Consider the following 112446-nt stretch of genomic DNA (forward strand, 5'->3'; position numbering starts at 1 on the left):
GGAAGACAGGAGTTCCTGACGTGCTCTGGTCCATGGGGTCACGAAGAGTCGGACACAACTAAACAACTATACAGCAACAACAACATAGAATTGAAGAGTTGGAAGGGACTGCAAGGGTCATCAAGTCCAACTGCCTGCAATCCAGGAACCTCAACCACCTCTCAAAGCACTGGTTATAAAATCCAGGGTGAGTGAGATTGCCAAGGTGGGCTGGAGAATCGCTGGAAAGGGATCCTAAAATAAGGGATTTCAAAACTATCAGCAGAACCATATGTAATATCTCTGTTTCTCCACAAGAGGGCAAATATAACAGGTAGGCGATTTCCTGTTGCCCTTGATCAATCACATGCAGAATCTCTGCAGTGAGTCCTTAAGGCAGTGGTTTTCTTCCCCCCACACCCTCACCAGTCCACACTTTTGGAATAAAATTTTGCTTGTGCCACATCATAGTTTTTATTGACAAAGAATGCACAATGCAGCTACGTAAGAATGTGAATCTTTCCCAAAATATAAACGAGCCTCTTACATATGTACAGTGGACGCTCGGGTTGCGAACGTGATCCGTGCGGGAGGCATGTTCACAACCCGCAATGTTTGCAACCTGCAGCACTGCATCTGTGCATGTGCAGGTTGCGATTTGGCGCATCTGTGCATGCGCAAAGCGTTATTTTGCGTTTCTGTGCATGTGTGACCGCCGAAACCCGGAAGTAACCCGTTCTGGTACTTCCAGGTTTCGGTGGGTCCATAACCCCAAAAAACGCAACCTGAAGCATCTGTAACCTGAGGTATGACTGTACCTGTATGCAAACTCAATGAAAAGTGTGAGCTTGCTTTTGCTGGGTAATCTCTCAAGGGTCTCCTCCAGCACCATAATTCAAAAGCATCAATTCTTCAGCGATCAGCCTTCTTTACATTTCACCATACAGTTCAATAAAAAAAGCTGATCTAAATAAACAAAAGGAAAAAAAGAGAAAAGGAACACAGAGAATACAGAGCCCTCTCTCAGAGGTAGAACTTAATCCTTGTCTCACGCAGAAAGAGGTTGACCCCACCGGTTAAAGGTGGGCATGGGGGCAACATGGAAGTTCTGCCTATGGCATGTTCTCTTTATGGTCCTATCCGTACACAACACCTCATTCCTTAGCTGTCATAAAGTGTGGCTAGGATGGCTTTGGGTCCTCCGGACTGGGGGGAGAGGGAGGTTTGGAGGTATGGTCTGCAACACATCTCAGATGCAATAATGGTGCTTTCGAACTGGGTTTTTACTGAGCCGTCCAGCCATCATTTTGCACTGTTAGTTGTTTTGCAATGCTTCCAGCCCAAAAAGTTTGCAGGCATAGACAGTATTGAAAGTGGAGCTGCGTAAGATGGAGGCCAAGAGTATCAGCATTGCTGTGTTTTGCATATGCATGGAGCCCCAGCTGAAAAACATTGCTTTGGTTCTGAACCGTTATAGCTGTTCCTACATTCTTGCACTTTACTCTTCAACCAAGGCCAGATCTCCAAAATGCCATCTGTGGCAAACATCTGTCAGGAGGAATAACTTAGGCCTCAGTGCATCTTGTTGCAACGCACGAGGATCGGAGGCTACAGAGTCCTTCCACATTACGATGACAAATTTTCCAAAGAAACAGCCCCCATCTTGGGCTTTTAAAGGTCAACATTCCAAAGCAGTTCCCTTCACAAACCACAAATCTATTTTAGCCGATATCCTCCTGGAAAGGAACCTCCTGCTTACGATCGCTGCATGGATTTTCCTATCCCCTCATAGTCTATCTTAAGACCCCTGCTGGTTTTGAGAAGTGATTACTGCAGTATTGGACCAAGGCAACATTGTTTGCTTGCTTGTTGATGTGACGGGTGTCGGTCGGCTTGAAAAAGTTCCCCACCACCACATGTGGCGTTTGAGCCCAAGGACTTCATCCATGTTCCTTCTATAATAAATGGATGTGCAGATAGGAGGCTCTGCTTCGTTTTGTGGAGGCAAAATCACCACCTTCCAATGGTCTTCAGCCATGGAGCTTTGTGGGGCACGAAACCATCTTTCAGCTTTGTCAGGATGAGTAAATCTGGTCAAGATTTTGGCAGGCCAACAGAGAGTCAATCGCTTTATGCTGGTGGAGAGATAACAATCTTTGCAGACTTCTGGAAAGTCAAATATCACATCCACGTCATTTGAAGCACATCACTTTCTCCCAAAGATTCCTGCTAACTGTACAGTGGTACCTCGGGTTACATACGCTTCAGGTTACATACGCCTCAGGTTACAGACTCCGCTAGGCCAGAAATAGTGCTTCAGGTTAAAAACTTTGCTTCAGGATGATAACAGAAATCATGCAGCGGCAGCAGGAGGCCCCATTAGCTAAAGCAGTGCTTCAGGTTAAGAACAGTTTTAGGTTAAGAACGGACCTCTGGAACAAATTAAGTACTTAACCTGAGGTACCACTGCAGTTTGTTAAAGGTGCTGGGAATTGTAGCTCTATAAGGGGCAAGCTACCGAGTGGTGCTGTGGTCTAAACCACTGAGCCTCTTGGGCTTGCCAATCAGAAGGTCGGCGGTTCGAATCCCCGCGATGGGGTGAACTCCCGTTGCTCGGTCCCTGCTCCTGCCAACCTAGCAGTTCAAAAGCACATCAAAGTGCAAGTAGATCAATAGGTACTGCTCCGGCGGGAAGGTAAACGGCATTTCCGTGCGCTGCTCTGGTTCGCCAGAAGCGGCTTAGTCATGCTGGCCACATGACCCGGAAGCTGTACGCCGGCTCCCTCAGCCAATAAAGTGAGATGAGTGCCGCAACCCCAGAGTCGGCCATGACTGGACCTAATGGTCAGGGGTCCCTTTACCTTTACCTTTAAGGCAGCTGCCTATGTCCCTTCCTATTCACAGAAGCCATGTACATTTTAATTAATTAATTTATTTTATTGAACTCTAGCCACAGGGCTTAACTAAGCACCCCAGGTATTGGGGGTGGGGATTGTTATCAAGTGTTCAGTGAGTGTTTTATAAGGATTTCAGAGTGGCAGGCTCATAGCTGAAGGGCAAAGAGCAGCTGATAGTTTTAAACTTTAATGTTCTGAAAGGGACAGGGTAGTCTATTAACCTGGGGTGCCAATTTGAATAAAATATTGGGGGGTAAGCCCCGCCCTGCATAATTGATCAGATGATGTGGTGCTCACATACCATCTGAATGGCAATGTCCATCAATGGGGGGGGAGTAGCAACCTCAAATATTTTATTGGGGGGCCGAAGACCCCTCAGTCCCTAGAAATTGGCTTCTATGCTCCATGGCCACAATCTCATGCCTTGAAGCCTGATGACTCCCAGCTAAGGACAGAGAAGAAATTAAATCTTGTTTGCATTTTAATGAGAAACTACGTAATTCACTCTGCTCGCACCAATACGCGAACCAAAACACACCTATCCTTCAAAAATTCGAATTTCTCTGAATTTTGCAATGCAGTCCCAAACAATGTGTACAAAAATGCAGATTACAAGGGAAAGTGTGTGTGAAAATGCATATGTGACTGTATTGAATTTATTCCTCTATAAATAATATTTATATAACACTATTTATTCAAGGTCTCAGAGCGCTTTGCAACAGGTCCACAAAACTATAGGGGATATTGCTTGCAAAAAAATGTGTGCGTTAAGCAAAATTGCATACAGAGATGTGTTTCTTGGGAGAAATTTGCAGTAAAATACTGGTTAATTTTAATGAAGATACTTTTTTTTAAAAAAAAGCAAAGTGCTGCAGCAGGGGGAAGAAATGCATTTATGATTTGAAAACTGAGGGGACCAAAACTGACAGATTTATCCATCAGTACTCTTAGGAAACTGTGCTGAATTGTATTTGCATTTTTTGTCTTCTCTGACTTTTTTTTCCTTTTTTTTTTTTGAGCTTCCTAGGAACTTTGGTGACCTGCAAAACAGACCTCCTGACACAGATCACCCAGCATGTTTGTCCAATGTTCTGCTGATCAACCGGTGGGAAAATTCCCCTTATTTTTTGCCTTTTTTTTAACTTATTAACAATTTTTTCAATAGACAGCCAGGCACAGGAGGGGGGGAGCCCTTTTGGAACTATTAGCTGCGCATGGGTGCTAATCCCATTCCACTCCACGCGTTCCCTATTATGCAAGGACTCCCATGGAAGAAGGAACGTTTAATTCCTCAATCTGGACCTCTTCCAGGGCTTAATGGAAAAATATATTGTTGACATGCGAGCCTGTTATAAAAGGCATCGTTCCGTTCACATCCAAATTGTGTTCAGCTGAATTTCCCTCACACTTGGGGGATGTGGAAGTTTACTCTCTCCCCTCCCTCTCCTCATGCACCTTCTGTCTTTCTGCACTTTCTCTGGCCAAGGAAAAGCCAAGGGTGTAAGGAGAGAGAGAGAGAGAGAGAGAGAGAGAGAGAGAGAGAGAGAGAGAGAGAGAGAGATTGTATATTCAAAGGTTCTTTCAGGAACATCCAGCCCACAATAAAACAGTCCCTCAGCAGCTTCTCGCAGGACAGTCACAGAGTGTTGCGAAAGCTGATAATTGCTGATTCATGACAGATTTAGGAAAAACATCAGCTGAAGTAATCAGGTCAGGGCAATGGTGTTGACCACAGAGCTGGAAAGAGAAACAGCTCCTTCCCTGTGTCCCCAACCCCCAATTCCTTTCACTCACATTTCGCTCGCCACGATTATGTCCAAGCCCTGTCCTGCGAACACATTGTATGAGAAAGATGCTCGCTTGCTCAGAAGGATGCCAGGAGTCTTGTACTGATCAGTATACAAAACATACCCTGCTTTAAAAATAATACAGTGGTACCTCGGGTTAATCTGGGATGCGTGTGGCGCTGTGGGTTAAACCACAGAGCCTAGGACTTTGCCGATCAGAAGGTCGGCGGTTCGAATCCCCATGACGGGGTGAGCTCCCGTTGCTCGGTCCCTAATCCTGCCAACCTAGCAGTTCGAAAGCATGTCAAAGTGCAAGTAGATAAATAGGTACCGCTCTGGTGGGAAGGTAAACGGCGTATCTGTGCACTGCTCTGGTTCGCCAGAAGCGGCTTAGTCATGGTGGCCACATGACCCGGAAGCTGTACACCGGCTCCCAGTAAAGCAAGATGAGTGCCGCAACCCCAGAGTCGGTCATAACTGGACCTAATGGTCAGGGGTCCCTTTACCTTTACCTCGGGTTAAGAACTTAATTCATTCCGGAGGTCCGTTCTTAACCTGAAACTGTTCTTAACCTGAGGTACCACTTTAGCTAATGGGGCCTCCGGCTGCTGTCGCACCTCCGGAGCACAATTTCTGTTCTCATCCTGAAGCAAAGTTCTTAACCGAAGTTACAATTTCTGGGTTAGTGGAGCCTGTAACCTGAAGCGTCTGTAACCTGAAGCGTCTGTAACTCGAGGTACCACTGTAATCACAAAGCTCTTTTTATTTGAGATTGAAACTTTGAATGTAACAAGGTTGCCCCTCCCCGAAAAAAAGTTCCTTGTGTGCTCTCCTGTGACCCCCAGGCATTGCCACCAGGTGACCAGGTGGAGAAACTTCATGGAAACCAATCATCTGTGGCTCAGAGAGGGAATAAAGAAGCAATATAGGGATATAAGGACAGGCTAGCAACCATTTGTTTTTATTAATGGCTGGTTTTATTAATTTAGAGCTGGTTTTATAGAATTGTAGAGTTGGAAGGGACCCCAAGGGTCATCCAGTCCAACCCCCCGCAACGCAGAGATGGTTAGGGCCTAACCATAAAACTAGCCTTGCAAATGGGCCGATAGAAGTTCACCTGGCGCCTTCATTATACACCTTTAGGCTCTGGGCCAAAATGTTCCTTTTTAACCAGGACTTTGGTTGATCTTATTGACATCCAACACTCTTTTAGAATGTAGCTTTTTTGGGGTGGGGTTATTGGGTTACTGCTTTTGGTTTTATTTTATATGTTGTGGTCTTGTTGTGAAACTCCCTGAGTCCTCCAGGTATGGGGCGGTGTATAAGTTGAAATAATAATAATAAATAATAATAATAATAATAATAATACAGTCATACCTCAGGTTACAGACGCTTCAGGTTGCGTTTTTTTGGGGTTACGGACCCGCTGAAACCCGGAAGTACCGGAACGGGTTACTTCCGGGTTTTGGGGGTCGCACATGCGCAGAAGCGCTAAATCACGCTTTGCACATGTGCAGAAGCACCAAATCGCAACTCACGCATGCGCAAACACGCCGCTGCGGGTTGCGAGTGCTGCGGGTTGTGAACGTGCCTCCCACACGGATCACGTTTGCAACCCGAGCATCCACTGTAATAATAATAATAATAATAATAATAATGTCACCCAATATGTTTTGTGGCTGCGGGGTGGGTTTGAACCCTGGTCTTCCAGGTCTTGAGTCCAACGCTCTAACCCAGGGGTTGTCCACCTGGCCCCTACCGCCCACTAGTGGGCGTTTCAGTATTCTAGGTGGGCGGTAGGCAGTTCTACAGCGCAAGCTGAATCCTCCTTCCATCGAGCACTGGTGGGCGGCAAGGAAATTTTACCATCAAGAAATACGCATTAGTGGGCAATAGGTATAAAAAGGTTGACTACCCCTGCTCTAACCACTACACCACACTGGCAAAGATATAACACCCACACAAAATATGCAGCCCAAAGAAATTGTGCACATTTGCTTGGTTTGCATTGTCCCGAATGGTCACAAAATCAACTTTTTAGCAGCACAGAATAGACAAGACAGATAGCAAAGGGTGCACACAATCCTGTTTCTTCTTCTGAAGGGGGGGCTGGTTGTAAGGTTTTTCTTAGTAGCAATCTGTTTTCCTCTGCGCCCTTTCTTGCATCATTCTCCCAAACCGTTGGCAGTTTGGGGAACCTTCCAGGTTAATAGACTACCCTGTCCCTTTCGGAACATTAAAGTTTAAAACTTTCAGCAGCTCTTTGCCCTTCAGCTATGAGCCTGCCACTCTGAAATCCTTATAAAACACTCACTGAACACTTGATAACAATCCCCACCCCCAACGCCTGGGGTGCTTAGTTAAGCCCTGTGGCTAGAGTTCAATAAAATTAATTAATTAATTAAAATGTACATGGCTTCTGTGAATAGGATGGGACATAGGCAGCTGCCTGGAGTTGAGCCAGACTCTTGGACTACCTAGCTGAGTATTGTCAACACTGACTGGCAGCCGCTGTCCATCTCTCCCAGCCCTACCTGGCGATGCCAGGGATTGAACCCGTGACCTTCTGCACATAAAACAGATGCTCTGCCACTGAGTGCTTCCTAAGCACTCACTCTAGAGGAGGCGGCCCGCTGTGTCTGCATGATGCATTAACCTGGCCTACTTCCAATGAGCCTTCACTGGTAGAGGACAGTCGCTGGGTGCCATTTCTGTTCTACAAGTTGAAGACCAACATCTGATTCACAACAGAAGAAGAAGAAGAGTTTGGATTTGATATCCCGCTTTATCACTACTGTGGTACCTCGGGTTAAGTACTTAATTCGTTCCGGAGGTCCGTTCTTAACCTGAAACTATTCTTAACCTGAAGCACCACTTTAGCTAATGGGGCCTCCTGCTGCTGCCGCACCGCCAGAGCACGATTTCTGTTCTCATCCCGAAGCAAAGTTCTTAACCTGAAGCACTATTTCTGGGTTAGCAGAGTCTGTAACCTGACGCGTCTGTAACCTGAAGCATACGTAGAACTTAATTCGTTTCGGAGGTCTGTTCTTAACCTGAAACTGTTCTTAACCTGAAGCACCACTTTAGCTAATGGGGTCTCCTGCTGCTGCCGAGCCCTCGGAGCACAATTTCTGTTCTCATCCTGAAGCAAAGTTCTTAACCTGAAGCACTATTTCTGGGTTAGCGAAGTTTGTAACCTGAAGCGTATGTAACCCGAGGTACCACTGTACCCTAAGGAGTCTCAAAGCAGCTAACAATCTCCTTTCCCTTCCTCCCCCACAACAAACACTCTGTGAGGTGAGTGGGGCTGAGAGACTTCAGAGAAGGGTGACTGGCCCAAGGTCACCCAGCAGCTGCATGTGGAGGAGCGGGGAAGCGAACCCGGTTTACCAGATTACGAGTCCACCGCTCTTAACCACTACACCATGCTGGCTGTATGCAGGTAGGCATCTTTTTTAAAAAAAGGGGGGGCATCTCTAATCACATGGTGGTTTTGGATCAGGTTAGCTTAGCCATATTGATTTGTATGCTGTTGGTGGATTTTTGTCATTGTCTTGTTGGGCTGTGTATGTGATAAAGGGGAGCCATACCGGGATGAAGGCGTCTTCTTCTATTTGTCCCAGTGTCACTTTCAGTTTATTGGTTAATTTTTTCTAGTAAGGCTGTTTCCCATACTATTTGGTACCATTGGTCCATACTTACTCCTGACAGGTCTCTCCAGGGTCTGGTTACTGACACATGAAAACAAAGACCACCACCTAGCAAAACTGAGGGGAAGAGTTAGAGGAGTAATGAACCAGGAAATATTTGGAGAATGGAGAATATTTAAGGATTAGATAAGATCATATTGTACCAATCACACCATATTAGCACAACTTGAGTGATACTTGTAAACACAACAAATACCGTTTGTGGAGTAGACGGGAACAATATTAAAGAATATAAAACTGTGCGGGGGGAAATGACAGTAGAAACAGTACAATGAGAATGATTGGAAAACTCGTTTTGTCAGAAATCTTTTTTATTTAAGTGTTTAAGTATTAATTAGGAAGATTAAGTGTTTTTTTTATGTACGTAAATCTGCTTTCTCTTCTTTCTTCTTTCTGTATTTTCTTTTCTTTTTTCTTAATTGTTTTTTCTTTGATTTTCTTTCTGTAGTATGATTGTAAATTCTTTGTAAATTCTTGGTATAAGTGTGTAATTTAAATTAATAAAGATTATTTAGAACAAAGACCACCACAGCCAACCACAAATGAACAACCACACCCAAGGCCAACCCCAACCTCTCTCACCACCAAAGAAACACAAGTGAACAGCAGAGAACCTGCACAAGCAACGCCGACACCAAACCCAACATATAGTAAATAAAATAGAAACATCGCCACCCGATAGAAACCCCACTCATCTTTTTTTTTCCCCTCCACATCTTTCCCCCTTTTCTTCCTAATGTCTCGACAAATGAAACCGATTTGTTAAAAAAAATGTTACATGGGGGAGGGGGGGATAAAAGAGAGAGACATTGCACATACTTTTGTAAATCAAGAAAATCTTTAATAAAAATACATTTAAAAAAAAAATCACATGGTGGTTTTAATTGCACCAATTCAATTGGCAAGCTTTAGGGTTACACAGAAGTCTTGGTGGGTTCTCCTTCCTTGGAGGTTTTTAAGCAGAGCCCGGATGCCCATCTGTCACAGATGCTTTAGTTGAGGTTCCTGCATTGCTTGGTCTAGATGGCCTTTGGGGGTGTCATTCAACTCTACAATTCTCCGATTCTAGTATTCTTCTTGGGATGGGGAACTGACGCCTTCATCCTTCTAAAGCAGCAGTTCTCAACCTGGGGGTCCCCAGATGTTGTTGGACTACAACTCCCATCATCCCTAGCTAGCAAGGCCAGAGCTCAGGGATGATGGGAGTTGTAGTCCAACAACATCTGGAGACCCTCAGGTTGAGAACCGCTGTTCTAAAGCCTGCTCTCCTGCCAAGGCAGCTTGTTCAGTGTCACCTGAACCCTAAAGGTGTTGACCTTTAAAGCCCTAAACAGCCTCGGCCCAGTAGACCTGAAGGTGTGTCTCCACCCCCATCATTCTGCCCGGACGCTGAGGTCCAGCGCCGAGGGCCTTCTGGCGGTTCCCTCATTGTGAGAAGCAAAGCTACAGGGAACCAGGCAGAGGGCCTTCTCGGTAGTGGTGCCTGCCCTGTGGAACAGCCTCCCATCAGATGTCAAAGAGATATACAACTACCTGACATTCAGAAGACATCTTAAGGCAGCCCTGTTCAGGGAAGTTTTTAATGTGTGACATCTTAGTGTATTTTTGGTCTTTGTGGAAGCCGCCCAGAGTGGCTGGGGAAACCCAGCCAGTTGGGCGGGGTACAAATAAATTATTATTATTATTATTATTATTATTATTATTATTATTATTATTGACCTCATGTCGTGCATTAGCACTGCTTTTGTTTCAACACCCTTCAGGATGATTAATTCCAGCCCAGATATGATAAACGACTCCTTTGCGACTGCACATAACTTCGTTAACTCCTGTGCAGCGCCATCGTAAAGACCCACACATTAAATTCCTTCCCGGGAACATCAGAATTTCCTTTCGGGTCATTAATAATTGCAGATGAAACTCAGGCTGCCAGTGTTCTGAGCCAGGCCACGCATCCTCAGCCAGTCTCAGATGTACGTGTCGCATTTCTGACATTTGCTTGCGGGAGGTGAATTGACAGAGGGAGGCAATTCCTCCCCACCGCCTTGCAGATATTCCCTCCGAGCAAAGATTGATAAGCGTGGCTGTGGCCCCACATTCTGAGAGGCTAGAAGAATCACTTCTACCGCGGGAGACTCCTGCCAGAAGATCACTCAGTGCTTTAAGGCCTTGCCAAGGATTGCAGATAACAGATGCATTTGGGAGAAGCGGCAGCTGGGGGGCCAAAGATGAAAAGTTATTTGCACACACTAGGCAGGTTTGGAATCAGGGGGTGGGAAGGGCCTCAGTCTTGTATACCTGAAGGAGCGTCTCCACCCCCATCGTTCAGCCCAGACACTGAGATCCAGCGCCAAGGGCCTTCTGGCGGTCCCCTCATTGCGAGAAGTAAGGTTACAGAGAAGCAGGCAGAGGGCATTCTCGGTAGTGGCGCCTGCTCTGTGGAATGCCCTCCCTTCAGATGTCAAAGAGATAAACAACTACCTGACATTCAGAAGACATCTTAAGGCAGCCCTGTTCAGGGAAGTTTTTAATGTGTGACATTTTAGTGTATTTTTGGTCTTTGTGGAAGCCGCCCAGAGTGGCTGGGGAAACCCAGCCAGATGGGCGGGGTACAAATAAATTATTATTATTAATATTATTATTATTATTATTATTATTATTATTATTATTATTATTATAGTTCAGGGGTAGAGCATGCGCTTTGCATGCAGAAAGTCCCGGGTTCAGTCCCTGGCATCTTCAGGTAGGACTGAATGCTCCCCTCTCTGAAACCCTGTCGGGTGTCCATCAGTATGCAGATGATACCCAGCTCTACCTCTCAAATCAGAACCAGTGAAGGCAGTGAAGGTCCTGTGTTAGTGTCTGGAGGTGGTTGGAGGATGGGTGGCAGCTAACAGATTGAGGTTGAATCCTGACAAGACAGAAGTACAATGGTACCTCAGGTTACATACACTTCAGGTTACAGACGCTTCAGGTTACAGACTCCGCTAACCCAGAAATAATGCCTCGAGTTAAGAACTTTGCTTCAGGATGAGAACAGAAATCGTGTTCCGGCGGCACGGCGGCAGCAGGAGGCCCCATTAGCTAAAGTGGTGCTTCAGGTTAAGAACTGTTTCGGGTTAAGAACGGACCACCGGAACGAATTAAGTACTTAACCCGAGGTACCACTGTACTGTTCTGGGGGGACAGGAGGCGAGCGGGTGTGGAGGACTCCCTGGTCCTGAATGGGGTAACTGTGCCCCTGAAGTACCAGGTGTGCAGCCTGGGAGTCATTTTGGACTCACAGCTGTCCATGGAGGCGCAGGTCAATTCTGTGTCCAGGGCAGCTGTCTACCAGCTCCATCTGGTATGCAGGCTGAGACACTATCTGCCCGCAGACTGTCTTGCCAGAGTGGTGCATGCTCTGGTTATCTCCTGCTTGGACTACTGCAACACACTCTATGTGGAGATACCTTTGAAGGTGACCCAGAAACTATAACTAATCCAGAATGTGGCAGCTAGACTGGTGAGTGGGAGCCGCCACCGAGACCACATAACACCGGTCTTGAAAGACAGACCTACATTGGCTCCCAGTACGTTTCCGAGCACAATTCAAAGTTTTGATGCTGACCTTTAAAGCCCTAAACGGGTATATCTGAAGGAGCATCTCCACCCCTATCATTCTACCCAGACACTGAGGTCTAGCGCCGAGGGCCTTCTGGCGGTTCCTTCCCTGCGAGAAGCCAAGTTACAGGGAACCAGGCAGAGGGCCTTCTTGGTAGTGGCACCTGCCCTGTGGAACACCCTCCCATCAGATGTCAAAGAGATAAACAACTACCTGACATTCAGAAGACATCTGAAGGCAGCCCTGTTTAGGGAAGCTTTTAATGTTTGATGCATTACTGTATTTTAATATTTTGTTGAAAGCCTCCCAGAGTGGCTGGGGAATAATTTTTATTATTAGTAGTAGTAGTATATAGACAATATTAAGCTAGATGGACTAACCATCTGACTTGGAATAAGGCAGCTTTCTATGTTTCTGCGATTGTCAGTGCATTGATTCCTGCAGAAATGAACACATGCAGGAGGTCTGGAACTGCATTTGCCACTCTGAGAATTGCAGCTCTCCTCAGGGAATAGGAGTCTGCGAACAACTCTCTGCGCCCATGACAGACTACATTACCCAGGATTCTTTGTGGCAAGACATGGCAGTTTACCAAAGGTGTCATGGACTTTGAAGACACTCCAACTCAGGACAAAAGGGAGAAACGGGCTAAGAGGAAGGCACACTTGGCAAACCCTCACTGTGATCAACTCCCACCCGGAAGCTTATGTCCCCACTGTGGAAGGACGTGTGGATCCAGAATTGGCCTCCCCAGTCACTTACAGACTCAAACCATGTTTGTGGAAGATAATCTTATGCAGCTATGAGTGATAGAAGAAGAAGAAGAAGAAGAAGAAGAAGAAGAAGAAGAAGAAGAAGAAGAAGAAGAAGAAGAAGGTGGTATGATAGCTGAATAGGGCATGGTGCTGACAATGTCAAGGTTGCAGGTTCGATATCTGGACAGCTGCATATTCCTGCGTTTCAGGGGGTTGGACTAGATGCTCCTTAGGATCCCTTCCAATTCTATGAGAGATCTATGAGATCCTACTTTAAACACAGGGTGCAGATGTATTGGAAGACACAAGATTTGCCCACACTGGAAGAGTGGCAGACGCAATTGATGGACTACATGGAACTGGCTGAAATGACTGGCAGAATCCGAGATTTGGGAGAAGAAACAACAGAGGAGGATTGGAAAAAGTTTAAGGACTATTTACAAAAACAGTATAAATTGTATGAATGCTAAGAAACTGCACGATTTAGAAAAACATGGTTCCAGTAATTTGATTGTGAGATATTGAAAACTAAGTGATATGCAAGAAAGAATCGAAACTTAAAGTAATATTATGTTTATTTCAAGTTATAAGTAATTGACAAAAATTGCTTTAAGCTTAGAAAGACAACATTTGAGAAGTACAAAATAAGAAATCAAATATGGTAACAATTTGCTGATACTTTTATTATAGAGAATGCAGGGTAAGGGAGATGTGAGGAAGTCCAGTTAATTATATAAAAAATGTTATGAATAGTTGTGTTTTTTTCTTTTTTCTTTTCTTTTCTTTTTCTATATTGTTTGTGGGTGTAATTGTATCTGTTTTCTTTCTTGGTTTGTTATTTTCTTGGGGAAGGGAATTTGTGTGTTTATTGTGTGCTTTTTATTTTATGTTTGAAAATTGAATAAAATATTTATAAAAAAATAAAATAAACACAGGGTGCAGATGGGCCCAAGTGTGTCTCTGATCCAGATAGATATCACCAAAATGAACAACTGAATCGTCGTATATCAGGCTTTTGTTTGTTTGTTTGTTTTTACTTTAGCAGTGCTCCCTATACATATTTACTCAGAAGTAAATCCCACTTCCTTCCAAGCCAGTGCGCATCCTAAGAAAATCTATACCCTTCTTCTGAAACTGCTGTGGTCACAATTCAGCCACAGTTTCAAGCCCTGTGGACTCAGGGCTGAAAACTCCCATTTGAAGGCCATCCAACTTTTTAAAAGTGCTGTGTGTTTGCTGGATCATGCCCTCCACATTCTGCTCTGCTCACCTGATCAATTGCTACAGCATTTTATTCCTTACCAGATTGATTGATAGATATAGATAGATAGATAGATAGATAGATAGATGATAGATAGATAGATAGATAGATAGATTGATTGCCATTTGTACCCAAACCCAAACCTTTTGCAAGTTTTACAAGTGTCCATTGAATGCTCCCTACTGATCTTCTACTGACTTGACCCTTGCGGTCAAGAACCTGATGTTGAAAGACAGGGTGGAGATGTCATATGGTGCAAATCCTGATTTGTTTTCTTTATTTTGCAATTTGTACTTCTTCTTTCTTGGAAAGGGGTAGGCGCTAGGCTACTGAAATGGTTCAGTTCCAGACCATTTTCTAGGAGGTTAGGTCTATTTCAGCAGGTAAGTTTGTGGCGCTTTCAAGACTCGGCACATGGCGTGTGACACAATTGTTAAAGCTTATTTTATTTATTTCATAAAGTTTACACACAGCTTTTGCGCATGCAGTTTAAAGACAGGATGTGTTTAGATTGTGGCGTAAGCTTCAAAGATGATGCCAGGAGTGCCAACTTGGCCCTGCGACTGCGGGTGCCCGGAGCTGTGGGTGCCATGGCCCTGGCACTGAAATTTGTGGGTGCCTGGCTCCTTCACGGGGAATTCTGTGGGTGCTTGGCACTGGCAGAGGAAGAGGAACGCGCCCTGAAAAGGAATCCCTTTACTGAGCAGCGCCTTCCATTGAAAGAAGTAAGCGCAAAACAAAATATGAAACATGAAAATAATAAATTCTGGGTTTGCACCGCGCGACCTCTCCTCCGCCCCGTGTTTCGACATCAGGCTCTTCTCAGCAAGGGTCGAGTCAGCGGAAGATCGGTAGGGGGCGTCCAATGGATGCAAACAGTAGCCGGGAAGTTTGTCAAAGATCTTTGCTAAGGGAGGCGGTGCGGGGAACACGCTCCATCTGCGAACGGAGCGCAGCGAAGGCGCAGGCTTAACCTGCCGTTGGGGAGAGAGCTTCCATCAGCTCTCTCCAACTCCTCTCTCTGCAAACTTAGGCGTCTTGCAGCCTGGCTCGCTTCGGGAAGGGAGTCGACCCTCTTCCCTTCTCACCTAAGCTGCGGTCTTCAAGAGGGGCATCGCGTTCTTGCGGCTGTGCAGGTAAGGCGCGCCCGGATTCGGATTCAGATTCGGATCCCGATGGCACGCAGCGGCGGCGGGAGAGAGAGAGAGAGAGAGAGAGAGAGAGAGGTGATTCCTCGCTTGGTTAGGTGGGCAGATTCTTGCAAAGGAAAGTTTCTGGCGCACCGAGATTTGCGGGTGCAAATGGATCAATGCAAGGATTTTCCGTGCGCCGAAGTGGATGCAGTTTGCAAATCTTGCAAGCGGAATGTAGGGGATTTTCCCCCCCTTGGGCTGGTTTGTGGGTCGTGTCTCCCACTCAGTCCGATTAGACTCACTGGAAAACTTGAGCGACTTCAGGGGATTGTTTTCAGCGCCTAGGACTTGGTGGGGTACCACCCTCAGCTGGGAAGGTTTTCTAGTCCAGGGGGGATAAGAATGTTAGGGTTGGTGTGGGGAGACAAGCAATCGTTGCTTGCTTTTACATATATTAAATTTATATCCTGCCCTTCCTCCCTAAGGAGCCCAGGAGGTAACATGAGATTATAGAAAGAGGGAGAAGCAATTGGGAAGGAGGGAGGTAGTGTTCTGAACCCCTTGTCTGGCTGTGCAAACCTAAGGAATATCAACTCAGAAGGAAGCTCCACTGCCTGTTCAATTAAAGACTTCCTCTCCTATGTTGGCTGCCCTGTTGGAGCGGAAGCCTTTAACTGAACAGGCAGTGGGAACTCTGTGGTCCTTAAACACCATTTTTGGGAGTTAACTCTCCTTGAATTCCACAGGGCTTCAGTTTCTGAAACGCAAATATGTTTAGGGTCCAGTCTGCTTGGGGTAGGAGACAGAGGCGGTTTTAGGGTAGCGCGCCCGGTTTGGCCACACTGCAGGGGGCGCCACAACAATGCTGTAGAACGAAGAGCGAGAGAGGCTTTGAATTTGAGAGCCCCAAGTCCACCACTTCAATCAATCAGAATAGTGAGAGGTAACCAGGCAGTGCCATACCAAAATTAATAATATCCAAAAGGGAAGGGCAACCTGGAACTTTATTCTCCGGGGCGAGGGGAGGTTTCTGGACTTAACGAAGGATACCTTTCTTCAGTGGCGTAGCGTGGGGGGTGCAGGGGGGGCCGGCCGCACCGGGCACAACATCTGGGGGGGGGCGCTCGCACTTGCAGCTCTCTGCCCCTAGGGCAGAGGGGGGGCGCAAATTACTTGCCTTGCCCCGGGTGCTGACAACCCACGCTACGCCACTGCCTTTCTTAAAATAAGGGGCCTGGCTGGTTGCTGAGAGCCAGAGTGGTGCAGGGGTCAGGGTGTTGGGCTGGATATTGGGGAGACGCCTGTTCAAAGCCCCACTCAGGCAGGAAACTCGCAGCGTAACCTTGGACCAGTCACGCCCTCCCAGCCCATCCTGCCTCTCAAGCCTGTTGTGAGGATAAAATGGGGGGAAGGGAAGAACGGCGTATGCCACCTTCAGCTCCTTGGAGGGAAAGTGGCATGTGGATGTGGTAATAAAATAAAGAAAATCAGTAAAGCCAGGGAGTTGGTTAGAGCATGGTGCTGTTATACGCTGAGGTTGCAGGTTCGATCCCTGTATAGGATGACTGCATATTCCTGCATTGCAGGGGATTGATTCTAAGATTCAATGCATTTCTTTCTGCTCCCATACATTCCACACAGAGAGACACCAGTTCTTGATGAAGTAGGTAAAATAATTTTGCAGCCACATTACCCTGAGGCAGACCATTCCAGCTGGCAGCAGTTGAGGGTAGCAGGACGTTCCCACAGCCTTCGTACCTGCTTTAAATTTTTAGAGATGGGGGAGGAAAGCGGGGGAGGAAATATGGGGGGCCTAGATAGGTAGGGTGTTGTGTTATGTGAGAGAAAGGGGGGAAGGTGTAAGAGAAAGGGTGTGTGGAGAACGGATCCTGTATCAATGGGGTTCGTCCTCGCATGTGTTTGAATGGAGGCACGGGATGTTTGAGTGAGAATGAATGGATGGTGTATGAAGGGGGTGAACGGGTGGGGGTGAGAAAGAGAGTGGGGTGTGTCCTGCAAAAATAGCTGCTAGTTGCTACATCAGAGATGGCGAACCTGTAGCCCTCCAGATCTCGTTGGACTACAACTCCCATGATCCCTCACCACAGGCTTTGCTGGCTGGGGCTGATGGGAGCTGGGGTCCAGCAACATCTGGAGGGCCACAGATTCCACACACACCCCACCGCAACCCTGTCTGAGATGGGCCAACAAAACGGATGCCACTTTGCCTGACATTCTCACAAACTTTTGGACCAATCTGATATTCATCCTCAAGCATAGGACGTTAAGCACTGGCATTATTCCGCATGCTGAATTTAGGCCGCTGTAAGCCTGGGGGTGGCGCTGTGGGTTAAACCACAGAGCCTAGGACTTGCCAATCAGAAGGTCGGCGATTCGTATCCCCGTGACGGGGTGAGCTCCCGTTGCTCGGTCCCTGCTCCTGCCATCTTAGCAGTTTGAAAGCACGTCCAAGTGCAAGTAGATAAATAGGTACCCCTCCAGCGGGAAGGTAAACATCATTTCCGTGCACTGCTCTGGTTCGCCAGAAGTGGCTTAGTCATGCTGGCCACATAACCCGGAAGCTGTACACCGGCTCCCTCGGCCAATAAAGTGAGATGAGTGCTGCAACCCCAGAGTCGACCACGACTGGACCTAATGGTCAGGGGTCCCTTTACCTTTTTAAGCCTGCCGATCCTAGCTGATTGCACTTTGCATCCAGGTCACCGATTGACCTAGAAATTAACCACTTGCCATTTTGCTTGTGGCAAGTAAGAAATTTTTCCAGGTGATCAAGCAGGAATATTTCTGTAAAATGGAAGAGAAAATGTCCCTCTCTGCATTCCTTTTTAAGGCTGCTGATATGCTGCAAATGGTGTATGTGTGTAGCGAACAGGCAGGTAAAATGTTTCTAACTTTGGTGGATTTATTGGCAAGACTGCCCTAAATATATTCCACTACTAAAGGGGGGGGGATAAATGCTGGTTGCTTCCTGCAAGACCATAAGCCCTGAACCTGTGGAGCCTTTTCTGTAGATGGCACTGAAGGGGCCTGAATGAGATATATTGTGCTGGAACCAGAAGATGTATTGCCTAAGAGAAGACACTTGATAACGAGTCTGAATACTCTAGTTGTAGAATACTCTAGAGCTGGAATGGGGCTGAAATAAGAAACATGTCCACTGGATTTTGTACACCTTGATCTGATCCAGTAAAAGAATTCTCAACCTCTTGTGTTTTGTGGAAACAGGAAGCGTAGCAGAAGGCACCTCTGGCAACCTTCACAGAATTATACTTACAATATATATAGCAGAATTTGAAGGGGTGCATCCAAAGCATCCAAAGAATCGTTCTGGCAGTTCAAGGGTGTTCTGACCCACCGTTCTGGGGTTCCCCCAACCTTCTGGAGCAGATTTGGAGAGGGCCTGGACCACACACAGGAGGAGGAGGAGGAGGAGGGCTGGAAAAAGGTCTGTTGCACAAGTGCAAATCCTTGTGCAGACAGGACGAGTGCACTGGATACTGCCCAAAGCTTTTCACATACCTCATTGTGATAGTCCTTACAACACCCCTTTAATGTAGGCCAGTATTATTGTTGTTGTTTCTTCCTTTGAACACTTAAAGAACCAGTGTGGTTAAGAGCGGTAGACTCGTAATCTGGTGAACTGGGTTCGCTTCCCTGCTCCTCCACATGCAGCTGCTGGGTGATCTTGGGCCAGTCACACTTCTCTGAAGTCTCTCAGCCTCACCCACCTCACAGAGTGTTTGTTATGGGGGAGGAAGGGAAAAGGAGAACGTTAGCTGCTTTGAGACTCTTTAGGGTAGTGATAAAGCAGGATATCAAATCCAAACTCCTCTTCTTCTTCTTAAAGTATAGAGAAAATAAAATATTGGGGAGCAGCTCCCCTACATATTCTCACAAGAAAGGGGAAAGCGTTCTTTCCCAAGATAATTGCTCCCTTTGCTTCTGTCCAAGGTCGAAGATGGAAGAAAGCAAAAATTACCACATGCTAGTGTGGCAGTTCAGGGTTTTAGACAGTTTCAGGACAATGTGGGTGTGAACCAGCTGCAGATGCTGTAGTACAGAGATGTATTATGCATTATGTTTTCAATGTGTGATCATAGAATCATAGAATTGTAGAGTTGGAAGGGACCGCGAGGGTCATATTTTCCACCCCCTGTGACACAGGAATATTTTGTCCAATGTGGGGCTCAGACCCAGAATCCTGAGATTAAGAGTCTCATGCTCTACTGACTGAGCTATCCCAGCCTACAAGTTGTGTCTATTGCAGGTGAGATTTGAACAGGGGACTTCTTGTTCCTCGCAGGTCACTCTTCTCCACAATACAAAACCAGTGCTTTATTTCTTATTTCTTTTTTTAAAATAAAATTTTATTCACTTCCTTCTGTCATTACATACATCTCATATCAATAACATACATATTACAACTCTTCACCCCTTGCCTCCTGGGCTTCCCTCAGCTTCCATTTCTGATTTGTTACCCGGAAGCTGTACGCCAGCTCCCTCGGCCAATAACGCGAGATGAGCGCCGCAACCCCAGAGTCGGTCACGACTGGACATAATGGTCAGGGGTCCCTTGACCTTACTACATACTGCTGCTTCTTAAAATCCACTATATCATTTCTACATTATTTTAAATGTTCTCTGTTAATAAAGATGTGAGTGTTTATTTAAATCCTGCCATCAAGTCGATGTTCTTTCTTTGTTTCTGCAAATATATTATAAAAGGTCCCCACTCTTTTTTCAAAGTCACTGTTGTCCTTTTCTCATAGTCCATCCATCAGTTTTGCCAGTTCTGTGTAATTCATCAATTTCTCTTGCCGTTCTTCTTTTGTTGGAATTTCTCCAGTCTTCCAGTTTTGTGCTATCAGACCAGAGCTTTATTTCTAAGCACAAAACTCTCCCACCTTCTTATGCTTTCTATTTGAGTTACTTTTCATTTATTAAACTTACAAGTTGATTGTCACATCTTCAAGCAACTTACATACAGTTGATAGACTGATAGATACACACACACATACATAATACCGTATGCTTTTCACATGTGCACCATCATCATTTACTGCAAACAGCACCAGGAGTTGATATGACACATGTGTTGGGCATTGATGCTCAAAGGTTTTGTGTCAAGACACCCACCATTGCAGGCTCAACACTTTTTAAATGGGACGTCCTCTGCACATGAGGTCAAGAGATAAGAGTGGAATTCATGTTTGTGTGGATGACCTTGTTCAGTGGACACAGCTGAAGCGAGTCATGAGGTTCGGTTGAATTCAAAGTGGGTTCAATGATTCATATCATTACATTGGTAAAGAGGGGCAGGTGCTGTCCTGTGTATTTCAGGAAGTTGGAGAGTTCAGGTGATGCCTAGGTTCTGGAGGCTGGATTTCTTGTGTCGCTTTTTAGAGCACTTTCACACATTACGCAGAGGCTGACCTGGGTTTGCCACCTTGTGTACACTCAAAATACCTCAGGGGTGTTATCATATGGCATCCTTAGGCAACTGCTGAGGCTGCAAAGCCCGTTTGAAAGCGACTGGGAGTCACCATGTTCATCTCCCACAATGCCCCAGAAAGATGCAACATCAGGGGTGAAATATACTCGGAGTCAAGAGTGGATTTCATGCTCTTTATTCAGCTCATAGTGGTGAGGAGGAATGGAAGTTTGTCCAGAATGTCTGCTTTATATACATTATTTACACCATGGGCCCCACGTGATTGGCTAATTCTGGGATTCACCTGTAGGCCAATCAGGTTGTGGATTCAATTCCACCTGGAGTTGGATTGGGTGGCTCCTGCGGACCAATCAGACAGCTGCATTCTGGATCCTATTGTTCTAGGACCAATCAGACTGCTGCATTCTGAATCCTGTTGTTCTAGGACCAAACAGACTGCTGCCTTTTGGATCCTATTCAACTCAGGACATAACATGGGGCATTATGGGAAATTAACATGGCGGCTCCCACCCACTCAGCACAGCACTGCTGCCACTGCCTCAAGTCCCAAAGTCGGTGGTCCCCTCCCCAAAATGAGACATCTTTCCCAGCTTCCCCTTAAACCTGGAGCCAGCTTAGTTGCTATAAATATAATATCTGGCCCATAATGAGGGTCTGTTCCTGATCCTTGCAGGTGGTTACATAGCAAAAGGCCAATTCTGCCATCAGCCTCTTTCTTGCCAAGACCAGGCAGCCTCTCATTCCTTTTCTGATGGGAAAATCCTATGTGGTCGCTGATGGCTGTTTAGAGAAGATTATAGGGTAGCTTCCTACACTTCCTATATATTGCATCTGTGGTTGGCCACTCTGGAAAGAGGACGCAAGAGACCTCTCTTCCTCTCTCTCCCTCTGTTCCCACCACCATTGGGCTCAGGAGCAACTTAGGTTGGGAAATGTGGACCAGCACATTGCTGGAGGGGAGGGAGTGCAAATTCAATAGTGACATATAAGAACATGGAGGTCTGCCTTGTATTGAGTGAGAACACAGTTCCCTCTAGATCAGAATAGCCTACTGGCAATTGTGGCGATCTCATAGGGTCCCCGGACGTTTCACTGCCTTTTGATCCCTGTGCCACCACTTTATTTCTTGCTGCCACCACCCAGGCCCTACCTGGTACAATACTGAGTCCAGTCAGGGTTAAAACCACAGAGCCTAGGACTTGCTGATCAGAAGGTCGGCAGTTCGAATCCCCGTGACGGGGTGAGCTCCTGTTGCTCGGTCCCTGCTCCTGCCAACCTAGCAGTTCAAAAGCACACCAGTGCAAGTAGATAAATAGGTACCGATCTGGCAGTAAGGTAAATGGTGTTTTCATGCGCTGCTCTGGTTAGCCAGAAGCGGCTTGGTCATGCTGGCCACATGACTCGGAAGCTGTACGCTGGCTCCCTCGGCCAATAAAACGAGATGAGCGCTGCAACCCCAGAGTCGGTCATGACTCAACCTAATGGTCAGGGGTCCCTTTACCTTTACCTTTAACAAGTGTGTGGTTTCATAAACGGTATCGGTCAATTACAGTCATGGGGTGCCTATCCAGACCTATAACTTCAGCACCTGCTCTCACTCACTAAACCACCTCTCAGATATTTACTCGTCTTCCTAGCCCCTAACTGTTCCTGACTCAGCTCATTTCGCTACACTGACTCAACCTACCCACAGACTCTATCCCAATTCACTCCTACTCCAACCAACCTCCCAACGAACGAACTCCTTTGCCCCTCCCAGAGCTGGCTTTATAGTCCCTCTGACTCCACCCCCCTGGGTTCTGATTGGGTAGCCTGTTTAACTATTTCACCTCCAGCACTCTCATATGTTAACGTCACAGCAATATTGGCAGTGGCTCCCCAAGGTTTCAGAGAGAGGGGACATTTCCGTCCCACCTGGAGAAATGCAGACCCTCCAAGTGTCCCTATTTCCCAGGGGCATCCGTGATTTAGAGAAGCCGTCTGGAATGTCCCACTTCCCCTTAGGATGTCCCTATTTTCATTGGAGAAATGATGGAGGGTATGGAGTTATCCGACCCACCCGAACCGCCTGAAGGCAATCCTGTGTACGGAGGTTTTGAGAATACCACATGGTAACGTTGGATCTGGCCTTAAGAGTGCATTGAACAGGAAGAGAATTTGCTTACAGTCTTACAGATACAAAGGTTCTTTAAGGTTTTTCTTTCAGGTGGACTCAGATGGCGATGCTAAAGACTGAGATTCTTATGTGGTGGCCAGATTACTGGATGTTCTCATTTTACGTTTCCTTGCTGCCGTTTTATTTCTGTAAAATGCCCCTCCCCGCAAACAAAAATTCAAAAATGGAACCAACCTCTGAAATAACATGATACGATAATCTTTATTGTCATTGTCCCATACAGAACAACGAAATTGGAAAGAAAAAAAAAATCTACATAAGACATTCAAAACCAACAAGCCTGCTATCCCAGCTATCCCAACCTGGTTAGCCCCCTAAAAACTCTGATACCCCATTTTTAAAATACAATATACTCCCATAGGGGACACGGGTAGCGCTGTGGGTTAAACCACAGAGCCTAGGACTTGCCGATCAGAAGGTTGGTGATTCGACTCCCCGCAACAGGGTGAGCTGCCGTTGCTCGGTCCCTGCTCCTGCCAACCTAGGAATTCAAAAGCACGTCAAAGTGCAAGTAGATAAATAGGTACCGCTCTGGCGGGAAGGTAAACAACATTTCCATGCGCTGCTCTGGGGTTCGCCAGAAGCGGCTTAGTCATGCTGGCCACATGACCCGGAAGCTGTACGCCGGCTCCCTCGGCCAATAAAGCAAGATGAGCACCGCAACCCCAGAGTCGGCCACGACTGGACCTAATGGTCAGGGGTCCCTTTACCTTTTATACTCCCATAGAGTGTGAATAGTCTCCCATATAGACTAATGTGAAACCAACAGCAAGTCAATTTAAGGCCAGCAATAACAATCAGTATTAAGCACCAGCGCGGATTAAAACGAAGCCATCTAATCAGCCTGAATTGGCTTTTAAGAATCAAAAAGTTGTTTCGCAAAGCATAGAGAGCAGTTGAAGCCTTGCATAGCTGTTCCATAAAGTGGGGCTGTCTAGTTGTATATAGGCCCTTGTTCCACACATACCCCCCAGCAGTGGGGCAGGAGCTGATTTCTCCATCGTGCTGTCATTTGCAATGGCCAGTTGACACAGGTCCAGGTGGAAGTGCAGTTATCCAGGGAGAGGCGAAACCCACACACTTAGCCCGGCCAATGTGGTTGCTTTCTTTACAAGACATGAGCTTGTATCATAGGGAAGCAGTTTCCATGCTTCTGTGTTGAGTTAGGTGGGACAAGGCGGTTCCTTCTGTAGGATGTGTTCACCCTGAGGCATCCCATAGAATCATAGAATTTTAGCGCTGGAAGGGACCACGAGGGTCATCTAGTCCAACCCCTGCAATGCAAGAATCTTTTGCCCAATGTGGGCCTGGAACCTTGAAATTAAGAGTCTCGTGCTCTATGGACAGTACTATCCATCACAAGGGGATTGTTGTTGTTTAGTCGTTTAGTCGTGTCCGACTCTTCGTGATCCCATGGACCAGAGCATGCCCTGCACTCCTGTCTTCCACTGCCTTCCGCAGTTTGGTCAAACTCATGCTGGTAGCTTCGAGAACACTGCCCAACCATCTTGTCCTCTGTCTTCCCCTTCTCCTTGTGCCCTCCCATCTTTCCCAACATCAGGGTCTTTTCCAGGGAGTCTTCTCTTCTCATGAGGTGGCCAAAGTATTGGAGCCTCAGCTTCAGGATCTGTCCTTCCAGTAAGCACTCAGGGCTGATTTCCTTCAGAATGGATAGGTTTGATCTTCTTGCAGTCCACGGGACTCTTAAGAGTCTCCTCCAACACCATAATTCAAAAGAATCAATTCTTCGGCGATCAGCCTTCTTTATGGTCCAGCTCTCACTTCCATACATCACTACAGGGAAAACCGTAGCTTTAACCATACGGACCTTTGTTGGCAAGGTGATGTCTCTGCTTTTTAAGATGCTGTCTAGGTTTGTCGTTGCTTTTCTCCCAAGAAGCAGGCGTCTTTTAATTCCATGACTGCTGTCACCATCTGCAGTGATCATGGAGCCCAGGAAACTAAAATCTCTCACTGCCTCCATTTCTTCCCCTTCTATTTGCCAGGAAGTGATGGGCCCAGTGGCCATGCTCTTCGTGGGGATCACAAGGGGATATCCCCCCCCAAAAAAAAACCCTTATTTGCGTGTGCTTCTTGAAACACCCCTCAGCTCACACTACCCTAATTATCTTCCCCTATTCCTTTTCTTGAGAGAGGAACACAGTTTGATGATAATATGGGGCCTTCATTCAAAGCCTTCTTGTGCATTGAAAGAATTCAAGTCCGTGTTCCCTGCTGGTTGACCTTTGATGCTATATTAGCATAAATGCATTGTGCTGTACTATGCAAGGATGGGGGGGGGGAATCCTCAGCCAATCAGGAACCCCTCCCTCCTTGGGATCTGTATGCTTGCAACATCCCTTTCAATTCAATATCTGGAAGCCATGGGATCCCCACTCTTCTCCCTGACACCCTAGTTTTCTATGTGCAGGGAAATTGATTTGGTACAATCGATGAATCAACTCAGCAGAGCTGGCAAATGCAGTCAGTAGTGCAAATCGCTGGGGCTGAGAGGTGATTGCTGCCTCTTGCTGTGGGCTAAGGGTGTTAAGAGTAAGATAAAGGGTTGCAAAGAAGCTATCCCAGAGATTGGCTGGCCATTGCTGTCTGCTGAACTGGGCCTGCTTTTAAACACTAACACAGTACGGACCTATGCATGCTTATTTGGAAGTAAGTCCTTGACTGTGGTCAGTGGAGATGTAAAATGTACATGAGCTTGCAGCCTCGCTGGGACAAAAACATGGGAACCTTTTGAACTGACCTGAGCAATTTGGACAATGAAGTTTAAACAGAAAAGAATCTGTCTCTGGAGAACAGCGGCTTTTACATTAGGCACAATTCACAGTTATTATAATACCGTCTGTGTTGTTGCCTTCCCCTCCTCAGTTCCAGAAAGGTACAAGCTTGGAGCATCACTAAACTACAAGCAACACTCTCCTGTTTGTCTCAGGGCTCAGTTCTGCCCTCTCTCATCAGGTAATTTCCCCATCTTCTCTCCTGGGGTACAGTTACAGATCTTTGTCGCTCTGTGAAGCATTTCTGGGGTTTTTTTTTAGTTTTAAATTCCAAAAATACAAAGTTAAGGTAAATCATTCCCATCACAGGTACATTTGTTTGGCCACTGAAGAGGACTTTAGGCTGAAACGCGTCTGACCAGTTGCTCTAAGAGGCTCTCACCTTTAACTCACACTTGGCCTATAAACAGAACACAGGAGTGCATTCTTAATATTTCTCTGTAGTGTGCATCTCATCTTACAGAATATTTAAAAAAATTATGTTTAAGTGGGCATAACCTATAATCAAGTGTTTTACCTTACCTTTTTGAAATTTTATTCTGCTGAAGAGAGCAGTTCTTCCATATTTGTGTGTGGTTTTATGCCTGGTTTAAAAGAACACATATAAGAAAACGAAGTTGAATTATAAATCGTTCAAAGTTCTGTTCCGAAAATTTTTATTCACATTTAGGTCACCCAGCAATTATGGGGCCTACTTTTAGGTGTCGTTCAGTGAACTAATTCACTGTTAATCTGAACTAGTCCAAGCATTGCTCTGAAGTGGTACATCCCAGAGACAGGTTTGATCCTGCACTGAAACCCAGGCATCTGCTAGGCCTCCTTTCTCAGTTTCTTGCTATCAGGAGTGCCTGCCTGTCATCTACTTGTGTTGTTGTTTTTAAACTGGGTTTCCTTTCTTTTAAGATCCATGATGGCGCTGTTCGCTGTCCTCGCTGCACTGATGCTCGCTACAGTTCACGGACAGGAAGGAGACGAAACCATCACATACACGGTAAAGTTGAGGGGAGGGGATGTTGTCTACTACAGGACTTTCAAAGCAATCCTACAGAAGTTAATAGTACCAGAATCTGTCTGGGGGCCAAACTACACATGAGGTTAAAAGTTAAATGCAATTATGGAAAGGATTTGCTGCGACAATTATTAATCAACATACAAGAGATGGGAGGAGGAGGAGGTCATGGAAAGAAGGTAATGGAATTTGGAGAATTTGATAAGGATGGTTTTGTTTTTTCTTATGTTTTTGTTTTTTTTCTCTTGTTTGTAATTTTGTTTTTTGTGTGTATTTTTTTAAAAAAATTCTTTCGTTTCAATAAAGATCATTTTTTTAAAAAAAAATAAAAGTTAAATGCATCCTCATATTGTAGGGATGGGGAACCTGTGGCCTTGCAGTTGTTAATGGACCACAACTCCCATTATCCCTGGCTATTGGCCATGCTGGGTGGTGCTGATGGGAATCGGAGTGCAATATTTATTTATTTATATCTATTTGTTATTTATTTATTTATTTATCTGTTGAATTTATATACCGCCCTATACTCGGAGGTCTCAGGGCGGTTCACAGTAGAATCTGGAGAGTGCCTTCTTAGGTGTTCCTGGTTTAGATGTTCTTCAGCTGTCAAAGCACACCTGCTTTCCTGTTATTCATAGTACCATTCCCAGCTTCTCTTCCTTCAAATCCTTCCTCAGAACCCACCTCACTCACACCGCAGCAGATGTCAACTGGTCTGTATAACCTAGTAAGGCCTATTTTTTTTATTGGCAATGGTTCCACAGGGTCCTCCCCATCAACAGTTACCCAATCCCAGTGCGTTTTTGTGGGGGAAAGGTGTTGAAGTTAGTTAGTTAACTAGCTAGCTAGTTAGTTAGTTAGTTAGTTAGTTAGTTAGTTAGTTATTTGCAGCCACAGTGCCACCTCCACCCCAGGCAGTGGCTAAATTTAAGATAAAAAAATTCCTTCCAGTAGCACCTTAAAGACCAACTAAGTTAGTTCTTGGTATGAGCTTTCGTGTGCATGCACACTTCTTCAGATACACTGAAACAGAAGTTGCCAGAAGTGTGCATGCACACGAAAGCTCATACCAAGAACTAACTTAGTTGGTCTTTAAGGTGCTCCTGGAAGGAATTTTTTTATTTTGACTATGGCAGACCAACACGGCTACCTATCTGTAACTAAATTTAAGATGTGATTAATAAATTCAAGCAGGCAGTGATCTAGATTAGAAATGGCCACAACTTTATTGACTGCAGATATAGGTGGATTTTTGGCTCAGGTATGTATACCCGTTCCAAGACAAAAAAAGAATAGCAATTATTTAATTTTTAAAAGGTAAGGGAACTCAGTTCCCCTGAGTTCCTGCTGAAAAAGACCTCTGCCCAATCCTCTTTTAAATCTGAGGTGACCCTGCGATCTTCCATAATCATGCATGAAGCATTTGCTGAACACCTTAGCCTCTTCCCCCAGCCTACTGCACGAATATTCAGTCTCATATCGTTTGTTGCTTTTGCCTCTTTCCTCCTGAGATATCTTGAGACCGGGATGGGGAAGCTGTGGGTCTCTGGATACTGCCAGACTCCAACTCCCATCAGCCCCAGCTGGCATTGCCCGTGGCCGGGTGTGATGGGAAATGAAGTCTTGACAACCTCAGGAGGGCCACCGGTCCCTCATCCCCATATTGAGAACGACCTCCTTCTCCATGGAACTGCCCGTGCGTCGACATCGGTTGTCAATAGTACCGGGTTAAGACCGACATGTTCTGACTCAGTGCAAGTCAGCTTCCTGTGTTCCTGATTTTGCTGATCGTCCACAGCGGAGCAATCACACTGAAGTTAATGGGATTTCTTGAGGATAAGTCATCTGCGAAGTGCTCCCCGTTGGGTTGTTAACTGGGCGTGATTTTTCGTTGTGCATTAAACGGGCATTGGGGAGATTCAGTAAGTTTTGCTGTTTTTTCCTCTGGGGCTCAGAGGCCTTTTTATAGCTACAGTAACTCCAGTTGCCTCAGCCCGAGGATGCTGTCATTCCTTTGGAGAGCTGGGGTTGTAATGCAATTAGCTGCCCTCTTGCCCCCTTGTTACACTCGAGGCCCGTTCCCTTCCAGCTCACTGCTAGATTTGGCAGACTTCTAGCATCACCTGTGAATAAATGGAAGGGGGGGAGAGTTAGTTTCTGCCTCCGATTTAAGCTCCTTGAGTAACAAAGCTACTCAAAACAACCCACCGCAGCCCAGCGTGTTGAGCAACAAGGGCGTCAACATGCTGAGACAGATTCTTAGCTGGAGCAAACGCCGTGAGTGCCTACCAAGTTACGGCAGGGGTGGATTTGGCTCGCCATGACAAGCTGATTTATTAACTCGAGGGTTTCTCTCGCTCGCTCGCTCCCTGCCATCAGTACTACTATGAAAACACTGTGCTTAGTATGGCAGACGTGATAGGGTTGCCGGATTTTGAAGAGCAAAAAAGAGGGCACATTTGCCGGCTTCTACTTTTATCTATGGGTCACTGTGACAATTCTACCCATGAAAAAGAGGACGAGTCCTGGAAAAAGAGGACATATGGCAACCCTGAGGTAGATTAGATAGACGATAGAGAGAGATAGATAGATAGATAGATGATAGATAGATAGATAGATAGATAGATAGATAGATAGATAGATGATAGATAGATAGATAGATGATAGAGATAGCTAGATAGCTAGATGATAGATAGAGATAGATAGATAGATAGATAGATAGATAGATAGATAGATAGATGATAGATAGATGATAGATAGATAGATAGATAGATAGATAGATAGATAGATGATAGATAGATGATAGATAGATAGTTAGAGATGATAGATGAATAGATAGATAGATAGATAGATAGATGATAGATAGATGATAGATAGATAGATAGATAGATAGATAGCTAGATAGATAGATAGATAGATAGATAGATAGATAGATGATAGATAGCTAGAGATAGATAGATAGATAGATAGATAGATAGATAGATAGATAGATGATAGATAGATAGATAGATAGATGATAGATAGATAGATAGATAGATAGATGATAGATGATATAGATAGATAGGATGGATGGATGGATGGATAGATGATAGATAGATAGATAGATAGATAGATAGATAGATAGATAGATAGATAGATATAGATAGATAGATAGATAGATAGATAGATAGATAGATAGATGATAGATGATAGATAGATAGATAGATAGATAGATAGATAGATAGATAGATAGATGATAGATAGATAGATGATAGATAGACGATAGATGATAGATAGATAGACAGACAGACAGACAGCATTGATACCCCAAAAGGTCTTCCTTCTCCCTTAACAACAGCATTGTATTCCAGTACTGGGTCTGTCTCAGCTTCTTAGCCTTCATCCTGCTCTCAGCTGAGCTCACATACAACTCCTCTGGCTATTTCACTTAGCTGCAGCGCAGGTCATTTTTTTAAAGGATGCTCTTTATGATGCTAAACTCTCTGTTTCCTAGTCAAAGGGACTGATTTATGTGCTTAAGTGACAAGCTTTGGCCATTATCTTACAATTGCCTAGTTAGCAAAGGACTGTTCTATCAGCTTTTAACTCTACCGGGGACAGGACCCCAAGGATTAGGAAGGGAGGCATTGTGCAGACTGACACACACACCCCAACCTGCAACAGTATCTGTATGCATCTCTCTCTCTTTCATCAGTTAAACCTGATGATGAAGATTGTCAGTTATTTAGCTAAAATGCTACATTTTGAGAAACCAGAAGGGTACTGCTTGATTTTTCGCTTTCGATGTCAAGATGTCTTAAGCCAGCCATTGTTTTCTGCAACTTACCTGTTGATTGACAATATGGCTTCAGAGACTGCAAATCTTCCATTTGAATGTTCCAACGAGGTCCATGATCTCTCCTTGGACATTTCTGTCCCTTTGCACATTCAGTAATAGTAAGTTGGGTCAAACGTTGGTTAGACTTGTGCTCCCCAATGTGCTGATTTTGTACTTGCAGTTAGAAGCTTCCTACTCAAGCTAGCGGGATGCAGATGGCACTGTGGGTTAAACCACAGAGCCTAGGACTTGCCGATCAGAAGGTAGGCGGTTCGAATCCCCGTGAGGGGAGAGCACGTCAAAGTGCAAGTAGATAAATAGGTACCACTCCGGCGGGAAGGTAAATGACATTTCCGTGCGCTGCACGACTGGACCTAATGGTCAGGGGTCCCTTTACCTTTTTACTCAAGCTAGAGAATGATTTTAATTGGGCGGTGCAGGTATGGCCTCAGCAGTCCCTCCAGTGAGGTGACATGTGGGGAAATGCAGTGCTTTATTTTCCTGTGGAAAATGCTTTTGTTTCATAAGTTCACTGCAACAATGAATGGATGGGGATTGCAAGCTTGGCAGTGGGAACTTTTCAAGCTTCGTTCACTGAACACAAATTAAAGAACATACTAAATTAGATCACCCTCTAGGGCATCAGAACATTTTTCCAATTTGCAAACTGATTTCCCTCCCACCCACCCTAGTGTTATCCTAACTCAGGAGGCCCTCAGTGACGATGGATCAGCAATTGTAAAAAGTAATGTGAGCCCTGGGGAGAGAGGCAAGTCTCTTTCCTGAGAGCTCCATAAAACTGGGGCCTGATCTTAACAGCAGAAAATATATTAATCCATATTTTCATTTTGATTGTGCTAATTGGTTTTCTTTGTTTTACATGCAGCAATGCACAGACGGTTACGAATGGGATCCCATCATGCAGCGATGCAAAGGTACAGTAAACTGTAGCAAGCGGCACATTGATGTATTTATATCTGCCAAAAGGAATCCTGAGCTTGAACTATTGAGAATTCTGTCTGCATAGTGGGATTATCTCCTTAGTCTTTTCCAGTGCAGAGACTATGGAGAAAGCATGGGAAGGAGCACAAACATTGTGGCCGTATTCTGGTTTTTTGGAATCGCATCCACTCTATCAGTTTCTCTCCAGCACAGATTTGCATTCTTCATCATTGATATTTCCTTCCGGGGCAGTGAGAATGATCCATTTACTGCAGCGATAGCCAACACGGTACTCTTCAGATCTTGTTGGGTTATAGTCACATTCATGCCATTCGTTGAAAACACCCGTTATCTTTAAAGAGTGCATCATGGAACATTCCCACTCAACAGCATGGACAGCAGTCATTTAGGAGGGTGATGCAGAGCTCAATAATGGTTGAGCGTTGCACATGCAATTGGCTTAGCTGTCTACCTCTCGCACATCCAGTTCCCCTCTCCCTATGAGGTGGACTGAGGATCCAAGGATGTTGCCCAGGAAAGTATAAAGATAAGGAAAGTTTCTTACCGTCCTTTTTTCTTTCAGTCTTTACAGAGAGAGGCTATAGAACCCAGCCTCTTGGATAATGGCACTGTCGCAAGTGAATCTCCACCCCACACCCCGTCTCTTCCACTTCCTCATCCATCACTTCTGCGGGTTCTGCTACATGCTCTCTGTCTTTGAGCTCTTTGCTCTCCTACCTTTAAGGCTCGCCGGGTTCTGGGAGATGGAGAGTCTGGGATGCTTTCTTGTGTCAGCCAGGTGTTGCTCTGGCTCTCCCATGATTTCCCAGCTTTCCCCCCTCATCTGCCTCTCAGCTGCGACCTGCCTCAACCCCCTGTTGTAAATCTATACTATCTTTCTCTTCCTCCTCCCTGGAAGGGTCAGGATGGGGAGGCAGTCTTTACCCTTCCTCCTCTGCCCAGTCCCTGACACAGGGGAGTGGCCAGCGGTCCTGCACAAACTCTGCCAGCCCCTGTCGCTGCTGCCAGAGAAGCAAAGCAAAGCAGCGGCAGCAGATTATGGCAATATCTCGTGAGATTTTGCGGAACTCTCGCGAGATATCGCTGCTGCCGCCACTTCCCACATCTCCCGTGGCTGGGGGTGGGTGTCCGGCCCAATCGCCTTCTAAATCCAGCCTGCAGACGGTCCGGGAATCAGCATGTTTTTACATGAGTAGAATGTGTGTTTTTGTTTGAAAGGCATCTCTGGGTTATTTGTGGGACATAGGAATTTGTTCAATTTTAATTTTTTTTTGCAAAATATAGTCCAGCCCCCCACAAGGTATGAGGGACAGTGGACTAGCCCCCTGCTGAAAATGTTTGCTGACTCCTGCCGTAGTCACTGTAAAGGGGCAGCTGATCGAAAATATTACTGGCAATTGGCTTTGATATCGCACTTTATCACTACCCTAAGGAGTCTCAAAGTGACTAACAATCTCCTTTCTCTTCCTCCCTCACAACAAACACTTTGTGAGTGAGGCTGAGAGACTTCAGAGAAGTGTGACTGGCCCAAGCAGCTGCATGTGGAGGAGCGGGGAAGCGAACCCGGTTCACCAGAGTCCACCGCTCTTAACCACTACACCACACTGGCTCAGTTGTGAAGTGATGTCAACTAGAGACTAAGTGAAAACTGATACAGCAGTTGGGGGTACATCTTGAACATGTAATGAGAGCAGGAAACCGGTTTTGGAAATATTAGATTGAATTAATTTGGTTTTACTTGTAATAATTTGGAAAATCAATGAAAAAAAATAATTGGCAGAAGCTGTAGTCATGCAACCCCGGTTAGCAGTGAGTGGAGGAGCCCCTTTCTGTTTCACCCAGGACCATATAATACCGTTCCTGAGAGATCTGCATTGGCTCCCAGTACGTTTCCGAGCACAATTCAAAGTGTTGGTGCTGACCTTTAAAGCCCTAAACGGCCTCTGTCCTGTATACCTGAAGGAACGTCTCCACCCCCATCGTTCAGCCCGGACACTGAGATCCAGCACCGAGGGCCTTCTGGTGGTTCCCTCATTGCGAGAAGTGAAGTTACAGGGAACTAGACAGAGGGCCTTCTCGGTAGTGGCGCCCACCCTGTGGAACGCCCTCCCTTCAGATGTGAAGGAAATAGGCAGCTATCTTCTCTTTAAAAGACACCTGAAGGCAGCCCTGTTTAGGGAAGTTTTTAATATTTAATGCTGTATTGTTTTTAACACTTGATTGGAAGCTGCCCAGAGTGGCTGGGGAAGCTCAGCCAGATGGGCAGGGTATAAATAATAAATTATTATTATTATTATTATTATTATTATTATTATTATTATTATTATTATTATTATTATTATTTTGAAATAGGACAGGCTGTCGCTGCCTCTTCCACTGTCTCTGCCTCTTCCCCTACCTTTTCTTTCCATGTGTAAGTGCTGATAACATTCTCACACCTGCCGCCTGCCCGAGACACTCGCCTGCATCCGAGGCAGGAGGATGCTGCCGTTTTGGTGCTCACCTTCGCCTTGTTTTCGACCGCAGATATCGACGAATGTGAAATCGTGCATGACGCATGCAAAGGTGGGATGAAATGCGTGAACCACTTCGGAGGATACCTCTGCCTGCCCAGAACGGCTCAGATTATCGTCAACAATGGTCAAGAGCAACCTGCGCCTGAACCCGTGCCTGTGCCTAATGGCCGAAACGGCAATGCCATAGCTCGAAGGACTGTCCCGGGGATACAGTGCGCGGCCGGGTTTGAAGCCAGCGATCACAACGTGTGCCAAGGTAAGGAAGTCATCTTATGCCAGACTTTACATCCCTGTATCAGGGAGGGGGTGGGATTCATTTGGCCCCCTTTCCGCACCAGATTGGCCCAGTTCAACCATCCTGAACTCAGTTGTTGATTGGAATAAAACTGGTCGAATTGCACCCATTTTGCAATGCCATTTCGGTGCGCATAACATGCACATACCCAAAAATACCACAGTTGATATGCATGTTCAAATATGTGTTTTAGGAGAAAGTGCATTGAATTAATTTATTATTATTATTATTTTGAGGGGAGTGGTGGGGAATACGTACACAAATGCATGTAATAATGTGTGCGGTTTAAATATGGAGTTGTCATGCATTCTTTCAAAAAAAAATCAGCAAGAAACATGGACTTATGCCAGCAAAATTGAAGCAAGGGGGGGACTTGCGCTTATCTGTTTGCCCCTGCTGTGTAGTAGAGAATAACAGGAAGGGCAAGTAATGTAGCCTTAGTGGCTTATATCAGAGAAAGTAATTCAGAAGAAAGGCATGAGGTTGTAGTGAGAACTGGGTCAGCTTATTTCTGCTCTCCGTCGGTTTTGGCACCTTCCCATTCTGAAGTCAGTTTGTCGTATTCCTGCCTTAATCTGCAAATTCCTCCTTTTTCCAGTGTGCATGGAAATTTGTATCTAAATACACATTTTAAACAAAATTCTTCTTGCAAAAGATGCATTGCTGAATTTATTTTATCTGAAAGTACATCTTCCTCATAGCACATACCGGTATTTAGGGTAAGTTTAGATTGTCGCTCAGTGGTAGAGCATTTTGCCTGTTAAGCAGAAGGTCGCAGGTTCAACTCCCAACATCTCCAGATCTAGCTTGGTATCAGGCAGCTTCCTACGTTCCTATACAGGATAAAATTATGCATTTTTAAATGAATTTTGAATCAACCCTGGAAATGGATCAGTTTGCCACTACATGTTCGCAAAACACTGGCCTAATATGCTCACAGCCCCTAGTCCCAGTTACCAGCCTAGCAGCTGCATTTTAACCAAGCTGCACTTCCAAACTTCCTTCAGAGGCAGCCCCACATATATTAGTAGTCTAAGCTGGAGGTTAGGGGCGCAGGTGGAGCTGTGGTCTAAACCACAGAGCCTAGGGCTTCTGATCAGAAGGTCAGCGGTTCGAATCCCTGCAACAGGGTGAGCTCCCGTTCCTTGGTCCCTGTTCCTGCCCACCTAGCAGTTCGACAGCAGGTCAAAGTGCAAGTAGATAAATAGCTACCGCTCCAGCGGGAAGGTAAACGGTGTTTCCGTGCGCTGCTCTGGTTCGCCAGAAGCGGCTTAGTCATGCTGGCCACATGACCCAGAATCTGTACGCTGGCTCCCTCGGCCAATAAAGCGAGATGAGTGCCACAACCCCAGAGTCAGTCACGACTGGACCTAATGGTCAAGGGTCCCTTTACCTTTACCTTTTAAGCTGGACTTTATCAGAGTAGACTATCTCTATGTAGGGATGCAGCTGGCTAATCAGCTGAAGCTGGTTCGCTATCCCAGGGAGTCACTGCTGGCTGGCTAGAACCTTGAGTAGGAGAATTCCTGTTAATGTGGTGAGGATCTACTGCAGAAGAGGGTAACCAAGATGATCAAGGGCCTAGAAGCCAAGTCTTAGGAGAAACAATTGAGGGACCTGAGTATGTATATCCTGGATAACAGGAGAATGACAGGAGATATGATAAAGGTAAAGGGTAAAGGGACCCCTGACCATTAGGTCCACTCTGGGGTTGCGGCGCTCATCTGGCTTTATTGGCCAAGGGAGCCGGCGTATAGCTTCCAGGTCATGTGGCCAGCATGACTAAGCCGCTTCTGGAGAACCAGAGCAGCACACGGAAACGCCGTTTACCTTCCCGCCAGAGTGGTACCTATTTATCTACTTGCACTTTGACGTACTTGCAAACTGCTAGGTTGGCAGGAGCAGGGACCGAGCAACGGGAGCTCACCCCATTGCGGGGATTTGAACCGCCGACCTTCTGATCGGCAAGTCCTAGGCTCTGTGGTTTAACCCACAATCTTCAAATATCTAAAGGACTGTCACACAGAGGGTGGAGCAAGCTTGTTTTCTCCAGCTCGGGAGGATAGGATCCGAACCAATGGCTTCAGTTACAAGAAAGGAGTTTACGACTAAACATCAGGAAGAACTTTCTGGTGGTGAGGGCTGTTCAACAGTGGAAGAGTCTCCTTCGGGAGGTTGTGGACTCTCCTTCCTTGGAGGTTTTTAAGCAGAGGTTAGACAGCCATCCATCATGGATGCTTTAGTTGAGATTCCTGCATTGCAGGGGGTTGGACTAGATGATCCTTAAGGTCCCTTCCAACTTTACAATTCTTTGATTCTATGATTTTGTTGCAAGGCACACTACATAATCTAGGAAGTAGCGTATATATTGGACATTCACAGGTTGCGCGGGACTGTCCTATAACACATTGTTGCTTATTTATCAACTGTGATGTAAAGAGCATTGTATTTGAGCCTCTCACATCCTTTGGCCAGGGCAGAAGAAGCTTGAGGTCCGTGGAAATCAGTGGTGGTTTGGTCAATGGCTTTTCTAGGGTAAGGATTCCTTCCAACATGTTTATATTCTGATTCATAAAATAAACTCCCACGAGAGCATTCCATTAATGGTAACTTAATTTGAGAGTGACGTGTTTGTTGGTAAATGAGGTTGGCGCTGCCTCTATGAATACCGAGAAAGGAACTGCAGCTATTTCATACAGCTTGTCTCGATTATGACCATTTAAACCACTATTTAATATAATTAGATAGAAAGGACTCTCTCTCTCTCTCTCTCTCTCTCTCTCTCTCTCTCTCTCTTGAAGCCAGAGAATTAAAAAGAAAAGAAAAAGCAATAGCCCAAATCTTGGAAGATTGCTTTGCTGACGTGCACTTGGATCCCCCACTGGTTAGCCTTAGAACAAGTGTTTATGAATCAAAAGCAAAATTTGGCTCCAGGTCTTTTCTTTCACAAAAATGATATCCGCTGGGGGAACAGATGTTAAAGTAAACTATTTATACAAACAAACACAATGAGAAACAGCCTCCAGAGTTTACAGGATTGTTGCAAGCCCCATTCCTGATTGTGCAAAAAAAAAAAAATATTAAAAAGGGAATTACCATTGCTAACATCCTGGGAATTTTATCCTGGGGAGTGGTGGGTGTACACTCATGCAAATGTTGTTCATTAGCTAGCTTGTTTGAAATGCTGGCAAGCTTCAGACTGGATCTCTGACCAAAGGATCAGAGCTGGAGGAGGGGGGAATAGCTCACTAGCAAAGTGCAATTGCTAATCTGTAGGGGGGGGGACATACAGGGAAATCAGTGGCAAAGCCGTGCGGAAGATCCCTAGTTCAGGCCTTGGCAACTTCAATTAAAAGGATCATCTTAGCAGACACTGAGAAAAATAGATTTCCCTGCCTAAGATGCTTTAAATGGAGAGCCAATCTGATGTGCAATGGCAGCATAAGCCTGTCCAGTACAAAGAAACTCTACTGAAGCTTTTGAGGACTCCTGTGCCTTTAATTAAAAGTTTCCTTTTTGCAGGCCCTACCCGTTTTATTGCCTCCTCTTGAGATTGACTAGAGAATCTCTTAATTTTCCCCATGCCACTTCCTGTTCCTGTTCACAGATCCTCTAGTCAGGCTTAAGGGGAAGCAACAAAACAGGACCTGCAAATAGGTAACCTTTAATTAAAAGTGCAGGAGCCCTTGAAAGCTTCAGTTGCGCTTTCTTCACAATAGACAGTTGCACATCAGATGGACTCCTCATTTTAAAAGTGGACAAATAGCGTGGCAACTTCAGACTAAACTGTTAGGTATGGAAGTAACCCCATGACTTCACAGCAGCTCAGCCAATGGTTTGACAGGCTAGCTGATGACAGCCTGCAGAAACGTTGCAGTCCATCACGTAGAGAGAAGTTTTGCATGGCTCAAGTCTGAAAAGGGTTCAGTTGTCCCAGATTCGCTTTCTTTATAGATGGCTTGTAACAGATGGATATTGTGCTGGTCCCGAGGGTTAACCGTGCGGTGAGGTCCGAGTCCAGTCCAAGGACGAGGGTGCAGTATGGAGGCAGTCAGTCAAAGCTGAAGCTGGGTCCGAGGCAGGGAGTTAGGTGAGGTCAGGAGCTCAGGCAGGAACAGGCTACCAACAATGTTGCTCCCACAACCTGGGACTGGGGCTGGCTGGCTTTTATCTGCCCAGAGGCATAGGGCGGCCCCGGTCCACAGGTGACTCACCTCTCCTGGCCTGGAGGCGAGCATTCCTCCTGCGGGAACTTAGTTCCCTCTGCCTCTCTGCCCTGAGCCTCTGTAGCTCAGGAGAGACTGGAGGGTTACCGGACCCAGAGGCAACCTTACCTTCCCCTGACGGGGCTGAGAGTGGAGCACCTGCAGGCAATGGGTCCTCCATCACCTCAGGAGCCAGAGCAGACTCAGCTGGTGCCTGCTCCTGAGGATCCAGCACAGGTGAGGACCCTTCAGGTTCAATCCCCAGCCCCGGCTCAGCTGGTTCTGGAGGTGGGGACTCCTGTGCAGGCTGGGATTCCTCAGGTTCAGCGTCCGAGTCCGAATCCCAGGCCATCACAGATATTCTCATAATTTTAAGTGGATGAGCAGAGAAAAAATGTGAAGATATTCTGGAAAGGTATGTTAAGGAAGTATGCTTATATCCCGAAGAGTTCCACCTTACCTCGTGCAATGTTATGTTTTGACTGAACTAAAAATACAAAAGGGATTTGCAAATTATAGAGTGATTGAGCAGCTTGGCCTCCATGTGGTGATTATAAAATGGCTTCTATACCAATTAACATTTTTGTGTTTTATTTGCTGCCATGCCGTTGAGCTCGAACCATGATAGAAGTGGCTTCCCCCATTGTTAAGTATAGTGTGGAAATATCCACTTGTCGTCACGTGTAATTCGGCAGCACAGAGGACATAGGCTTGAAGGCCAGCAAAGGACACAGGGGAAGCAACATGCATTAAGAGACTCGGTTTTTTATAAGTTAAAGTGTTAATTGGCAATAATTAACATGAAATGGACAAGGATTTCATTCTATAATGCCGTCAAAAAATCTCGTTAACAAAATGGGAAAGGTGTGTGTGTTTGGCCCTAATAGAAAACAATCACCAAGTAGTATCTGTTAAAGAATGAGGGGAATGCAGGCCAGGGGCAGCTATGGCACTTACAATGATATAAAACATCTGCAACAGCCTTTCTCAACCTTGGGTCCCCGGATGTTGTTGGACTACAACTCCCACCATCCCTGGCTAGCAAGACCACTGGTCAGGGATGATGGGAGCTGTAGTCCAACAACATCCAAGGTTGAGAAAATACTGGTCTATGAGTTTGTAGTGTCGGTATTCCATTAAGAGCCATGTTTGGTAAGTCGGGATTGCTTTGCTGTTGACTTTAGTCCCCTGCCTAGAAAGTTCCAGATTCTAGCAGCTTTCAACAGTCAGTCCGTGTTCTGTTGCCACTGAGCATGCTCAGTCCGTATCGGAATGATATGGGGAAAGGAAGGGATTTCATCATCAGAGCATTTATTTTATTTTTGCTGAAGATTTTTTTTAACTTCTGCAAACCTTGCGGTTCTCCCAAGTGCACTAGTACCTTCTTCTCAGGTGTGGGCCATGCCATTTTGCTTACATAAGCAACAGCGCTCCGAGACTGAAGAAAGATGGAATTATACTGGAGGGCTAGAGAGAAAGATTGCTGGTATGATGTGTCGGCTGCGCAAATGCGTGAGACTTTTCCCAGATGGTGAGGATTGAGCATGAGACATTCTGCGTGCAAGGCAAATGCTCTCCCAATGAGCTTTGGCCCTTCCCTATCTATAGCTGCAGTTCTATACACACTTCCCTGGGAGCTAGTCCCATTAAATTCAGTGGGTCTTAACTCTGAGTGGATGCGTGTAGGATTGTACCACAAGATAGGCCCAGAAACCGCTTTACTATGATGCATCTACAGTGGTACCTCAGGTTAAGTACTTAATTCGTTCCGGAGGTCTGTTCTTAACCTGAAGCACCACTTTAGCTAATGGGGCCTCCTGCTGCCGCTGCGCCACCGGAACACGATTTCTGTTCTCATCCTGAAGCAAAGTTCTTAACCTGAAGCACTATTTCTGGGTTAGCAGAGTCTGTAACCTGAAGCGTATGTAACCTGAAGCGTATGTAACCCGAGGTACCACTGTACAGTTCTTTGATTGGGCCTTCAAGCTCTCTTCAGATATTAGCATGGAGTGAATCCGTTCCCATATAATTATATATAGCTGGAGAGGAAAAACGTTGCCCGGCAGAAATAATAATAATAATAAATTAAGTACCTGGCATTCCTTATCTGTCAAAACAAATTAGCTCCCGTGGTGATGAAATTTAAATTTCAAGCTCATTAGTGTATTTCTTGTGCAAACCTGCAGCCATTTGACGGGAGCGGGAGAAGGATTTTCCTTGGAATCAGTAAGTGAACCAAGGCTGGTAACAAAACATTTCAAGCCTTGTTGCTGCTCAAACGCAAAATTGTATTTGTTTCCGTTTGACCATTTCAAAAGCTTCCAAGAATGTAATAAAAGAAAGCTGCATTCCTGCAGAATGCAGTGGGACTTACTTCTGAGTAGGCAGGTACAAAACCCTTATCAATATTGAAATACAGTGGTACCTCAGGTTAAGTACTTAATTCGTTCCGGAGGTCCGTACTTAACCTGAAACTGTTCTTCACCTGAAGCACCACTTTAGCTAATGGGGCCTCCTGTTGCCGCCACGCCACTCGAGCACGATTTCTGCTCTTATCCTGAAGCAAAGTTCTTAACCTGAAGCACTATTTCTGGGTTAGCGGAGTCTGTAACCTGAAGTGTATGTAACTCGAGGTACCACTGTATGCCTCTTCTGACACCCTAATCTTGAGAGGTGGATTCAATTGCAGACCAACCTCGGTTCTCGAACGCCTCAGTTATTGTACGTTTCAGCTCCCGAACGACGAAAACCCAGTTTTCGAACGTTTTTGGGAACCTGAACATCCGGCGCTGCTTCTGCTTGAGTGCAAAAAGCTCTTGCAACCGATCGGAAACCGCGCCTTGGGTGTTGAACGTTTTGGAAGTCGAACAGTCTTCTGGAACGGATTACGTTCCAGAACGGATTACGCATGGAATGCTCCTTCGCAACACAGGTCTGAGTCCTCCCCCACTTCAATTAACGTATCAGGGTTCTGGGCTTCTCAAGATATTGCTAGTCTACATCTCCCATCATCCTTGACTCACCGGCCAAGCTGTCTATAGCTCATGGGACCTGGAGTCCACCATCATCAGGGAAGCTAGCATCTCAGGGCAAAGGCTATTCAAAAGCCACCCTTTGAAACATCCTAGTTTTTCATGCGCAGAGAATTATTGACATCAGTGAGCTTTCTCAACAAGACTTGCGCCACCACCTGCAGTCCAAAGTGGTACGACTTGGCTAGTCACTTAGTTGTTGTTCTTTTTGTTGTTGTGTTTTTAAAAAAGGGCTTCCTTTTGTAAATTTTAATAAGTTTCCATCAGCATACATTTTCATCTGGATGCTTTGTTTTCATATCACGTCTGCACAGCATGCAGCAAGCACCAATTTTGAAGAGGTATCTTGTCTGGTACAAGAGAGAATGCAGACTGCCTCTTCTATGACATTAAATACTTCAGTTAAAAGGAACTTAAGAGTTCTTTTTTGAAGGTCCATCAAAGGGATCCTAGTAAATTAATCTGCATGGTTGTGCAGAAGGCAAAACGAGGTTTACAGGTTGGCCACTGCGTGGTTTCTAAGCAACAGTTGTTTAACAAAAGCAGCAACAAAGCAACTCTCTCCATGAAAAATAGGCCGCTGAAATGAAGAATCTGCGACCTTCTGCTTGCAAAGCATGAGTCCTACCCCTGGACTGCCTCATTGGCCAACAGCACTCTTTTCCGCAGATCTTACCTGCCCTGTCATAGCTCTGAGGAATCCTATTGTGCCGCGGTATGCATTTCTGCTTGTTTTCCTTGGCAACGCCGTTGTTCTACCGTTGCACCCGGGTCAACAGAATTTCATAGCCCTGGGGCAAAGTGTGTGCGTTGTTTCAGCCAAACTCCGTCTGCGAGTTTCACTTGGCAGAAGCGATACCGGGCAGAAATCCTCCTTCCCTTTCTCTCCTAAGCTCTCTGGTATGTGTGGGCCTGTCTGTTGCCCTGCGCGAGAAAGAGAAGAAAAGGTGTTGCCCCTTTGGAGACTATCAAGATACACAAATAGCTTTGTCAGATCAGACCGCAATCCCGTCTCGTGTAGCTTTCTTTTCCCACTGCAGCGCAGTTAGATAGTTTTAGGTTCTGGAATTTAGCCTCACCTAGCTGGCCTCGGAGCGAAGGAGATATGCTAGCATATCTCCAGCTGAGCTAAGGATCGGGAATTATGCCGGTTGTGCAGACACACACACACACACACACACACACACACACACACACACACACACACACTGGCTCAGCCAGAAAACTGCTGTATCCTAACCCTACTGATCCCTGCAGGTCTTGCTGAAGGACTGCTCCCTAAGAGGATCATTCTTATAGGCATGACACTGTCTGTCTGACCCCAAGTGATTTGCAATTAGGGATGAACAAGAAAGTCTATTCAGTGTAACTGGAGCATAGCCACTCAGGCAAGGGAGGCCAAGCTGCCTCCAGATTATTTTGATCCAACCTGGGCTGATGCACGCTGTGAATCAGACCGTTCATGTCCTGACAGAGTCCCTCAGTGGCTTCTTATCTTTCGAAAACGGCCCTAGTTGCCTCCTTTCGAAAAACGAACAAGCCTCAGTCCCCTTTCTTATCTAACTGAGAGCTTAGAGTCTCACATGGACATGTTCGGCGGTGGGGAAATCATAGCGGCCTGCTGCTGGCTGAGCCCTTCAAAGGCATATTTTGGAAGTTGGAACCGTGTCAGGAATCTACTTATTTACTCAGGGAGTTGTAGAGATTTCAGAAAAGGGGGCTGCTGCCAGCAGATAGCATGACTGCAGCTGGAAAACAATATCCTCATTGAGATAAGGCTCCTGCTTTTGATAGCTGTCAACCGAGCTGGGCTTGAACTTAAATTGCACTCGCAGCCGCCCGAAAAGAACTCGCTGAACATTTTCAGAGAGGGGCTCCGGATGCTCTTGGCATGTTTCATTTGGGGAGGGGGCTGGAACCCCCGCTTTGCATGCAAAACCAGGGTGGGTCCCTGGCATTTCCGGGGGGAAGGATCTGGAGAGGTGCTGCCAGCCAAAGTTGGCAAACTGGGCAAGAAGGATTTTGCCTGCTTTTTTTCTGGGCATCAGACTGTGGTTAGAGATGCAGTATCAGGGCCAGTAGGGACATGGGTGGCACTGTAGGTTAAACCACAGAGCCTAGGACTTGCCAATCAGAAGGTCAGCGGTTCCAATCCCCGCAACGGGGTGAGCTCCCGTTGCTCGGTCCCTGCTCCTGCCAACCTAGCAGTTCAAAAGCACACCAGTAAAAGTAGATAAATAGGTACCGCTCCGGCAGGAAGGTAAATGGCATTTCCATGCGCTGCTCTGGTTCGCCGGAAGCAGCTTAGTCATGCTGGCCACATGACCCGGAAGCTGTATGGCCAATAAAGCAAGATGAGCGCTGCAACTCCAGAGTCGTCCACGACTGGACCTAATGGTCAGGGGTCCCTTTACCTTTACTATCAGGGCCAGTAAAAAGGGGGAGCAGCCCTAATGTTGTTAAAGGTGGGGACCACAATGCTTGGTCCTCTCTAACCGGTGTTTATTCAAGAGCTAGGAATACTGTGTGGCTCTGGAACAAGGGTGTGGAATATTTATCAGCCTAAGGGCCACATGCCATCATGAATAAGCATGTGGGGGCCCCATGGGCAAGGTGTCACAGACTGGCTGGACACAGAGAAGTGGTGGAACCAGCTGGGGAAGAAGGCTCCGAGCCCGGGAATTGGTGGTGGGACAACAGTGAGTGATCAGAGGGAGAAGACTGGGGAAAAGGTGTCGGAAACTGAAGAGGTAACAGGGCTTGGTGAGCGGGTGGAGTCCGTGGCAGAAAGCAGTCCAGACTCAGAGGCAGAAGCTGAAGAGGGAGAGGAGGGAGGCAAAGAGGCAGAGATGAGTCCAGCTGGTGAAGAGGCATATGTTACTCCCTCCTGCTGTGAGCAGCTCCCCTCCTCCTGGTCTCCCAGAACCAGGAGACACATGAAGAGGGCAGAGAATTTAGCATCACGCAGGCATAGTCTCAGATTAATTCAGAAAAGCACCGAAAAGCAGGAGACTTAGGCAGCTGTGGGGATGTAGGGATCTCAAGTCTCTGCAACTGCTTCTTGGGGACAAGATCTGCTGAGATGAGTTTCTGCGATCATTAGCCCTGACACTTCGGTCCTGGTCCTGTTTTTTTGCTAATACAGTGGTACCTTGGTTCTCAAACTTAATCCGTTCCTGAAGTCCATTCCAAAACCAAAGCGTTCCAAAACCAAGGCGCGCTTTCCCATAGAAAGTAATGCGAAATGAATTAATCCATTCCAAACTTTTAAAAACAACCCCTAAAGCAGTAATTTGACATGAATTTTACTATCTAACGAGACCATTGCTCCATAAAATGAAAGCAGGAAACAATGTACTGCAGTCACACAATCAATCAATCAATCAGTAGCTGAACTGGGTTCTACACAGTCACAAAAACAAAACAAAAAAGCCACAAAAATGCAAAATAAATAGCAAAACCAGACCGACCTCAGCGTGGTACCTCAGGTTAAGAACTTAATTCGTTCTGGAGGTCCGTTCTTAACCTGAAAGTGTTCTTCACCTGAGGTACCACTTTAGCTAATGGGGCCTCCGGCTGCCGCCGCGCCACCACCACGTGATTTCTGTTCTCATCCTGAAGCAAAGTTCTTAACCCGAGGTACTATTTTTGGGTTAGCGGAGTCTGTAAGCTGAAGCGTCTGTAGCCCAAGGTACCACTATACTTGGTTCCAGAATCATTTCCTGGTTTTATATGCTGTCAGGGGTTCAGGAGCAGAGGCGAGGGCAAGGGAGGAAACAGAGAGCGAGGGGGAGGAGGCAGGAGAAAGGATGAGTGATGACGACGACCCGAGATCTCCGAGTCTTTCCAGTGAATCAGAAGATTCACAAAAAGGAGCACCAGTGGCCAGGGCAAGGGGGGAGACTAGGGGGACACCCCAGGAAGATAGAGCCAGAGGGGACTCAGAGGGGAGCAGTTGGAAATCGGGGCCAGCGTCACCGCCAGAGAGTAGGAAAGAGGAAGAGCGCCAGGGATCAAGCGCTGGCAGCTCGCAACAGGAGGGAGGGCACGAGTCAGGAGTGGCCACACCTTCATCGGGGAGCGAAGTAACGGTTAGACGGAAAGTGGAAGGTTGGGCGCGCGCGCCAAGTTCAAATGCACAGGAAGGTGGCGCAGTAGGCAGCCCGGAAAGGGAGCCGGGTCCTAAAGCCCGGCGCAAGGAGACAGGAGAGTCCGGGGGGTCAGCGTCAGAAGAATCCCGGAAGGAAGAGACCCAGGGGGGCAGAGGGACCCAGAGGAGAACTGTCAGGCGGAAAAGGTGGAGCAGGGCTAGGATATTAAGTTGGTGCGCAAGGGGCGGAGACTCAGACGGAGCTTCGCCGATCTAAGCATAAGACGTAGGGTTGCACGCAGCAGCTCGAGAATGGAGACTGTAACTCAATAAAGACTTTTATTTAACGATCGCTGGCTAGCGTGATCCTCTGTGAGCTAGGATCTGGAAGTAACCCTGACATATGCGTACAGTCATACCTCATGTTACGTTTGCCTCAGGTTGCGCGTTTTCAGGTTGCGTCCCGCGGTGACCCAGAAGTACCAGAAAGGGTTACTTCCAGGTTTTGCCACTTGCGCATGTGCAGACGCGCAAAATGACATCACGCACGTGCGCAGAAGCGGCGAATCGTGACCCACACAGATGCGGGTCACGTTCTTTTCAGGTTGCAAATGGGCATCTGGAATGGATCCCGTTCGCAACCAGAGGTACCACTGTAAATAAAAAAACATGGGGTAGAATTGACAAGCTGGAAGGTGTGCAGAAGAGAGCAACCTAGATGAGCAGCGTTCTGGAAACCAAACCTTACGAAGAACGGTTGAGGGAGCTGGGTATCTTTAGCCTGGAAAAAGAGGAGACTGAGAGGAGGTACGATAGCCATCTTCAAATATCTCAAGGGCTGACACATGGAAGATGAAGCCAGCTTGTTTTCTCCTGCCCCAGAGGATAGGACTCGAACCATTGACTTCAAGTTACAAGAAAGGAGATTCTGAATAAATATCAGGAAGAACTTTCTGATGGTGAGGCTGTTTGACGGTGGGACAGACTCCCTCAGAAAGTGATATGCCCTCTTTCCTTGGAGGTTTTTAAGCAGAGGTTGGAATGGCTTTAGGGATGCTTTAGTTGAGATTCGGGTTGGACTAGATGACCCTTGGGTACCTTCCAACTCCACAATTCTGTGATTCCACGAACTCTAGCCATGTTCAGTAGCCTACCAGAAGTGCAATAAACCTCCCATTTTTGCTCCCTGTTTTGGATGAGTAAAACAGAGGAACTGGCAAGCACTAAATAGGTTGCTATTGGGCTAAATTCAGCCTAGTTCAGGGATAGGGAAATCTGTGGTCCTCCAGATGTTGTCTGGGTCTCACTCCCAACAGCCCCCAGCAAGGATTGGTGGATGTTCAGGGATGATGTATAGTTCGGCAACATCTGTAGGGCCACAGGTCCCCTGTCTCTGGCCTGCTGGTTCCTTCCTAGGTTTCCAAGGAGGGAAGTAAACAAAAACAGAAGCGATTACCAAACTGGAAACGACAAACCCAACAAAAGAAAATCACATAATTCTGGACACCGTTAGAGCATAATCAGATTGCTGGCTGTCTTTCAACGAAGGGTGGCAGTTTCGTATCAAATGTCAAATAGCTTTTCTATTAACTTACATAAGCAAAGAAATCGCACATGATGACTTGATTCGGGTGGGTGGGTGTGTTGTGTTTCTCTCCCCCTCCCTTTCTTAATTTTGCAGTGATGAACAGGGAGTTTAATTTGGTGACGTTAATTTAATTTAGCTGTCATGCTCTCTTTTCCTGTTCTTTTGGGAAGTATATGGTGCTGAACGAAATCCATGGAAATGTTCCATATTTGTTCTGAAGACGATATGCCATGAGGGAAAGCAGGGGGAACTCTTTTATCTCCGATCATTATTTTTTTTCCTTTGACGATCCTCCAACATTTATTGGTCATCGTGGGTGGGTTAAGAGCTGCGCTCACACTGCGCTGGTTTCGTGCTTGCTTCATCTGTGAAAGGAACAGATTTAAAGAGGCAACTCCTGCAGGAGAAAGCTGGCCCAGTTTGCTAACTGGGAAACCCAGCCAGATGGGCGGGGTATAAATAATAAATTATTATTATTATTATTATTATTATTATTATTATTATTATCATCATTATTATCCACCCGTTCACAATCTTGACTGCTGGCATTAACATAACTGGCAAGGGGCTCTTTCGGCATTTTGATGATAAACTGCACCACAGTGTTCAGATCATGATGCCAAAGTTAAACATAACCAACACTTATAGGCTCATTTGCAACGCAGGAGTCAAAATGCATTTATTATTTGCAGTTATATCCTGCTCAACGTCAAATTTCATTATGCCCGAGTGGATTACCAAAAAAGAAGAAGATGCAAGCGCATTTTAAAAAATTATAAAAACACTGAAAATATAGCAAAAAAGCAATGGATATTATTGTTGTTGTTGTTGTTGTTGTTGTTGTTATTATTATTACCCCGCCCATTTGGCTAGGTTTCCCCAGCCACTCTGGGCAGCTTGCAGCACAGTGCAGATTCACAAGACCCTGCAATTCAGCATCACGTCAGTCCCCAGCAAAAATGCATCCATCACAATATTGCATTTTATAAATCAGAGCTTTCCAGAGTTTTCACCATGAACGCTTCCCTTGTTCTCTTATAATGGCAATGGCGCCCACCTGAGAGATACCAGATCTGCCTTCCATTGAGCTCCAGCTGAAAAAAACCAGCCCCAGTGACACACTTTTTAGACATGCATCATTTAGCGACACCGTAATTCAGTTTTACTAGCAAACCGGAGGTTAAACTCACCCCTTTTGAGCCCCAGGAGGAGCACGGGGAGCGTTCACGTGACACACCTACACACTGCAGCCCACACACTAACATGTCGCGACACACAGTTTGGAAAGCTCTGTTATAAATCATAATACTTGCGTCTTGTGAAATCATGATGGTGGCAGTCATTAATTTCCCTAGGGCAGGACGCACCCCAAGTTAACTAGCCTTGGGTCCCATTGGCTTCCTAGAGAGAGATATTTCAGTACCTTTTTCACCAACCTTTTGACATCAGCCACATCCACACCACAGGTAGCGCTGTGTTCTAAACCACTGAGCCTCTTGGGCTTGCTGATCAGAAGGTTGGCAGTTCGAATCCCCAGAATGGAGTGAGCTCCCGTTGCTCTGTCCCAGCTCCTACCAACCTAGCAGTTCGAAAGCACACCAGCGCAAGTAGATAAATAGGTATGACTGTGTTGGGAAGGTAAACAGCGTTTCCGTGTGCTCTGGTTTCCGTCACAGTTTTCCATTGTGCCAGAAGTGGTTTAGTCATGCTGGCCACATGACCCGGAAAACTGTCTGTGGACAAACACCGGCTCCCTCGGCCTGAAAGCGAGATGAGCGCCGCAATCCCATTGCTGCCTTTGACTGGACTTAACTGTCCTGGGGTCCTTTACCTTACATCCATGCCATATATTTAAAGCACTTTTAACACACATTTAAAAGCACACGCTGCCCCCCAAAGACTCATGGGAACTGTAGTTTGTTAAGCATTCAGGTAATTGTAGTTCTGTGGTGGGGTAAACCATAGTTCTTAGGATTCTTTGGGGGTAGGGAGCCATGTGTTTTAAAGGTACAATGTGGATGCGAACCTAGAGCTGCTTCCTGATTTGAAGATAGTAGGTGACATTTTCGTATTGTATTAAATAAATAAATAAATAAATAAATAAAACCAGAGCTTCCAAAACCAAGGAGTTAAAAGTGATCTGGGCATTAAGCCCAGATGTGCAACATTCCAAACATGGAAGGAAGTAGCAAGGGGAATGAAGAAAAGAAAAGCCTTTGACAGAGATTGCAGATAGCTTTGCTAATGCAGAAGAGGAAAGCGGAGGATTAGCAAGGTTCCTGGTGTTGCTGCAAAGTGCAAAGAAGGGATTGAGGGAGGGTCCAGGGAAGCCTATAGCCGCTGAGCCTGGCTTTAGCCATAAGAAACATAAGGGAGGAATGTTAAGAGAGGGCATGTCAGGGCACCGCCATCCTAAAGCGCAGTCGTCACAAGAAGCAGAGGCAGCACGTTGAATGGATTTCCTTCAGCTCTTGGGAAACGCTTCCCTCAAACAGTAGACATAATTCGCCAGGACTCTTCAAAGGCCTGTCCTGCAAAGAAAAAAACCTGCACATTTATGGGAGGATATTTACCGGGGTGGAGTGGAGGTTGAAGCTTGCAGAAAGTCAGATGCAATTGTTTTTTTTCTTTCCAAAGGTGGAGCAATCCTATACAATGCTGTGCAGAAGCAATGGGAACTGTCGATTTCCTAAAGGCTTGCTCTTAGGTAGCTTGGGAATACGACTGCAGCTTAAAAGGTAGAAATGAACACTGCCAAAATCCGCCGGCCTCTTGTTTCAGGTCAAGTAACCAGTGCAGGTGCTAAAGGTTAGGTTCCTATAGATGCTACCAGTGCTTTTTTCTATTAAAATAAAATGTTTAGGGGTACTCTCATAAGTGGCGGAGCTTCGTGCTCTGGCACTGGGGGGTGGAGAGCAGGTGGGGGCAGGGCTGGCACACACCCTGGGGGCATGGCGTGCCACCCGCAGAGGCGTGGTCACGTCCTGGGAGCGTGGCACGCCGCCTGCGGGGGCGTGGCACCCAGAGCGGGCGGGGGGTACCCGCGATAGCACCCCACTGGGATCGCACTGTCAGGGGCGGTGCGCTCCCCCCACACTCCTCTTTCTCCACTAGTGACTCTCATTTTGACTCAAGAAAATCACCATTTGATAGTTCAAATCAGGAAAAATAAATACAGTGGATGCTCGGGTTGCAAACGTGATCCATGCGGGATGCACGTTCGCAACCCGCAGCGGTGCGTCTGCGCAGGTTGCGATTCGGCACTTCTGCGCATGTGCAAAGCAAGATTTGGTCTTCTGCGCATGCGCGGCCCCCGGAACTAACCCGTTCCGGTACCTCCGGGGTTTGGTGGGTCTGTAACAAAAAAAAACGCAACCTGAAGTGTCTGTAACCCGAGGTATGACTGTACACTAAATGGACTGCAGAAGATCACTCTGCTAGGACACAATAGTTTTTTTAAAAAAACACACATACAGAATTGTCAAAGGAGCCCTGCAGCACATATTGTTGTTTAGTCGTGTCCGACCCTTCGTGACCCCATGGACCAGAGCATGCCAGGCACTCCTGTCTTCCACTGCCTCCCACAGTTTGGTCAAACTCATGCTGGTAGCTTCGAGAACACTCTCCAACCATCTCATCCTCTGTCGTCCTCTTCTTCTTGTGCCCTCCATCTTTCCCACCAGGGTCTTTTCCAGGGAGTCTTCTCTTCTCATGAGGTGGCCAAAGTACTGGAGCCTCAGCTTCAGGATCTGTCCTTCCAGTGAGCACTCAGGGCTGATTTCCTTCAGAATGGATAGGTTTGATGTTCTTGCAGTCCATGGGACTCTCAAGAGTCTCCTCCAGCAGCACATATACCTGCATACAAATGGAGCAGGGTCTCTACTGTGATGGCCCTAAAGCTAAGAGACTTGGACCACCCCGAAGCGTTTGCTTTCTCCCAGTCGCTATTTACTTGGGGATTACATTCCAAGACACCGTGCACTGGAGTGAAATCGTGTAGATTTGAAACGCCACTGGAAAAGCCTGCAAACAACCCATTTCACCCCTGCTCTGCCCCTGCCCTGTTCCGCCCATTTTTGGTGATGTTTTTCTGACGTTTGGGGGGGTTGCTTCTGGGTTCGGCATGGTAGCATGTGCCTTGAACGTGTGTAAATGGAGAGTTGCCTATATTGAATTTGGACCTATTTAGCTTCTGGATGTTGTTGGACTCTCAAGTTCTATAGCATGGCCGGTGGTCAAGGATTATGGGAGTTGTGACCTAGCCACACCTGGATGGCCACAGCGTCCCCATCCATAATAATAATAATAATAATAATAATAATAATAATAATAATTTTATTTAAACCCTGCCCTCCCCAGCCAAGACTGGGCTCAGGGTGGCTAACACCAAATATAAAAACAATTGATTGAAATACAGCTTAAAAAACAAGATTAAAATGCAGCCTCATTTCAGTGGAAACTCAATCAAAAACTTTGGGGGGGATAAAAACATCAAGTCTTCACCAAGGCTAACTATCCAGACTGGTCCTACATGGGCCAGGGAAGTCCCCAAATAGGAGTTCCAACACAGAAGGAGAAAGGAAAAAAGAAAGAGGGAGAGGGAATCAAATTGATTCCAAGCCAAAGGCCAGGAGGAACAACTCTGTCTTACAGGCCCTGAGGAAAGAAATCAGATCTTTGCAGGGCCCTGGTCTCATGAGACAGAGCGTTCCAGCAGGCCGGAGCCAGTGCTGAAAAGACCCTGGCTCTGGTTGAGGCTAGTTTGAATTCCTTAGGGCCCGGGACCTCTAGGGTGTTGCTATTTATGGACCTTAAAGTCCTCCGTGGGGCATAGCAGGAGAGGCGGTCCCATAGGCCTTGGCCTACAAGTATCTGGGGTGTTGTTGTTCTTAATTTGCCCTGGGCTCTCTCCCAGCTGGGAGTTGGGTCCCTGCCTCTACAGCATGTCCTCCTTAGGTGCCAACCTTAGATAGCGAGGTGCCCGGGCAAGGAGGACTCGGGGGTTTTCCAGCCCCGCAGCTAGCGGCCAAGAATAATGAGAGTCACCGCGTGCTTGGATTGGCTCGAGTGTGTTGCTCCGTAACCATGGGCTCCAGATTGACACAGGTTTAAAAGGGCACCGAAGCAACCCCGTGGCTTGGTTACATAAAAGAGCTGAGCTGGGGGAATAATTGCACTGAAGTGTAAACGGCCGGTGGGAACCGCGCTGGAAATGCCGGGCGCTGTTGTGATTATCTGGTTGTAGGAAGCAAAACGGCGGAGATTAAAATGTTACATAAGGGAGCGAGCAGCGTGAGTCAGGGGTTTTGGGAAGAGTGAGTCACAGCCAGAGGGAACGGAGCCAAGCATGTAAAGAGAGGGAGAGAGAAAGAAATCCTAAAGCGTGCTTTCTTCTTGGAAGCAAGTTCCAACAGAATCCGTGGGCTTTCTCTCAAGTCGGGGTGTTCTTAGGATGGAGGTTCCAGCAAAGGGATCCGAGGAGGTGGCAGAGAGCGAGCTGGGAAGGACGGGGGAGAGTTGGGGGGGCACTGACAAGACTTTTTAAAAGCAGCTTGCTTCAAAAGAAGGGTCTTTCGAGAGCTCAAAGCAGCTCACCCAGAATTTCAGCACAGAATGACAAGCGTCCTGCCAAAGTCAGCAACGGAAGGGGACAAAACAGTATAAATCACTTCGTGAGAGAGCGCTGGGTACATTTTTGGCAAATGAGAGGAAATCGCTGGAGCGCAGCTATTAGGGAAGCTGGTGGGAACAAGCGCGAGGCGATGCAAGCCAACCTGTATTTTGCCACGGCAGGGGGGGTGGCGCTGGAGTCATTCACACCCCCCCAACTTGCAAAAGAAACACTTCTTGCAGTATTTCTATACTGTATTATCTCATAAACCTCAGCAGGTTGCAAGGCAGTTTGGAGAAGGATTTCTTAATACAGTGGTACCTCGGGTTACATACGCTTCAGGTTACATACACTTCAGGTTACACACTCCGCTAACCCAGAAATAGTGCTTCAGGTTAAGAACTTTGCTTCAGGGTAAGAACAGAAATCGTGCTCTGGCGGCGCGGCAGCAGCAGGAGGCCCCCATTAGCTAAAGTGGTGCTTCAGGTTAAGAACAGTTTCAGGTTAAGTACGGACCTCCGGAACGAATTAAGTACTTAACCTGAGGTACCACTGTAGTATTCATAACCACACTGAATTTATAAGAACTGTTTCTAAAGGGGGGGTGTTTAAAGTCTTGGGGACCGCTGCAAAAAAACCCCACTCAAATTGCAATGGGATTTTATGGCACTGGGAGTGGGGGGGGCGGCGAGGCCTCTGGTTGTGATTGGCTGAGCAGCCCTCATATTGCAGGGAAGCAGGACAAGCCACACGGTTTCTGGAAGCCCCTGGCTGCGCTGCTCAGATTTTACAGGGAAGGACTGTAGCTTACTGGCAGAGTACCCGCCTTGCATTCAGAAGGTCCCGGGTTCAATCCTTCCCAATTGAGGCTGGGGAAAGTCCCTTGTCTGAAACCTTGGCGAGCTGCTGGCTTTATTGAGCTAGATGGAACAATGGTGTGACTCAGCAAAAGGCAATTTCCTGTGTTCCTCCAGAAGGACACGGAAAGCAGGAAGGCCTAGAGAAGAAGGGCTAAAAGAATTGGGAAAGAAGGGACCAGTTCATTGAAGCAGCCTCTGTTTTCCCCCATGGAAAACAATTGTCTCCCTTGCTACCATAGGATCTTAAAGCAGGGGCCCCAGGGGCCACATTTTATAATAATAATAATAATAATAATAATAATAATAATAATAATACATAATAATAATTCTCATGGGCAGCCTTCTGGGGCCGCATTGCCAGAGGAAAAGGTGATAAAGTGACAGTTGTGATTATTACCTTTGTGGGGTCAAAGTCATCTTCTACAGAGGCCCACAAGCTCTGTTTACAACACATGCAGATGAACACTGGCAGTACACAATGCAGTACAGTGGTACCTCGGGTTACATACGCTTCAGGTTACATACGCTTCAGGTTACAGACTCCGCTAACCCAGAAATAGTACCTCAGGTTAAGAACTTTGCTTCAGGATGAGAACAGAAATTGTGCTCCGGCAGCACGGCAGCAGCAGGAGGCCCCATTAGCTAAAGTGGTGCTTCAGGTTAAGAACAGTTTCAGGTTAAGAACGGACCTCCAGAACGAGTTACCGTATTTTTTGCTCTATAAGACGCACCAGACCACAAGACGCACCTAGTTTTTGGAGGAGGAAAACAAGAAAAAGAATATTCTGAATCTCAGAAGCCAGAACAGCAAGAGGGATCGCTGCGCAGTGAAAGCAGCAATCAATCCCTCTTGCTGTTCTGGCTTCTGGGATAGCTGTGCAGCCTGCATTCGCTCCATAAGACGCACGCACATTTCCCCTTACTTTTTAGGAGGGAAAAAGTGAGTCTTATAGAGCAAAAAATACAGTAAGTACTTAACCCGAGGTACCACTGTACACAAGCATTCATTTGCCAGACAGATCTTTGCAACTCGACTCTCTCTCGACACATACATCATACAGGTCTTTGCAAGATGCTAGCTGTCCATATAATAAACATGCTCGCACACACACACACAAGCACACTGGTCGCAATGACAGGCATTTTGTGAGTTAATGCAAAGTTTGCGTTCCACCTGCCCGTCTTCTTCTGTGTACTTTTCCAGCAGTGAGCCAGCTTTTAGGAACTGATAACAGCCATCAATTCAAGGACTGAGTCAGGGTGGAGGAAAGTTTCTTTTGAGCTGTCATATAGAAAGGAAGCAAGTAGGAAAATATTTGGGCATTCGAAGAGTGTGTGTGTGTGTGTGTGTGTCGGGGGAGCAAGCCTGAAGAATAGAGTCAAAACAGCCCATTCTATTCGTGATCTGGCTTTTTTGTGTGTGGGGGGGTCAAGTTTGTTTTCATTTTGCATGGGAAAGAATCCATCTTTTCTTTTCCATGTCTCCACCCGGAATATGCCACTGGTCCCCAGTTCCTGAACAAACATAGAGAGTTCAAGTGGGATTTGTAAACTAGTTTCAAGGAATTTGTTTATTCAGCTTAGAGACTTCCAGTTGGTGCCGAATGCCAGAAGAAACTGCTGTCAAACTGTGCTGCATCGGATTATAAAAGGCATAAATCTGGGAAGCCACACACAAACCCAGTACAATGAGGCAGCTTGCCGAATCTTCTACTGGGGTTGAGGGGGAGAGAGAGAGAGAGAAGAATTGCAAGCCATTAAGAATGTAAGAATATCGGAAGAGTCCTGCATGAGGAAGTCAACAGCCAGATGGGCGGGGTACAAATAATAAATTTTATTCTTATTCTTATTCTTATTCTTATTCTTATGTCCAGCATCTTGTTCTCATGGCCAACCAGATGACTCTGGGAAGCTCACAAGCTGGACCTGATCTCAACAGCATTCACTCCTGCCTCCATCAGGCAGCCATTGTGACTAGTAGCCACAGAGAGCCTTAAAGGTAAAGGGTAAAGGGACCCCTGACCATTAGGTCCAGTCATGGCCGACTCTGGGGCTGCGGCGCTCATCTTGCTTTATTGGCCGAGGGAGCCAGCGTACAGCTTCCGGGTCATGTGGCCAGCATGACTAAGCCGCTTCTGGCGAACTAGAGCAGCGCACGGAAATTCCGTTTACCTTCCCGCCAGAGTGGTACCTATTTATCTACTTGCACTTTGAAGTGCTTTCGAACTGCTAGGTTGGCAGGAGCAGGGACCGAGCAGTGGGAGCTCACCCCGTTGCGGGGATTCGAACCGCCAACCTTCTGATCGGCAAGTCGTAGGCTCTGTGGTTTAACCCACAGCGCCACTCGCGTCCCTACAGAGAGCCTTATCCCTCCATGAATTAGTCCAATCCTCTCTGAAAGTCGCCCAAGCTGGTGACCATCACTGCTTCTTCTGGGAACGTATTGCAAAGTTCCAACTATGCACAAAGAAGTGCTTTCTTAAACTGTCCTGGTAGGCCACTGTGGGAAGGAGAGTGCCGCACCAGATGGTCCTGCAGTCTGATCCATAGCTGTCAACTTTTCCCTTTTCTTGCAAGGAATCCTATTCGGAACAAGTGAATTTCCCTTAAAAAAAGGAAAACTTTGACAGCTATGGTCTGATCCCGCAGAGATCTCCTTGTGGTATGTAGAAAGGCGAGTGCTTATCCAAACATTGCAGCCTGAGACTTCACAGATGAAGATGATGAAGATGAAGGATAGGTTGAAGGACCCTGTGTGAGAGGCGGGGAGGGGAAACCTCAAAGGGTGAGAAAAGAGAGGAATGGTCCCAGGTGAGAGCTGGGAGGGTTCACAGCTTTCTGTATGGGATAAAAGTTAAAATAAGAATAATAAGAATAATTTATTAATTGTACCCCGCCCATCTGGCTGGGTTTCCCCAGCAACTCTGGGCGGCTTCCAACCAAATATTAAAAACAATACAGCGTCATACATTAAAAACTTCCCTAAACAGGGCCGCCTTCAGTTGTCTTTTAAAAGTAAAATAGTTGTTTATTCCCTTGACATCTGCTGGGAGGGCGTTCCACAGGGCAGGTGCCACTACCAAGAAGGCCCTCTGCCTGGTTCCCTGTAGCTTCACTTCTCGCAGCGAGGGAACCGTCAGAAGGCCCTCGGAGCTGGACCTCAGTGTCCGGGTAGAACGATGGAGGTGGAGATGCTCCTTCAGATATACTGGACCGAGGCCGTTTAGTCCTTTAAAGGTCAGCATCAACACTTTGAATTGTGCATGGAAACGTACTGGGAGCCAATGAAGATCTTTCAGGACCGGTGTTATATGGTCTCGGCAGCCACTCCCAGTCACCAGTCGAGCTGCCGCATTCTGGATTAATTGCAGTTTCCGGGTCACCTTCAAAGGTAACCCCACGTAGAGCGCATTGCAGTAGTCCAAGCGGGAGATAACTAGAGCATGAACCACTCTGGCAAGACAGTCTGCAGGCTGGTAGGGTCTCAGCCTGCGTACCAGATGGAGCTGGTAGACAGCTGCCCTGGACACAGGATTAACCTGTGACTCCATGGACAGCTTTGAGTCCAAAATGACTCCCAGGCTGCACACCCGCTCCTTCAGGGGTACAGTTACCCCATTCAGGATCAGGGAGTCCTCCACACCAGGCCGCCCCCTGTCCCCCAAGAACAGTACTTCTGTCTTGTCAGGATTCAACCTCAATCTGTTAGCTGCCATCCATCCTCCAACCACCTCACGACACTCACACAGATATAGCAGTGAGAGAGGATGGTGTTGTTCTCTTTTCTTTTTAGTTTCCTTTTTATTATTTATTGTAGATTAGTCTGTTTATTTTCCTTTTATTGTATTGCGAGAATCTCAGTTAAACTTTGCAGCAAACAGTACAGCCTGGGATCCAGGAAGAAGGAAGCAATAGTCAGAGAATCATAGTGCTAGAAGGGATCTAGGAAGTCATCTAATCTGACTTCCTTCTCCATGCAGGATCTGTGCAGCAGGATGTAACCAGGGCATCCTTGGCACTGGCTGCGTATCCTTCAGCAGTGGAGAGACCAAATTTGTGTCCAAAGCGGTCTATTTGACTGTTGCGCTTCTCTTACCCTTAGGAATTTCCCCCCTAATGTTTAGCCGAAATCTACTTCCCTCTCTTTGCCTCTAATCCTGCCTTCTGGAGCAGTGGAGACAAAGAAAGAAGATTCCACCTAAACATTAGGAAGAACTTCCTGACAGTAAGAGCTGTTGGACAGTGGAATTTGCTGCCAAGGAGTGTGGTGGAGTCTCCTTCTTTGGAGGTCTTTAAGCAGACGCTTGACAACCATATGTCAGGAGTGCTCTGATGGTGTTTCCTGCTTGGCAGGGGGTTGGACTCGATGGCCCTTGTGGTCTCTTCCAACTCTATGATTCTATGATAAGTCCTTTGGGTATTTGAAGGTCCGCTAGCATGTCTCCTCTTAATATTCGCTCCTCCAAGTTGATTGTACGGTTCCATCAACACGAGAATCCGTCCTTGAATATGGGATTCAGCTGCCTTCTACTTTCTCCCAAGGTTCTGGAGACAAACAGAAAAGTTAGGACTGCACCTCCAAAGTCCCTAAAGTCCACGCTGTTGTTTTTGTTTCTTTGCTTTCAAAAGATATTGACGAATGTGCGACAGGCGCCCACAACTGTAGGGTAGATCAGATATGCGTCAACTTAAGAGGATCCTTCAGCTGCCAATGCACAGCCGGGTATCAGAGGCGAGGGGACCAATGTGTCGGTAAGTACTGTGGAGAAGCAAGATGTTCCTTGACAGTAATGTTTAAGGGCCTTTCTCCCTAACTAGTAGTGGGGAGTTTTTTACAGGTGTATTCTGCAACAGGCCACTGATGCAGATAGTACAATGGTGGTAGATTTATACTGGACTGCCCACACATCATTCCTCTTTATAAGTTGTTCTGCAATGTTTCCCCATTGTTAAATACATGAATCTTGTATTTGTGGGTTTCCCCATTAACCTCCATGTGATCAGAGCTAGGTTTTAGGGTTAGCTCCATCCCTCCCGGCTCCTTCTCTCTCCCTGATTCAACATCTATTGGCAGTCATTCCAGCTGGTTGCAGCTGAAGGATGAGAGAGAGAGACTCCATTGACTCGACTGTCATTTGGCTCCTCTCTGAGCTGTCTAGTCCAGCTGGTCATTTTAAGAAGTGTTAAGTAGCTCTAGGAATTGGTGCCTGGGCTCGCGTTTTCCTCTTCCCTTGCCATCCCATTTTCCTTTTGTGTTATACCTACTAAACTGCAAGCCTGTAAGCAGAGATGCCCCTGTTTCAAATCTTCATGCAGTGGCTAGAAAATTATAGGAGCTGTATAAATGATGAGAAATCATCTTCTTAGTGTAGGGTTACCAGACGTTCCCGGGGACAGTCCCCAGATTTACAAATCTGTCCCCAGACAAATTCCGTCCCCTGAATGTCCCCAGATTTGCAAATCTGTCCCCTGGAAACATGGCAGCGGCAGCTTCAGCAGCCCGGAGCCAGCCTAGTAGTGCAGTTGACTCTGGCTGGCTTCAGGAGCTGCTCGCTGCTCGGGTGCAGGACAAATGGTGGGTGCCACGGCAGCAAGGCGGCTGCCCGTCCGTGACTCCAGAGCCTCCCCTGATCTGTCAAAACAAAGGGGGAAGGGGGAAGGAGATCAGGGAAGGCTCAGGAGTCACGGGTGGATGGCGCGCCATTGCCCAGTTTTTTAAAAAACTGCACATTTATGTTCCACAGGGTGCGAAAGAAGGGCTTTGCACCTTTATACAATATGCATGTGTGGCTGAGCCCAGGGTCTTTTGCCTCAATATCCCCACTACTGACTCCCTGTTGCTACTCAGCTTCAAAAACAAAACAAAAAGTATCCCTGGATCCATTGAAAAAAATCTGGTAACCATATCTTAGCTCCTTTATCCTTGTCAGAGTAAAGCCATGGTGGCAATGCGAGTTTTTTTAACTCCATTTTTTTTGTTTTTATTTATTTTTTAAATGCTGCGCTTTTACGGCAACCCAGACATAGATGAATGTGCACGCCTTTCGTTTTGCCATCATCGGTGCGTGAATACTCCCAGTAGCTACTACTGCCAATGCAACGCTGGTTTTCAGTTAGCAGCCGACAACCACACGTGCGCAGGTAAGATTCGAGGGGGAATTTGGCAGATCTGGACTCAGAAGAAGAGGCTTCCCCACTGTCAGAATAGACAGTCCCATCCCATAAAGCAGAGACATCCAACATGGGAGCCTTCAGATGGTGCTGAACTGCAACTCATCCCTGACAGGAGTTGTAGTCCAACAGCATTGAAAGGGCACCACGTTGTCTACCCCCGATTGGGTTTCTGTTAATAACTTTGTGAGAGCTTGTGGTCATAATTGCCAATCAAATCCAGGAACTCGGTCACCAAAATAGAGAGTTTTCTCAGTGGTTTCTGTTTCTTCTCTTTTCTAGAATCTTCCCTGGAAAGCTGTGCCCAGAGCAGCTTAAAATGCTTGACCCTGTCATGACAGTGTTGAACTAAGATGGTTTTTAGCCTGTACAGTGGTGCCCCGCAAGACGAATGCCTCGCAAGACGGAAAACTCGCTAGACGAAAGAGTTTTCCGTTTTGGAGGTGCTTCGCAAAACGAATTTCCTATGGGCTTGCTTCGCAAGACAACAATGTCTTGCGAGTTCCTGCTGGTTTTTTTCCTTTCCCCCCCTTTTTCCTAAGCCACTAAGCCGCTTATCAGCTGATCCGATCAGCAGATAAGCCGCTAAAAGCCGCTAATAGTGCTAATCCGCTAATCCTTCAATGGGCTTGCTTCGCAAGACAAAAAAACCGCTAGACGAAGAGAATCACAGAACGGATTCTTTTCGTCTTGCGAGGCACCACTGTATTGTGTTGGTTGCTTGATTTGTTTTTCTGTTGTGGTTTTCTTCTCAAGCCAGCGGAGTTTGTGTAATCATTGTTGGTTTCATGCAAGGAAGGGGAAGAACCTGTGGCCCCCCAAAAGCTGTTGGGTGGGTTCCCGCTCACCTCATCTCTGCTCATTGGCCATTGCTAGTCCAGCCACATCTAGAGGGCCACAGGTTCCCCAACCGCTGCATTTGCTATTTCTGAAACCTAGGAGTGCAACCTGTTAAAGGCATTTTGATCAATAAACCTTGATGTTTTGTTAAAGTAAGGGTAGAGAAATCGCACCTAAGAAACTCAAAACAGATATATGACTGACACCCTTCTATGGAGACTGAACCAATGTCCAGACTTTAACATTCAAAAGCTTGCAGAAACTTATAGCTAGAGATGAATTAAAACATTATATTTATAGTCACATGCTTCTTCAAGCATTATAGTCTCTTCTTCTAACTTCCAAACAACTGTGTTTTCTTCTCTTTTCAGAGCACAGCACTTTCAGCCTTCTGTATCTCAGTTAGGCCATGCCTTGCAGCTCCTATAAGGGATTTCCCCTTTCCCCTTCTCCTGCAGCTTTGCTCTCTGTCTTTCAAGCAGAGAAGAAGCACTCCAACGCTCTAGTCAATTTAGCAGTGTTCACAGTGGACTCTAAAGCATCTTGCATCATATAAAATGGAGTATATCTCCATCAATAGATATCTCCCATGTGACCATTGTTAGCCAATCACATGAAAACTACTAGAGAACTCTCCAGAATTCAGTTACCAACCAATCAAATTTAAACACATAGTAATGCATACAAGCATTTATAATTTCAGTGAATTAAATTACTATACCTAGCAGTTTTCTGGTGAATTAGTCTATCGATTACATTTGCACATGGCTTAACATAGTATTTCTAAAGTAAGAAGTACATCTTCTCTCTTCCTACACGATCTGCAGAGCTGTTACAGCAGACAAAGTCTTATAAAATGCATTCCTTTTTGTGTTTCTTTTAAGATGCTGTTTGCCATCTGCGTTTATAAGCGCTTGTATTAAAAGTTTATAGGGACACTTTTTCAGCCGATTAAGAAAGTTTTATCAATTAATCTCGGGGGCAAGGAACCTTCTTCAAGCTTTGGGCCACATTTTCTCATAGGCAACCCTCCAACCATCCTTTGAAATCTGCAGTTTTCTGAATTTTGCAATGCAGTTCCCCAGCCAAATACTGTGTACATTAAAATGCATATGTTGGTGAAATGAACATGCAAAAATGCATTGTGTTGGAGGAAATTGGTTTGCAAGAATGTGTATATTGGAGGGGGAATGCAGAGAAATAAATTTATTTGGGGGGGGGGAATTCACACTAAAAAGCGACTTAAAAATGCAAACTGATGTGGCAGACTGAACTTAGGTTCGAAAAACGAGACACTGAAATTGGCAGGCGAACTTCAGTTCCACCTGAGGCTCTTCACCCCTGATCTAACTAATTAATTGATTAAAAACTGCAGCCTTACAGAAACCTGAATAAACATGAAGCACATGTCTTGACACATTTGCACTTTTAAATATTGTCCCCAATGAGCACTGACCAATGAGGATTTGTTGTTCCTCCCTTTTCCCTCCCTCAGCTTCTCAGGCGCTGATCTGAGCATTGAAAAGAGCTGAAAGAAGTGGGAAAGAGTATTGCTCTTCCTCTTTCAGCTCTATGTATTTTTCGAGGAGGGAAGTAAGCACTTCATGACAAAGAGAGGATCGCCCAGAAGCTTTGCAGTTGCCAAGCAAGTCCTCCTGGGTAGTGTGTTGGTGTTACGTCTGGCCCAAGGAGAATTCCCAAGGGTCAACTAGATAGGTCTGGAAGATGCCTTTGGGACTGACGTTCTTCACCCCAATACAGGTGTCTTATGCCACCTGTATTATTTAGCTATAGACCAGCTCTACCTCTCTTTAAAATCAGAACCAGTGAAGGTGGTGAAGGTCCTGTGTGAGTGTCTGGAGGCGGTTGGAGGATGGATGGCAGCTAACAGATTGAGATTGAATCCTGACAAGACAGAAGTATTGGTTTTGGGGGACAGGAGGTGAGCGGGTGTGGATGACTACCTGGTCCTGAATGGGGTAACTGTGCCCCTGAAGGACCAGGTGCGCAGCCTGGGAGTCATTTTGGACTCGCAGCTGTCCATGGAGGCACAGGTCAAATCTGTGTCCAGGGCGACTGTCTACCAGCTCCATCTGGTATTCAGGCTGAGACCCTACCTGCCCACGGACTGTCTTGCCAGAGTGGTACATGCTCTGGTTATCTCCCGCTTGGCCTACTGCAATGTGCTCTATGTGGGGCTCACTTTGAAGGTGACCCAGAAACTACAACTAATCCAGAATGCGGCAGCTAGACTGGTGACTGGGAGCGGCCGCCAAGACCACATAACACCAGTCTTAAAAGACTTACATTGGCTCCCAGTACATTTCCGAGCACAATTCAAAGTCTTGGTGCTGACCTTTAAAGCCCAAAACGCCTCGGTCCAGTATATCTGAAAGAGCTTCTCCACCCCCATCGTTCTACCCTGACACTGCGGTCAGGCGCCAAAGGCCTTCTGGCAGTTCCCTCCCTGCGAGAAGCCAAGTTACAGGGAACCAGGCAGAGGGCCTTCTCGGTAGTGGCACCTGCCCTGTGGAACTCTCTCCCACCAGATGTCAAAGAGAACAACAACTACCAGACTTTTAGAAGACATCTGAAGGCAGCCCTGTTTAGGGAAGCTTTTAATGTTTGATGCATTACTGTATTTTAATATTTTGTTGGAAGCCCCCCCCCCCCCGAGTGGCTGGGAAAACCCAGCCAGATGGGCGGGGTATAAATAAATTATTATTATTATTATTATTATTATTATTATTATTATTATTACAGTCCCATTAATAGTTCTACCAGCTGGTGGGCTTGTTGCTAGGAATTATTAATAAATAGTGTTGTTTCAGCTATTTATATCCAAACAATAACCAATAAGCTACCTTTTTCTCAGAGCCAAAGACCTCTGAGAAAATTGGTCTCTCAAATATTGGAGAGTTAGTGATCTGGGGAGGAAGCTTTACACTCAGGAGGAAATCTGTACCTACTAGAAGTTACTCTCTGTAGTAGGTGGATAATAAAAAGTTAATAATGCAAAACAGGGTTCACTACGGGGTCACATACCTAAACTTTACATTTGGAAATTCCGGCAAGTTTTTTACATTTCTGTGCCCTCTGATAATGCTCTTAAGATGGATATAAAACGGACCCCCCAACATTGCACTGAGGAGAAATAAATCTCACCATTTTGCAATGCAGTTGATGCTCCTGAGCATTGCAAAATGATCTACTGGTCTCAAAGGCTCATGTCATAAACGAAGTGGAATTTTAAAAGAACAGGTCTCCAGGGTAATAAACAGCTCCAGATAAATCTTAAACTGCCTGTATGCTGAGAAGCTTTATCAGTACGTGTTTCTTATAGCAATTATTTATAGACCTACCCCTCACCAAAAATCGTATGGGGGGTGAGGGGGGCAAGTGGGGAAGATGCTGGAATCCAGCATTTAAAAACCACAATAGGATTTCTGGAAAAGTTTGCTACATGCTAAAATGCCACCAACATTTCCTAACAGAAATGAAGAATAATTCTCACAGGCATAACAAGTGCGATTGATAGAGGGCGACACATATCCTGGCCCAGTTTTGAGAGGAGAGAGGAATTCTCCACTCAGCTTTGGCCTCCATGCCAACTTGTCTCTGCTTTCCCCTTCCCTGAGAATTATGTTATCCATGAAGCAGTTGAGAGGACGGTACTGCAAGACAGTGCTTGTCAACTTTGGGGGCCGAGTTGTTATTGGACTACAATTCCCATCATCCTCGACCATTGGCTAAGCTAGCCAATGGGACAACATACTGATTGTTGGCATCCCTGTCTCAAGAGACAATCGGGTGTGCATCAGGGCACAAGCCTAGGCAGTGTGTATGGAGGTCCTAGGCTGTCAAGACAATGAGAACCCCCTCTTAGCCTTGCTGATGTGGTCCAAAAAAAAGCAGAGCAATATGTTTGGCACCAGCATGGCTACAAGAGTTGCCGGAAGGAAGCGTGCAAGGCACCATCCAACCGACTTAGGGACCCTCCTTCGGTTTTATATAGCCTTTTCTTCTCCTGAAGATGTCCCACAAGGCAGTGGAGGTTTAGGATCAGAGTTTTCCTTCTCCTAGATGGCTTATCATCTTAGATTGTCAAGCCCCATCTGTGCCTCACTTCCCTCTACAATATGTGCAGAAACCGCCTTCTTGACTGTTGAACCCACTCTTGGCCTCATCCACTCTGCCATAGCCTGTCTTTGCATGCAGAGGATGTCCCTAACTCACCAAGGATTTGAGACCCATCAACTACTCTCACCTGGTTTAGCCGGCCAGTCAAAGCCGTTTCCTGGGGTGTGGCCACTGTCACATGCTGACAACTTCTAGGAGCTACAGAACTGCCCCAGAAGGAGCATGACAGATTCCCCACCAGAGGAACTGAAATAGAAATACTTTATTGCCACTGTACCACTTGTTTACAGTGAGATTAAATGAGCCCCCCACAATCTCTCAGTCCTTGTTACACACTGTGTGTTGTCGTACGACCATCAACCCCGAACGTCAGCTGCAATGTTGCTGTCTTCCATTCAGCAGCCTCATGGCCCACGGGTAGAAACTGTTCTTTAACCTGTTGGTGCGGTTTAGCATGCTTCTATATCTCCTGCCCAAGGGCAGGAGATTAAAAAGGTGCTGGCCAGGGTGTGAGTCATCCCTGAGAATGTTCCTTGCTCTTCTGAGGCAATGGTCTCCTGCGATGATATCTAGCAGACGCAGGGGGCAGCCCATGATATTGTGTGCTGTCTTCACCACCCTCTGTAGGGACTTTCTGTCCATGGCTGTCAAACCAGCGTACCATACAGTATGAGAGAACACTTTCTGGTGCCCTCCTCTAAGACAAGGTACACGAAAGGTGATATCCCGTTGTACCCATCTGGACTTGCTCTATGGAACTTCCCCTTCCCCTTGCAGTCCTCTGCGTGTCCCTCAAGTCTACAGCATGGGAGCTGTAGAAGGGAAGAGACCAAAGGGAACTCTGCTCATGCAACACTGGACATCGCCCGGAGTTAAGCCAAGTGCAGGTAGTGACTCTCCCAGAAATCTCAGGTGCTGTCCTGGTGAGATACAGTAAGGAGCAGTTGACTCATATAGCACCTTCAAAGGATGGTATGAGTACAAAGTTCTGCTGGACTATGAGCCTATAGTTTTTACTTCCAGCATCTTGAGGTAGGGCTGGGAAAGACCCCTGAGCTAAATGGACTCAGTATCAGGCAGCTTCCTCATCTCCCAAACTGTTTCTTCATCAACAACAATTAAGCGTACACAGGTCAAGAACCTGTCTCCTGACTTGGATAGGGTTTGATGGGGATATTACTGGAGCCATTTCCTCATGATAGGAGTCCTTACCTGCTTACATTCCTGGTCTCAGACAGTTAGGGACAGTTTCTGCTTTGCTACTCCATCTCTCCATCTACCCATGTTCCCTTTGGGTTTTTTTTTAAAGTAATATTTATTGAAATTTTAGAAACAATAAAAAGTTTCAAAGTTTATACATAAAAAATAAGAACAAAGAATAACCCTAATAGAAAAAAAGAACTACAAAGGTACAAAAACAAAACACATGAAAAATGCAAAATAGAAAGCAGTTAACAAAAAGAAAAAAAACCCAATATTTTCATATCTTGTACTTCATTTACTAGTTTCCTGATCTCCTCACACCTCCCTTTTTGTATTCCAGTTCAGATATTTAATTCAGCAAGTCCTTACCATCTATCATTTATCCTTGCTCAACATCTTAACCTATTATAAATATATATTTTCCACCATTATCAATCCATATTTACATATTCTTGTTAATCTTTTTACCAATACCGCTTATTTTCAATCCAACATCCCTTTAACATTCATTAATTTTACAGTATTTCTGCAAGTAGTCTTTAAATTTCTTCCAATCTTCTTCCACCACCTCTTCTCCCTGATCTCGAATTCTGCCAGTCATTTCTGCCAGTTCCATGTAATCCATTACCTTCATCTGCCATTCTTCCAGTGTGGGTAAATCTTGTGTCTTCCAATACTTTGCAATCAATATTCTTGCTGCTGTTGTTGCATACTTAAAAAAAAGTTCTGTCCTTCTTTGGCACCAATTGGCCAACTATGCCCAAGAGGAAGGCCACTGGTTTCTTCAGAAAGGTATATTTAAATACCTTTTTCATTTCATTATAGATCATTTCCCAGAAAGCCTTAATCTTTGGGCACGTCCACCAAAGGTGAAAGAATGTACCTTCGGTCTCTTTACATTTCCAACATTTATTATCGGGCAAATGGTAAATTTTTGCAAGCTTGTCTGGGGTCATGTACCACCTATAAATCATTTTCATAATATTCTCTCTTAGGGCATTACATGCCGTAAACTTCACACCTGTGGTCCACAACTGTTCCCAGTCAGCAAACATAATGTTATGTCCAACATCTTGTGCCCATTTAATCATAGCAGATTTAACCGTCTCATCCTGGGTGTTCCATTTCAACAGCAAGTTGTACATTCTTGAAAGTATCTTTGTTTTAGGATCTAACAGTTCTGTTTCCAACTTTGATTTTTCCACCTGGAAGCCAATTTTTTTGTCTAGATTAAAGGTCTCTCTTATTTGGTAATAGTGAAGCCAATCTACCCATGTTCCCTTTGGTCTAAAACATGGGTAGGCAAACTAAGGCCCAGGGGCCGAATCCAGCCCAATCGCCTTCTCAATCCGAGCGGCGGACGGTCCAGGAATCAGTGTGTTTTTACATGAGTAGAATGTGTCCTTTTATTTAAAATGCATCTCTGGGTTATTTGTAGGGCATAGGAATTCGTTCATTTTTGTTGTTGTTGTTCAAAATATAGTCCGGCCCCCCACAAGGTCTGAGGGACAGTGGACCGGCCCCCTGCTGAAAAGGTTTGCGGACCCCTGGTCTAAAAGTTGTGGGGAACTGAATTTTGCAGCAGTGTCCGTGCCTAGTTATCTGGGGGTAATTCTTACTCACAGGGGTGAGGGCGAAATGGAGAAGAGGATGCTAAAGTAGCTGAGTCATTGACCTGACTCAACAGGGCTCTTTTTGTGGGTCTTATGTGACTGACTTTTCTTCTGGCTCGCAGGAGTGGTGTTGATGTTGTGGTCTGCCATTCTTTCAAACTTGTGGAACCTGGCAGACAAATCTAACAACAGGTGTTTCGTTCTTATTAAATCCGTCCTCCACTAATCAAGAAAATGTTCTGGACAACCAGACCTGGTGTTTAGGACCATAAAACCAAACCTATTAAAAGTAGAAACAGCAACTCCGACAAAACAAATACAAATAGTCATCCCTATTAAAATATACAGAGCAATTGTTGGTTACAAGAAATGAGCCATCTGTGAAGCAAAGATGGATGGGACCACAGCAAAATCGATCACTTAAAAAAAAAACCCAAAACCCTGAATAAAAATGGTCTGAAACACATTCAAAAGCCAGTTTGGATGCAAGATTCCGTTCAAGTCATAGGTTGTAGGTAATAGGTGTGTCGTGCTGTGTGTTTTAATTGGGGATGGGGGAGAGTCCATTCAGTTCACATTAGAAGGTGAATCTACCTAATTGGCACATTCCAAAACAATACGTGAACTGAAACACAGCCAGGTTTTGAAATCGCACTTCTCCGAATTTGGCAATTCTGTTCTCCAGCCAAGTAAAAGGCATGTAAAAATGCACATACTAAGGTAAAGTGTACATATAAATACATATATTCGAACAACATATAGAAATCAATTACGTTAGGGTAAATAACTGCGAGAATGTGTATAGTAGACAAAATTGCATGCAAAGATGTGTATATTATGATAAATTTGTAGTGAAATGCTGGTGATTTTTCATGAAGGCTTTATATTTTTTTAAAAAATGACATGGAGAACAGAAGTTAAAATTGGAGAAAAATTAGAAACTAAGACAAACCCAAATTGTCAGATTCACCCATCCCTCTTTTTTTTTTATTTAGCATTTTTTAGAAAGACGGTATCTAGCTGTTAAGGTGGTGGGTCTTATTTATATAAAAATAGTGGTGTCTCATCACATGGGACAACAACGCATAGTTCAAAGGGTTCCCAATTTTAGCCAAAGCTGTGCCAAAGGTTATCAAAAGAGAAGTTTTGGCTGATTTAGAATGGGGTTGATTTTGAAAGAGAATGGAATGTTGTCTTTTCATCTTCTGGGGTGTGGTCGGCATTGGAGGGGTGTGGAACACTCATCAGCGCTCTCTTCACCTGAGGACTGCCATTTTAATGTCTAAAAATGCCACTCCCCATGCACCCCAACATAGCATTGTTCCAGGAATTCTTTGGAAAAGAAAAATGGTGGTTCCCAGCTCAGCTGGAGGAGTACCAATGAATTTTGTGCATAATAATAATAATACAGTAATTTATTATTTCTACCCCGCCCATCTGGCTGTGTTTCCCCAGCCACTGTGGGCCACTTCCAACAGAATATTAAAAACACAATAAAACATCAAACATTAAAAACTTCCCTAAACAGGGCTGCCTTCAATTATCTTCTAAAAGTCAGATAGTTGTTTATTTCCTTGACATCTGAAGGGAGGGTGTTTCACAGGGCGGGCGCCACTACCTAGAAGGCCCTCTGCCTGGTTTCTTGTAACTTCACTTCTCGCAGTGAGCGAGCTGCCAGAAGGCCCTCGGAACTGGACCTCAGGGTCCGGGCAGAACGATGGAAGTGGAGACGCTCCTTCAGGTATACTGGGCCAAGGCCTCCATTTTCAGATTTGGACTTTGAAGTCCCAACAATAAACAAGAACAACAACACAACACGTTGTAATATCAGAATTTAAGCACGTGCATAAGCTGTTGCTATGGAAATCAATGAGAACCTAACTTGATCCTGCCTGTCACTTTAATGGTCCTCCTATCTAGGGACAATGTCGTATGCTATTATCGCTCCTGTACCCCTGTCGTGATTTCCATCAGGTAGGGGACCTTTTGCATTCTGGGGGCAGGTTTGCTTCATGGGCACCCTTTCAGAAACCATGTGCCAGGAGAATAGTATATAAGGCTACATTTAACCACTGGCTACACCAGTGTGGTGTAGTGGTTAAGAGCGGTAGTCACGTAATCTGGGTAACCGGGTTCGCGTCTCCGCTCCTCCACATGCAGCTGCTGGGTGACCTTGGGCCAGTCACACTTCTCTGAAGTCTCTCAGCCCCACTCACCTCACAGAGTGTTTGTTGTGGGGGAGGAAGGGAAAGGAGAATGTTAGCCGCTTTGAGACTCCTGAAGGGGAGTGAAAGGCGGGATATCAAATCCAAACTCTTCTTCTTCTTCTATTTCAGCCATACAAAAGTTAGATGCTTCTATAGACAGCTCTTCCCATCCAGGCAAGCTAGTGGAAGGCACATTCCAGTGTGGCAAAAGCACTCAAAGAGGGCATGGAGGGGACAGTGAGGGTGGCCTGGAAAGAAGGAGTGTGGCCTGGGAGATTCCTGAGTGACAGATGAAAATGAGGTCCCCCACTCCTGTTGTAGGGACTCGGGTGGTGCTGTGGGTTAAACCACAGAGCCTAGGACTTGCCGATCAGAAGGTCAGCGGTTCGAATCCTCGCAACGGGGTGAGCTCCCGTTGCTCGGTCCCTGCTCCTGCCAACCTAGCAGTTCGAAAGCACTTCAAAGTGCAAGTAGATAAATAGGTACCACTCTGGCGGGAAGGTAGATGGCGTTTCTGTGCGCTGCTTTGGTTCACCAGAAGCGGCTTAGTCATGCTGGCCACATGACCCGGAAGCTGTATGCCGGCTCCCTCAGCCAATAAAGCGAGATGAGCACCACAACCCCAGAGTCGGCCATGACTGGACCTAATGGTCAGGGTTCTCTTTACCGTTACTCCTGTTGTACATGTTCGATTAACTTTCACTGCTTAAAAAAAAATCTCAAAAGCCAGAATACTTACTTTAGCACAGCTGCATACTTTAGTATTAATTTGCATAACATGATTTATGACACTTGACTTCCATTTCTCATGGCGCAGGAATTTGGATATTGTTTTTCCTTCCCCTGAAGCATAATACCAGACGTTCTCGATAGAAAGCAAAAGACAATGTAAAATGGATTTTGCATTTAATTTTGTGTGATTTAAAGGCAGCCTCAAACCTTGTCATATCCTTGACAGTTCTAACTGCATTACAGCAACCGCAGAATCCACCGTACGTCTGAGCAAATCAGAGCAGCTGTAGCTCAGTGTTAGGGTTGGTGCTGAACAAGCCTAGCGAAGGCAAGTTGTCATATTTAAAACAAAAGAACTCACAGCATTTCTCTCAAGCATAGAAGGAAACTAGCATGGCAGCTACACTGGATAAATTCGTCCACTATCCTTGACACTCCCCATTTTTTTCAGATAGGTTGTCCACATTATTTTTAATTTTTAAAGGTGCCCCCAAAATGTTCCTGCATTTAGGTCTTTTTTAAAAAAACAAACAAATCATCTTCTTCATCTTTTAAAAGGGATCCTGTTTGTCAAAATGCTAAACTGCACAGGAGATTGATGGAGGAAGGTTTCTTGCTGACGTCATGAGAAGCCAAACAGTGTCATGCACAGCCAACTTCTGCTTTAAACTTTCAGCTCTGGGTTTTCTCAGATTTTGACCCCTACAGAAGCTAAGTATATTTAGACTGAAAGCAGTGAGGGCACCTTCAGATCACGCGTGTTCCTTCAGCCACTGAATGCGTATGCTTAGAAAAGCACACAGCAGGTTTTCCTTCTACCTGCAGCTAAAGCCCTATGCAGCAAACACGGAGACCCTAAATGCATTGTGGGAACTGTAGCTCTCAGAAACGTAAAGGGCCTCTTGACAGGCCGCAGCCTCCCTCTTCAGGAGATCCTGCAGGAACTTCTGAGAGGTTCCTCTCCCATCTACAGCTTGCGCAACAGGTCCCAGGCTCACCCACAACATGACCCATGAACCCAGTGTTAAGAGGCATGGCATAGGTGCCCACTTGACTGCTTAGGGCTGAAGAAGCCGGCATTTTACAAGAGCCACGTAATGTTCAATTTGCACTTGCAAGAAATTGATCGTTTAGTGTAGCAGCTCCTAGGCTTTGGAACTTCCCATTGATATTAGGCAGGTGCTTGCACTGTATTGTTTGTTTGTTTGTTTGTTTGTTTGTTTGTTTGTTTTTATTTAGTTGTTGTTGTTGTTGTTGTTGTTGTTGTTGTTGTTTAGTCGTTTAGTCGTGTCCGACTCTTCGTGACCCCATGGACCAGAGCACACCAGGCACTCCTGTCTTCCACTGCCTCCGCAGTTTGGTCAGATTCATGTTTGTAGCTTCGAGAACACTGTCCAAACATCTCGTCCTCTGTCGTCCCCTTCTCCTTGTGCCCTCCATCTTTCCCAACATCAGGGTCTTTTCCAGGGAGTCTTCTCTTCTCATGAGGTGGCCAAAGTATTGGAGCCTCAGCTTCAGGATCTGTCCTTCTAGTGAGCACTCAGGGCTGATTTCCTTAACAATGGATAGGTTTGATCTTCTTGCAGTCCATGGGACTCTCAAGAGTCTCCTCCAGCACCAGAATTCAAAAGCATCAATTCTTTGGCGATCAGCCTTCTTTATGGTCCAGCTCTCACTTCCATACATCACTACTGGGAAAACCAGAGCTTTAACTATATGGACCTTTGTTGGCAAGGTGATGTCTCTGCTTTTTAAGATGCTGTCTAGGTTTGTCATTGTTTTTCTCCCAAGAAGCAGGCGTCTTTTAATTTCGTGACTGCTGTCACCATCTGCAGTGATCATGGAGCCCAAGAAAGTAAAATCTCACTGCCTCCATTTCTTCCCCTTCTATTTGCCAGGAGGTGATGGACCCAGTGGCCATGATCTTTGTTTTTTTGATCTTGAGCTTCAGACCATATTTTGTGCTCTCCTCTTTCACCCTTATTAAAAGTTTCTTTAATTCCTCCTCACTTTCTGCTGTCAAGATTGTGTCATCTGCATATCTGAGGATGTTGATATTTCTTCCAGCAATCTTGATTCCGACTTGGGATTCATCTAGCCCAGCCTTTCACATGATGAATTCTGCATATAAGTTAAATATTTATTTACTTATACCCGCCCATTTGGATAGGTTTTCCCAGCCACTCTTTTAACAAAATATTAAAAACATGATAAAACATCAAACATTAAAAATTTCCCTAAAATGCTTGATCATAGAAATGTTAATTTAAAGAAGCGACAGAAAAGTACATAGATTCGGATTTGCTTATATCTTATCATCACAGAAGTTTAACAGTAGTTACATAAGGTGACATCCATAGAAGTTAACTGAGAGCCCAATTAAATCACAACATAAACTTAAAATGCCAAATTTACAGAAGGGTCAGGGTCGACCCAAGATCTACCTGTACACCAGATGGTTTTTGATGCCTGCTGAAAATTTCTTTGTGCTTTTGGTACATTATGTTAGTAAGTATCCGTGTTTCGAAATGTTTCTGGGTTTTATTTTACATTTTAACACTTTTCTCATGCGATTTCTTTTTAAGGGTTGTTTTTATTGGTGCCTTCAATCCATATTTTGGATTGCCTACTGCAAACTTGCTTAGAGGTCTTTAGGACTAGTAAGCGATATATACATTTTGTGAAATGAAATGTCCACTGATATGGACGTTCCCATTCATTTGAGTGAGTCACACAATTCTCTGTGAAGTTTCTTTCCTCTGGTGATAAAGTCTGCAGTTTCAATGCATACAGTACTAGGCACCACCTCCAGTGTTAATAAATGATAGCAGGGCTAGCGGGGGATCTCTGCCAGATAGGACCCAGGCACCTTGGCTGTCATTTCCTAGGTATATAAATCCTACATAAATTGTCTTGACTCTGCAAAGTTAAGCCTACCTGGACCGTCTGGTGAATTTGCCTAGATACAACATGAGAGGAGACCCAGCTTTGTGCGAAGAGTAAGGCTGGGGCAGAAATTTGATTCAGTTCACATTTAAAGGCAAACTACTAAATTACACTCTCTGAAATAATACGCAAACCAAAACACAGCTCTCCTTCAACATTCGCAGTTCTAGGAATTTTGCAATGCTCTTCTTCAACCAGGTAATGTGTACAAAAATTCATATTCTAGGGTAAAGTATATCTCTATTAGAAGAGATAACAGACCAAAATGTGTTCTATTAGGGAAAATTGCATTGCAAAAATATGTGTATTTGGAGAAAATGCATACAATGATGTGTTTGAGTTGTGTGTGTTTTTTTAAAAAAGCATTAAAATGCAAGCAATTTTTCACGATGATTTTTTTAAAAAATCACAAATTGCTACAGAAATGTGAAAAACTGATTTTTAAGATTGGGGAAAAATGAAGTAACAAATTGACGGATTTATCCAGCCCTAGTAAAGGCCTATCATCTTTACTTTTTAGACATAAATGAATGTGAGACCAGCAACCCATGTGCACAACTTTGCTACAACACGGTCGGATCTTTCATCTGCCAGTGCAATCAGGGCTTCGAATTAAGCCGGGACAGAATGAATTGCGATGGTGAGTGACTGTTGGCTACACTGGTGGTTCTCAAAGAACATGGGATGGTAGGAGCCTTTTCAGTTGACTTTGGGCGGTGCAAGTAATATGTGAGTAGAAACATTAGTGACTCCAGATTCTCCATCATCCTAGTCAGAGGTTTTTAACCATCCCCATTTGTTTTATCAACAGTCTTCTAACGTTTAAAACCCACGGTCATCAGGTACAACCATGGTTAAGCACCTGGAAATCCCACTGATTTCAGAGGGCGAGCTAAGCAGTCACTGAAATCTATCCTGATAGGGCTTCACTTTGCACTGAATTGTGTCCGACTTCTGCAGAACATGGGTTTTGCATGCACAATGGTCTGGTTTGCATGTGAAGAACCTGTGGCCCCCCAGTTGTTGTTAAACTACAACTCCCTTCAGCCTCAACTGATCAACAGGGACGATGAGAGCTATAGTCCAGCAACATCCGGAGGGCCACAGGTTCCCCAGCCCTACTTTAAACCATAGTTAAACTATAGTTTAATGAGAACGTGGTACATGCTGCTGAAATCATGTGCCGTTGCTCCTCTCCTGCCATGGTACTGCAGAACAAACCACAGTCTGGTTTACTGTTACATCTGAACCCTGTGTTTTGCTTCTTTTAAAACAAAATGCAAGCAGCAACCATGGTTTGTTCTTAGCTTACCGCTCATGGTTTGCTTGAGGAAACAAACAAAGAGCCCTGGTTCAGATATAACTCCCAGTACGTTTCCGAGCACGATTCAAAGTGTTGGTGCTGACCTTTAAAACCCTAAATGGCCTCGGTCCAGTATACCTCAAGGAGCATCTCCACCCCCATCGTTCAGCCCAGACACTGAGATCCAGCGCCGAGGGCCTTCTGGCGGTTCCCTCGCTGCGAGGAGCCAAATTACAGGGAACCAGGCAGAGGGCCCTCTCGGTAGTGGCGCCCGCCCTGTGGAACGCCCTCCCGTCAGATGTCAAAGAGATAAACAACTACCTGACATTCAGAAGACATCTTAAGGCAGCCCTGTTCAGGGAAGTTTTTAATATTTAATGCTGCACTGTTTTTAACACTTGACTGGGAGCCGCCCAGAGTGGCTGGGGAAACTCAGCCAGATGGGTGGGGTATAAATAATAAATTATATTATTATTATTATTATTATTATTATTATTATCATGCCAGGCCATGGTTTGTTTCCTGGCAGTGCAGGGCCGAATGTGATTTCCACAGCACAGGCACATTAAACCATGGCTTATTTTAACTATGGTTTGAAGTGATGTGAAAACAAGGACAACGTCACAAGCTCATTCCCTGGCATCTCTGGTTAAATGTTCCCAAATACCAGAAATAATATTGAGTCCATCTCAAAGGCCTGTGCTCGGGTTGTGAAAACGGTGGGGTGGCAGCATTTTGCCACTCTTAAAAAAGTGGTGCATTGTGGGGGAAAGGTTCAAGAGGGCTTATCTGTGAGTCACCTGGCTCGGGGGTTTCCCCAACCCTCCAGAGTATATTTTAGGGGTGCAGAGGGGCAGAGAAGGGGGGCAATCCTGTTGCACAAGCAGACCTCCTTCTGTGCAGTCAACAACTTAGTTGAATCCCGCTCTGTGAGATATAACAGAACAGGAAGAGCTTTTTGTCCTAACCCTATAACTCTTATAGGGTTGTATCCAGCAGAGTTGTTGCATGAATGAAGTGACTTCTGCATGTGCAGGAGAACTTCCTGTCCCTCTCTTCTTCTTCTTCTTCTTCTTCTTCTTCTTCTTCTTCTTCTTCTTCTTCAAAATAAATTTTATTAGTATTTTCCACACAACAACAACACGAAAGATATCAAAAAATAACAATACACAACACACGAAAATCAACATTCGAAAACTAAAGAAAGCAACAACAACAACAAATCCATATCTTACAAGTTAATATTATAAACACTAAAACAACAACAAGAAGACATTGACTTCCACCAATCCCACAGCACCTCCTTTATCTCTCATTGTGTCTTCCTGTTTTCCTGTTTTCCTTATCATCTCTATCCTAACATCTAGATATAAATCCTTCTTTCATATCCTTTCACTTCACAAGGTTATTCCAGACTCAGCCGGATTTCTGCCCTCGAACCTTGACTTTTGAGGTGTCCCTCTCTTAACTTCACACACTCTAAATCCACTTCATGGTTTCCTTGAACCCTTCAGAATAGATGTTGTGGGTCAGGATAAGGATTAAAGAGGGGGAGAGTAAGTTCTGTTGTCTAAGCAGAAGTTCTTCCCCTCATGCAGTGACTTAACCGGATTCAACCCACAGTTAAAACTGAGCAAAACATTTACTAGCAATTTCCCCCCCACTTCAAATGGCAGGGGCTTTTCTCGGGTCAAAAGCCCTGGTCACTTTCCCCCTTTTCTTTTTCCCCTGTTTGATGCCTGCACATGTCTCAGGTGGTGAAGACCCTGCTACTGGGTGTGGTTTTTTTTTAAAAAAAGAAATTAAACACAAGATGCCAGAATAAGAGGCCAAAGCGTTGCCTTCACTCTGATTGGACTTCAGACCCCAGATTTCATTGGCCAATGCTCCCTGCCCTCAATCTGTTGCTTTGTATTTTTATCTTATGAACCGCCCTGGCATCTTATGATGAAGTCGTATAAATATAGAAGTCAAATAAATAAATTGCAAGTTTTTTATTAAAAAACAAACAAACCGGAGGAAAATATGGCGTCTAGCAGATGTCTCTGTTTTGCAGATGTCAACGAATGCGGAACTTCGAACTACATTTGCATGTATCAATGTGTCAATGAACCAGGGAGGTATTCTTGCCTGTGTCCAGATGGTTACCAGTTAATCAGAGGCAGAAACTGTCAAGGTAAGCATATTTCTCTTGCGGCACTCCTGCCGCCTTGATTCTAACATATAAACCAATATTGATCTGTGGGGTAGGAAGAATCACACCTTCTACATACTGCATAGTATCCCTTTACCGACTTTGTTAACACAATCGTCCATGGTTTTCATCCTCCATCAACTCGTAGAATATACTAACACTCTCATTTGATTGCCTTTGTGCTGGGCCCAGAAGTAACCCAAGCAACACGGTCCAGGTCCAATCACGAATCCAAGGGTTCCACGAGGAGTCAGTCCAACAGGGCCAAGGCAGGACATGAGGCAGGAAACCAGGCAAGGTCAGGCACAGGATCACAGGCAGGTTCTGGCACACAGCAACGTTGCTCCCGCAACCTGGGGTGGGGTCCAGCAGCCTTTTATCTCTGTCGGGGTAACGGCCAGTCCTGATCCCCCAGTGACTCACCTCCTGTCGCCTGAAGGCGAGCACTCCTCCTGCGAGTACTCAGGTCTCTCCTTCTCTCAGACCTCAGTCTCCGCAGCTCAGGAGACGAAGGTGGGTTACTAGACCCAGAGGCCGCCTCGGCCTCCCCTGACCCAACTGGTAGTGGAGCAGCTGTAAGTGATGGCCCAGCTGGAGGCAACAAGGTAATCCCCACATCTGGAGCCAGGGCAGGCTCAGGCCCCTGACTCGGCCCACCTGGTGCTTGTCGCAGGGGAACCTGTGCAGACTGGGGCTCTTCAGAATCAGGCCCTAGACTAGGTTCAGCTGTCACCTGAGGCAAAGGGTCTGGTGCGGACTGAGAATCCTCTGGCTCTGAGTCCGAGCCCGAGTCCCAGGCCATCACAGCCTTTCTTGGAACGTCTAAAACCATCACCCACTACTTTTCTTTCTTTTCTGTGCAACCGCTGAGCTCTGTTTTCCTTGTATGGGCATTTTTGTTACTTGAAATTAAAAAGCAATAATAATAATAACAACCATTTTTAAAGAGTCTTTCATTGTCTCAGGATTCTTCCTGTAAATCTCTTCAACATGGGCAGTGCAAAATGTCCCCTGTGCAACAAAATGTAAGATGGGATTGATATTAGATAAATTAAATTGATTATGAATTTGCTGAACCAATTTTAAAAAAGGGATACAGAAAAGGGAGACGCGAGGAAGTCAAGAAAATAGGTTAACTAAAGAGGAGCTGTAAAAGAGAGAGTTGTGTTTTTCTTTTTACTTTTTATGTGTTTTTTACTTTTTTACTTCTTTGTGATTTAATGTTCGTATTTTGTATTGTGTTTTGACTTTGTATTTTTCTGTTTTTGTATTTTCTTTTCTTTTTTTCTGTTTCTGTATTTTTTCTTTGAACTTTTTTACCGAGAAAACTTAATAAAATATTTATAAAAAAAACAAAAACAAAATGTCCCCTGTGCAACTTGCTACCAGCACAGCAAAGCAGGGGACAGATGAACCTTCTTCACTCCCTGTAGGGAACAGCAACGATCCAGGAAGAGGTGGAGGAGATATTAAGCATCTTACAGACGACAGTACATGATTGGTGGACTCTTTGTAGGCCTGGTTTAAGATGAATGGAAGTCCTGCATACATGAGGCTGGCAGCTATACACTATGGGCGGGCGGGTTCCAGACTTGTGGAGTCTACTTTATTTTTTCACTAGAACCCCAAGATCCGTTAACAGAAGCCAGGTGACATGGTGGGCAACTGGATCTGACTCATGGGCTAGAACCTTTCCTTGTCCACACTTCCACTTGTCCCACTGATTTACTGCTGAATCAGAGCAAATGGCAATCGGCTCTTGTTATGTACTGAAGTTCTCACCCTGGGCCAGCAGGGGGATGCTGTAGATAGTTTTCACTCAGGTCCACATATGCAAATAAGGGATCGAAAGTGACGTTCAGTGATTGGATAGTTACAGAAAGTTGTTACAGTTGTGTTGTACTGGAGCTCTATATAAGCAGGCTGGCTGAACCCTTCAGTTCAGTTCAGTTCTGGCCTGTGAATGAACAAGAGCTGTTTGAAGAATCGCTGTGTCGTCTGATATGTTCACCCACAACTTAGCAGCTATTCTGTGGACTAGCGTTTGTTCCGATTCAGCGATAAACAGCAGTTTTTCGGGGGAAGTGGTGGGACAAATGAACAACCACTCAGACCCGAGCCTGGGAAGCAGGGAGCAAGCAGAAGTGTGGACAAAACCTTTGACAGGGGGATCCACCACCACCACCCACCTTACATCGTTACGACATCCAGTGATATCAGGTTAGTTTTGCCCCAGGCTGTTGATCATCGGCTTGTGGTAACACACAGGCAAGCTTTCTCAGTGCCGTCATCAGAGTTATGGAAAGCATGTCATCAGTATTGGCATGCCGCTGGCTCCTGTTTAGGCAAGCATTCTCCTGGATCTGAGCTTACGATGACATTGTTCTAACTGGGTTTTTTAAACTGTTTGTTGCATTTTTAAACTGTGTCGTTTAACTAAAGATGTTTTAATGTTTTAATGTCATTTCATATTTTAATTATGGATTGATTAAAGTAAACGTAAAGGGACCCCTGACCATTAGGTCCAGTCGTGACCGACTCTGGGGCTGCGGTGCTCATCTCACTTTATTGGCCGAGGGAGCCGGCGTTCAGCTTCCAGGTCATGTGGCCAGCATGACTAAGCCACTTCTGGCCAACCAGAACAGCGCACGGAAACGCCGTTTACCTTCCCGCCAGAGTGGTACCTATTTATCTACTTGCACTTTGATGTGCTTTCGAACTGCTAGGTTGGCAGGAGCAGGGATTAGATAGTTTTAAATCACCTGCGCTCAAAAAATTTGCACTGAACTGTTGATCTGCTACAAGGGGCATGTTCAGTTGTTACTATTGGCATATCAAGCCCTTTACAATTTGGGACTGCTTTACATACGAGATCACCTTACCCTCGACCGCTTTGATCAGTGGAATTGGCACAAGGGCCACCTAAAACTCATTCCACATTTGTAAGAACCAAGTCGTTTAGTACATCCTTTTCAGCACCTGCTGAAGACGTTCATACTCAGATGAGCCTACCCAAACACTTATAAAGTTTTTATGAGTTTTGATTTAGGTTTTTTTTTTGCCTATTCTATTGCGGTTTTAACTTTTTCTCTGTTTTAAATTGCGGCTGTAAAATTTGTAGTGATAATTATATCTTTGGGGTATATTATATCTTATACATTATATATCTTATATCTTCTATGTTTTATTTACAATCGTGCAATATATCAATTTTATGAAATAAATAAATAATCAGGCCACAGGGCTGGAGGTTCTCTACTGCCGGCTTAGTAGAGGCAGCTATCTGCTGCAGAGTCAAGTACAGTGGATGCTCGGGTTGCGAACGTGATCCGTGCAGGAGGCACGTTTGCAACCCACAGCATTCTCAACCCACGACCTGCACGTCTGTGCACGCGCGGGTTGTGATTCAGCACTTCTGCGCATGCGCAAAGCGCGATTTAGCACTTCGGCGCATGTGCAAGCGCCGAAACCAGAAATAACCCATTCTGGTACTTCTGGGTGCGGCGCAGTGCACAACCCGAAATCGCGCAACCCGAAGCGTCAGTAACCCAAGGTATGACTGTACAAAAGCCTATCTAAATTATAACAGTTCAGGGGTTCTGCCAGCAAAACTCTAAAGCTTCACTTCTTTCGCTTCCTCTCTTAGATATCAATGAATGTGAAGTGGGCCATGAATGCCGGGAGGACGAAATGTGCTGGAACTATCATGGCGGATACCGCTGTTACCCGAGGAACCCTTGTCAAGAGCCTTACGTGCTGTCGTCTGAAAAGTAAGGGGAACTGCTAAGAGATCTATTAGCAAAGCCTCATTTGCAACGTTCAGCACAGCAAAGCCCGCAGGTGCAAGGAGTTTGTTTTTCAGTCGTTGTGGTTTGTCTTACAGTCGCTGCGTTTGCCCGGTGTCCAACCCCCTTTGCCGAGACCTTCCATACTCCATTGTGCACAAATACATGAGCATCCGCTCAGAAAGAACGACTCCGTCCGATATCTTCCAAATCCAGGCGACCACCATTTACCCCAATACCATCAACACGTTCCGGATCAAATCTGGAAATGAGAACGGAGACTTCGTCCTGAGAGTGAGTATTTTGCCAAGTTCCGCTAACAAAATTTGACTCGGCTCGTCTGGGTTTCCATAAAGCCCCCATAAGGGCAGCAGCATAGTGCGGTTTGCCGGATCCTGGGTTGGCACATGAATGAAGCCCGCTGTGCCAGCCCAGCCCTCGCTGCCAACACTGCCAGAGCACCAGCCCCACCAGAGACAAGATGGGCCACGCTGCATCACCTTTCCCCCCACAGGTGAGAGCCCAGCTGCCTGATGCAGCCCTTGGCAGGCAAATCTCACCCACACCCTGACACCCATGGGTGGGATGAGGAGGACGCAACAGTCAGGTGCCCTTTGAGCCCAGCCTCGCAAAGCAAGGTTAGGATCAAAGGCACATGGCTGTTGCATCCTTCTCACACCGCCCTGCCAGCCCAGAGCAGCTTTAGGGATATATGAATTCAATTCTACAACTGGGAGGGTAAGAAGGTGTTGATTTTCCTTCTAACATGTGATGATGATGATAATAATAATAATAATAATAATATAATAATAATAATAATAATAATTTATTATTTATACCCCGCCCATCTGGCCGGATTTCCCCAGCCACTCTGGGCAGCTTCCAACACAATATTAAAATACAATAATGCCTCAAACATTAAAAGCTTCCCTAAACAGGGCTGCCTTCAGATGTCGTCTAAAAGTCTGGTAGTTGTTCTTCTCTTTGACATTTGGTGGGAGGGTGTTCCACAGGGCGGGTGCCACTACCGAGAAGGCCCTCTGCCTGGTTCCCTGTAACTTGGCTTGTTGCAGTGAGGGAACCGCCAGAAGGCCCTCAGCGCTGGATCTCAGTGTCCAGGTAGAACAATGGGGGTGGAGACGCTCCTTCAGATATACTGGACCGAGGCCGTTTGTCGCATGCAGCCTTGGGGCTGTTCTGCTGCAGTTCAGCTTCCGTCAAAGACGACGTTATTTGTCTCATTCTCTGCTGCAGGAGAGTTTTACGTAATTATCATTACATTATCCCGCACCATTTCAGTGCAAAGGAAGTGTGATGCTTATGGAGTGGAAAGAATCCATTTCCGTATTTTTCGCTCCATAGGGCGCACCGGACCATAGGGCGCACCTAGTTTTTATGGGGGGAAATAAAGGGGGGGGAATTATTATTTTTCCCCCAGCCCCAAAGAGCAAAGAAGCCAAGACAGCCAGTGGGATCCATCCCGCTGGCTGTCTTGGCTTCCTCTTTAGCCACGCACAACCTCTCCAGCCGGGAGAGGCTGCACGCGGCTTTGGCAGAAGCCAAGACAGCGAACGGGATGGATCCCGCTCGCTGTCTTGGCTTTGTTTTTAGCCGCGGGGCTGGGGCGGGGGAAGCCCGAGCTTCCCCCGACCCCAGCCCCCAGAACGGGTCCGAGAGCGGTGACGAGGTTGCGCGCAACCTCGCCTTCGCTTCCAGAGCTTGCTGTTATCCGCTCCCCGGGCTCCGAAGGCTTGCGGATAGCTTCCTGAAGCCTGGAGAGCGAGAGGGGTCGGTGCGCACTTCAGGCGTCAGCGAAAGCTCTTCAGGCGTCAGCGAAAGCCTGCATTCGCTCCATAGGACACACACACATTTCCCCTTCATTTTTTTTTGGGGGGGGGAAGTGTGTCCTATAGAGCGAAAAATACGGTACCTATTGTTTGCAGACATCAGCAGCAAGAGTACCGATTATTTTGCTGGACAAATGTTCATTCCAGACATGGTGGCAATTTCCACTCTCTAACATTCCTATCCATAACTCAGGGAAAACACCGCTCTTTGAAACTTACTCCCAGGTGGGCAGGGTGGAGACAGACATTTCCAGGTGATAACTTCCAATTCCTTATTTTCTTTCAGCAAACAAGCTCTGTGAGCGCAATGCTTGTGTTGGTGAAACCGTTAACGGGACCTCGAGAACATATCATTGACCTGGAGCTGCTTACCGTCAACAGTATGAACTATCGGTCGAGTTCCGTGCTGAGATTAACGCTAATTGTAGGACCATATCCCTTTTAGCCACTGCAACTAAGCCACTCGCAAGCACCCACAGCAGCCAAAGAAATATTCCCTTAAATGAAGCACTTACGACTTTATTTATAGAATTTACGGGGTGTGTTTGTTTTGTTTTTTTAAAAGGGGAGGGAAAGCCCCTTTATTAAGGAAATTAGTACTTGTAACCACGCTGTTATGCTTATAATTCAAGAGTAGGATATGTGTTTCAGCAATATAACCTGGGCATTGCAAACCTTCCGTATAAAGATGGCATTTCTCCCCACCCGATTCCTTGCGCACGTAAGTCGCACACCGACTGCACAGCAGCGCTATTCCCACTGAGAAGAGTGGGGTCGTACCCACTGGCTTTGCCCAGACCCTCATGTGTTCGATGGAAGTGGTGGAAGAGCGCTGTGCACATGGAAAGCGCACGTGCGTTGGCTCTGTGCGCACACCACGGAGGACCCCAATCACAGAGGCTTTCCAATCGCATGAAAGAGTTTTCATTCATAACTGGGGTCCAGCCACACCTTCCACTGAATACACAGAGGTTGGGGAGACAGAAGGACAAGGCCAGAGACTAAAATCTCACCCCTCCCTCCCCCAATGCGTTCAGTCATCACGGTTTGGAAATGAGAATATGGCTATAATTGTTGCCTTTCTCATTTTCTTTCTAGAATAGCAGGACATCACCTTCAAATACAGACTGTTTTATCCACAGACACCCCCCAAAAAGTAAAAATTTGTTTTGACTGAGAGCTAACACTTTTCTGTTACAGTCATAACAGAGGATTAAAGATGCTTCGGGTTAAATCTTTTCAGGTTGTGACCCGGAAGTACCAGAAAGGGATACTTCCGGGTTTCGCCACTTGTGCATGTGCACTTGTGCACTTGTGCACTTGTGCTTACTTCAATGGAAGAAGCCCAATTTCAAGTACAGTGGTACCTCAGGTTAAGTACTTAATTCGTTCCGGAGGTCTGTTCTTAACCTGAAACTGTTCTTAACCTGAAGCACCACTTTAGCTAACGGGGCCTCCTGCTGCTGCCGCGCCACCGGAGCACGATTTCTGTTCTTATCCTGAAGCAAAGTTCTTAACCTGAAGCACTATTTCTGGGTTAGCAGAGTCTATAACCTGAAGCGTATGTAACCTGAAGCGTATGTAACCCGAGGTACCACTGTACGTTCATCTGTAGACGTGGGTAAAATAGTACTGCTAGCGTACCCAAGAGCTTCGTGTGCACATTGAAGCACACCTACAAGGTGAGACCCAGCCAGAGAGGGCCACTTTTGATGTCCCAATGACGTTTAAAATCAGCGGGACTCGAATGCACTTTTTACTGGCTGGACAGTGCTCTTGGGTTCAAAAGCCTGGTGATCATAGAAGCTATGAGGGAGGGAATCTTTTACAGACCAAGGGCCACAGCCCCTCGTCGGAAGCCTCCCAAGGGCCACATGGTAGTGGTGGGTGGGGCCAGCTGCAAAAGAGGGTGTGCCCAGAGGGGAAGGCGAGTAAAGCAACAGATGTGACTCCTGCCTTTGTACAGCAAGACAACTTTTCAGCCATGCAGAGGTCTGTGTTTTCGACGCAGAAACTCATTCATATGCCTCGCCATCCTCCAAGTGAGGCATCATCGCAGTTCAAGCGTGCATTTCAGCGAGGCAAAAGCACTTGGGCAGGGGGCAGGACAGGACCGATAAGAGGTGTGGCCTGAGAAGGGTGTGTGGCCTAGGCAGAGTTCCAAGGGCCTGATACAGGGGAACGGAGGGCGACATTTGGCATTCAGATTGTAGGTTTCCCACTCCTGCCATAGGTGTTGCTGTGTATTCAGTGGTCTTGTGTTTGCCTGAGCTTGAGTCTGGACTAAGGATTATGAGTCCCTGTGTTATGATTCGATACATGATATCCAATCACAGAACATTTCAGGATTTGGGCCTCTGCCATTGGCCCTTAAACTCTGAGTTATGATTCGCAGCTTGGAAGTTTAGACAGCCAATCACATGGGGAGTGGGAGTGGCCCAGGCCTTCAGAAATGTATATAAGCAGTTGCTTTGCCCTTGTTGTCCAGTTCTGTAGTTCAATAAAGGTTCTTGCTGTTATTACTGTGTCTTGCCTCGTGGGAACCCACCTACACTTCAGGTGGTTTATTTGTACATCCCATTGTCCACAAACCCACGTTGTGCTCAAAGTGCTTCAATCAGAACAGGCCGTTCAAATGATCGACTCCCGCCCGGAAACCTATGTCCCCACTGTGGAAGGATGTGTAGATCCAGAACTGGCCTCCACAGTCACCTACGGACATACCATTAAGACCATCTAACACCGTTAAGAGATCTAACAGTAAGATAGCTCGCCCACATTAAACAATGTGGATAGAGGTTATAAAAAAAGAATTACCGTATTTTTCGCTCTATAAGACGCACCAGACCACAAGACACACCTAGTTTTTGGAGGAGGAAAACAAGAAAAAAAATATTCTGAATCTCAGAAGCCAGAACAGCAAGAGGGATCGCTGCGCAGTGAAAGCAGCAATCCCTCTTGCTGTTCTGGCTTCTGGGATAGCAGCGCAGCCTGCATTCACTCCATAAGACGCACACACACATTTCCCCTTACTTTTTAGGAGGGAAAAAGTGAGTCTTATAGAGCAAAAAATACGGTAATTCCTCAGACACCTATTTTTTCTCTCCTATTCGATTTTTGTGTTCTTGTTGTTTAACTGATCTGGGATTAATGAGCACCATAAAGAGAAAATAGTTTGCACTGGGTGTTTCCATACCACTTGTTACCATTTTATCTTTTCCAAGAAAAATGGGACATAAGGAAGAAGCTTTGCCAACAATGAGTGAGGCTCCCACTGGAAAGACAACATCATTTGGAGAAATGTTTCTGCATGAGTATTGTTCCTTGCTTCTTTCTAGTTCCTGAGCAAAGGAGGGGGTGGGGGAATATATGTTTGTATACTAAGATCCCCCAATTGAAAAAACAGCTGCTTCTACGTTCTTCTCTTTTTCTTTTTTAAACCATTTTTGGCTTTGACTTGTGTTGTGTTTTTTTTTCAGAATTTGGGATCCAAGAGCTGGCTCCCCTTTGTTAAACTTTCTACAATACAGCAGTGCCTTACTCATCCTATATTTCTGTTTTATAACTCAGATTTGCAATTCTAAATGTACAGTGTTCATTTAAAAAAAAAACGGTAGTAAAACCTGGAACTGAATACATCCCTTTGTAATATGTAAAACCTTCTCCTGTTTCTTCATCGAAAAACCATAATGAAGTCTTTGATGTACAATTTTTTTATAAAAAATAAAGAAATAAGTAAATAAACCTGTTTTTAGTGGACTTGCTTTGTCTTGCGAGTTATTTTATCTTAAAAGGACAGCTCAAAGAAACCAGATCAGCAGCTGGTATATGTCAGTGGATTGTGTTGCTAATGTGAAAGAAACACACAAGTTTACATCAGCTGCACATCTGCCTGTGACTTCGTAGTGGGAGAGAGCATCTTCCCTGAATAATTCAGAAAAGGGACAATTGAGAACAGGAAAAATGCTTCCTGTCAATGTATTGCATGTTTATTGATTGAATTTGTATCCCACCCTTCCCAGGGCACAGACAGATACACAATTTTAAAACAAAGGAAAAGCATTCTAAAACAGATTAAAAAATTCAAAAAGCAATTACAATTACAATTTTCAGTCTACCTATTGATCACAGGGTTGCCAGGAACAACCAGTCAGTCACCTGGGAATGTTTTCAAATGCCTCTTGAAAGTTAACAGTGAAGGAGACAGGTACACCTCACTAGGGAAGGCATTACATCACCAGGGAACCACCACCAAAGAGGTCCTGTCACAAGTCAGCACCAGCAAACATTAGCAAAAGGACTTATACCCAACTAAGGTGGCACTTACTGCCTCTGTGTTCCACTGCCCAAAATTCAGATGGGACTTCTTAAAAATGATAATATTGCAAACCGCTGCGGAAATGTGGACAACAGAACTCATAGGCTGGACAAATGGGCCGTTTCTGTTAACATACCTGTGGCTCTGGTTGGCAGATCTTGCGGTTTTTTGTGAAAAACAAAGTAGATCCCACGAGCCCAGAGTTCGCCTGCCTTCCTATATGCACTATAATAATAATAATACAGTGGTACCTCGGGTTACAGACGCTTCAGGTTACAGACTCCACTAACCCAGAAATAGTACCTTGGGTTAAGAACATTGCTTCAAGATGAGAACAGAAATTGCGCGGCAGCGGTGCGGTGGCAGCGGGAGGCCCCATTAACTAAAGTGGTACCTCAGGTTAAGAACAGTTTCAGGTTAAGAATGGACCTCCAGAACGAATTAAGTTCTTAACCCGAGGTACCACTGTAATAATAATTTATTTTTTATTTCCCCAGCCACTCTGGGCAGCTTCAAACAAAGTATTAAAATACAATGGTCTGTTAAACATTAAAAGCTTCCCTAAAGAGGGCTGCCTTCTAAAAGTCTAGTAGTTGTTCTTTTCTCTGACATCTGGTGGGAGGGCGTTCCACAGGGTGGGTGCCACCACCGAGAAGGCCCTCTGCCTGGTTCCCTGTAACTTGGCTTCTCGCAGTGGGGGAACCGTCAGAAGGCCCTCGGCGCTGGATCTCAGTGTCAGGGCCGAACAATGGGGGTGGAGACACTCCTAAGGCACTTTAAAATAGCACCAACACAGAGCCCATTCCCCTTTCATCTGCCTCTCTTTGCTTCTGCCACTATCAAAGATCGTGGGCCTTAAAATAGGACCGATTGTAAAATGCTGCCTCTTCCCAGAAACGTGGATGCTGGCGGTAAATATAGAAGCCTTGAGTAAACAAGACTCTCGTGGACATAGTAACCGAGTTCATTCACTTCTTTGAGACCACCTGAACATGAGTCTAATGGGATTATTATGTTTGGAAGTCTTAAAAAACAGGAGTTTACTGTTGAAATCCGTTTCCATGGCAGCGGGCTGTTGCTTATGTTTTGAAAAGGGCAAATACGTTTCTAACTTTATAACTCTTCGGCTCAACTGCAGCCCAGCTGCTTCCCCCATCGTATGTTCTGCATATGGGAGTGCCCCCCCCCACTCCACCCCAGGGAGGAGAGCCTCCTCTTACTTGAATTATTTTTAACGCCCTCGCATTTCTATCACAAACCATCATCCCTGCTGGATGGCAGATTTCCATATTTCCCAGCTGGGGGAACACCTGCACGATACAAGCCGCATCTGGTTGTTGTTGGGGGCAGGGGGTGGGCCACGGGGGGGGGGGGCAAGTCTTATTTCATCTGGCCAGCAGAGTAAATTATTGTCACTATTGAAAGGAGAGAGGGTGCGGGTGGGGAAATATATCAACTGCTTTTTCTATTTAGGCAAAAGCAGATGTTAAACAGGGCTTGTTTATTTTGTGCGGGCTTGTGTATACGTTAGCAAAAGTCAGGGCCTTTTGGTAAAAATTGGGAGCTTTGAGCCGTCTCCGGCTAGGAATAATATTATGCAGTTGCTCAGTTAAGGGCTTTTGTCCATGTACTTCATGCGCCACCCTGACCGTTGCTGATGGATGCAAATTGAAAGAGGAGTGATGTGCTGCACCCCTCAGATGCCCTGTTTTGAATTGCGTATAAAGACCGTTTCTGAAAAATGGCTGAGGGCCATCCGGCGATTAGCCTAACCATTAACATTTAGGATCCTTGGAGAAACAAATAAGCCCCAATAACACCTTTTGCTCTGAATTCTCTGCTGATAACAGACCCTGATGTTGGGAAAGATTGAGGGCACAAGGAGAAGGGGACGACAGAGGACGAGATGGTTGGACAGTGTTCTCGAAGCTACCAGCATGAGTTTGACCAAACCGCGGGAGGCAGTGGAAGACAGGAGTGCCTGGCGTGCTCTGGTCCATGGGGTCACGAAGAGTCGGACACAACTAAACAACAACAACAACATCTTTTGCTCTGAATTCTCTGCTGATAACAGGCTGGACGGTCCCTTGAAGCAAGAACAGGCAGCGACCGTTTTAGGGACGTCCAATATATGACACTGAAGCCAGAAGTGACCTGGAAACGTCACCAAAGAAAGTAGAAGGCGAAGGGTGTATAAGGAAGTTCCATAAGTGTTCTTATATGAGCAAAGGTGGCAGGTGGCGCTGTGGTCTAAAGCGCTGAGCCTCTTGGGCTTGCCGATCAGAAGGTCGGCAGTTCGAATCCCCATGACAGAGTGAGCGCCCATTGTTCTGTCCCAGCTCCTGCCAACCTAGCAGTTCAAAAGCACGCCAGTGTGAGTAGATAAATAGGTACCACTGTGGCGGGAAGGTAAACGGTGTTTCTGTGCGCTTTGGCTTCCGTCACAGTGTTCTGTTGCATCAGAAGCGGTTTAGTCACGCTGGCCAAATGACCCAGAAAGCTGTCTGTAAACAAACGCCGGCTACCTCGGCCTGAAAGCGAGATGAGCGTCACAACTCCATAGTTGCCTTTGACTGCACTTAACCATCCAGGGGTCCTTTAAAGGTAAAGGACCCCTGACCATTAGGTCCAGTCACGGACAGCTCTGGGGTTGCACGCTCATCTCGCTCTATGAGCCGAGGGAGCCGGCGTTTGTCCACAGACAGCTTCCGGGTCATGTGGCCAGCATGACTAATCCGCTTCTGGTGAACCAGAGCAGCGCACGGAAATGCCGTTTACCTTCCCGCCAGAGTGGTACCTATTTATCTACTTGCACTTGACATGCTTTCGAACTGCTAGGTGGGCAGGAGCTGGGGCCGAACAATGGGAACTTACCCCATCGCGGGGATTCGAACCACCGACCTTCTGATTAGCAAGCCCTAGGCTCAGTGGTTTAGACTGCAGCGCCACCCACATCCCTTAGGGGTCCTTTACCTTTACCTTTATATGAGCCTATGAAGCCAGTACTTTCCGCTGCCCATCCTGAGGGTGTGGCATGACCATTTTCTGATTTGGAGGACTCCACTGTAGAAGACCCAGGAAGGTCTGGACTCCTCCATTCTGTCGCAGTAAAGGGGTGGCACGGAGGGAGAAAGAATACAGGGTGGCGGACAAAAAATGTAGCACAAACACTTTGGGCTCTAATTCTTTCCTACATCCTCTGCGGTCCCCCAACTCAATTTCTGCTAAGTTGTGGGTGAACGTATCAGACGACACAGCGATTCTTCAAACAGCTCTTGTTTATTCACAGGCCAGAACAGAACAGAACTGAAGGGTTCAGCCAGCCTGTTTATATAGAGCTCCACTACAACGCAACTGTAACAACTTTCTGTAACTATCCAATCACTGAACGTCACTTTCGATCCCTTATTTGCATATGTGGACCTGAACTATCTACAGTATCCCCCTGCTGGCCCAGGGTGAGAACTTCAGTACATAACAATTTCCCCAAAGGAAACGTAGCTTTAACCTAAAGGGCCCCTGCCCTTGTTCTGATTCTTAAGGGGAGTCCCCAAAATGTCTGAAATGTCGCAAAGCCAGTGACAATCTAGTAAGTGGTACAGAGTTTGGGCTGGACAGTTTAACATCTGGATAAGACTTCAAGGCTCAATGTAACTTTGGGTAGGTGAGTGGGTGTGTCCGTGAGGCTGTCTGAGTGCAGGTGTGTATGCGAGAGAGAAATAATCCACCCAAAACTCAGTACAGTGGTACCTCGGGTTACATACGCTTCAGGTTACATACGCTTCAGGTTACAGACTCCACTAACCCAGAAATAGTGCTTCAGGTTAAGAACTTTGCTTCAGGATGAGAACAGAAATCGTGCAGCGGCGGCGCAGTGGCAGCAGGAGGCCCCATTAGCTAAAGTGGTGCTTCAGGTTAAGAACAGTTTCAGGTTAAGAACGGACCTCAGGAACGAATTAAGTACTTAACCCGAGGTACCACTGTACGCAGTTTTTATTTTTTTGGAAAAAATAGTGCCTCCAAATGGTTTCTATAAATGACGGCAAGCAAGTTTCCCCCTCCTTCCAAATCTGGAGCTGTGTTTAGTGTCCTGGGGCCTTTATCTTTTAATCCTAATATTTAACAAGGCTATTTTTGTCTCATGAGATCTTTTAAAATAACAACAACAGCAAAATAAGGATCTGGCGAAGGGCTGAAGCGAGCGAGGAAATGCGAAGCAACATGTTGAGGCCTTATTGAGAGGCACTGGCTGTTTTATACACAGAGAAAAGAGTCAGGAGGATCAAAAATAGTAACACGAAACCTTAATGGGAGAGGAAGAGCTCTGTCTTTGCTCTGGAATGCTTTATAAAGGGGGAAGCCCGAAATTATCCATTTCAAATCTTTAATCAAGCACTAAAACATTCACAGAATTCTGGATAAGTCTGTTATGGGTCTAAAGAGTTCTATTTCATACACACACACTATGAATTATGATATTTTATAATGCCACCCACAAAGATTTCCTTTTAACTGGAGTGCACCCGTCTCTGTGTAGCTCTGCCAGCCTGTAGATGCAAATGGGCACCTCTCTTGAATGCCAACATTCCTGGGGAGCCAGCCTAAATTTCTGAATGTCTTGGAAGGAGAGAGTCTGTGCTTTTGGAGAGGCAGCACAGAGAGGCACCTTGGCAGTTTGCTGGCTGGGAGACAATCTCTTACTTCCCCGGGGGCAGGATCAAAACCTTCACCAGATACTTGGGGGCAAAGACACAGTCTGCAAAAGACAAGGAACTGAAAATGCAAGAGCTACTGAAAGGGGCAATGATAGAGTGAGTGGCACCCAAGCTTAGAGACACGGGAGAAATTTGGTTCACTTTGAATGCTTATATTAGGGGAAAGTGTGACAGGATGGCGTTCTGCACTACATCTGAGAGCAACAGCAGGCTAACTTTGTGGGCAGAGGGATTACCTGGCACAATGTCTGTTATGTACTGAAGTTCTCACCCTGGGCCAGCAGGGGATACTGTAGATAGTTTTCACTCAGGTCCACATATGCAAATAAGGGATTGAAAGTGACGTTCAGTGATTGGATAGTTACAGAAAGTTGTTGCTGTTGCATTGTAGTGGAGCTCTGTATAAGCAGGCTGGCTGAACCCTTCAGTTCAGTTCTGTTCTGGCCTGTGAATAAACAAGAGCTGTTTGAAGAATCACTGATATGTTCACCCACAACTTAACAATGTCTGTCCTCTGGCACGTTGTTGCCATAACCCTGCCTTCCAGTATCTGCCATCTGAGGCAGCTGTCTCGCTCTGCCTAACAGTAGTGCCGGCCCCGATGCTCCGAGGTCAGGCAGTCAGATTTATTTGTTACAAGCCACTGACTATCACAAAAATACAAGCAGTGTAGAACCTCTGGTGGTACCTCTGGTTACGAACTTAATTCGTTCCGGAGGTCCGTTCTTAACCTGAAACCGTTCTTAACCTGAGGTACCACTTTAGCTAATGGGGCCTTCCGCTGCCGTCGGAGCACGATTTCTGTCCTCATCCTGAGGTAAAGTTCTTAACCCAAGGTACTACTTCCAGGTTAGTGGAGTCTGTAACCTGAAGTGTTTGTAACCCGAGGTGTTTGTAACCTGAAGTACCACTGTACATTTCAACATTGATGGTCCCCAGCACATAGGACCCCATGCTATACATGTCTGATCTAAGGAAAACATAGGTGGAATCTATACACATATTTAAAAGTTTTGAAAAATACATTGAATTTGGCATAGCTCGCTGTCACCATCTCGTGTCACATTTGTATATTGCACGTTACAACACATTTAAAACATTTTATTTGCAGCAGAGTCCATAGAAAACTTTTATGCAGTGTATTTATCTCTATCCATCAACATGTTTTTCTCCCTCTGGGGAATTTCTTTAAGAAATTTATCCCTAGGAGAATTCTATAGGGAGCAATATGACTTCTACGTTCAGGTTTTCCAGACATATCCAGGATACATCTGTCGGAAATAGTGTCCGGGTGGAATTTCCGGAAATCGTGAAAATGTCCTGGAATACCTGGACATATGACAACCCATACGGAATGTTGGAAGTGTTGCTCTTTTTGCAAATTTCCTTAAAAATAGCTCAAAAACTTTTTTTTCAAAACCCTACACATAATGAACAATATTTTTCACTCCTCCCTGGCCCCAGGTACACAAATAATTGTATACATGCATGGGTGTAGGAGAATTTCAATTCAGTTCACATTTAAAGATGAATCTGGCAGCTTTGCATTCCGTGTAGAAATGTGAAGAACTGAATTTAAGATTGGAAAAATGAGAAATCGTGGGAAAGTAAATGGTCACACCCTTCCATCCCTATGAAACAGGCTGTGAGCATAGTGTGAAATCACAAAGCTGCAAATAGATTCCTCAGCACATTAATTGGTGATTCAAATAAGTAATCTGGAAGACCATAATCTCAGTGCACAAAATTTATAAAAATGGATTAGCTCAGTGGTTCTTTTCTTAATGAAGAAGAGGAAGAGGAAGAGGAAGAGGAGGAGGAGGAGGAGGAGGAGGAGGAGGAGAAGGAGAAGGAGAAGGAGAAGGAGAAGGAGAAGGAGAAGAAGAAGAAGAAGAAGAAGAAGAAGAAGAAGAAGAAGAAGAAGAATTTATTATTTATACCCCACCCATCTGGCTAGGTTTCCCCAGCCACTCTGGGCGGCTTCCACCGAATATTAAAAACAATACAGCATCGGACATTAAAAACTTCCCTAGACAGGGCTGCCTTCAGTTGTCTTTTAAAAGTAAAATAGTTGTTTATTGCCTTGACATCTGCTGGGAGGGTGTTCCACAGGGCAGGTGCCACTACTGAGAAGGACCTACTAAGAAGGAGGAGAAGAAGATGAAGGAGAAGGAGAAGGAGAAGGAGAAGGAGAAGGAGAAGGAGAAGGAGAAGAAGAAGAAGAAGAAGAAGAAGAAGAAGAAGAAGAAGATCAGTACTTTGCTCATCAGGGCTGGCTCACCCATGAGGCAAGGTGAGGCAACCGCCTCAGGCGGCAGAATCCACAGGGGCAACAGTTCCAGCCTCCAAGGAATGCATTGCCCACAGCCTCCTTCACAGTTGCCCTGCCATGGCCCCTCTACAGCAGGCTCTTGGCAGATAGGAGGCGCTGTTGGTGTCCTGTCACACCTAAGGAGGAAATGGCAGGGACTGCCCTCTGGCAGGGGTGCCAACTTGAATAAAATATTGGGGGGGGGCAGGTAAGCCCTGTCCCGCCTAATCAATCACAAGACATGGAGCTCACACGCCTTTGGAATGGCAGTGCCTATCAACTCGGGGGTGCCCCCTCAAATATTTTATTGGGGGGCTGAAGGGACTCGGCTCGTAGGAGTTGGCTCCTATGCCCTCTGGCATCTCTTGGGCTCTGCACCCACCCAGTATAATTCAGAGTGGTCCCCTTTCCCGCTGCGGCGGCCTTTGATTTCCACTTCAACTGACACGTTAGGTTGATTTGATTCCCCGCTTCTTGTTCCCAACGTAGATCTTCACTCAACTTTTTCTTCCCTGGTGGGGAGCTGCCATTTTGTGGTTCACCTCAGGTGCCCAAATGTATTGGGCTGGCCCTGTTGCTCCCATTTTAAGGACTTGAAAAACACGCTGAATGTGTGAAGTTTGGGGGCGATTGAGTGGCTTGTAAACCGAGCATGTGTGTTATGCAGTTGTGCTGCAAATTAACCTAATGCAAAGATTTCAAAGTGGTTTACCCAGTTTGCCCTCCATTATGCAAGCGACAAACAACTATCTTGGGATTTCCTGTGCAACAGTAAAAAAAAAAAAAAACTGATGCATCTTCTTTTCTCCAAAAGCTCTGCCAGAACAGCCAGAATGTTCGATAATAAAACTGGAAAATTATTATGATGATTATAATAATCCTAATATGTTTCTTTATTGGAATGGGCATGGTCAAAGACAGGGGGCAGTGAGTAAAGGAAGGTACTTTAAAATATAAAAGCCTGTGGTGGATTTTATATTCCTGCTCACAGCCGCAGTTGGATGTCTATATTGTCTTGCGAAATTTTCCTTTGCAGGTGTGGTGAAATTCTTGGAAGTGGCTCCTATGATATATGGGTTCAGTATGTAGTGTTACATTCCACTGATAGACCGATTTGTTTTGATGTTGTCATAGATCTTGGTCTCCATGGATGTGGCTAAAAATTGTGCCTCGAGGCGCCGAAGCAACTCTGTATGTTCTCCTCAGGCCAAGGAAACATTTTTAAAGGGCTGTCAGCTGTGAAGAGAGCAGACCTCCACCCCCACCCCAACATCAGTAGCGTGTGAAGCTGGAATTCATAGGAATTTCTCTCAGGTAACTCACCTGGGACGATAGGCCAGGAAAGGGAACGGGCGGACGTCCCTGAGGGGGTAAAAGCCAAGTAAGGGGGATGGAGAGGACAGAGGTGTATAAAATGATGCATAGCAATGTACTAAATCATGGGTAGGCAAACTTAGGCCCTAGGGTCGGATCCGGCCCAATCACCTACTGAATTATACACATTTTAAAAGGGCATAGGATGTGTCAAGAGCTCAGCCTACACTCGAGTAGGACCCTGGCAGAGACAAATGCCTGACTGACATATCCTCTCCGTTCCTGGTCGATCGTTCATGTCAGGGAACTGACATCGGAGCGAGAGGCGAAGGGGAGGCTCCCAGATGATGCTGGCGAAGGACCCAGCAGCAGGGGGAGAAACAGCTCAGTAGAGGGGGAAGACAATCAGCACAACACCAGGGATAAAGGGGGGCAGCCGGGGGAATTGGAGAGAGGGCTCCAGGACTCTTCACTGGACATCAGTGAGGAAAGCCCAGGTCCTCCGTTACCCACGCCTTCCCTGCGCAGAAGACTCCCGTGCAGTGAGAGGAGGAGGAGACTGGGTGTCAAACAACTTTTATGTTGGAAGAGGTTCAAGAAACGCCCACTGACGGATTCTGCCAGTGACTGAGGCAGCCACGATGAGAAGGGGCTGTGCAGTCAGAAAGGTTTAACAAGGCAAATTAACCGAGAAAGGCACCAGTTTACGCACGAGTAACTCATACCTATTACAGTTCAGGATCGTTCACTTCCCACTTTGTGGAGTCAAAACATAAGCCGTCATGTGATAGACAACAATCCCAGGACTGCAATCACAGAGCAGGAATTCTAACAGGATGATGGGAGTCGTATTGCAGCAATATCTGCAGGGGAACATTCCTCTCGCACTACTATATTATAAAATATAATACATAAATATGTATATAAACAATTTATAGACTGCTTGATTGTAAGAAGAAGAAAACAACCCTCCAAGCAGTTTACAAAAACAATTGACAATAAAGGTAGCAGCAGAAGAGTTAAAAACAGCTATTGAAAGCATTCAAAAAAATAATTAAAATCAGTGATAAGTTAAAAACAGATTAAAAACATATGTCGATATTCTACATATCTGGGCAGGCTTGCCTAAACAAAAATGTTTTAAGCAGGTGCTGGGGGAAAAGTACAGCAAAGCATTATGTTCCACAGATCGAAGCTGTCAAGTAAGGTGGTCTCGTAAGTAAAGTAGTTTGGGGCTAGCAGCCATTGATAGCTTTACCTCCCTGAATTTGCCTAACCCCCTTCTAAAGCTGTCCATGTTGGTGGCCATCGTGACATCTTGCGGGAGCGGATTCCACCATTTAACAGCACGCTGCGTGAAGTATACTCAGAGTTGAGTGTGAATTTCATGCCCTTTATCCAGCTCATAGTAGCAATGAATGAAACTTTCCCCAAAACGTCTCGCTATATATACATTATTTACACAATGCGCCCCGCATGATTGGCTAATTCCGGGCTGCACCTGTAGGCCAATCAGGTTGTGGATTCACCTCCTCCAGAAGCCTGATTGGCTGCTCCTGCAGACCAATCAGGTCGCTGATTCACTTCCACCTGGAGCTGGATTGGGTGGCTCCTGTGGACCAATCAGACTGCTGCATTCTGGATCCTATTGTTCTAGGATTCAGCTCAGTACATAACACTGCGATAAAAACGCCCTTCCTTTTGCCTGCCCTGAATCTTCCATCATCCAGCTTCATTGTGGATGACCGCAGTGTTGTGAGGAAGGGATGAAAACTTCTCTCTATCCATTTGAACCACACTGTGCATCATTTAGTACAGGGGTCAGCAAACTTTTTTAGCCACTGTTCCTCAGACCTTGTGGGGGGCCGGACTATATTTTTTGGGGGGATGAACGAATTCCTATGCCCCACAAATAACCCAGAGACGCATTTTAAATAAAAGGACACATTCTACTCATGTAAAAACACGCTGATTCCCGGACCTCCAACACCTTTGCGGCAAAATCCGGGACACAATCTTCCGGGACGCCTTCTTACCATTTTTTCTCACATGAGAACAGCAGCCATTTTCAGCACCGTGATTTCATGCCATGATTCCCCCCCACCCCAAAAAAGTGCTTTTTGGGGCACGGTGTCCAGAAGCACGTGTTTGGGGGCACCGTGTGATATCACAGCCCCCCAAAATGTGCTTTTGGAGGAGGCGATCACAGCGCAAAATCACATGATATCATTGCGTCCAAAATGGCCACCGTTCTCTCACAAGAAAAAAAATGGGATGTTCTGGTTTTTCCACAGTCTCTGTTGACCTACATGCCAAGGAAACTGGGCGCTAGGTAAGTCTTTCGTTACTGGAGATGGTCTTGCACACAACACTAGTCTTGTTAGCTTTTAAAGCGCCACAAGGGTTCATTAATGTTGTTTGCTACCACAGGCTAATGTAGCTGCCCCTCTGGAATCTGATATGCATTGAATTTCAGCACGAAGCAGCTCTTAACGTTTAATTTCTGGCTTTCTGAATGTCCACTTTTAAGGCAGCGAGGTTTAAATGGAAAGCTGAGCGGGTAAGTAGTTTCTCTCTCTCTTCGAGTTGCTTAATGATGGCAATTCAAAGAACAAGCAATGTATCTCCTATTACACCCTAGGTTGCCATATGAGTGTTTTTACCATATGTACATATTACATCATGTGAATGTACAACAGGCTCCTCTGTTTGAGCTGATGGAAAAATCAGGAGGTCATTTTATATCACACAATACCCAAAGGCTGGGTGGTCTTCCAAAGCCGGAGGATTTGTCGCTATCAAAAGTATTTGTGGGGAGCTTTACAGTTTGTAAATCTGAGCTGCTACCCTACAAATGCTTTAGTAGTGTGTGTGTTTTCCTGTTGTGGGAATACAAGGGGGCTATTCAAGGTTGCTAAATTAAGCAGATCCGAAAATCTGCACAACCGCCTTTAGGCTGAGCTTCTCAGATGTTCTCCTGCAAGTATATCAGTTCAAATGCTTTTCTAAATATAAAATAAACAGTAAAATAAACAGTCCATAAAATGAACAGGAACATACAAAGCTCCCTTGTAACAAATAAGTTAATGGGAATAGGTTTCTGGGGGAGAAACCTGATTTCTAGTATTTCTAAACTTCTCTCTCAAATTTTCTCTGGACCATGCATTATTTGATAAATATCTAATATACCCCAACCCCACAGTCCTATACCTTATTCTGGTGTCCATACCATCAGTGTTTAGGTCTTTCTGGCACGTGCGCTATAGCTCAGTGGGAGGGCGTCTTTCTTGCATACAGTAGATCCTGAGCTGACATTTCCAGGTAAGACTGAGAATGTCCCTGCCTGATATCCTGGAGAGTTACTACCAGTCAGTGTAGAAAATACTGACTAGATGATCTGACTCAGGGTGGATCTACACACAGGAAAAGTAACGCTATATATAAGTCAGAAATTAAATCATTATAACAAAAAAAACCCCGCTATGTAAAAATCACATAGAAATTGTTTTGCTCTCTGGCGCCATCTGGTGTTGCATGTTTTTAACACATTCAAAACGTTTTTTGACTAATGTAGCGGAGTCCTCAGTATAAGGCAGCATGAGAAGCTCATTCTGTCTGACAGTTTATTGATCCAATAATCTCCCATCTACTTTCAAACAGATCGTCAGACCTTCATCCAGGGCGCTCGCCCTGTGGAACACCCTCCCATCAGATGTCAAACAGATAAACAACTACTTGACTTTTAAAAGACTATTATTATTATTATTATTATTATTATTATTATTATTATTATTATTTAGTGATGTATGGAAGTGAGGGCTGGACCATAAAGAAGGCTGATCGCCGAAGAATTGATGCTTTTGAATTATGGTGCTAGAGGAGACTCTTGAGAGTCCCATGGACTGCAAGAAGATCAAACCTATCCATTCTTAAGGAAATCAGCCCTGAGTGCTCACTGGAAGGACAGAGCCTGAAGCTGAGACTCCAATACTTTGGCCACTTCATGAGAAGAGAAGACTCTCTGGGAAAGACCCTGATGTTGGGAAAGATGGAGGGCACAGGGAGAAGGGGACAACAGAGGACAAGATGGTTGGACAGTGTTCTCAAAGCTACCAGCATGAGTTTGACCAACTGCGGGAGGCAGTGGAAGACAGGAGTGCCTGGCGTGCTCTGGTCCGTGGGGTCACGAAGAGTTGGACACGACTAAATGACTAAACAACAATTATTTTTACAGTCAGACCTCTTCTTATGTCCCACCTCTGCTCGCGTCCATTTTGCTCAACGTCCGCAGCAAACCCAGAAGTAACCGGCGGGCTTGCCGCTGTTCACGCATGCGCAGGAGTGGCAATCACTGTTCACACATGCGCAGAGGTGGGCAATCGCCGCCCACGCCTGCGCACACTGGTGCCTCTCCCAGCAACCCACTTTGACTTCCGGGTGGGCCTCTGGAACAGATTGTGGTCATGAGTAGAGGTTCCACTGTATTATTATTAGTGCAGAATCAGCTCTAAAAGGTGTGGGGTTTTTTCTTTTCGTTCCTTTATTTTGCTGGTTTTCAGTGGCTGCTGTTGCCATGCTTCATACTTAAATATCAAAAAAGAAAACATGTTCTTATCCTGGCTCAATAATCCCACCCAGCAGAGTGAAGTCACATTGCATTTCTGCATGGCAGGTAGAATTTATGAACTCTCGAGAAGGTCTTCTGAATGGCATTTGCGTTTGGCAAGTTACTTGAGTGGCGGCTCCGGGTGGGTTTATCCTGGAACTGAAAAGCTAAAACCCTTTCCCATGCCTCTATTCCAAGTCTGATGAAACAAAAAAAAAAATGTTATGAGAACAATCCTGATGTTTTCATTTGGTTTTTCGTCCTACGCTGTTGGACTTACTAACAGGATTAGACTTACCACCGGAAGAGTTCAGCGTTCTGCTACCCCAAAGCCTTAAGTTCTGCACTTAGCAGAAATAATAATAATAATAATAATAATAATAATAATAATTATTATTATTATTATTATTATTATTATTATTATTATTTATACCCCGCCCTCCCCAGCCAAGGCTGGGCTCAGGGCAGCTAACAAGCAATAATAAAAACAAGTTGAATGAATACAACTTAAAAACAAAATTAAAATACAACATTAAAATATTGAAACATTAAAATATTAAAATGTAGCCTCATCGCAGGAGGAGAAAGGAAAAGAAAAAAGAAAGGGGGGGTCAAATTGGCTCCAAACCAAAGGCCAGGCGGAACAACTCTGTCTTACAGGCCCTGCAGAAAGAAATCAGATCCTGCAGGGCCCTGGTCTCGTGAGGCAGAGCGTTCCACCAGGTCGGAGCCAGTGTTGAGAAGGCCCTGGCTCTGGTTGAAGCCAATCTAACTTCCTTAGGGCCCGGGACCACAAGGGTGTTGCTATTTATGGACCTTGAGGCTCTCCGTGGGGCATACCGGGAGAGGCGGTCCCGTAGGTACGAGGGTCCTAGGCCGTGAAGGGCTTTAAAGGTCAAAAGCAGCACCTTAAATCTGACCCTGTACTCCTCACAGGGTCTCTGCCATGGGAGCATATTCACCCAGTGCTTTTCCAGCTGCACTGACTCCTGGTGGAGCCAGTGCAGCTGGAAAAGCACTGGGTGAATATGCTCCCATGGCAGAGACCCCGTGAGGAGCCTCGCTGCAGCATTCTGCACCCGCTGGAGTTTCTGGGACAGCTTCAAGGGCAGCCCCACGTAGAGCGAATTACAGTAGTCAAGCCTGGAGGTGACCGTCGCATGGATCACTGATACAGATGGGCCTACTCAAAGTGTTGATTCTTGTTCTGCTTGGCTTATCGTATTGCCCAGTTCTTAGCAACCCTGCCTATGAGAAAAGTGGAGGATGTGGGATGGAACATCACAAAAGCAATCAAATACTACATTTCCTGTTTGCCTAGAGTGGACACACAGGGGAATGTTGCTCCAGCCAGGAGGACTTCCTGTCACACCTGGCCTGGAGCATCCTCCCCCTGCGTCAGACTAGGTAGATGGGCATGACCCTGAGAGACCCCATAAAAGGACTGGTCATGCAGCCATCTTCCCTTCTCCTTCGCTTTATTCCATCTTGATGCTTTTGCTATCTGCTGGCTCTTAGCCAGCAGCACATGGGCTCAATCCCCATATGGGACGAACCCACACTCTCTTCTGTAACTACAGTGGTACCTCGGGTTACATACGCTTCAGGTTACATACGCTTCAGCTTACATACGCTTCAGGTTACATATGCTTCAGGTTACAGACTCCGCTAACCCAGAAATATTACCTCGGGTTAAGAACTTTGCTTCAGGTTGAGAACAGAAATTGTGCTCTGGCAGCGCGGCAGCAGCGGGAGGCCCCATTAGCTAAAGTGGTGCTTCAGGTTAAGAAGAGTTTCAGGTTAAGAATGGACCTCTGGAACGAATTAAACACTTAACCCGAGGTACCACTGTACAAGCTAAAGCCTGCCTTCAGGATCCTACTGTGAACTGAATGTAAGTAAACTTCTTATTACTTTCAAGAAAAGACTGTTGTGTCTTTATTCTTTTTTAAGAGGGAACAAAGGGAATTTGCCAGGATCAATCCAATCTGGACAAGCCAGACTGGATAGCTTAACCCAAGAGATTCTAACAAATCTACCAACTTCCTGCAATATACAAGGGAATGTACTCTGCTACCAGCTCTCTGGCGTAAGTGAGGAAAGATAATATTTAATCAATATATCCTCTCCTACTATCCACAACATTCCCACAGAGGTGTTGCAGCAGAAGATCATCAGGTGGGGAAAGGTGCATCCCCTATGCGCCACTGGGAATGAGGAAAAAAATCAGGTTGGGTTGCTTTTTAAAGACCCTCCAAGTGTCCCAGTCCTGGAATTATAAAAGTCATCCTTGCTTCTGATTAGATCCTGGAATGACCCTATTTTTTATACCCGTTTTTTTAATTTTGTAATTGAACCCAGCAGTCACGAAATTAAAAGACGCCTGCTTCTTGGGAGAAAAGCAATGACAAGCCTAGACAGCATCTTAAAAAGCAGAGACATCACCTTGCCAACAAAAGTCCGTATAGTTAAAGCTCTGGTTTTCCCAGTAGTGATGTATGGAAGTGAGAGCTGGACCATCAAGAAGGCTGATCGCCAAAGAATTGATGCTTTTGAATTATGGTGCTGGAGGAGACTCTTGAGAGTCCCATGGACTGCAAGAAGATCAAACCTCTCCATTCTGAAGGAAATCAGCCCTGAGTGCTCACTGGAAGGACAGATCCTGAAGCTGAGACTCCAATACTTTGGCCACCTCATGAGAAGAGAAGACTCCCTGGAAAAGACCCAGATGCTGGGAAAGATTGAGGGCACAAGGCAAGGGGGACGGCAGAGGACGAGATGGTTGGACAGTGTTCTCAAAGCTACAAGCATGAGTCTGACCAAACTGCGGGAGGCAGTGGAAGACAGGAGTGCCTGGCGTGCTCTGGTTCATGGGGTCACGAAGAGTCAGACACGACTAAATGACTAAACAACAACAACAACAACAACAATTGAACCCAGTTCATTTACTCCTGATTTTTCATCTTTCTTTTGACTTTATCATTGAAAGCTCCTTGTGTTGTATTTCTTATTTGGTTGTTGATGTCTGGCTTGTTTGTTTGTACTTTCTTTTCTTGTGTATTTTCTGTTTTTGTTCGTTAAGAAAAATTTAAAAAATTAAACAGTAATATATAAGCTGTCTTCAGAAGGAAGTTATCTTCTTTTTTGAGCCCTGTTAAAATCATGACCTGCCAAGCCTAGTCATAGAACAGCTATGCGGCAAAAGAATTTGAATTCTCCTTCTGCATCTGAAAGCTTTATGCAAGATGACATCTCTGGATTGTTAAAACTCTTCCTCGGTTCAAAATCCTTCTAAACTAACCTTCCCACCCCTCCCCAATTAAAAACTTCTGGGTGGTTTGCATTTTCCAGCTGCTGCTATCTGTGGCAACATATAAATCAGAAAGAAAAGGGAAACCCTTAAGCTCTCTTTCCTAATTCTCTTTCCTTGGAAGTTTGGTTTACACAGGATGAAAAGAAATATTCTTGGTAATGTGGGTGGGGCTGAACAGTTCCAGGAAGAAAGTGGGCCACCCAATTGATTTGAGGTTGGAAACAGTTCAGGTGAGCAGTATCTCCTGCGTAAAGGCGTCAGGTGTTGTGGCTAAAATTTAGCGGGAAATCATTTACTCAGTCCAGATCTCCCCCTAATCTCAGGTGGCTGGAAGGTGGCTCTTGTTACCCAAGAGAGGGAGGGCAAAAACTTAAGTCATCTAGGGTGGTATCAAACTAACTCATACTGTCTGCACAAGAAAAACCACTTGCACTGTTGTTAAGTTGTGGGTGAACATATCAGACAACACAGCAATTCTTCAAACAGCTCTTGTTTATTCACAGGCCAGAACAGAACTGAACTAAAGGGTTCAGCCAGCCTGCTTATATAGAGCTCCACTATAATGCAACAGTAACAACTTTCTGTAACTATCCAATCACTGAGCATCACTTTCAATTCCTTATTTGCATATGTGGACCTGAGTGAAAACTATCTACAGTATCCCCTTGCTGGCCCAGGGTGAGAACTTTAGTACATAACATGCACAACAGGACTCAACGCTTTCTCTCCCTGGGCGCACCCCACACCTTTCCCAAACCTGCCCCAGAGGGATGCGGGAGCCCCCAGGATGACTTTAGGGGGAACGTAGAGGAGGAGAGGAGGGGAAATCCCATTGCACAAGTAGAAATCAATGTGCTGACACAAAGAGTTAGTTGGCTTTAGATTTAGAGAGTTAGGTTAATTCATGGAGGAGAGGACTATTCATGGCTTCTGGCCACATTGGCTATGTGCTGCCTCTGCAGTTATAGGCATCCATGCTTCTGAATACAAGTTGCTGGAAACCACAGGAGGGGACAGTGTTGCTCTTGGGCTCAAATCCTGCGTTTGGGCTTCCCAAAGGTATCTGAGTGGCCGCTGCAAGAACACGATGGACTAGATGGGCCATTGGCCTGATCCAGGAAGCTCTTCTAACGTGAATGTGGAACTCCTTGTTCCAGAAGTGCATTAGCAGCTAAATTTGTTCGGGGTGGGGGGCAGGCTTTTTAAAATAAATATACAGTGGAACCTTGAGTTGCAGAAGTAATAAATTTAATAAATAATAAAATTTTATTATAAATAAAACATATATTTTATTGTATAAATAAAATAAATTTTATTTATACCCCGCCCTCCCCGGCCATGGTGGCTAACACCAATAGCCGGGGTGGCTAACACCAAACAAATCACAGTAAAAACATAATGGGGGGAAAGAAACAAAAACAAAACAAACAAAACAAAACCAATTAAAAATACAGTGGTACCTCAGGTTACATACGCTTCAGGTTACATTCACTTCAGGTTACAGACTCCACTAACCCAGAAATAGTACCTCGGGTTAAGAACTTTGCTTCAGGATGAGAACAGAAATCACGTGGTGGTGGCGTGGCGGCAGCGGGAGGCCCCATTAGCTAAAGTGGTGCTTCAGGTTAAGAACCATTTCAGATTAAGAACAGACCTCCGGAACAAATTAAGTTGTTAACCTGAGGTACAACTGTACAGGTTAAAATGCAATTTAAAATGAAGCCTCATTTTAAAAGTAGCTGATAAATCAAGACCACAAGGGGAGGGAAACATAAGGGTCAGACTGAGTCCAACCCAAAGGCCAGGCGGAGCAACTCTGTCTTGCAGGCCCTATGGAAAGATGTCAAGTCCCGCAGGGCCCTGGTCTCTTGTGACAGAGCGTTCCACCAAGTCAGGGCCAATACTGAAAAGGCCCTGGCCCTAGTTGAGACCAATCTAACCTCCTTGCGACCTGGGACCTCCAAAATGTTGTCATTTGTAGACCGTAAGGTCCTCTGCAGGGCATACCAGGACTAACTGGTATCCCGGAGGCATGTCTGCAACTCGAAGTGTTCGCATCCAGAAGCGCCGTGTCTGCGTAAGCGCACGGTGCGATTTAGCGCTTCTGCGCATGCGCGACTGGTGAAACCCGGAAGTAACCGTTCCGGTAATTCCAGGTTGCCGCGGGACACAACTTGAAAAGACGTAACCGGAAATGGATGCAACATGAGGTATGACTGTATATATGCTGTAACAACTTCTGATGTAACGATATAACAAGGTTTTGCCCATTGTCACTGCACCTCCATAAAAGAACGTAGGGGACCAAAAAAGTTTAATACAGTTGCGCATGCGGTTAACCAGCTAATTGGTGCCACCTAATGGTAGAGAAAGGGAATTTGTCGAGAAAGAGAGAAAGTTTGCGCAATTTAAAAGCCTTTTGTTTTCAGTACTTCTTGCTTTTGACAAACCTAGAGAGCATCTTAAAAAGCAGAGACATCACCTTGCCAACAAAGGTCCGTATAGTTAAAGCTCTGGTTTTCCCAGTAGTGATGTATGGAAGTGAGAGCTGGACCATCAAGAAGGCTGATCGCCAAAGAATTGATGCTTTTGAATTATGGGGCTGGAGGAGACTCTTGAGAGTCCCATGGACTGCAAGAAGATCAAACCTCTCCATTCTAAAGGAAATCAGCCCTGAGTGCTCACTGGAAGGACAGATCCTGAAGCTGAGGCTCCAGTACTTTGGCCACCTCATGAGAAGAGAAGACTCCCTGGAAGAGACCCTGATGTTGGGAAAGATGGAGGGCACAAGGAGAAGGGGACGACAGAGGATGAGATGGTTGGATAGTGTTCTCAAAGCTACCAGCATGAGTTTGACCAAACTGCGGGAGGCAGTGGAAGACAGGAGTGCCTGGCGTGCTCTGGTCCATGGGGTCACGAAGAGTCGGATACGACTAAATGACTAAACAACAACAACAACTTCTTGCTTTTGAAGTCAGAGGTGATCAGGGCCCCTTCAGGTGTCCCCAGGAGGCAGTCACCAACTTAAATGGCTTTAAAAGATTTGACAAATTCATGAGGGACAAAGCCATCAATGGCTGCTAACCACTATGGCAAATGAATAAAGTGGGATAACATAATGACTACATAATTTACGTAATCACTTATGTAAATTACATAATTAAGTAATAAATTAAGTAGTTTATTTAAGTAATTAAGTAAATTAATAAATTAAGGAATTTTCACAACAGTAGGTGGTGAGATGAATAACATAGGTATTTTGAAGAATACAACCCGCAGAAACAGGGCTGCATGTGAAAAATACAGGGCGAATCAGGAGACCTTGCCTTCTTACATCCTTACTACCATCATTAACTCATTGTTTTCTGGCTTCTGTTCATCCAGCCCTTCTGCATTGAGTCCTTGTACTCAGACACTTGGTACTCCCAGACTAAATCCCACCCAAATAATAGCGACAAGGACATAACAGTAAATTCAGGTTGTGCTATTAAAGCTCTTGCACAACAAACTTGCTTTCCCTATACACACACCCCAAAACAAAATAGGGATTTTTGCAATAAGGAAAGTTACTAGCAAATGAATTGGAAAGTGTGGGATAATGGTTGCTTAATGCACTGTCACATAATTTCTCCCAGAAACAAATCACAATGTATGCTCAGTACTGTAAATAGCAAACATTATCTAACCTCCCCATAAACTTTGTGCAGGCAAATCAGAATGAATGCCCAAGAAACAGATTGTCTGGGAGCAGCCATTGTTTTTATACAGTGTTTTTGAGATCTCAATTAGTGCACAAGACGGCTGAATGAAGTTAATAAACAGAGAGGCCACCTATGTGCAGAGATAATTTTTTCCCTCCCCAGGCTAGATGTAATTAAACCCAAAAACACAGCAGATGAGACTGACACGACCTCTTCGATCTTCCATAAACCAGAGAGCAATTAAAGCAGCTTCCCTATCAATAGGAAGTGAATTATTGATCATCAAATGTCACTCACCCATGGTAGATGCTCACCAGCTTGGCCTCAAAATTACCTTCCACAATATGATCTCAGAATGTGGTGCCTTCATCCTGTTGCCCTGATGCAGAGCAGACTTGGAACGGTCCTTTATTTCAGAATGCATCAGTCAGGTTAATAGTCGGCGTTTGCCCATTTTCACTGCTATGGAAGGCATAGGCGCCGACTCCATGGGCGCTCTGCCCCCCCAATAATCTTGGGCGCCCCTCCAGCAGAGCGCCACCGCCGCCCCTCCCCCAGCCCAAAATGCACAGGGTCGGGCTGCATGCCTCCTGCCCTCCCTCCCGAGCAAAAGCTCCACCCAATTTCCTTCGGAGCTGATTAATAGGCGCAGCACGCTCTCCCCTATTCGCTCACGAGGAGGGGGCGCCACTTTATCTGCATATTCATGAGCTTATTTATTATTCATGAGCTTTCGCGGGCTCCCCCAATATTTTTTATAAGTCGGCGCCCCTGATGGAAGGTCACTCCACTTACGCTCTCTTCCAGTGTGGTGTAGTGGTTAAGAGCGATAGACTCGTAATCTGGGGAACCAGGTTCGCGTCTCCGATCCTCTACATGCAGCTGCTGGATGACCTTGGGCCAGTCACACTTCCTTGAAGTCTCTCAGCCCCACTCACCTCACAGAGTGTTTGTTGTGGGGAAGGAAGGGAAAGGAGAATGTTAGCCGCTTTGAGACTCCTTCAGGTAGTGATAAAGCGGGATATCAAATCCAAATCCAAACTCTTCTTCCAGGGATGAGGGACCCGTGGCCCTCCAGGTGTTGTTAGACTCCAACTCCCATCAACCCCAGCCACCATGCAAAGAGGTCAAGGATGGTGGGAAATGTAGTCCAGCAACTTGTGGAAGACTACAGGTTCTCCGTTACTGTTCAATACATCAGCTTTGCATTTATTCCCTCTCTTCTCTGTTCTCTATGTTTGTGTATGAACCAAATGATGATGGGAGGATGTCAGGAAAAAGCAGCAATGCGAGAGCGAGCTGCAAGTTGCTGGAATGCAAAACAGGATGTTGATGTTTGGGACTGTACTATTGGAATGAAGGGGCAGTCTATTCACTGTACTGAGCACCGGATGTTAGCTCAGAGTGTCATCTGACCTGTACTGGAAGTACAGGGGTGGAGTTTCTCTCTCTACTGTTGGAGACTGGAGAGTGCAGACGTGTTTCTCTGTACTGCTGCAATGACAGAAATAAAGACATGTAAATAGATTTCTGTCTGTCTCTTTTCCCCTCCCTGAGGGAAGCAGGGAGGAGGGAGGAGAGGTGTGTCCCTCTCACACTGAGTGGGATCGCCGATAGTGACCTTGCCTGTATCCTGCCGGGAGACGCAGACGGGGAGGTCAACAAGGATCTCAAGCCGAATGCCTGGAGTGTGGCCAGTTACCTCTGACTGCGGCCTGAGAATCCGACAGGCACTTCACCCATCTTATCAAATGCACACTAGTTCACAAAACCTTCTGCTGCAATAGATCTGTTAATATTCGGTGGGGAGCACAGCACACTTTTTCATATTTTCATATTTACACACAAATATACATATATATATATATACACACATACATACTGAATCTGACTTTTGTAAGTGATGCTCCAAAAATGACACCACTGCTCTGTCAATTGCTTGCGAAATATATGTAAGCCGCAAGCAATAAATAAAATGAAAATGAAATAGCTTCCAGCTATTTCTGCATTGTTATAGATATAGTTATTTCAGACTAGCTCCAGATAGGAAGTGAAGTTAGTTTTGTAAGTTGGAGGTGGGAGGTCAGTCTGAAAGACACTGCAGATTCCTTCAAAACCTATTCCTTCCACCCCCATCGTTCTGCCCAGACACTGAGGTCCAGTGCCGAGGGCTTTCTGGTAGTTCCCTTGCTGCGAGAAGCCAAGTTACAGGGAAACAGGCAGAGGGCCTTCTCGGTAGTGGCACCTGCCCTGTGGAACGCCCTCCCACCAGATGTCAAAAAGAACAACAACAACCAGACTCTTAGAAGACATCTGAAGGCAGCTCTGTTTAGGGAAGCTTTTAATGTTTGATGGATTACTGTATTTTAATATTCTGTTGGAAGCCACCCAGAGTGGGGTATAAATAAATTGTTGTTGTTGTTGTTGTTGTTGTTGTTTATGGGAGGCTAGAATCTATAGGAGGAAGCTTGTGGAATGGCCTTAGCTGCTCAGCTAAGTTCCCACCATTTGCATTTTAAAAGAGTAATCTCTGTTGCAATAAATACAAATGGGGAGGGGGCTTTCCCCACCTTGCCTGGTAGGATGCCACATCATCCTAGGCTGGAGAACAATAGGCCAAGGGGGCTTTTGTGTGTGAGAGAGAGGGGGGGGAGTTTTGGATTATGTTGGAAGCTGGGTACACAGAAGCTTGCATTGTTCTGTGCTGGGATTCCCTGGAAAACTTAATGGGGAAGTGAGGTCTGTTGGGAGTGTTAATGCTGTGAGCCCTCCATCCTATACTCAGGCTGCATATATGTGTAAATAAAGCAACATATCCTCAAAGATACCACGGCCACTGACCTTCATTCTAAAGTAACCACACCTCAGTAAGCCAGACACCCATAGAGTCTATTGCTGTTTCAAGACGGAAGTTTCGTGCAACTGTATAATGCACATCAGCTAGTACTAATTTAATCATGTGTGAAGTCCGATCCTGGCACAATTGTTGCTTTGAGCTCACATTATTCTGCTGTCTGAGCATGAATGAACAATCATCTCTGGTCTCCAGCAAGAGAGCTATATAACTTTACACTTCATGGAAAAATAAATATCCTTTTAAAAAATAATAAGACTTGTCCGTAATGTATCATACCTTAAGCACACACAAGCATAATTAAAAACATTTTTGCTTTCCATAGTACACCATAAAGTTGGTATATAATACTCAGCTATTAAGTCTGTCTCTTCTTTTAGGGTTGCCAGCTTTTCAGCTGGCTACTGTAGCTCTGTAGCTTCAATTGAAGTTGGGCATTTAGTGTCACCAATCCCATGCTGAGGAATACGCTTCTAGCAAAGGTTCAACAGGCATCCTTGATTTTAAGTTTCATGTGCCCCTTTCATGTTGACAGGTCTCTTCAGTTGTTGCTGGTTTTTTTCCCCAAGATGCGCCAGTCATTATTTTTGTTGTTTTTAAGGTATATGATTTTTTTTGTAGAGTCGTACCTTGGATCTCTTGAAGACAGGAGTGCCTGGCATGCTCTGGTCCATGGGGTCACAAAGAGTTGGACACGACTAAACAACAACAACCTTGGATCTTGAATGCCTTGGCTCCCAAACAAATCGGCTCCCGAACGATTGAAACCCAGAAGTGAGTGTTCCGGTTTTCGAAAGATTTTCGGGAGCCGAATGTCCTGCAGCCAATCAGAAGCCACGCTTTGGTTTCTGAACGTTTTGGAAGTTGAATGGACTTCCAGAATGGATTCCATTCAACTCCCAAGGTACGACCGTACATGCAAATTTTATATAGAAAATAATATATTATATTTTAAATTTCCAGAGTTTACTTCATATAAAGGAGCTTGATAACTTTCAACAGCTTAACATGAGCTTATGGTAATAAATTTCACTCAGTTTTGTACTAATTACCCTTCTTTTAGCTATTCTATTTACGTTATATTACATTATTTGTACATTTGCTCTTGAACAATATTTCACCTTGAAATGACTTGAACAAACAAAGTTCTTCCCTGTCCTTTTTTGCCTTAGTGGTGTTACCCAAGTTCTTTGGTTCATTTTACTAATCTATAAAAATCAACACTGGGTGGTTCTGGGTGACCTGTTTCCTGAATTGCTTGCAGAGAGATTAGATGATGTTGGCTATTTAATAAGCATTAATTCTGATTTGTTTGTAGGGATGTTAGATGACGTGTCAAAGCAAGTGCTTATCCCGCACATTCCGGTACACATTCCCAACCACGAAAGTGTGATGGGGGGGATAGGTTTTTGAGCAAGACCTCCTTATCAACTCCCCTTTCAGTGGGCAGGAGTTTCAACAATTTGATTTAACGCAAGCCATAGGGCTGTGCCAACAAGACACAGAGTCACATTATATTTGGAACAACACAAAGTGTCTTCACCATACCTAAATAGCAACAGTTGCAGGTGTTGTTTGGCATCTTCAAAGAAGAGATAGTGACTCTGCTTATATAGATACCGGTTTATTAAGTCTGAATAAGTAGTTGGGAGGCTTCGTTTAGAAAGTCAAGTGAACCCTTAGTCACACAGGCATGTCCAAAGTCCGTTTCGGGGGCCTAATCCGGCTCACCAGTCGGTTTAATCTGGTCCCTGTGGCAGTTTAATCTTTAAAAAAGCACAACAAATATGGTTTGGGTAAAATCCCCCAAAAAGGTCATCAACTTCGGTTGGCCCTTTGGTCAGCCCTCATGGTCCTTCACTTCATTAAATCTGGCCCTCTTTGGAAAAAGTTTGGACACCACTTAGTGGCACAAACTCCACTGAGAAATCTGTGCCGCCTGGATGTCACTACATCCCTTTTCTGCTCCACAAGCCTTTGTGCCCGTGTCTGTGTCCAGCCTTGCAGGCAGATCCTAATGTGGATTTTTATCCCCTCTTTGTTCCTGATGTAGATCTTTAGTCACTCCTTCTCAACATCAAAAAAAAACGAAGATCATGGCCACTGGTCCCATTACCTCCTGGCAAATAGAAGGGGAAGAAATGGAGGCAGTGAGAGATTTTACTTTCTTGGGCTACATGATCACTGCAGATGGTGACAGCAGCCACAAAATTAAAAGACGCCTGCTTCTTGGGAGAAAAGCAATGACAGCATCTTAAAAAGCAGAGACATCACCTTGCCAACAAAGGTCCGTATAGTTAAAGCTATGGTTTTCCCAGTAGTGATGTATGGAAGTGAGAGCTGGACCATAAAGAAGGCTGATCGCTGGAGAATTGATGCTTTTGAATTATGGTGCTGGAGGAGACTCTTGAGAGTCCCGTGGACTGCAAGAAGATCAAACCTATCCATTGTTAAGGAAATCAGCCTTGAGTGCTCACTGGAAGGACAGATCCTGAAGATGAGACTCCAATACTTTGGCCACCTCATGAGAAGAGAAGACCCCCTGGAAAAGACCCTGATGTTGGGAAAGATGGAAGGCACAAGGAGAAGGGGACGACAGAGGACGGGATGTTTGGACAGTGTTCTCAAAGCTACAAACATGAATCTGACCAAACTGCGGAGGCAGTGGAAGACAGGAGTGCCTGGCGTGCTCTGGTCCATGGGGTCACAAAGAGTCGGACACGACTAAATGACTAAACAACAACAAATTTAGCAGGCTAGGGAGTTATCAGGAGGCC

General features: G+C 45.6%; 1 protein-coding gene across 2 annotated transcripts; it reads left to right on the plus strand.

Annotated features, from left to right (window-relative positions):
- The first annotated feature begins 14885 nt into the window (after nucleotides 1–14885).
- Nucleotides 14886–83834, plus strand: EFEMP1 (EGF containing fibulin extracellular matrix protein 1). 2 transcript variants are annotated; one of them, XM_082217775.1, is made up of 12 exons: nucleotides 14888–15129; nucleotides 25662–25751; nucleotides 26474–26561; nucleotides 31283–31331; nucleotides 33886–34131; nucleotides 58186–58308; nucleotides 59578–59697; nucleotides 73929–74048; nucleotides 76768–76887; nucleotides 80552–80675; nucleotides 80789–80984; nucleotides 82824–83834. In XM_082217775.1, the coding sequence occupies exons 3-12, from the start codon at nucleotides 26478–26480 to the stop codon at nucleotides 82980–82982; spliced, it is 1341 nt and encodes a 446-aa protein (XP_082073901.1). In that variant the 5' UTR covers nucleotides 14888–15129; nucleotides 25662–25751; nucleotides 26474–26477; the 3' UTR covers nucleotides 82983–83834. The 2 variants fall into 2 exon arrangements, with proteins under 2 accessions (XP_082073902.1, XP_082073901.1); XM_082217776.1 differs by lacking the exons at nucleotides 58186–58308; nucleotides 59578–59697 and having other exon boundaries at nucleotides 14886–15129.
- Nucleotides 83835–112446: the final 28612 nt, after the last annotated feature.

Source organism: Podarcis vaucheri, assembly GCF_965113315.1.
Source record: "Podarcis vaucheri genome assembly, chromosome: 3".
NCBI classification, from domain to species: domain Eukaryota; kingdom Metazoa; phylum Chordata; class Lepidosauria; order Squamata; family Lacertidae; genus Podarcis; species Podarcis vaucheri.

What these genes read in the sequence shown, in the direction of transcription:
- EFEMP1 (XM_082217775.1), top strand. Translation starts at nt 26,478, where the DNA reads ATGATGGCGCTGTTCGCTGTCCTCGCTGCACTGATGCTCGCTACAGTT. An exon ending in CGATCACAACGTGTGCCAAG is followed by an intron (nt 34,132 to 58,185) that starts GTAAGGAAGTCA and finishes TGCTTTCAAAAG; the next exon opens with ATATTGACGAATGTGCGACA. An exon ending in CGACAACCACACGTGCGCAG is followed by an intron (nt 59,698 to 73,928) that starts GTAAGATTCGAG and finishes TTTACTTTTTAG; the next exon opens with ACATAAATGAATGTGAGACC.